The 144,179-nt window shown below is 40.0% G+C and overlaps 1 protein-coding gene across 1 annotated transcript; it reads left to right on the top strand.

Annotated features, from left to right (window-relative positions):
* The first annotated feature begins 74,050 nt into the window (after positions 1–74,050).
* Positions 74,051–122,796, top strand: LOC128045700 (medium-chain specific acyl-CoA dehydrogenase, mitochondrial). Its single transcript, XM_052638153.1, has 12 exons — positions 74,051–74,180; positions 77,384–77,471; positions 83,558–83,655; positions 83,769–83,838; positions 84,964–85,064; positions 85,841–85,921; positions 97,300–97,430; positions 99,543–99,651; positions 104,136–104,276; positions 104,831–104,926; positions 120,021–120,269; positions 121,874–122,796. The coding sequence occupies exons 1-12, from the start codon at positions 74,151–74,153 to the stop codon at positions 121,943–121,945; spliced, it is 1,266 nt and encodes a 421-aa protein (XP_052494113.1). The 5' UTR covers positions 74,051–74,150; the 3' UTR covers positions 121,946–122,796.
* Positions 122,797–144,179: the final 21,383 nt, after the last annotated feature.

Below are 144,179 nucleotides of genomic sequence, written 5' to 3'. Positions count from 1 at the left end.
TCGCCTTCTCCTGCTACTCTCCTCCCAACTCACTGGATCCTGCTGCATGGGCTTCTCTGCTGCACCAGGAATGAATGTGTGAAACGTCTTCCACCTTGGGGCCTTGGCACGTATTCCTTCTTTCTGGGCCTTTCTTTTTGCAGATGTCCAGGTGTCTTTAAAACCTACTTCAGGTCTTTGCTCCAATGTCACAGTCTTCCCTCCCCACTCCCCACACCAAGGGGCATGTGGGATATCTCAGTTCCCTGACCAGGGATCAAACCCACATCCCCTGCATAGGAAGCCTGGAGTCTTAACCACTGGATCCCCACATTCACTCACACACCCTTCCTCTCTTTACTCCTTTACTTCATCATAAAATTGACTACCATAAAACACACTATGTTTTGCTCATTAATATTGATTATTGCGGGTCTTCTCCCACTGGAATATAAATTCCCTGAGGGCAAAGGTTTTTTTCTGTTTATTATTCAGTTATATAGACACATCACTGCGGAGGTACACAGTAAGTATTTGTTAAGTAACTGAATTCAATAAGTTAATAAGTATAAAACATTTTTAAATGTGTCTGACACATACTAAGTGTACTATAAGAATTAGCTATTGCTTATTCAGGGTATTAGTTTATGTAATCACTTCTAGTTTTTTAAGTCTTCTCAATATATACTTTAATGATGGATTATATTAGCTTTAAAATAGTCCATTGTTTTTTAATGTTTTGCTTTTGTTTTGTGTTCAATATGCAATCAGACATTCAAAACTCAAGATCATAAAGCTCCAAAGACATTCTCAACAAGGATGATCCGTTACAAACTAGTTTTTAATAGCTTTTAAATACATATTTTTATAGTCTTTAAACAGTCCCTAAATACATTTTCCCTATGTGCATTTTAAGTGAGAATTGTAAAATTTTCTAGTGATATATAATTTGTATATATTTATTCATTTTCTACAGTTTCTTAAAGGTTGTAAGCTAAATGAGTTTAAACAATCAATAAAGACCATTTTAGTCAAGCTTGTAATTAATTGCTGAGATGGAAAAGAAAAAATCTAGCATACTATGAGGATCCTCTATCATTTTCTTCACCTCTTTTTAAATTCCATACATAATAGGTTCATAAGAATACAAACAGTACTCAGGTGGCTCCCTAAATCCGACATAACTAGGGCTCTCTTAATTAGCACTTCCCTATATCTATGGCACAATGGTAGCAAATGTTTATAGTAATTATTCTGACTCACTATTAAAAAGCTTTGATTATGTTACATGTTTTTAGTGTTACAAGCATTTTATTGTATTAAAATCTTTGCTAAATCATTTTTAATGTATATATGATAATCTTCAATTAACACAAATATTTTCTTTACCAAATGCTTCATTCTTCTACTGAGGCATATTATACCACACCTGTTTTTGTACAGTACTTTAGGTTTCCAAGATAAAAAAAAATCAGCCATGTGGCCAAATTTCAGCATTTAAAATATAAAAATATTAGCATACAAAATCTATCATATGAACTAAAATAGTACATATTATTATAAATATTCTAACTGATAAAAGTAATATTGATTAAAAACTGGAACCTTTGGGCTTAGAATGCTCATTTTAAACCAAAAAACTAAAATACACAGTTTAATTTCTTGAAGGTAGGGGTTTTGGTCAGGAAATGAAATGGACTCTGAATTATGATAATTAATATACCAGGAAAAAGAGTTGCTTGCAATCCGGAAAGTGTTACATTTAGATGACTACTGAAGACAAATCGGAGTAAAGTGAAAGCCTTCAATCATCATCTGGATTTGGCCAGAATACATACATTTAATTTAGAGACTATAGAATAACAATAAATTCTAGGTCACTAAGCAAATGTTTTAAAAGAATCTCCTTCACTCTCTTCCCTACACTAATATATTCCTCTTCATTATGAATTCTAAATAGACACCCTTTTTTCATTGACCCAATGCATTTAAGAGATGTCATTTCTACTAATTATACTTCTTGTCAAGAGTCATGCAGAGGGTTAAGACCTAGGAATACTTTTGAAATCACAAGATAAAAATACTTTCTCAATAGATAGGACTTGGAGAAGGCAGAATATATGAGAACAAATCTGAAATGACCCTATAGACTTTCCTTTAACAAAGAGAGAAGTTTTTGAAAAGCCCAAATTCAATTATCTACACACACACACACACACACACACACACACAAAGTAATCAACCTATCTCAATCTGCCAACGAAGAAGGGGGGGAAACGAGAGGAATTTAGGGAGATGACACAAAAAGCTAGCTTTTAAGATTTCAAGACAAGCTTTTGTATGTTTTAATATTTCACTGTGTAAGGAGGGAGTATAGCATGTATATTTTTGCATATTTATCTTTTCTGGTTGACCTACAATGTAAAAGAATCTGAAAAAGAATATATATCTAAGAATAATATTCAATTATATATATATAACTGCATTACTTTGCTATACACCTGAAACAATGTAAAGCAACTATACTTCAATTAAAAATAGAACATGAACAATACTCTAGCACTGAACATAGCCAGGTAAAGCATATTTCCCAAAATCTTTGCTTTTCTTATATTACCAGTGAATTTTAGAATAAACATTAAAAAATTTTAAATGCAAAAAAAAATTTTTATTGGTTGAAAATTGGAAACAGTCTAGTGAGAACGTTTCTATGCCTGTACTCATATCATATAAGCTCACATTCTATCAGTAAAATAATAAAAGCAGGGAGTCTCTTATTTAGACACTTCACAAAACAAAATCATCTATACCATAAACTAAAAAGATAATAGTTCTAGGGTCAAAAAATGCAACTCTATGTCTCAGCTATAAAACTAATATTAAAAGAAGCAAAAAATAAAATAAAAAGGAAAAATCCTAAGTTAAATTTTAAAGAATACTTATGGACAGTTATAGGCTCTTGAACCTATGCAGTAAGAAGCAAAATTTGCAGCATCCTGAATAGTGAATTGTCACCCTCTAAAACAAAGAGGGTGAGCTTCTCTTATGACTAGCCCTCAAACTTGTGATTTCAGGGTCATATGCAAATATTTGTGTTTTCTTATCTTGTCTCAGCCACACAGTGCATAGTCCTTTGTTCATGAAAAAGAAATAGACTAAGTTCTAGATAAGCAGACTTATTATCAGGAGGGGCTATGGCCCTCTAAAGTTAATTTCTGCTGAAGGGTTTGTAGGACTTAGAGAGAATAATGAGTTAGGACCAGTACACTTGCACAAAGAATTTTGTTTAAAACCAAAACCTACTAGATAGGATTAGTGTCTGCGAAGAGGAAAGAATCTTTCTCAGATACCTACTACCCATGCTGCCCTGCTATGTGTATTGTGCGTGTGTGCCCACGCACTCAGTTGTGTTTGACTCTTTGTGACCCCATGTAGCCCACCAGGGTACTCTGTCCATGGGATTCTCCAGGCAAGAATACTGGGGTGGTCACTCCAGTTCAACCCATTGTTCCTCCTCCAAAGGATCTTCCCACCCTAGGGATCGAACCTGCATCTCTTGCGTCTCCCGCATTGGCAGGAGGATTCTTTACAACTGTGCCACCTGGGAAGTATTGATAATTGTCACAAAGTTGGAAATAGCCTAAGGCATTGAAAGTTTCTTCAACAAATGGCATTATTCAAATCTGCCCATTTAAAACTCAGGAAAACAGCCAACTTCAACATATAACAACTCCAGCGATATTTCTTTCATTACCTAAAGAGAGTCAAGGACCATTAGCATTAAATAGGCAAAGGCTTTTCCAAAAATGGTGAGAGGACCTAGATGGGCAGGATGGGGCGGCAGTGGAAGGAGAACTTAAGGAGGGAATATATGTATACTTATAGCTGATTCATGGTGTTGTATGGTAGAAACTAACAGCGCTGTAAAGCAATTATATGCCAATTTTTAAATTAGCTTTTAAAGATGGTGGGCGAAATCACTTTGCTGTACACCTGAAACTAACACAACATTGTAAACCAACTATACGCAAATATAAGATTTTTTTAATTAAATAAATAAACAGAAATGGCAGGAGATCTAGCATTTATATTATAATATATAATAGAGCTTTTAACAAAACCAAAGCTTTTTAAATTTGCGGTCTGTTAAAATTGTTCCAAGCTGTATCTTGGCTTTAAAGAAATGATGTAGCTAGCTAACTGAACTGGCCTACATTCAAAAGGCTTGGTCTATTGGCATAAAATAATAAAAATGCAGCGAGTTAATACCACTATTAGGACCAATGATTTAAAAGCTGCATTGTCAGCAGTGAAGAACGTAATTTCAGAATTATAATGAAACTCTTCTATAATAAACTTATAAAAATTATATATATGAAACACAGTAGTGTGGGAAAGGTAGACAGTATTCCAAAAATAATCTTTGAGCCCTAGTTATGCACAAAAGCATATTGAGAGCTGACAAATTATTCTCATCCACAACTTACTAAAAGGTCACATACACACAAACACCCCAAAACGGTATAGATTTTTGAAGTTTGAAAGTATCATAAAAATTATCTAATTTAGCCTCTCAGTCAAAAAAAATTTCTGTAGTTTTCTAAATTGTTTAAAATTCAGAAAGCAGAATCTGCTTCTATCTTTTTCTTTTCCCTACAATTTATCTGTTAAAGAAACAGTGGCCTTCATTATTCATTACCACATGAACTGGACTCAGTAACAATCAGGCAAGAGCCTCATTTTTCTCCTATCACTGCATGAAACATTCTGTCAGGTCTCCCCTTCTCTATCCTTGACAGTATCTCTTTCAGATTTCTTTTCACAACAGTTTTGCCATCAGGTATTAAAAAGTTAAGCCTCATCTAAATCAAAGCATTAATCTTACATTTCATTTAGAGCTTCTCCCCTCACGCCACCTCAGGAATGACTCCTGGTGTGTGGGAAGAAGAGAAGCAGTGAGAAGACAAGGAGGAAGGCTCCACTTTGTTCTTTTATGCTTCTTCCTTCCCTCCCCACCCCCATATTTGTCCTTTGCATTTCTGGATCCTAGGAAATGGCAGGGATAAAAATATATATTAGTATTGTTTATAATTCTCATTTGACTATTAAATGCACTCTACATGCAGGCTTCCAAATACTAGATCTCACAAGACATCTCTGTGAAGAGATGGGAGGAGACCTTCAGTAAGGTCCTATCATCTGTATGTTTCCTACAATTGACAGAGAACTCTTCAACCCACCATTATAATCATCACCACTGGCTCTCACGTTTCCTCTAGTAGACAGCCCTCTTGGATAGGGTCCCTGTGGTTCCGAGGAATTACAATGAAAGCACAGCTTGACAAACTGCTGACCCCTCCCTTCCTCACTCTGCAGTCAAAAGCACTTCTACTTAGCTGGGTTTTGTGTGTGTGTGTGTGTGTGTGTGTGTGTGTGTGTGTTTTTGTCAGTTTCCCCCAGAGGAGCAGCAGAGATGGGTTATTATCACACTTTGCTCGAAATTAGGGGGGTCAGCCCATCAGGTTCTCTCAAGAAAATGCTCATATTGGGCTTGGGGAGAGGCATGGAAAAAGACCACTAGATTCTAAAATTTTTGCAAGCAACTGGCCATGGGCTGAGATGCCAATTTGCCATTTCATAGACAACTCTAACTTTTATAAGCAGTATTCGTGAGCTCCCCAAGACTTGATTTGAGGGAAAGGGGAGCACCTCTCTTCCCTCCCTGTAAAAGATAACAAAGAAAAGCCACACTGTTTTCTACTCCTATGAACTTCTTTCAAAAAATCTTAATTGAATCTCTTCTAAATAGACGAAAAGCAGATGACAGCACTGGTGATCTGACCGACCTACAGTAAAACTGTGGAGCTATGTCTAGCACCTCTCTTTGAAGCATGGACGTAATTGTCACCCAATGTCCTAAGCTTTGAGGTCTCAAGTTTTAAGACAAGACATCCTTGATTCCATATACTGTTACAGACGTAACGTGACTTTTGAATTAAGCTATTTTAATGAGAATTTGTCTCTCTGAATTGTCATCCAACTACCCTAAAGGAGAAATCCAAAATAAAGAGCTGAAGCCCCTTACCCTAATGGCTCTGTCTCTTTAGAATGAAAGTGTCATTTTATTGAGCTTTGCCTGTGGTCCAGCCTAGATGGAAAGGGCATAAGCAAAGGTAATTAAAAGGGTTATGACAGCCAGAGTGGCACATTATCCTAAGTGCATTCTTCCTGGTGCAAATAAATCCATCGGCTTCAGTCACCCTACTAGCAAACTAGTCCAGGTATAATATCACACCAGAATATAAATCCTGTATCATAATACTATTGGCCAATGTATTCTCAATTAGGAATGAATTAGGCAACTCTCAGTATATTTATTACTTAATGGAAAAGCTAGAGTCCTCATTTCTATAAGACAGATCATTTGTTGACTCTTCAAGACTTAAGAAAATAAAATGCAACCATAGATACTATGATAGTTTTATTTTTTCACAATTTCTAAATAAATTTAATTATTAGGAAGATAATTAATCCTATGATGTCACATAACTACCTTCATTATTCTACTTCTGTTCATAAATATACAGTTAACTGTAACCAAACAGTTAATATAAGTCATGGGAAAAAGCTAAGACCAGAGTCAGAAAACCTAGATTCACACGCTTGGCCCTAGGTATCGCTGGCTAAGTAATTTTTGGCAAATCACTTAATCTTACTTATCCTTGGTTTCCAAATTTGTAAAATAGCAATGATAATAACATAGCGAAGTTGTCGGTCTTTGTAAAGGGACTATAAATCACTTTGCAAATATTAGCTTTCTCTCACTTTAAAAAAGCATTTTTTTCTGATAGGTCCCATAAATAGGATTCACCTAAATGATTAGGAACACAGTCCTTGAAGTCAGACAGCCTCGGTAATCATTCAGTGTCAATAACTATTTGCCGAGCAAATAAAGAAATATTTGTTCAGCCTCTTTCTATGTGAGAACTCCTAGTCATGTATGTAAAATATACAAATATCTACCCGAAGAGATTCTTGATCACAGTACATATTAGAAACACTGTGGTTTCTGATTCACTAGGTAATTAAGCTTCATTAAATGCTTTTTTGCCTCAATCCTGAGAGTTGCACTTAAGCTTCACAGGTATTTGGAAGCTAACCCAGGACTGAGAACCACTAAGATACCTCTTAGGGATTAAATGAGATCATGTACACAGATAGTGAGAACATGCTTAATTCAAATAGGTATGTAGATTATCCAAAGCTATGGTATTTCCAGTAGTCATGTAAAGATGTGAGAGTTGGGCCATAAAGAAGGCTGAGTGATGAAGAAATGATGTTTTCAAATTGTGGTGCTGGAGAAGACTCTTGAGAATCCCTTGGATGGCAAGGATATCAAACCAGTCAATCCTAAAGGAAATCAATCCTGAATATTCACTGAAAGACTGATGCTGAAGCTGAAGCTCCAATACTTTGGCCACCTGATATGAAGAAGCCCACTCACTGGAAAAGACCCTGATGCTGGGAAAGATTGAGGACAAGAGGAGAAGGGGATAACAGAGGATGAGATGCTTGGATGGCATCACTGACCAGATGACATGAGTTTGAGCAAACTCTGGGAGATAGTTGAGGACAGAGAAGCCTGGTGTGCTACAGTCAATGGAGTCACAAAGAGTCAGACACGATCTAGCCACTGAATAACAAAATGCAGATTATATTCTCCTTTTTAAATATTACATAAATTTATGAAAATTATTTCACAAGGACCATTTAAGAAATACTGTAATCAATTAATTATTAAAGTGGTGGTTCTCAAACTTCAGCATGATTTTAATGAGGGGTTGGAAAAAATTGTAAAAACAAATTGCTGGGCCCTATCCCCAGAATTATAATTACGCTGTATCATCGAAAGAGCAAGAGAATTCCAGAAAAACATCTATTTAAGCTTTATTGACTATGCCAAAGCCTTTGACTCTGTGAATCTCAATAAACTGTGGAAAATCTGAAATAGATGGGAATACCAGACCCCTTGATCTGCCTCTTGAGAAACCGATATGCAGGTCAGGAAGCAACAGTTAGAGCTGGACATGGAAAAACAGACTGGTTCCAAATAGGAAAAGGAGTACGTCAAGGCTGTATGTTGTTACCCTGCTTATTTAACTTATATGCAGAGTACATCATGAGAAACACTGGGCTGGAAGAGGCACAAGCTGGAATCAAGATTGCCATGAGAAATATCAATAACCTCAGATATGCAGATAATACCACCTTTATGGCAGAAGTGAAGAGGAACTAAAAAGCCTCTTGACGAAAGTGAAAGAGGAGAGTGAAAAAGTTGGCTTGAAGCTCAACATTCAGAAAACTAAGATTATGGCATCTGGTCCCATCACTTCATGGGAAATAGATGAGGAAACAGTGGAAACAGTGTCAGACTTCATTTGGGAGGGGCTCCAAAATCACTGCAGATGGTGATTGCAGCCAGGAAATTAAAAGACCCTACTTCTTGGAAGGAAAGTTATGACCAACCTAGATTGCACATTAAAAAGCAGAGACATTACTTTGCCAACAAAGGTCTGTCTAGTCAAGGCTATGGTTTTTCCAGTAGTTATGTATGGATGTGAGAGTTGGACTGTGAAGGAAGCTGAGCGCTGAAGAATTGATGCTTTTGAACTGTGGTGTTGGAGAAGACTCTTGAGAGTCCCTTGGACTGCAAGGAGGTCCAACCAGTCCATACTAAAGGAGATCAGTCCTGGGTGTTCATTGGAAGGGCTGATGCTGAAGCTGAAACTCCAATATCTTGGCCACCTCATGCAAAGAGTTGACTCATTGGAAAAGACTCTGATGCTGGGAGGGATTGGGGGCAGGAGGAGAAGGGCACGACAGAGGATGAGATGGCTGGATGGCATCACCGACTCAATGGACATGAGTTTGGGTAAACTCCAGGAGTTAGTGATGGACAGGGAGACCTGGCGTGCTGTGATTCACGGGGTTGCAAAGAGTTGGACACAACTGAGCAACTGAACTGAACTGAAGGTCTGAAATAGAGACTAAGAATTTGTATTTCTAACAAGTTCTCAGGTAATGCACTGATGCTGCTCCAAGGATAAAACCACTGGATTAGAGAAATACTGTGTATGTTTGATGATCAGTCACTCAGTTGCATCCAACTGTTTATAACGCCAAGGACTGTAGCCTGCCAATTCCTCTGTCCATGCAATTATCCAGGCAAGAATACTGGAGTGGGTCGCCATTTCCTTCTCCAGGGCATCTTCCCGACCCAGGGATTAAACCCACATCTCTTGTGTCTCCTGCACTGGCAAGTGAATACTAATGATATTTTTTAAATGATATATATATATGTATGAGATATATATATATATATATATATAAGAGCAAACAATAGGCAGAAAATACAGTACTAAAATTTTAGAGTTTAGATATCAGTAAGATCAATTTTGTTGGATGACTTTAAATACAGTTTCATATGGTACTTAATGAAGCCTTAACTGATATCGTTCCTCTGAGAGAAGCAGGGATGGGAATGTGTAGTCCCATTATACCTTATATTGACTTGAGATGTATCACTGCACTTAACAGCTTTGTATGGAAACAAACTGGTAAGGCATTACTTCCTCCCTTTAATAGAAAGCAAGCACCGAGAACGTTCAGATGTTCAAGCTGGATTTCGAAAAGGCAGAAAAACCAGAGATCAAATTGCCAACATCTGTTGGATCATCAAAAGAGCAAGAAAGTTCCAGAAAAATATCTACTTCTGCTATATCGACTATGCCAAAGCCGTTGACTGTGTGGATCAGAACAAACTGTGGAAAATTCTTCAAGAGATAGGAATACCAGACCACCTGACCTGCTTCCTGAGAAATATGTATGCAGGTCAAGAAGCAACAGTAAGAACTGGAGCAACAGACTGGCCCCAAATAGGGAAAGGAGTACGTCAAGGCTGTATATTGTCACTCTGCCTATTTAACTTCTATGCAGAGTCCATCATGAGAAATGCTGGACAGGAAAAAGCACAAGCTGGAATCAAGATGCAGGGAGAATTAACTTCAGATATGCAGATGACACCACACTTATGGCAGAAAGTGAAGAAGAACTAAAGAGCTTCTTGATGAAAGTGAAAGAGGAGAGTGAAAAAGTTGGCTTGAAGCTCAACATTCAGAAAACGAAGATCATGGCATCTGGTCCCGTCGCTTAATGGCAAATAGATGGGAAAATAGTGGAAACAGTGACAGACTTTATTTTGCGGGGCTCCAAAATCACTGCAGATGGTGACTGCAGCCATGAAATTAAACGACGCTTGCTCCTTGGAAGAAAAGTTATGACCAACCTAGACAGCTTATTAAAAAGAAGAGACGTTACTTTGCCAACAAACGTCCATTTAGTCAAAGCTATGGCTTTTCTGGTAGTCATGTATGGATGTGAGAGCTGGACTATAAAGAAAGCTGAAGAATTGATGCTTTTGAACTCTGGTGTTGGAGAAGCCTCTTGAAAGTCCCTTGGACTGCAAGGAGATCCAACCAGTCCATCCTAAAGGAAATCAGTTCTGAATATTCATTGGAAGGACTGATGCTGAAACTGAAACTCCAATACATTGGCCACCTGATGCGAAGAACTGACTCATTGGAAAAGACTCTGATGCTGGGAAAGATTGAAAGTGGGAGAAGGGGACGACAGAGAATGAGAAAGCTGGATAGCAGCACTGACTCAACGTACATGTTTTGAGTAAACTCTGGAAGTTGGTGATGGACAGGGAGGCCTGGCATGCTGCAGTCCATGGGGTCAGAAAGAGTTGGACACAACTGAGTGACTGAACTCAATTGAACTGAAGCACCCTGAATGTAAGAGATCAAGTCATACTTATCTACATACCCGCAGAGCCTAGCACAGTGCTGGTAAGCATTCAACCAAGCAATTAATGAATGACTGAAACCTCAGTTTGGACAGAGTAAATTTTGTTATGTGCTTCCCTGGTGGCTCAGTGTTAAAGAATACACCAGACAGTGCAGGAGAGGCAGGTTTGATCCCCAGGGGGGAAGATCCCCTGAAAAAGGAAATGGGCAACCCCCTCCAGTATTCTTGCCTGGGAAATCTCATGGACAGAGGAGCCTCGCGGGCTATAGTCCATGAGGTTGCAAAGAGTTGGGCACGACTTAGCAACAAAACAACAGCAAAAAGACACCTTTGTTATTTTCTCTGACTCTCATGGCAACTCCAGGGACTTTCATGGGAAAGTCTAAAGGTATAGAGACAACCATCTCCCTTTCATCTCTCCATCAGAACTGGTTCTCAAAAGCAGGGAGGAAGTGTGTCCAGAAGACATCTGGCTATGTTAGGAGACATTTTTGTCTGTCACAACTGGAGAGGGTTCTACTGAGCATTTACTGGGGATGCTGCTAAACATCCTAAAATGCCCAGGACAGTCTCCATTACAAAGAAATATCCAGTCCAAAATGTCAAGTGACTATGCTGCGAAACTCAGCATTAGAGGAACCCAAGTGAGCTAATCGAGTATGGGTCCTAAATTCATCCACCAGCCTCCTAAATAAAAGTTTGACCTAAAACCAAAGAAAAAATATCAACTGCCAACAATTTATAAGTATATAACTATTTTACAGATAGCATTCTGCAACCTGGGGCTGCGGGTCACATAGCTAGTTAGTTTAGAAATAAAATAGTCTCACTGAACCAAACATTCTTGAAGACTTTTTAATTCTGGGCCAGCTGATTCATTAATCTAATCTGAATCTGACCAGTAGCTATTCAACCACTAATTGCTCATGATAGGTCACTTTCTGTGCCTCAGCAGGACTGCCTGTGGCAGGAGAACTCTTTCTTTCAGATGTTGTTTTGATAATGATTTAACTCATCTTTATCATTTCCCCTCATTCAGTTACATGGCTCAGCTCTTCTTTGTCAGACTAGGCCTGTTTAAATATTAATTTTAATCTTGGTTAGAAGCACTTTGCAACATAACCTGATGGGAAGATAATGAAACAGCATCCTTAACAGTCAGGAGCAACAAAAATAAACAACCGTGACCTTCACCCTTCTTTTTAAATAAACCCTGAATGTCATTCCAAAGACTGCTCCTAGAACCGTCTGCAACCAGCACATTCTTGTTTTTACTACCTTGGGTACTTCCAGACTTCCCAGTGCACAACCACTCTTTTTTCTGCTGCCTTGTACAGAACACATGTTACCCATCAGGCATACCGCAGAAGAATAACTGGAGTTCAGGCAAGCCAATGGGGGAAACAGAAGGTAAACTTTGTCAACTATAGATATGAATGTGGCAGAGAAAAAGAAGTATGAGAAAACAGAGGCTGATCTGCAGGCAAGCTTGAGGGTGAGGATAATTTATGGGGTAGAGCACGTTTGCTATAATAAAAAGCTAGCTTCGACCATGCTTCTAATTGTCTATAGTTCTCATTTCCAGAAAAGACAAAGGAGGACAAAAGGAAGCAAGGAACGAGGGGACGAAGGAAGGGGAAAGTGAAGAAGGAAAAGAGAAAGGAGACTGAAATAAGCATTTATTCAATACCTACTACACACAGGATGCTATATATTGATACTTCGTCATTTGTTATGTTATTTAACCCTCACAATAGCCCTGTAAGGTACTTACTTTGATCTGTATCATCAGATATTGTCTCCGATTCTCAGATAAGGAAAGTGAAGTTCAGAAAGGTTAAGTAACTTGCCCAGGATCACAGAGCTGGGATTCTGAAACCAAGCAGGACTCTGTGGGGCTCCCAGGTACAGAGGCCTTTCTGTTCCCCATTTCTGGTAGGCAAGACTCCAGCCTCCAAACCTTCCCCTGAGTTCCAGAAGGCAGATTCAAATAACTGCTAATCAAAGGAGAAGCAACCAAAACCTGAGGCAAGATTACAGGGACCAGAGAAACTCGTCAAGATTAGACCAACCACCTGAGTCAGATTAAGGGCTGCAAACCCTGCTCACACCTTAGTCTTGTCAGAGACCCCAACTCTGAATCATTGTTATAAAACCCCTCATCAAATCCTCTGAGTTGGAACACTTAGTTTTTAGAAGCAGGAGCCAGCTGCATTCCCCCTTTCCCTGACAAAGTAATAAAACTATCCTTTTCTACTTCACCCAAAACTGTCTCTGAGATTTGATTCAGCATTGGTATACAGAGAGGCAGAGTTCTCAGTAATAATTGAACACAGATATCTGGTCTCAAAGTCCAGGGAAAAAAGGGGGTAGCCTCTGGAAAGATAATTTTAAAAATGTTAAGAAAATTCATTCTGTGAACATGTGATCAGGCATGATAGGAAACTGAACTGACATATGAGGCTACATGTTCCACAATAAGATACCCAAACCCTATACCTACTCCATAATGTATTCCTTTCTAAAGTTATGTAATAATTATTCCTTTACTTTCTCAAGAGATAATTGTGGAACACTAAGTGTGAGTGAGGCACTGTGCTAATTGCCATCAAAGGTACACCTATGAACAACACATGGTATTTACAGTCTAGTAGGAAAGAAAGCAGCAGGGAAGAAAGGGGCTTCCCAGGTGGCTCAGTGGTAAAGAATTTGCTAGCCAATGCAGGAGACACGGGTTCGATTTCTGGGTCAGGAAGATCCCCTAGAGAAGGGAATGGCTATTCCCTCCAGTATTCTTGCCTGTCCCTCAAACAGAGCAGCCTGGAGGGCTACAGTCCATGGGGTTGCAAAAGAGTCAAACACGAGTTAATGGCTAAAAAACAACAGGGGAGAAAGACAAGTATAATGCAATTAAAGTACAATTTGATAAATGCTATAGCAAGTAAAACCCCAAAGAGGTATAAGAACACGTAAGTATTGACAAGGAGGTCTGTCAGACACAGTTTCAAGTTGAGACTTAAGGCATGAGTAAGAAAAGTCCGTAACATTGTACAGGAGGAAGTGATCAAGGCCATTCCCAAGAAAAAGAAATGCAAAAAGGCAAAATGGTTGTCCGAGGAGGCCTTACAAACAGCTATGAAAAGAACAGCAGCAAAAGGCAAAAGAGAAAAGGAAAGATATACCCATCTGAATGCAGAGTCCCAAAGAATAGCAAGGAGAGAAAAGAAAGCCTTCATCAGTGATCAATGCAAAGAAACAGAGGAAAACAATAAAATGGGACAGACTAGAGATCTCTTCAAGAAAATTAGAGATACGAAGGGAAATTTTCATGCAAAGATGGGCTCAATAAAGGACAGAAATGGTATGGAACTAAAAGAAGCAGAAGATATTAAGAAGAGGTGGCAAGAATACACAGAACTATACCAAAAGATCTTCATGACCCAGATAATCATGATGGTGTGATCACTCACCTAGAGCCAGACATCCAGGAATGCTAAGTCAAGTGGGCCTTAGGAAGCATCATTACAAACAAAGCTAGTGGAGGTGATGGAATTCCAGTTGAGCTACTTCAAATCCTAAAAGATGATGCTGGGAAAGTGCTGCACTCAATATGTTAGCAAATTTGGAAACTCAGCCGTGGCCACAAGACTGGAAGAGGTCAGTTTTCATTCCAATCCCAAAGAAAGGCAATGCCAAAGAATGCTCAAATTACCACACAATTGCACTCATCTCACACACTGGCAAAGAAATGCTTAAAATTCTCCAAGCCAGGCTTCAGCAATATGTGAACCGTGAACTTGCAGATATTCAAGCTGGTTTTAGAAAAGGCAGAGGAACCAGAGATCAAATTGCCAACATCCGCTGGACCATGGAAAAAGCAAGAGAATTCCAGAAAAACATCTATTTCTGCTTTATTGACTATGCCAAAGCCTTTGACTGTGTGGATCACAACAAAGTGTGGAAAATTCTTCAAGAGATGGGAATACCAGACCACCTGACCTGCCTCCTGAGAAATCTGTATACAGGTCAAGAAGCAACAGTTAGAACTGGGCAAGGAACAGCAGACTGGTTCCAAATAGGAAAAGGAGTATGTCAAGGCTGTATATTGTCACCCTGCTTGTTTAACTTCTATGCAGAGTACATCATGAGAAACGCTGAACTGGAAGAAGCACAAGCTGGAATCAAGATTGCCAGGAGAAATATCACTAACCTCAGATATGCAGATGCCACCACACTTATGGCAGAAACTGAAAAAGAACTGAAGAACTTCCTGATGAAAGTGAAAGAGGAGAGTGAAAAAGTTGGCTTAAAACTCAACACTCAGAAAACTAAGATCATGGCATCTGGTCCCATCACTTCATGGCAAATAGATGGGGAAACAGTGACAGACTTTATTTGGTGGGACTCGAAAATCACTGCAGATGGCAACTGCAGCCTTGAAATTAAAAGATGCCTACTCTTTGGAAGAAAAGTTATGACCAACCTAGACAGCTTATTAAAAAGCAGAGACATTACTTTGCCAACAAAGGTCCATCTAGTTAAAGCTATGGTTTTTCCAGTAGTCATGTATGGATATAAGAGTTGGACTATAAAGAAAGCACAGAAGAATTGATGCTTTTGAACTGTGGTGTTGGAGAAGACTCTTGAGAGTCCCTTGGACTGCAAGGAGATCCAACCAGTCCATCCTAAAGGAGATCAGTCCTAAATATTCATTGGAAGGACTGATGCTGAAGCTAAAACTCCAATACTTTGTCTACGTAATGCAAAGATCTGACTCATTAGAAAAGACTCTGATGTTGGGAGAGACTGAAGGCAGGAGGAGAAGGGGACAACATAGGATGAGATGGTTGGATAGCATCACTGACTCAATGGACATGAGTTTGAGTAAACTCCGGGAGTTGGTGATGGACAGGGAGGCCTGTCATGCTGAAGTCCATGGGGTCACAAGGAGTTGGACACCACTAAGCAACTGAACTAAACTGAATTGAAGATAAGTGAAAGCACCTTTCTTCTGTTAACACTGAGTTTGAAGGAATTGCACATGTGTGTGCACACTCTGACTCAAAATAATACTCTAATTCCAGGTCATAATTGGAAGACCTCTGTTGCTCCATCTGCCACGGCATCCATAGACAATACAGCCAATTTCAGAGCATGTGGTGAAAAGCCACATTGGACTAAGAGTCAGATCTGAATTTCAATCCAAGCTTGCCCAAGTTCTGACTGTGTAACTTTGGAAAAGTAATTTTAACCTCCCTGAGCCTAAATCTGCTGCTGCTGTTGCTGCTGCTATTTAGTCGCTAAGTCGTGTTCAACTCTTTGTAATCACATGGACTGTAGCCCACCAGGCTCCTCTGTCCATGGGGATTCTTCAGGCAAGAAACTGGAGTGGGTTGCCATTTCCTTTTCCAGGGAATCTTCCCGACCCAGGGATGGAACCCAAGTCTCCTGTTTGGCAGGTGGATTCTTTACCTCTGAGCCTGGCAAGCCCAAGCCTAAGTTTACTCATCTTCAAAAAGAGTTAAGTTAAACCATTTCTAAAATCTTTCCCACTTTTAGCATAGATAATCTAGGGTTTTAACTCATAGTTTTCACTCTAATGACTTCTGAGTACATACCACAGCTTGCTAATCAGAAGTTGGTTGGAAACTATCAGTATTTTAGACTTTTATATTGATGATTATTTCAAGTTACATTAAAAAAAAAAACTCAACTCATCACATGGATTTTACAATCAATATTAAAAGAAAAATTGACATCATAAATGGAAATAGATCAGCTTTGGAAAAATTGAAATGAAAAGGTAAAGTTCCAAAAGGAACAAAAAAGAACACATTTAAACATAGCAGTAGAGTCTTCTAAGCCAGATACAAAGGTCATTACAGTCTCCAAATGAAATGTTAAACGATAGAAAATTTCCTGACCTTAGCATAATATCCAACTGCCTACAAAAATAATAATAAGACCAACAGAAAAGCTGAATTCCAATCTTAATAATATTTCATTATTATTGTAAAAGTTGTACAAAAGATTTTACATTATTATTGAAAAACCTGTAAAAGTTGACAGGTCAACTTTTTAAAACTGTTCATAAGGCAAATGTAAAATGACATTCAAAATTACAATGAAATCCAAATTCCCTGGTAGTCAAGTAGTTAGAATTTGGCGCTTTCACTGCCCTGGTCCAGGTTCAATCTCTGGACAGGGAACTGAAATCGCACAAGCTGTGCAGCACTGCCGAAAAGTTATAATGTAATGATAGAGTGATGTGTAATTTGACAGTAAGCAACAAAAACTCCATGCTGCCTTGATTTTAGAAATGGGAAAAATTACACCTGCAGATCTTCCCTACCTTGTGAAGATTACTGAGTTAACAATTATAAAGGTGCTATACCTTGGAAGAAAATTAGCAATGCAACAGAAACAGGGAAAGAGGCTATGGTACCGTTTTCTTTTAAATTATTTTAGTAAAAAAGATTATTAAACTCACAATTTTAATAACAATATAAGAATCAACTTGGGTTTTCAGCGTATAATATTTTGCCCCAAATTTCAAAGTGAGACATATAAAGTTAACACAAATATATAAATTCATTTGTCAACTCTTAAAATTAATTTGATATTACATATCTGCAGTTTTAATGAAATAATTTTTAATAAATTCCTTTTTGTTCAACAAGACTGACCCAAATTAGAAAATACTTATAACAAAAGAAGGGAGGGAGGGAGGAAAGGAGGGAGGTATCTGAAAAGATATTTTCTCTTTCCTCCCTCCACTATCTGGAGGGAGATAGTTAGAAGCTCCAATACTTTGGGCCACCTGATGTGAAGAATTGACTCACTGGAAAAGACCGTGAAGCTGGGAAAGACTGAGGGCAGGAGGAGACAGGGATGACAAAAGATGAGATGGTTGGATGGCATCACCAACTCAATGGACATGAGTTTGAGCAAGCTCTGGGATGGACAGGGAAGCAGGGTGTGCTACAGTCCATGGGGTCGCAAAGAGTCGGACGCAACTGAGTGACCGAACTGAACTGAACTGGACTTGTAGCCTGCCAGGCTCCTCTGTCCATAGATTTCTGGAATATATCCAGGATTATACTAGACATTTTAGATTAAAGGAGAAGTATCACACAATCAGGACTCTCAAGGTGTTCATAGTCTAGTAGTAGGTATTTATGAAGAAATCTACAGGAAAGAACAACAACAGGCACATGGCAACCCTTTGGTGCAATCCCATAAAACTCAAGACCAACTCCAGACGGGTGACAACTTACAGAGAGCCAGGTTTGATTCAGGAAAATTAATCCAAGACACAGGAAGATTGGAAGCAGCCCTAGGAAAGAACAGTTTCTAGCAGACTTACTTGGGCATCGGGCACTGTTCTCTCATGCCTGAAACACACACTTCCCTAATAATATTACCAGGAAATAGTAGGCGGGGTAAGCTACAGCGACACTTTGACCCTAGGATGTTAAGCCAGTGACAGATTTCCTGTCAGGCTTTTGGTTCCTTTTGCTTCAGGGCAAAGGTTAAGACTGAAGACCCCCTGGAGAACTGAGAAGGCAGATGGACAAATAAACTCTACACTTTAAATCTTAAATCAATATAGGAGGACAAATAGACCTAAGCGGAAGATGTAATGGGGGAAGCAAAGAGGAAAAGTTTAACTGTTTTGGTAGGGAGTGTCAAAGGGGAAGATGGGGATGAAAGTTTAACATAGTAGTGACATTGTGCTGAAGTTTGAAGGATAAATAGGAATTTTCAGCATTATACACACACATACACATACACATACACCTACAACATCACAAAGGCAGAGAAAGCATAAAAGAATATTTGTGGTCCCCAGTATTAGAACGGTGGGTCATTAAGTTTAGGATGGGTGTGGAAAAGATGAAGCAGGAAAGGTTCTGATGGGTCAGATTCTAGAGAGTCTGATATACCTCGGTGTGGAATTTCGACTTTTGTCCTGGGTAGAGGTGATGGAGGGCTATTACTTTAGGACTGTGAAATGATCAAACATGCATGTTGGTAGTAGCATATCTGCAATACTGTGAAAAATAAGAGATGGTTTAGGCCTTATGCAAAGAGACCTTTTAGTGTACAGGTTCTAATCCTTACTAGAAATGAGGAGTGCTGAATGATATCTGTGACAGTGGAAGTAAAGAAAAGTAGATACTATCAGGATCAATAGTAATGACCAACCTCATTTGCTTGAGCAGAGGCCTGTAAAAGAGTGTCAAGGATGACTCCAGATTCTCTGCTTGTGCAGTCAAGTGGAGAAAGGCGATGATAAATAAAACCTCAACTATAGAAAATTATATATGAACAAACTTAGTGTAACCTGAAAATGAAAAGTTGGATTAGGACAATGAGGTCCTTGTTCTATTATATGCAAAAAAAAAAAAAAAATTGATTGAGGCTACATCTAGGTTTAAATGCACATTATTAACTAGTTAATAACTTTGGGTAGATTATTTAATTTCTATAAAGTTAGTCTTCAGTTCAGTTCAGTTGTCGCTCAGTCGTGTCCGACTCTTTGCGACCATGAATCGCGGCACACCAGGGCTCCCTGTCCATCACCAACTCCCGGAGTTCATTCAGACTCTCTTCCATCGAGTCAGTGATGCCATCCAGCCATCTCATCCTCTGTCATCCCCTTCTCCTCCTGCCCCCAATCCCTCCCAGCATCAGAGTCTTTTCCAATGAGTCAACTCTTCGCATGAGGTGGCCAAAGTACTGGAGTTTCAGCTTTGGCATCATTCCGACCAAAGAACTCCCAGGGCTGATCTCCTTCAGAATGGACTGGTTGGATCTCCTTGCAGTCCAAGGGACTCTCAAGAGTCTTCTCCAACACCACACTTCAAAAGCATCAATTCTTCCGTGCTCAGCCTTCTTCACATCCATACATGACTACTGGAAAAACCATAGCCTTGACTAGATGGACCTTAGTCGGCAAAGTCATGTTTCTGCTTTTGAATATGCTGTCTAGGTTGGTCATAACTTTTCTTCCAAGGAGTAAGCGTCTTATAATTTCATGGCTGCAGTCATCATCTGCAGGGATTTTGGAGCCCAAAAAAATAAAGTCTGACACTGTTTCCACTTTGCCAACATTAATATGTTTATAATTCATCTTGTTTCAAAGAAGATTTAAAGTAGTTTATAGAACTATGTACATTTCAACAAAACAAAGTATATATAGAAAGATGAAGACAGGAAAGAAGAATAAAGATAAGAAAAACAAAATTAATCCACAAATGCATAATTTATGATTCCATAGTCTTATGTAAGAAGTGGGCTCATTCTTAGTTTTGAGCTTCCAAGTTACACTTCCCAGCTTAAAAACCTAAGATCATGGCATCCATTCCCTTCACTTCATGGCAAATAGAAGGGGAATAGGTGGAAGTAGTGACAGACTTCCTCTTCTTGGGCTCCACAGATGGTAACTGTAGCCATGAACTTAGAAAATGACAGCTTCTTGGTAGGAAAGCTGAGACAAACCTAGACTGTGCATTAAAAAGCAAAGACAGCACTTGGCCAACAAAAGTCCATATGGTCAAGGCTAAAGTCTTTCCAGGAGTCATATATGGATATGAGGGCTGGACAGTAAAGAAAGCAGAGCACTGAAGAACTGATGTTTTCAAACTGTGGTGCTGGAGAATACTCTTGCGAGTCCCTTGGAAAGCAAGGAAATCAAACCAGTCAATCTTAGAGGAAATCAACCCTGAAACACCAAGGTATATCAGAAGGACAGATGCTGAAACTGAAGCGCCAATACTTTGGTCACCTGATGCAAACAGCTAACTCATTGGAAAAGACCCTGATGCAGGAAAGATTAAAGGAAGAAAGAGAAGGGGCAACAGATGATGAGATGGTTGCATAGTATTACCGATTCAATGTACATGAACTTGGGCAAATTCCAGGAGATGGTGAGGGACAGGGAAGCCTGGAGTGCTTTAGTCTGTGGAGTCATAAAGAGTTGGTCATGAGTTGGTAACTGAACAATAACAAGCTATCTACCCATATGGGAAACTCAATGAGTTTCATGACTTACTTTGTCTATTGTTAGCTAGTGACTGTTGGGACCTGACCTGAGCCATGACAGGCTCGATGGGCCACACTGGGCCTAGGCCTCAGGTTCTCGTAAGCATGAGTCATAATTCTAGGAAGCCCCACCAAGGTCCCCGATGACACCAAGGTCCCAATGACGCCAAGGTTAAGTCAATAACCACGATGACCCAAGGTTGAGTCAATCACCACATGCCAACTACACTATTGCTGAGACAAAAGACCACCTGTACATAAGCAGCTGTGATTCAGAGCTCGGGGCTCTCGTCAAGACTCCACTGCGCTGGATGAGACTTGAGACCTAGCTCGAGCTAGCAATAAACCCCTTTATGCTTTTGCATTGCTGTGGACGTCTTATTCTCTCAGTTTTGGGGATTCAGACACTGGGCATAACATTTGGGGGCTCGTCCAGGATTCCTTTTAACTTAGGGGAATAACACCCTCCCGGCAGAAGGGGTTCCTTAGCCTGAAAGAGGTCAACCTAGCCGGCATAAGGCCAAGGCCCGGCATTGTGCTGGGAAGGCGGCTGGCTCTGCAAGGGGATTAAACCTAGCAGGCATAAGGCCGAGGCCCAGCATCATGCTGGGAAGGCGGCTGGCTCTGTGGACACCTTGTTGGTGTGATAACCTCAAGGGAAAGGAAGTTTTGGGGGGGGCCAAGAAGACCTAGTGCTATGTTCTCGGCCAATGTATATTTGTTATCTGTTTATCGTGTCTGTGTGAGTGTCGGCATTGTCTCTGCTCTTTCTGTGTTCATTTTGTCTCCTGTGTTTTTCTCTGTAATCATGGGGCAAGCAACTTCTACTCCTTTGTCCCTTATGACTGACCACTTTTTTGATTTTAAGAAGAACAAACTAATGATTTCTTGTTCCACCGAGTGGCCTGCCTTAATATCGGCTGGCCGCAAGAGGGAACCTTCAGCCTGCCAATATTTAAGCAATTAGAGAGAAAGAGCTCGCTCCTGGCCCATCTGGACACCCAGATCAAACTCCCTATATTTTGGTCTGGCAGGATTTGGTAGAAAATCCACCAGCCTGGCTGAGACCTTTTATTCCCCAGCCCTTTACTTCCCCTTCCCCCACTTCATCTATCCCACAGGTACTTGTTATGGAAACATCCAAAGAGGAAGAACACAAAGAGCGCAACGAGTATTCCAGGTATCCTCACTATATCCTAACCTAATTGACCTAGAAACTGATCTCTTCCCACCCTGCTACGCGCATCCACCTTTGCCGCCGTCAGGTACCTCAGATTCCGTCTGGACGAACGTGAAGGGATACCGAACCTTCAGCCCCAACCCAGGAAGGGGGCCCCGCCCAGGGAACTCGAGGAAGAACTAGGGGAGTGCCCAATATGGCGGACGAAGATAACCCGGAAGCTCCTACCTCCACGGTCCGGGCACTTCCTGTTCAAGCAGGGCCAGCCCGCCCGGACGGGGAATGAACGTACCAATACTGGCCCTTTTCCACTAGTGATTTATACAATTGGAAAACTCAAACCCCTTTGTTCTTGGTAAAACCTCAGGGCCTCATTGACCTTTTAGAATCCATTCATTTCACCCATAACCCCACTTGGGATGATTGTCAGCAGCTATTACAAGTGCTTTTCACCAGAGAGGAATGTGAACGGATATTGTCGGAAGCACAGAAAAATGTTCCAGGGGTAGATGGGAGACCTACAATGTTACCCAATCTGATTGATGAGGGATTCCCCCTGACGTGGCCCCAATGGGACTTCGAGCACACTGAAGGTAGGGAGTGTCTCCGAGTGTACCGCCAGACTCTTATGGCTGGTCTCCGAGCAGCCACCAGGAAACCAACGAATTTGGCTAAGGTAAATCTGGATAGATAGGAGCCAAAAGAAAGCCTGGCAGCCTTCCTTGAGAGATTAATGGAAGCTTTTAGGCAGTATACCCCCATGGACCCACAGGCCGATGAGTCACGCGCGGCAGTTATGCTAGCATTTGTGAATCAGGCAGCCCCAGATATCAGGAGGAAACTGCAGAAAACAGAGACGTTAGGGGAACAATCCATACAAGACCTGGTGAGGGCAGCAGAGAGGGTTTTTAACCATAGGGAAACTCCAGAAGAAAGAAAAGAACATGTTAGACGGGAAGAGAGAGAGTTCAGGGCCGAGGAAAACCACAGGAATCAAAAAGAATTAGCCCAGATATTCTTTGCGGGGATGAGACAGGAAGCTAATTCTCAGGGAACTAGTGAAGTCAGGCCGAGAGAAGGAAAGCAAGTTGGACGGAGACTAAGAAAGGACCAATGTGCATATTGTCAGGAGCAAAGACACTGGAGGAGAGAGTGCCCTAAAAGAAAACCGGGGGAAAAACCCACCAGGGAAGAAGCACCTTCCCTGGGGGCCCACATCTTATATGCAGGAGATGATAGCGATTAGAGGGGTCAAGGCTCAACCCCCCTCCCCGAGTCCTGGGTAACTATACATGTGGAGAGAAAACCAGTCAGCTTCATGGTGGACACGGGGGCCCAGTACTCAGTCCTTACTCCTCATCAAGTGAGAGAATTTCTTGGGACTGTTGGGTATTGCAGGCTGTGGATCTTGGGGTGTGCTGAAAAGGCCCAGCCATTGTATGGAGGGAGCAAAGAAAGTAAAAACTGGACTTGGACTGAGCCAGTGAGACAGGCATTTCAAGAACTTCGGCAGGCTCTGCTGAAAGCCCCGGCCCTTGCTCTCCCTAACCCGTCTAAGCCCTTCCGACTGTTTGTGGATAAAAAACAGGGAGTAGGAAAGGGAGTCTTGATGCAGCAATGGGGGCCTTGGAAGCGACCTGTAGCCTACCTCTCTAGAAGACTGGACCCAGTGGCCATGTGGTGGCCACCCTGCCTCCGAACCATCGCAGCCACTGCTCTCCTGGTCCATGATGCCGACAAGTTAACGTATGGACAACAGCTCCTGGTCTACCCTCCCCATGCCATTGAAGGGATTCTCAAGCAGCCACCGGGTAAGTGGATCTCCAATGCCCGCTTAACCCATTACCAGGCCTTGCTGCTGGATACCCCCCGGATACACTTTCAGACGCCCTGCTTCCTGAACACAGCCACTCTCCTGCCTGCCCTGAAGAAAGACGGCCCGCTCCATGATTGTGGTGAGATATTGGCTGATGTGACGGCCATACAGAAAGACCTAAAAGATGTGCCCTTGAAAGACAGTGAACTAGTATGGTTTACAGACGGAAGTAGTTTTGTAAAAGATGGACAAAGAAGGGCAGGAGCAGCCATTGTAGATGACTCTGGAAGGGTCACCTGGGCTAAAGCTCTGCCCCCTGGGACATCCGCCCAGAAAGCAGAATTAATAGCCTTGATACAGGCACTGGAAAGGGCAGAAGGAAAAAAGATCACCATTCATATACCGACAGCCGATATGCATTTGGAACAGTGCATATTCAAGGCCCAATATAAAGAGAGTGGGGGTTTATGACAGCAGAGGGAAAAGAAGTTAAAAACCTACTTGAGATCCACAGACTCCTAGCAGCAGTCCACTGACCCTGAGCCGTGTCCGTAGTACATGTCCCAAGACACCAAAAAGCAGAAGATATCAAGGCTCGGGGCAACCGTGCTGCTGATGTGGTGGCCCAGGAAGCAGCCCTCGGAGACTATAAAACCCCCATATTGACTGTGGGATTGCCACCCCCAGGAATGGGAACCCTGCCCCCGACCCCCAAGTATTCCTCTTCTGATCTAAGTTGGATTCAAGAGAATGCCAACTGTCCGGAGGGCAAGGATGGATGGTATCAAGACCAAAATGACAACTCGTTGCTTCTGGCTAACTTGGGTTGACACCTTTGCACGCACCTACATCAGACCACCCATCTGGGAGAGAAAAAGACTCTAGCACTCTTACAGACAGCGCATCTGCAGTTTCCCTGACAAAAGGCAACTATACAAGACATTGTCCATGCCTGTAAGGCATGCCGGATGATGGGACCAGGAAAAGGACAGCACACGGGTATAAGGTACTGGGGAGAAAGGCCGGGACAACACTGGGAGATAGATTTTACAGAGGTAAGGCCAGGCAAGTATGGGTACCGTTATCTGTTAGTTCTGGTCGATACTTTCTCTGCGTGGATGGAAGCATATCCCACTAAGAGGGAAACAGCAACAATGGTAGCTAAAAAACTGCTAGAAGAGATAGTGCCTAGGTTTGGGCTGCCAGTAACCATTGGCTCTGATAATGGACCTGCTTTTGTGAGTCAAATTGTTCAGGGACTGGCCTTAGCTCTGGGGACCAAATGAAAACTACATTGCGAATACAATCCCCAGAGCTCAGGACAGGTAGAAAGAATGAATCGGACTCTAAAAGAAACTTTGGCAAAACTGGCAATAGAGACTGGTGGAGACTGGGTGACTCTCCTTCCCTTCGCTCTCATCCGAGTGCAGAATACCACATACAAGTTGAGCCTGACCCCCTTTAAAATTGTTTATGGGGGGCCCCCTCCAGTGGGTCCTATCTTCGAGGGAAGAATCCAGCCGCCTCCTTCATTGCGGCAGTTCGAAAAAGCTCTATTGGCCTTAAGCAAGATGCATGCACACATCTGGACTTTACTCAAAGAAATCCATAAAGGCCAAGAGAAGGGAACAATTCCTTCACACAACATTGGTCCGGGGGACTGGGTTTGGTCAAACGGCATCAAGTCAAGACATTAGAGCCCAGATGGAAGGGCCCTTATGTTGTTCTTCTTACTACCCCTACTGCCCTGAAGGTCGACGGCATTGGACCTTGGGTGCACTGTAACCACGTGCGCTGTGCCACTCCGGAAGAACAAAAAAAGGCCCAGAGAAAATAAAAGGTGACACCACATCCCTCCAACCCTTTAAAGATGAAGCTCACCCATCGACAGGACCCAGATGAATCACCCTGGACCCTCAGATAGAGGAAGACTCCTCTACATGATCAAAAGACAGGGGGGAATGTTGGGACCTGACCTGAGCCATGACAGGCTCAACGGGCCACACTGGGCCTAGGCCTCAGGTTCTTGTAAGCATGAGTCATAATTCTAGGAAGCCCCACCAAGGTCCCCGATGACACCAAGGTCCCGATGACACCAAGGTTAAGTCAATCACCACAATGACCCAAGGTTGAGTCAATCACCACACGCCAACTACACTATTGCTGAGACAAAAGACTGCCTGTATATAAGCAGCTGTGATTCAGAGCTCGGGGCTCTCGTCAAGACTCCACTGCGCTGGATGAGACTTGAGGCCTAGCTTGAGCTAGCAATAAACCCCTTTATGCTTTTGCATTGCTGTGGACGTCTTATTCTCTCAGTTTTGGGGACTTGGACACTGGGCATAACAGTGACACTCAGAAAAACTTCTTCAACAGGTACTCATAATGCAGATACTTCATAAAATAGTGATCAGCATGAGACATACAACCTTGAACCTCATATGACTTCATATGTCAAGTTTTTCAATGCCAGTCAGCACTACAATAACTAAACACAAATCAGCAAAAGCATGTCTATGTGGGGTCAGAATAAAAAGCTGGATAAAGAGCTATCTCAGGGTCTGGAATGATTCCAAGAAAAACATTTTAGCATATCTATAGGAATGAAAAGACTACATGCTTATTCCTCCCTACATGAGGAAATTTCTCATAAAGAGACCAAACCTCAAGCTATTCAAGGATACTATCGAGCCAACTTCCCATCCCAGGGGGATTCTTGATGGTTGACTGGACCTCTGGTCTGCCAGCAGCCATTCTCAAGGTTCTTCAACCTTCAGTTCAGTTCAGTTCAGTCTCTCAGTCGTGTCTGACTCTTTGTGACCCCATGATTTGCCAGGCCTCCCTGTCCATCACCAATTCCCGGAGTTCACTCAAACTCGTGTCCATTGAGTCAGCGATGCCATCCAGCCATCTCATCCTCTGTCGTCCCCTTCTCCTCCTGCCCCCAATCCCTCCCCGCATCAGGGTCTTAGTACATACAAATACCCAGTTTTCAGAAATACAAGATCAAAGATGTAGCATAAAACTACACTAAATAGGACCAACTGGAGGAAACCCTAGACTCATGAAAGTTCTCAATATTCAAAAGATATTTCATTCCTTTAAAATTACATAAACAATTAGCTAAAAATATTACCATTCAGTTCAGTTCAGTTCAGTTCAGTCACTCAGTTGTGTCCAACTTTTTGCGACCCCATGAATCGCAGCACGCCAGGCCTCTCTGTCCATCACCAACTCCCGGAGTTCACTCAGACTCATGTCCATCGAGTCAGTGATGCCATCCAGCCATCTCATCCTCTGTCATCCCCTTCTCCTCCTGTCCCCAATCCCTCCCAGCATCAGAGTCCTTTCCAATGAGTCAACTCTCCACATGAGGTGGCCAAAGTACTGGAGTTTCAGCTTTAGCATCATTCCTTCCAAAGAACACCCAGGGCTGATCTTTAGAATGGAATGGTTGGAACTCCTTGCAGTCCAAGGGACTCTCAAGGGTCTTTTCCAACACCACAGTTCAAAAGCATCAATTCTTCAGTGTTCAACTTTCTTCACAGTCCAACTCTCACATCCATACATGACCACTGGAAAAACCATAGCCTTAACTAGACAGACCTTTGTTGGCAAAGTAATATCTCTGCTTTTCAATATGCTATCTAGGTTGGTCATAACTTTCCTTCCAAGGAGTAAGCGTCTTTTAATTTCATGGCTGCAGTCACCATTTGCAGTGATATTACCATTAGAATTCTTCAAAGGTTTGTTTTAGTAAGTTATTTCTAATTAATATACTTTTCTACCATTTAATGCTGCCAAAAACTTAAAAATCGCTTTTTGCCAAATGGTTTAAATAAGTTACATGCCTCTCTTGATCCATATAAACTTATGTATAGTCAATTAATTTGCTTATCCATCATACTTAAGGCATTGATTCAGAATCAGGTAAAGAGAATTTACAGAGGTTAAAGCATAACCAGTCTTGACCTTAGAATTTGGCATGTGAACCACATGTCTTGTTGTCTTTGGGTTGTGTCTATAGATTACTACATAAAGTTTGTGTGTCAGAAGTATGATAATTATTCAATGCAGAATGTCTATTGTATGTATTTTAATGTAAGTCTTTCTTAAGGACTAAGAAAGGCAAGAGAAGGGGTGAATTCCAGCGTTATTCTTTTTTTATTTAAATTTATTTTTAATTGGAGGATAATTACTTTACAATACTGTATTGGTTTCTGCCATATATCAACATGAATCAGCCATAGGTATATGCAACAATATTCTTTATAACTTCAAGTATGTCCTACCCTTACACAACTAAGATATCCCTGGACAGGTTTATTTATGAACAAAGACTTTTTTAAAATAACATAATGCGTCTTTCTTAGTCATAGATATTCTTTTACTACAGTAAAGGTGTTAAGTCAGCAGAATCAAAGTCATTACCATGGAAAAAGAATGTGATAACATTTTTGTGCAGCCTAACAAAGTACGTATGAATAAGCATATGAGAACAGTGGATAAAAAGATAAATGAACTTAATTCAAAGTGAAAAATACTTTTAATACCAGAACTTGTGAAGTATGAATGTTCATTAAATAGCTTTTATAGTTTTTTCTAATTTTATGATTTATGATATTCTTAAACTAATACTAACGAAATGTATATATAGGCTAACTTCAAAATGACTTTTGAACTTCTTGTAGGGCAAGCCTAGAGTGATAATACACTTTTAATAAACTTTTAATGTCAATTTAAAAATCTTACTTTTATCTCTGGATTTGGACACTCAAACACAATCCAATGAACTGCAAACCGTACATAAAAAGAACCTGTCCTTCAAATTTTTTAAATGCATAAATCTTAAATTGCTTCTTAAAAAACTGGATGTAAAATTTCTCATCCTTTCACTCAACAAGCACTTAGGACAGTCCTGACTTAGTTCAGAGTCTTCCTTGTCAGATAATGCACACACTGACAGTAGGACTATTAAGGGTGCAGCTTTCCCCTGAAACCCAAATGGCCAAAAGAGGCCACAGAAAAAATGGCTGAGAGGCCACCTAGCCTTTCTCATTAAAGAGCTAGAGCTTAACAGATCATCCTGTTCTTGATTATTTCTTTAAAAAAACTGTCAGACAGATGCAGAATAGGAATCAGCATATAAAATTGTGGTTCCCCAACTGAATCAAGGATTTTTTTTACCATAATTTTAATGTCCTTCTAATGGTCATGTATGGATGAGAGAGTTGGAATGTGAAGAAAGCTCAGTTCCAAAGAATTGATGCTTTTGAACTGTGGTGTTGGGGAAGACTCTTGAGAGTCCCTTGGACTGCAAGGAGATCCAACCAGTCCATGCTGAAGGAGATCAGCCCTGGGAGTTCTTTGGATGGAATGATGCTAAAGCTGAAACCCCAGTACTTTGGTGACCTCATGCGAAGAGTTGACTCATTGGAAAAGACTCTGATGCTGGGAGGGATTGGGGGCAGGAGGAGAAGGGGATGACAGAGGATGAGATGGCTGGATGGCATCACTGACTCAATGGATGAGAGTCTGAGTGAACTCCGGGAGTTGGTGATGGACAGGGAGGCCTGGCGTGCTGCAGTTCATGGGGTCAAAGAGTCGGACACGACTGAGTGACTGAACTGAACTGAATGTCATGGGCCCAGTGGGAAACAGTGCAAGTTTATAAAAATAGTAAAATACAAGAGGAACCAACAGAGAGCAGGACAAAGAGGTGGGGAGGGAAAGCAAAGACAAAAAGACAAAAGCCTGTCTTTATTTGAATTTAATTTTTAAACAGCTGTGCCTCATCTAAACGTAGAACAATGGGATAGGTTAAACAGACTCTTTCAGAAGGAGCTTGCTAGCTCCTCTCTGAAAGAACGAAAAAATGATGACGCTATCCCAGGATTTCTTGACCTCGGGACTGTTGACAATTTGAACCAGGTAATTCTTTGTTGTGAGGGCTGTCCTGGGCATTACAGAATGTTTCGCATCATCCCTGGTCTCTACCCACCAGAAACCAATAGCATCACCCCAGTAACGACAATCAAAAATGCCTTCAAGACACTCCAAATTTCCTCTGGTCAAGAATGACCAGGCTTGCCCCTACACAAAATATTTTTAAACTTGTCCTTAGTTCCTTCTCAGCTTTCCAGCTGACAGAATGGACTGGTACAGTCAGCAACATGAGGACTGGCACACTTTCCTCTCATGGCGACTTTCTCCTACCATGGAATATTTTATTAAATATTTCATCAGGAAATTCATTTCTGTTTCTCTTCTCACACTGTATTTAATATTTTTAAAGATAATCTGTTTACAGAAATAAAAGACAAAAAAGAAACATCCTTATAACTAAGTAATATAAAACCATTGTACATTAATTCCCTCCTTATCTCCCCAAGAAACTGTCCTAGAAAGCAGCCAAAATTTAAAACAGTGAAAGAAAGGACTTCCCTGGTGGTCCAGCGGTTAAGAATGTGCCTGCCAAGGCCGGGGACCCGGTTCCATCCCTTCTCCGGGAAGATCCCACATGCAGTGGGGCAACTAAACTCACGCATCCTAAAGCGCATGCTCTGCAGCGAGAGGAGCCACCGCAATGGGAAGCCTAAGCACTGCAACTAGGGAGCAGGCCCGCTCGCCGCAGTTAGAGAAAAGCCCAACCGCGACGAGGAAGACCCAGTGCAGCCAAAAATAAACAAATCCACTAAATATATATATATATATATATACACATACAGTTCAATTGTTTAAAAAAACAGTGAAAGAGAAGTAAAAGACCACCTCACAAAGCAAATGGCACAAGCAAGGAATGAAACCTGCCATCATTTCTCCCATCTTAAAAAAGTTTTCTTTTTTCTTGATGATTACTACTCCCAGCCACAGCACCATTTCTTTGCTCCCTTTACCACAAAAGCCCTCAAAAGAGTTGGCTCTGATGTCTCCAATTCTCTTCCCACGCTCTCTCGACCTATTCCAACTGCCCTTGTCAAGGTCTTCAGTAACCCTCACAGCAATAAATGCCACGGTCACTTCTCAACCCTCATGTTACTTCCTCAGCAGCATTTGACACAGTCAATTATTCTTTTCCACTCTGATACACTTTCTCCCTTGGCTCTGTGACCCCTCACACTCTTGACTTTCCTCTTACTCACCAGTTGCTCTTTCTGAATCTCCTTTACCAGTTTCCACTCCATCTCCCTTCCCTCTTAATAATGCAGTAACCTTGGGCTTAGATCATGTCTCTCAGCCTACACTCACTTGCCAGGAAGTTATTCAGCCTAAGGTCTTACCACCTAGGTGCCAATGTCTCCCAAACTCACATCATCAGCCCAGCCTCTCCCACAGACTCCAGATTCATGTCTTTGACCTCCTACTTGTCATCTCCACTTGATTATCAAATGAACACTTCAACTCATATGTGTCCAAAACTGATCTCCTAAAAAAAAAAACAAAAAAAAACTTAACTCCTTTCTCACTAAACTTGCCCCATCCACAGTCTTCCAATACCAGCTGATAACAACTCCATCCTATTAGTAGCCCAGGTCACAAACTATGGAATCATCCATGACTCATATCTCTCTCACACAGCCTGTTAGTTCCGGAAACCATATTAGCTCCACCCTCAAAATATATTCCATGTCTTTCCATTTCTCAGGCCCTCCACTGCTATCGCCCTGATAGTTGCCACCATCATTTCTCAACTGAAACATTGCAAGACTCTTTACTGGTCTCCTAGCTTCTCTCCTGCCCTGAGAAGATATTTTCAACGTGGTAGCCACAGCAATTCTTTTCAAATTGTCAGTCAGAGCCTATTAGTCCTTTCAAAACCTTCGATGATGCCCCATTTCACTGAAGATTAAAGTCAAAGTCTTTAAAATTGCCTACAGGGCCGGATGTGATCTAGTCCTCCCTCACTGTTCTGCCCCCCTTTCCTATTTCTGTTTTCTTTACTAATTTCACTCACTCTCCTTTCTATTTATCAAACATGCCAGTATACTCTCACCGGGGGGTCTTTGCACTGGCTTTTCTCTCTTTCTGAAAGATTCTTCCTCCTCCATAAAAACTACTTTGTCTCCTTCAATATTATGTTTCCAATTAAGTCTACCTAACCATCCTATTCGGAGAAGGCAATGGCACCCCACTCTAGTACTCTTGCCTGGAAAATCCCATCGACAGAGGAGCCTGGTAGGCTGCAGTCCATGGGGTCGCGAAGAGTCAGACACGACTGAGCAACTTCACTTTCACTTTTCACTTTCATGCATTGGAGAAGGAAATGGCAACCCACTCCAGGGTTCTTGCCTGGAGAATCCCAGGGACAGGGGAGCCTGGTGGGCTGCCGTCTATGGGGTCGCACAGAGTCGGACACGACTGAAGCGACTTAGCAGCAGCAGCAGCAGCAGCAGCAACCATCCTATTAAGAGCTCACCCTCCCTCATCAGGCCATCACCAGCCCTCCAAATCCCCCAGATCATGCTCTGTGTTTTTCCTCATAGTACATTTCCATTTTTAATCTCAACGGTTTATTCATGGTCTGTGTTCCCTACCTAAAGGCTCCATTTTGATTCCCAAATACACTTCTAGCACAGAGTAAGTCTTCAGTTAATATTTGTCAAGTGAATGAAGAAATGAGTGAGGGGCTGAAATAAAGCAGACTACTATTCTACACTGAATTAGAAGAATCACAGGCTTCTTCATGTTTACTTTATCCTCTTTCTCACTCTCCTAGTCATACATCAAGGGACTAGTTGGGCTGGGAGGGGGCAGGGACTCCCTGGTAGGGAGAAGTAGATAAATATAGCTGGAGAAGGGTTTATTGGGAGATTTTAGGTTTAAGGGACTTTTTGTCTTTTCGGTTTGGAGGTCTGTTGGAGGACTTGGGGGCATCTGTAGTCCATCACTCTCATTTTTTCATTTGGTGGGGCTTTTATTTGGAAGGTACCTGCCAAACCAAGTGAATTATAGAGGGCAGAAATGAGGACCAATCAAAGAAGTGGAGGAGAAGGAATCAAGCTACTAAAAGGAACTCAAGGGAAACAGGGAAAAGAGGACTTCAGGTTTTCAGCTCAGCTCTCTGAAGTAATAAAGAGAACCAAGATTCAGGGCTAATGCCAAGACTAGTAATGAAGATTGTGAATTCAGTGTTCTTTTTATTCCCAGGAGCCTGGAAGTAGCAGCTAGCTTAGGGGAAATCCTGGAGTAATTATATAAATAAAATTAATCATTTATATATAAAAGATATGTAAATTAAAGATTAATAATGATATATTTATCCTTTACATATAAAAATTATATAAATAAGTAAATCATTGTAGTGGAAGGTTTTAAAACTATGTATGTTTTTTCACACATACACAGTCTCGCCTACTATTTACACACCAATAAGAGGGTCCCTACCTCCCAAGATAAAGGTACAAAAGTAATGAACCACAGATATATTCATTTTCCAATGTTGTGTAACAAACTTTAGTGGCTCAGCACAACAGTACCCATTTATCATCTCTCACTGTTTCTGCAATATTGGAATCCAAAAATAGGCTGGTTGGGTAGGCCTAGGTAAGGATTTCTCATGACGTTCAGTTAGATGTTGGCTAAGGCTATAGACACCGGAAGGCTTAACTGGGCTAGAGGGTCTGTTTCTAAGGTAGGTCGTGCACAAGGTGGGCAAGCTGAAGTTGGCTCTTACCAAGAGGCCTCAGTTCTTTCCCATGTGAGCGTCTCCACCAGAATGCCTGAGTGCCTTCACAACTTGGCAGCTGGTCTTCCCCAAAGTAAGCGATTTAAGAGAGCACCAGATATACAAGAGCGAGACAGAAGCCGCCATGTCTTTATGTACAACATAGCCTTCCACCACACGCTACAGGCCACATACAGCCCCAGTTCAGTGTGGGACAGGAGTATGTAAAGGTGTGAACACCAGGAGGCAAAAAACACTGATGCCATCTTAAAGACTAGCTACCACAGCAGTTAAATGGCTTTCCACGTGAATGGCAAAATGACTTGAATCTACTTCAGAGGGGACCCACATGCATCTTTTCCAACTTATACCACTTCAAAAACTGAGAATATTTGTTCACTTTGTCTGGCCTCCCTATCTCTAGAGAGGCCCTAAAACCTCTGTACAATATCACCTTAGCATTTGTGAGCAGTTAGCCTACTTTCTTAGCAATGTATTTTTAATTTTAAAAGTGGATCACAAACAATAAAGTTGTAATACTTCTGAGGAAAGTGTATCATCCTCTTGATTCAGCATGAAAAAGCAAAATTGATCTCCCTTTCTATGTTAGACTTGAGAGATTTTGAGGAAAGTGAACAGGTATTAAAACACTGAATATAACTCAGCTAAAAAGAATGCATTTGAGTCAGTTCTAATGAGATGGATGAAACTGGAGCCGATTGTACAGAGTGAAGTAAGTCAGAAAGGAAAACACCAATACAGTATAAAAACGTATATATATATGAAATTAAGAAAGGTGGTAATGATGACCCTATATGCAAGACAGCAAAAGAGACAGATATAAAGAACAGACTTTTGGACTCTGTGGAAGAAGGCAAGGGTGGGATGATTTGGGAGAATAGCATTGAAACATGTGTATTATCATATGTGAAATAGATCACCAGTCCAAGTTTGATGCATGAGACAGGGCACTCAAAGCCGATGCACTGGGACACCCCTGAGGGATGATGGGATGGGGAAGGCTGTGGGAGGGGGGTTCAGGATGAGGAACACATGTACACCCATGGCTGATTCATACCAGTGTATGGCAAAAACCCCTACAACATTGTAAAGTAATTAGCCTCCAATTAAAATTAATTAATTAATTTTAAAACACACTGAACATAGTCAAAGGAGAGTGTGTCATACTGCTTGGTTATGCTTTTATCCACAGTACAAAATTTATTCTTAGACCCCAAGAAAGTACCTAATATCTTTGTGTCTCAGTTTCCTTACATGTAAAATGCAGACATGATCACACTCGCATGTACAGAGTGAAATCTGAATTTACATTGGGAACTGAGCTCTAGTTTAAATACATATCAAGATATGCCTATATACATCTCTCTCTCTAGATATAGAGAGACATATCCTGACTTATACATAATACGCAATTACAAATAATACACTTGACCAAATTCCTTATATAGACTATTCATATTTGACAGCATTACTCACCTCTTACTATAGCATTCCTCCACTATCAACACTGAGCCTTTCTCTTAACTCTAACCTACTATGACTCTCAATGCTATGAAAAAAATCTGATGTCATAAACACATTGTGTTACGGTACCAGTAAGGACCAAATCCATTCTTAGTTACATAATCCCTGAGTACTAGCAGCCCTGCCAGCCTCAAAAGGCCATCGGACCACAAAGAAAACAGGGAGAGGGGACTAAACAATGTCCTGAAGCTACAAAAATTCTTCACATAGTTTTCATTATTAATTGCTGGCAAAAAATGCAGACAGGTGAAGGTGGGAGAGGCAGTGGAGGGCTTTAAAATTATGATTTACACGTCTTCTAAATATCATGGCACCTTCTAGGAATAAATGCTTATGGGACAGAAAATCATCCAACAGACCCAATGTCCTGCCCCCTTCCCCACTGCCAACATCTCCACAGCAAGATAGAGACCCAGGAGTTTAATTTCCTTGCTAATTAGATGTCAAGCAGATACCTCCAACAAATAGCAGTTTTTATCACTACTTTTTTTATGCTGTTTTCATCTGTGAGGTTTATAATCCATAAGAGCTACCTAATAATAAGTAAAATCAAAGAGCTTTTTTAAAAGCCTGTGTGCTTTTATTGTTATAAATGCTTCACAAGTAAAAAGCAGTCAAAAGCATAAAGATACCCTGATTTGAACTTCCTTTGTGCTTGAATTAGAGTGTTTCTCTTGGCACACTCTCACATCAGGCTTCTGCTTCTCTTGGCAAAATCATAAACTGGCTGATGTTGTCTCAGAGGCTTTCTCATGTCCCCTTTCCAAGCATCACTCTTCTTTCACGGACCGCTTTCCGTTACCTAGGAGCCTCTTGTCCTGCCTTCCACATTCCACCTACTGCACAATAATGTTCTAGGCTCTTTGTACTCCTCCCTTCTACCATTAAAATATGCTTTTCCTAAGATTTACTTGCTTTGAAAGGATTGTTGGGGGCTGGGGAATGGGGATGATGACTATCCTTTACCAAAATGTTGAATTATTAATAGTCCTCATTCTCTTTAGAATTGTTTCCATAAGCAGAGATTCCTAGAAATGCTATCAACATCTCAGCCCCAAATATGGCAGGTAAGAGGGCTCTCAGCAGGAGGCCTCAGTTCCTTGATTATAACTAGACACTTTAGAAAAGTGAAGTTCATTGGCTTGGGACGTTACTTGGCCTAGGGTGTTGACGTAGGAAAGCTGCTCTCCCTGAAACCATCCTCAAGGATGAGAATGAAGCCTTAAATGTCTAGTGAGCATCCAATAGGCTTCTCACTGCACTTAAACTAAAATCTAACTCTTATTTAGGGTCCAAAAAGTCTGGCCTCTCCCTACCAGTCTCTACCTAACATACTGCACTCCAGCCAAACTGGCAGTTCTTCTGTATTTGAACGTCCCAAGCCACAATCTCATTCCTGCCTTAAGGCTAGCAGTGCCATGTTCCAGCTCTTGGCAGGTAAATTACTCATCATTTGGTTCCCAGCTCAAATGTCACAATCTAAAGTAACCTCACACACACACACACACAAATAAACTAACCCCACAATCACTTTCCAGAATATGTCCTATTTTATTTTCATGATATTAATCATTCTAAAATTTTCTTATTCATATATTTGTTTACCTAGTCTTTCCAAGCCTCCCTCTTAATATACCCTTCATTGGGTATCATGTTTATCAGTGCATCCCTAATTTTGCACAGAACCTAGTACATATCCAGTAGTCAATAAAATTGCTGAATGAATGCATAAATAGATGAATCCAAGCATAACTTAACCTTTAAATGTGAATGAGAATCCTTGTTGTACTAATAATACTGGGGGAGGAGGGTTAGTATCACTATAATCGATATAACTAACCTATGCTTATAAGACTTTTATTGAAATGAACTACAGCATATCTTTTCATTGCTGCTAAGTCGCTTCAGTCGTGTCCGGCGACCCCATAGACGGCAGCCCACCTGGCTCCCCTGTCCCTGGGATTCTCCAGGCAAGAACACTGGAGTGGGTTGCCATTTCCTTCTCCAATGCATGAAAGTGAAAAGTGAAAGTGAAGTTGCTCAGTCATGTCAGACTTGTAGCGACCCCATGGACTGCAGCCTACCAGGCTCCTCTGTCGATGGGATTTTCCAGGCAAGAGTACTGGAGTGGGCTGCCGTTGCCTTCTCCATCTTTTCATTAAAATATTATAAATATTGGATTGACAAATATTCTTTTATAAAAGTCATTTTATAAATGTCTTTTAATGAGTGCCACAAATGAAAGCTAGTATCTTCTGTCAGTATTAAAGGACTATTTCCCTTTGGCCAATTTCTAGCTTTCTAGATGTGTAGTGTCTGTTGCAAGGACTACAGGAGCCAATGAGCAACTTGCCTGTCACATGCTCTAACAAATCATCTAAGCAGAGAAAACAGCTCTGGATAGAGGATAACCAACACAGGCAGGATGCTGCTAAATGTATAGTTTATTATTCACACAGTTTGCCCCAGCCTGCCAAAAAAAACTAAACTGGCAAACAAAAATGCCCTAGCATTTAGCAGTTTGGTTTTCTACCAGGCAGTCCCTGTTTAAGTTAGTTGTAGCTTAGAAGCAGATGTCTGGGAGCAGTTCAGCAAGCCAGCAGTCAGATGCTTTTGTAGAGTGCTCCTCTTAAAAGGCAACATTGAGGCAAATAAGTGGATTCCAACTTCCTGGGCTTGCCTTTGAACTATCACAACTAACTGTGCTTTGCTAAAAGGAAACTCCAAGGGTTTTCTCAAAGGTTTCTTTCCTTTTAAGAAAGAAATGGAAATCTGGTTTAAAGAAAAAGAAACTCGGCATTAGTAGAGAGAGAAAAAAACACACAAATCAGTGAGAGTTAAATAACATAACGTTTAAAGAAAACATGTAGTATGAGAAAATCTTATTTTTAAAGAACTACAATAAACTTTCTTGAGATATTTCCTAGGAAAGCCTAGTTATTAATTCCTAAAAAAAAAACTCAACATTTAAATGACAAAACTCTATTAATTGCTGCTCTTCAATCAGTTCACTATCTAGTTAAATTTAAGAAAATACAATCCTATCTTGGCTTACAAATCAAAAACTTCTTTGTGTTTGGGGTGGGTAGTAATGAGATATGTTTCATCAAACTGTTATACTAGTTCACTTATTAATTTGGCCTCAATTGTATCTTTTTGCATGTCTACCAAGATTAATTTCAAGGTAAGATTGTCTCCAGCTAGCATGTATTGTAAAACTGGAAAAAATTTTTCCACTCTTCATGGCTCACTTACAATCTGCCAGGTTTGGGGTGGGTATGAAATGTATTTCTGCCAATGGATAGCCATTCAGCAGTGCTGAAAACCAATCCTTCTGTTTCATTCATGGTGCGATATGGTTGCATAAAAAGGAGTGAACCAAAAGTGCAGCTAATGCACCCTGTCAATCTGGGTTTATACTAATTCTTGGAGATTGTCATAAGAAAATTGTTTGTAGATGAATATATGAATATATTCTCTCATTCTTTCTTTAGTCGTCTACCACTGTAAACATGTACTAAGTCATTGGGAGAGAAAAAATCAAGTTTAAGGCCTTTTCTATTTTACAGGAGCTGTATTATTTTTAAGGAAATGCATTGCACTAAAATTATATATCTATTATAGTTTAGAGCAGAAAAGAGAAAATCCTGGGTATTTCGTAACAACATCTTCTAAAAGATTAAGAATCATGGTTTGAAACCCTTTCCAATAAGTGATTTGAGTACTCAGCGGCAATTAAAAGGCAAGCTGAAGCACCAAGATAAAGTCGTGTCCCCCTAGTGACCTCTAGAGTAGAGCTAAGCTCCCACAAGCAAGACTTGAGGGAAAAAAAGGAAGCAGCAAGCCAAAGCCTGGCGCGCTGCTGCAAACCAAACCTATATTTTCAAGAGTACATCCCTTCGCATCTCAGTGTGGTCCTGTTTTATTAAACCCCAAGGCGCCATAAATGTCCGCCTCCCGGGCTATTAGGCCCATTGGGTTGAAACCCAACTTCAAACGCCACTGCTTCCTCCTTCCCACCAAGCTCCGGTGCAGTTCCCCGGCACACGCTTCCTCACCGCGCATGGTGCCCAGCTGGTTTCCACCTCTCTGCAGTGCTGCAAGACCACCTCTCCGCCACCGCTAGCTCCCCAGCGCGAGAGTCGAAGCGCTAGTCCGCCGGCCCTCGGCCACCTCTGCTAGTCCGCGCTGCGGTCGCGGGCCGCGAGTGCACCAGCTCCCGGCGCGCAGCGCGGCGCTGGGCGAGTCCTGGATACCCGGCTCCTGCTGGACGCCGCCTACGAGGCTCCCTCCAGAGTTCAGCTCTCGACCACGCCGCGATGCCTGAAGTCACCCCGGCAACAAGCTCATCCTTATCGTCCCTGCCAGAGCTTCTCCCCCTCTGAACTTTCCAACTTTAGAAGCCCTGGTTCCAAAGGAGCAACAGGGGCCCGCCTCAACAACGGGAGTCACTGCCCGCCTCAGCAGGTCGGGAAGACGGGAAAAGCCTGCAGGGACCCGACCCATAGCAAATCCCCTTGACCATGGGGGGAAAAGAGAGCCAGACAGCTCCTATCTCCTCTTGAGGCTGGAGGGTGGGAAAATGGATGCAGAACTTGTCACCCTGGGATGAAGGGATGGAGGGAGAAGGGAGGAGGGAGTAGTAGAGAGACACCTCGAAAAACTCTCTCTCTCTCTGTCTCTCTCTCTCTCTGTCTCTCTCTCTCTGTCTCTCTCTCTCTCTCTCTCTCTGTCTCTCTCTGTCTCTCTCTCTCTCTGTCTCTCTCTGTCTCTCTCTCTCTCTCTGTCTCTCTCTCTCTGTCTCTCTCTCTCTGTCTCTCTCTCTCTCTGTCTCTCTCTCTCTGTCTCTCTCTGTCTCTCTCTCTCTCTGTCTCTCTCTCTGTCTCTCTCTCTCTGTGTCTCTCTCTCTGTGTCTCTCTCTCTCTGTCTCTCTCTCTCTCTCTCTGTCTCTCTCTCTCTGTCTCTCTCTCTCTCACACACACACACACACACGCACACGCACGCACGTACACACAGCCTGATTCCGAAAAGGTTAAGACCCGAGGAGCCGAGTCGCTTCTCTCCCCACTGCCCTGAGGGGGTAAGGCGCAACAGATACCCAGGCTCTTGGAGTGGGAAAGGAGTGGGGTGAGAACAAGAGTCTCCAGGTTTCCCCGGGTTACAAAAAGGGGACAAACTCCTATCGGAGTCTCCTTGGAGGTAAAGGAAGGTACAGCAGTTCTCCCCCCCTTCCCAGAGACGGAAAACTCTTCCCCAGCAGGCAGCCTTCCACTTGGCCAAGCCCGGATGTAAACAGGCTAGCCACAGGGGCGGTCGGCGGATGGGAGGTGGGATGGAGCGAGGTGAGAATGGAGCGTTAACTCACCCTTGATGCTGGGGGGCTTTCTCTTCTTGGCCATCTCCTGTCCCCTCTCCTCCCCCAGACCCCCGGAGCGTTTCCTCCTGCTGTCACCCAGCTCCTGGAGCGGGCACCGTGGAGGGCTTCCAGGCGAGCTCTCGCCGCGGCTCTCAGCTCAGCGAGCTCTTTGTTGCTGTGATGGCATCTGCGAGGCGGCGGCGGCGGCCCGGCTGCGCGCTCGGCTCTGCTCGGCTCGGCTGGGGCGGGCGCCGCCGCCCCTCTGCTCTCCGCCGCGCGGAGCTGGTGAAGCTCGCGCTCGCTCTCCTGCGGCCGCTCAGACTGCGGCGGCGGCTGTGGATGCTGCTGTGCGGCTGCTGCTGGAGGGGGCAGCGCCGGGTCCCCCGAGTGCCCGCCCAGCACTGACCTCCCCCTTTCGCACACCCTCCCTCCCCTACTCCCCCACCCCAGGGTGTCCCGTCTGAGCCGCCGACTCCAATCCAACCAGTGACGGCGCTGTCGTCCAGCCGCCGCTGCTGGGGAAGGCGATGGTGGCGGCGGCAGGGGACTGCTGGAGGAAGTGGGGGTCCCGCGGCCATCTGCGACTCGGGAGGAGAAAGCCAGACGGTCCAACTCTGATAGAGCTCGCATCCTGCCTGCCTCGGCGCCTCGGAAGCTAACAGCCCCACCCCAGGTGGCAGGGCGCGACGTCGGCGGCGGGGTAGGCCCGCGAAAGGCCCCAGTCTCCGTACGCCAAGAACTCCGGCCAACTGCAGGAGTATTGGCCCCTGCACTTGCGACCGGGCCGCTCCGCAAAAAGCTGGTCTCGGGCACCGAGCCCGAATTCCAAGCGGGCGATGAACCCCGGGACGCGCGGATGCCTCTGCCCCTGCGGCACCGAGAAGGGAAGAGAGCCACTGGATAGTGAGTGGTAGAGAGGAGAGAAATTAAGTTCCAGAGGCCGCCCAGGGACAGACGACTGGAAGAATGACCTAGTTCAGGCCCTCAACTTCTTATAGTGAAAACTCAGGACAGGTCCCTTAGGGCTGCGGAAAAAGAGGAAAGAAAGCACGCTCTCAGAAACTGGAGAAATTAGGAGGCGGAGGAGTGATTTCTTGACCTCCAGGGGAAACTGTTCCAGTGGTCGAGTTCTTCCTCGCTGATTGTGAATTTGAAGTTTTCATTACCCGGAAGGAGCTGTCCTCCTCTAGCGTGCTGATCAGAAAGGGAGTCTCACCGGTGTGTCCAGGCAGCAAGGTCATGCAGAAGTCTGACTGATCTGAGAATGTAAAGGTAACCGTTATTGCTGTTCAGTCGCTCAGTCCTGCCCGATTCTTTGAGACCCCTTGGCCTGCAGTACGCCAGGCTTCCCTGTCCTTCACTATCTTCCAGAGTTTGCTCAAACTTAAGTCCATTAAGTCGCTGATGCTATCTATCTCATCCTTTGCCTCCCTCTTTTCATTTTGCCTTCAATCCTGCCCAGCATCAGGGTCTTTTCCAATGAGTTGTCCAAAGTGTTGAAGGTGGCCAAAGTATCGGAGCTTCAGCATCAGCCCTTCCAATGAACATTCGGGGTTGATTTCCTTTAGGATTGGTAGCCTAGCTTTAAAGGAATGATGGAAGGAGTAGAGTAAGGAGGAGATTGCCATATGCATCCAGGAAGATGCCAATTCATTTCTTTCCTGCAGGAACTGGGATTTCCTCAAAACCCACATTCTAATTCACAGAGATCTTATCAGCAGTTCCCTCTTGCCTGTATCCCCAACCTAATCTGATTATCTAAACATCCAGTGATTCAATTCAGTACCACTAGTCAGAAGTTGCCCCGGCATTGATGTGGTGCCCCTGTATGAACACTGGAGTCCAATATACACACTGCTATATTTTAAATGGATAACCAACAAGAACCTACTGTATAGCACATGGAACTCTGCTCATTGGTATGAGGCAGCCTGGATGGAAGAGGGGTTGGGAGAGAATGGATACATGTATATGGATGGCTGGGTTCCTTCACTGTTCACCTGAAAATATCAAAATATTGACAATTGGCTATACCTCAATATAAAATTAAAAGTTTGAAGAAAAAAAAAAAAAGAACACTGGAGTCCAAGTCTCTGGTCTTGAATTCTAACCCTGCAACATCATAGCTTTGAGAATTTGCACAAGTCATTTAATCCTGCTGTGCTGCTTCCTGATTTATAAAATGTCATCTCAAAGATTCCTTCCAGTTCTAATAAATATCCTGAGATTTTTTAGTCACAAAATAGTCAGATTTTTTTGCGCTCTTTCTAAATTTAACTTTATACAATATTTTATATTGAGGTAAGTAGTTTGAAGAAAATATGAAATACCCAATTCTTCTCACAACAAAGGTGTTCAATGGAATTAAAAAACAAAATAGCAAGCTTATTTTAATTAGCAACATAGGCCCATTCTCTATTGTATAGCTACAAATGAGACAAAACTTTCTCTTCCAAAAAGCCATCTTTGATTTAATTCTAAACTACTTCTTTATGTGTTCATACTTTATCACTAAATACTAATTATTGCCTATATTAAGATAATATCTGCCAATGCATTCATTACTTTCACATACTTCATTTCATTTGATGCTAACTACAAACTTGGGAATTCAGAGGGCAGGCCCTGTCTCCCATGTTTTATACATGAGGACATGAGGTTCCTGGAGGTACAATTATTTGTTCACAGCTTCCAGGACTTCTGTGAAGCTCTTCTAACTTAACATCAGCCTCATGGCACCCCACTCCAGTACTCTTGCCTGGAAAATCCCATGGACGGAGGAGCCTGGTGGGCTGCAGTCCATGGGGTTGCTAAGGGTCGGACACGACTGAGTGACTTCACTTTCACTTTTCACTTTCATACATTGGAGAAGGAAACGGCAACCCACTCCAGTGTTCTTGCCTGGAGAATCCCAGGGACGAGGGAGCCTGGTGGGCTGCCATCTATGGGGTCACATAGAGTCAGACACGACTGAAGTGACGTAGCAGTAGCAGTAGCATTCCATGACACCAGCTGCCTATGAAATAGAATAGCTCTGTTTCAGACCAGGAGTTGTTTCCTCCTATTTATTCCTTCCATGATGCCATTACTATTAGCAGAGGGAACTCAAGATTTTAGTTGACAAACTGTCTATTTTGTGTACATAGCTTCCCTGGTGGCTCAGATAGCAAGGAATTTGCCTGCAATGTAGGAGACCTAGGTTCAATTCCTGATTCAGGAAGATCCTCTGGAGAAGGGAATGGCAACAACACTCCAGTATTCTTGCCCCCAAAATTCCATAGATGGGCAGGCTACAGTCCATTGGGTAACAGAGTTGGACACGACTGAAAGACTCACAGTTTCACTTTCATGATTAACTTGTAGAACTTCAAAGTATTTTTGCATGCATTTTCTTAATTGAAGGTCACAACTATTACAGAAGACTATGAAAAGAGGTGTGTTAAGCCCACCAAACAGATGAGTGAACAGACCCAGAGATATTACAGTCACAGCTACTCACGCCCTGGGTAGCTCACAGTGCATGCTATTGTTTAAGGATTGTAAATAGAATATTTGTAGGGATCAAAAAAGCAAGAGAGTTCCAGAAAAACATACTTCTGCTTTATTGACTATTCCAAAGCCTTTGACTGTGTGGAGTGCCAAGGTCCAGCCTCAGCAGAGTCCAGGGATATCCTCAGGATGGACGACATTGGCGAATGAAGATAGACAGATAAAGAGATAAAGAAAGAGACACGGGGTGACCAAGCTTCTTCAAGTGAGGCCCATTTACTTTATTCTTCTCGGGGCTTTTATACCCTGAGTTATACATACAGCAAGGTGAAAAATGCAGAGTCAACTCAACATTCCATCAGTAATAACTTTTATCAATATCAGGTTCCTTTCTGCAAAAGTCTTATTTTCTGTACATCATCTTCTATTCCAGAGGCCTGTTGATATTTCATGACCTCTTTTTGATAAAGGTTGGTCAGCCAGAACACCAGAACAATGATTTTCCCTTAATGTGTTTCTTCTTAAATTCTTAGCCTGCATCACCCTTAAAGTACAGAGTTACATTTTTATGGAGCAAAGATTCAGCGGGTTACAGCAAAGAAAGAACTTATTAACTCAAAGTCTAATGTTGCTAATGCTATGGCTGTTACTTGTTTCTTTTACATCCTGACCTTATGCACTCCTAGGAACACAATGGATAAGGGATGTGAGAACTTGGCAGTAAGCATAGGCTCAACAATGTTGCAAGAGTCTGGATAAACCTGCCAAGTAAGCTAGAATGCTAACAGAGGGTTTGAAACACTCCTTTCATGCCCAGGAGACTTATCAACTAGAGCCCTAAGTTAACTCTTTTGGTCAGGGACAGGCCCTTGCTAATGTCAGAAGAGCTGGTGAAAGACATAAAATAATAAGACAGACAGATTCTGGTTCGGGGGTAGATGCTCGAGCAGGTCCAGGGGGTCCGTCGAGTCCTGAGGCCTTGCTCATCAGGACTCTTCCACATGACCTTGTCATGGGTCAGATGGCCCAGGGATTCCCTCGAGTCCTGCATGACCTTGTCATGGGTGGGATCTCCCATGCTGGTTCCCGGCATCTCCCCCTTTTTTATTTTTTAAGACAGCCAGAATGTAATTTAGTCGCGAGCTTTTGAGTGCTCTCTCGAAGAGTTTTAACAATATAAAGAAGAATAATTATGAGAAGCAGAATTAGAGCGGCCACAGCAGCATAGCTAAGAATAGTAGACAGAATGTTTTTTCTGAAATAAAGTTAGAAAGTGTATGGAAGAAATCACTTGCTATTCCTGCAGCAGTAAAATCTAATTGGGAGTGCTCCATAGTCTTTATCTGACTATGAAGTTTTTCCAAATCCAAACCAATGTTGGAACCGTTCTATAACCCCAAAATGTGATTCCCAATTCCCTCCTAGCCACAATCCATCTCATTTACCTTCAGGGATGCCACACAAATCCACCGGCAGTCAGCATGGTAAGACAATGCCAACTCCACTTTCAAAGCCTACAATTTAGTCCCAATATGCATCATCACCTCCTCCAGGGCATCCACGCCCACTTCTCGCTTTCCATCTACAACTTCTTGTGTTGCCAACACCAAAGAAACATTTCCGGACATAGTATCAACATACTCTGGCAGTATGCACTTGTTGAGCCAATGACATCGCTGCCACAGCAACAGTAACAGTAATAGTAACAGTAGTCATTGAAGTAACAGAAGTAATTGCTGTTATTAAAGCTGAATTTTTTAAGATTAGGGAGGATTACAGTCTTTTATGTAAAGCCATGACATCTGCTTAGTGGGTGTTTTTTTGGGGATCTCTGCTGCTGGTTGTCTTAGAGTCTGCTGGACTCTCCAGGTGGGCAGCAGAGGCAGGGGCAGAGGAGTGCTCTTTTTCTTTTGTGGTCGAGACGATGGGGAAACCAAGTGCTCAGGGGACTGTGACATGGTGAGTCAGTCTGTCTGGGATCCAAACAGGAGAAGTGGGATCCTGTAGAAATACACAAGCATACCCTCTCCCACAAGTTAGCAACACGCCTGGCCCTTTTTACTCTCTGGCAAGGAGGTACTTTTACTTGACCAGGGGCTAATTCTGGTCTGCAAAAAAGGATTGTACTGCCTGTTGATAAGAACTTCCTTTTATGGCTGCAGCTATGGCAATGCCCTTCATCATTGCTGGCCCTATATCTGCACACTGTTTGATATAATCTCCTATCTCTCCTGAGGTTCTTATAGGGTGAAATATGGCCTGGCAGGTAGAGTTTGCATTTTCAAATGTTAGCTGTTTTATTAAGATCTCAGCTGCTCCTTCACTAGGAATGATTTTGTGGACTCCCTCAATGAGTCGTGACACAAAATCTTCATAGGGCTCTTTTGGTTTTTGTTTAATATTTGATAGAGAGGCGGTTGATTTTCTTCCCTGAGGTAATGATCGCCAAGCTTCAAGAGCACAAGCTGTCACCTGTTCTAAGGCTCTCCTGTCTAGATTCATCTGGTCTCTAACTGACGCAAATTCGTTAATCCTTGCCAGCATATCTTGTACAATTTGTCTTGGACCATGTCTGCGGTTAGTATCAGCCTGCTTTTGAGCAAGATCCTCAAACTCAGTTCTCCAAAGTAAATATTGTCCTCCAGACAGACAAGCCTTTGCAACTGTCCTCCAGTCATGGGGCATCATCCACCTTGTTGACAATGCTTGTAACAATGTCAAGGTATATGGAGCTGTAGCCCCATATAAAGAGCAGGCTTGTTTAAGTTCCTTAATCATTTTCATTGGGAGGGGTTCCCACGTGGGGTTCAGGTCTTCACCCTCATATAACATGGGAAAACAAGCCTCAAGGTGGGGATCAAATTCATCCTCGGGGCTTGAAAAGAACCTTCTTTGAGCAACTCCTAATGGAGGCCCTTTATCCCTATGCTGAGGGGGAGACATGGGGGGTGGAGGTGGAAGCGTCTCATGGTTTTCTTTCCTTGTTTTGAAGATTTAACTGTTTGATGTCTGGATCTTATGGATGATCTGATTGGGGATGTTTTTCTTAAGCTCTTAGGAGCATTTTTAGCTAAAATAGACCAATCTTCATCAGAATGGTATTGAGCTGCTGCCTCCTGTAAATCCTCTTCATCTTGGGGCGAAAGCTGTTCCTCCTTTTCAGATACTCTTTTAGATTTATGGGCAGGATCTAAAGCATCTCTAATCATATTTCATAAAGAGAAAGTATCAGTGGGCACCCTTTTTGGACCATGTTGAGTGTAATAAGTTTTTAACTGTTTCCCTACCTTTCCCAAGTTTTTAAGTTAACAGTGCCTTCTCCCGGGAACCAAGGATATTGCTCTTGTACAAATGTAAAAAAGGATTGAACACTAGCTTTCTTAACTTTAATTCCTCTTTTGTTTAACAGTTGCAAAATTACTTTTATGAAGAGTTGTCCTTCTTTAGACTTGCTGTTACCCATGTCAGAAAATTGAGATTTGTATAGATCAGGAATAAAAGTCTGCATTGTCAAGGTTTCTACCCTTGACAAGGGGGGGTCTCTTTCAACCCGTAAAAAAGTCTGCCTTGTCAAGTGTAAGAAACGCCGTGGGAAGAAGGAACCACCCCTATGGACCGTTGAACAGGGCCTTTTATTGGGCGGTCGCTCTCAGGCAGAACTCCCGGGGGCGGGTAAGCAGGGAAGCAGGGGTGGGGGGGGGGTGGTCTGCGAAGCAAAGGGAGTCAGCGGGGTAAAGGGAGTCTGCAGGGGAAAGGAGTCTGCGGAGTCTGCGAGGTGTGATGGGTGGGGAAGGGGTTTTATAGCCCGGGCCGGGGCTCCCATATAAGGAAGAAAACACGGGCTCAGCGGTGATTGGTGTCCAAGGGCTCCGTGTCGGCTCCTGATTGGACGGCGAGGGCTTCGTGTCAGCTCCTGATTGGTCGGCTTGGTTGCCGGCCCATCTCCGGGGTGTTTCTGCAGCGCCCTCTGCCGGGGCATGTCCCGACATGCCCAGGCATTCCTCAACACGCCTGACCTTTCCCTAACCTTTCATCCTGACCTCGCCCTGACCCTTCATCCTGACCTTGCCCTGACCTTTCATCAGGGTTTTTGCCCTTGACAAGGCGAGTTTTTTTTAACCCGTAAGAAAGTCTGCCTTGCCAAGGTTTCTACACTTGACAAGGGGGGTCTCTTTTGACCCATCACTTCCCACCTATCTTTCCCTACCTGTCTTCTGTAGGTGGGTCTGTAGCACCCTGAGTGGGGTCCTAGTCGTCCCGAAAATGGGGCTTACCTTTGGGTCCCTGTTCGGGTGCCACTTGCCAATGTCCAGCCTCAGCAGAGTCCAGGGATATCCTCAGGATGGATGACGTCGGCAGGTGAAGAAAGATAGATAAAGAGATAAAGAAAGAGACACGGGGTGACCAAGCTTCTTCGAGCGAGGCCCATTTACTTTATTCTTCTCGGGGCTTTTATACCCTGAGTTATACATACAGCAAGGTGAAAAATGCAGTCAACTCAACATTCCATCAGTAATAACTTTTATCAATATCAGGTTTCTTCCTGCAAAAGTCTTATTTTCTGTACATTATCTTCTATTCCGGAGGCCTGTTGATATTCCGTGACCTCTTTTTGATAAAGGTTGGTCAGCCAGAACACCAGAACAATGATTTTCCCTTGAAGTGTTTCTTCTTAAATTCTTAGACTGTGTCAACCTTAAAGTACAGAGTTACATTTTTATGGAGCAAAGATTCAGCCAGTTACAGCAAAGAAAGAACTTATTAACTCAAAGTCTAATGTTGCTAATGCTACAGCTATTACTTGTTTCTTTTACATCCTGACCTTATGCACTTCTAGGAACACAATAGATAAGGGATGTGAGAACTTGGCAGTAAGCATAGGCTCAACAATGTTGCAAGAGTCTGGATAAACCTGCCAAGTAAGCTAGAATGCTAACAGAGGGTTTGAAACACTCCTTTCATGCCCAGGAGACTTATCAACTAGAGCCCTAAGTTAACTCTTTTGGTCAGGGACAGGCCCTTGCTAATGTCAGAAGAGCTGGTGAAAGACATAAAATAATAAGACAGACAGATTCTGGTTCGGGGGTAGATGCTCGAGCAGGTCCAGGGGGTCCATCAAGTCCTGAGGCTTTATTCATCAGGACTCTTCCACATGACCTTGTCATGGGTCAGATGGCCCAGGGATTCCCTCGAGTCCTGCATGACCTTGTCATGGGTGGGATCTCCCATGCTGGCTCCCAGCAGTGAACCACAACAAACTCTGGAAAATTTTGAAAGAGATGAGAATACCAGACCACCTGACCTGTCTCTTGAGAAATCTCTATGCAGGTCAAGAAGCAACCGTTAGAACTGGACATGGAACAACAAACTGGTTCCAAATAGGGAAAGGAGTACATCAAGGCTGTATACTGTCACCCTGCTTATTTAATTCATATGCAGAGTATATTATGAGAAATGCTGGGCTGGAGGAAGCACAAGCTGGAATCAAGATTGCCAGGAGAAATATCAATCACCTCAGATATGCAGATGATACCACCCTCATGGCAAAAAGTGAAGAGGAACTAAAAAGCCTCTTGATGAAAGCGAACGAGGAGAGTGAAAAAGTTGGCTTAAAGCTAAACATTCAGGAAATGAAGATCATGGCATCTGATCCCGTCACTTCATGGCAAATAGATGGGGAAACAGTGAAAACAGTGTCAGACTTTATTTTGGGGGGCTCCAAAATCACTGCAGATGGTGACTGCAGCCAGGAAATTAAAAGACGCTTGCTCCTTGGAAGAAAAGTTATGACCAACCTAGACAACATATTAAAAAGCAGAGACATTACTTTGCCAACAAAGGTCTGTCTAGACAAAGCTATGGTTTTTCCAGTAGTCAGGTATGGATTGAGAGTTGAGCTATAAAGAAAGCTGAGTGCTGAAGAATTGATGCTTTTGAACTGTGGTGTTGGAGAAGACTCTTGAGGGTCCCTTGGACTGCAAGGAGATCCAACCAGTCCATCCTAAAGGAAATCAACCTTGAATATTCATTGGAAGGACTGATGCTGAAGCTGAATCTCCAATACATTGGCCACCTGATATGAAGAACTAACTCATTTGAAAGACCCTGAGCTGGGAAAGATTGAAGGCAGGAGAAGAAGGGGACAACAAAGGATGAGATGGTTGGATGGCATCATCTACTCAATGGACATGAGTTTGAGTAAACTCAGGGAGTTGGTGATGGACAGGGAAGGCTGGTTGCTGCAGCCCATAGAGTCACAAAGAATCAGACATGACTGAGTGACTGAACTGAACTGAGGGATGAGTAAAGCAAAGTACATGACACAAACAGTATACATATGTAAAAAAGTGTTAGTCACCAGAGGCCAGATTCTTTGAAGACCCCATGGACTATAGCCCACTAGTCCTCTGTCCATGTAATTCTCCAGGCAGGAATACTAAAATGTGTTACCATTTCCCTCTCCAGGGGATCTTCCTGACCCAGGGGTCAAACCCAAGTCTGCTGCACTTCAGGCAGGTTCTTTGCCATCTAAGCCACCAGGGAAGCCCCATACATATGTAGGCTACACTTAAGTGAGAGGTAACGACTTCAGAAAGTTGAGAGCACGTGTACCACTACACAGCTGCAAGTTGGCTTGTGGGGATGGAAACCTTGGATATGAGGATTCTTATTTTTCAAGAGGATTCAGGAATCTGGATTCCCAGATAAAATATTCTTTTCATGTTGGTTAACATGAAACAAAGCAAAACAAGGCAGGCTAAATAGAACACAACTGTCAGTAATATACAGCTTATGGGCTGTGTATATATGTATCCATTTTCACATCCCATCAAGTTTTGTTTTGTTTTTTTGTTTTTTTTTTTTTGGCTGTGCTGGGTCTTCATTGCTGTGTGTGCTTTTCTCTATTTGTGACCAGTGTGGGCTACTCTCTAGTTGCTAAAATACATGGGCTTCTCTTGTTGCCAAGGATGGGCTCTAGCGCATGTGGGCTTCAGCAGTTGCAGCTCCCAGGCTCTAGGGCACAGGCTCAATAGTTGTGGTGCATGGGCTTAGATGCTCTGTGGCATGTGGGATCTTCCCCAGCCTGGGATCCAGCCTGGGTCTCCTGCACTGGTAAGTGGATTCTTTACTACTGAGCCACTAGGGAAGCCCTCAATTGAGTTTTATCACCAAAGAGTAAGTACTGAAGCAAATCCTTGGAACTAATCTAATTCTGTTGGTGTCTCTATACCCTTAGATTTAGAGGTTATCAAGTCTTTAGGTCCATTTAATCATGATTTCTAAAGATAGATTGCAGAGATTGGTGTTTTTAAATTTCTGGCTGTTCTTAGAGCCATCAATGAGAATGGCCACAGTAAATCAAAAATGTTAAGTCATATGTAATTCTGCTGGGCATGAGGAAATCTCTACATTTTATTTGATGATGATAATGAAGTACTGATGGTGACAAGGACAAAACTGACCTAATATCTATTTCCCTTTATAGGAAGGTTCTGAATGGACCTCTTCAAAGAGTAGTCACGGTGCTACAGTGGTAACTTTAGCTATATGTAGTGTAATAATTCTATTTAGATTATTCCAGCCCTGTCAAGACTACCTATCGAGTAAAAGACAATCAGAATGGTGGAAAGGAATACATGTTCAACGTGTGGAAGTATCAAGTGAGCCCAACAGGGAAAATGAACATGTCATACAAATTATACTTAAGACCAAAGTTAAAATATCATTCATACGACAAAAAGCATGATTGTCATTAATTGTATGTTACTGCCACTGCAGTAAAAAGGTTGAAAATATAACCCTCAGAAGATTATTTTTGGCTGAAATATTTTATACTGAATATCTATCCATAAATTGGACTTCCCAGGTGGCTCAGTAGTAAAGCATTTGCCTGTTAATACAGGAGATGCAGGTTGATCTCTGTGTAGTGCACTAAAAAGAATTCCCTGGAGAAGGGAATGGCTACCCACTTCACTATTCTTGCCTGGATAATCCCAGGGACAGAGGAACTTGAGGGCTAAGTCCATAGGGTCGCACAGAGTCAGACACAACTGAAGCAACTTAGCACGCAGTTTAGGGAAAGTGAAAAGGAGGAACAAAGCCCCACTGATTTTAATTATTTTAATACCAAAGACTATCAAAAGAATCCAAACTTGCCCCACTAGTATTTTTAAATGTTACATACAAAAAAAAAGCATAATACTCACTTCAGCTGAGGTTTTAAGGGAAACTGCAATTATGTGACTACAGGTAAAAAAGGTAAAAAGAGAAAAGATGGCAGGAAGAGAGAGAAATAGTCCAACTAGTGCACTTAAAAGAATTCCCATAGCACTTATATACCCAAAATCATCCTATGAAGGAGTGGAGAAACGGAGGCTGGCTTCCTACCCCATTTCACACAACGTTATGGATACGTGAGACCTTAAGTTATACATCTTCCCTTTCTCTCTGATCATTATAATAGATACACAGATATTCATTACAATAACATTTCACCTGAATTTAGTTGGAGGGTCCTGGAATGAGAGTTTATAGAATCTTACCTCATTCTAGTTCTTCCATTGATGACCCTGACCTTAAGAAATGTGATTTCACTTAAGCATGTCTGAATTGCACAGAAAGACATGAAATTCAGAGACAGCATTTAGGGACTTAAAGGTCAACTCTAGGTTTCTGAGGTGGAACCCTCTCAAGAAGATTCCTTAACACTTTACTACTTTCAGAGCAAAACTCTTCTGCAGAGATACCTGCCTAGCCGTGATACAGCCATCACTACTAGCAATTGAATCTATGAGAAGGAAAATTTAATTTTCCTAAGTTCAATTTCCCAGTTGTCACCTAACTCTAGGACTATGTCCTTCTAAAATGGAGTTAATTAACATGGAACCTTATTGTACCCACAATGATGTGTATGCTTAAGAGAGTTCAACTCCACAGAAACCCACAGGAAACAAGAGAAGGCATTTGGAAAGGCCAAGAAATCCTCAAACTAGGTCTCTGCTCAAATTATTCAGAAGTTCCTCTGGGGGAAATAGCGCAGACCTGGCCTGAGTAAAGCAGTGTATAGGTGGAAGGGTAGTCAGACATTATATAGAGATAGTTAGCTATGTATGATCTATAGTTAAACTCACAAGGTTTTATGGAATATATATATAAACAACTAAAATTGTTTTCCTGAATACTCCAGCTGACCTGCTCAAGGACAGAATATTCAATCTGACCTCTGCTAGCTTCCAAGTAATCACTTTACCCTAAAAATGTTCTCGTGTCTGCAATAACCCCCTCCATTATAATTCTGTTTATAATTGTGTTCCTTTACTCAGTCTACCAATCAACCAACTGACCTGTCCATATAAGAGTGAGCAATTTGCATGCAAAAAAAATAGCGCACAAAATAAAGAAACATTTTAGAGATATTTTTGATAATGGACCAAATTGTAATTTTCATTCTTTTCTCTTTCTATTTATTCACTCTGACATGTGTATATGTATTGAGTAATACTATATGCCAGTCATGTTCTAGGTGATTGGGCATACAATGGAGAAATAAAACGTGATCTGTGCATGCATGGTATTTACACTTTTATAGAGGAGATAGAATTAACCTTAAATTCCTCATGAAAACAGCACATCCAAAGACTCCAGGAGGAAATTTAGGATTAGAACAGTGGTTTCCAAATTCCAAATTGATAGGCATCCCATCAATTAAAAAGAAAATTGCTAGCCCAACTCCAACCATATTTATTTGGTTGTATTTACATTGAGTGTACTATTGTACTAATACATGTATACATAATAAGAGTGAAGTGAAGTGAAGTGAAGTCACTCAGTCGTGTCCAGCTCTTTGCAACCCCGTGGACTGTAGCCCACCAGGCTCCTCTGTCCATGGGATTCTCCAGGCAAGAATCCTGGAGTGGGTTGCCATGCCCACCTCCAGGGGATCTTCCTGACCCAGGGATCGAACCCAGGTCTCCTGCATTGCAGCCTGATTCTTTACCATCTGAGCCACCAGGGAAGCCTAAGAATACTGGTGTCAGTAGCCCATCCCTTCTCCAGGGGATCTTCCTACACAGGAATCGAACCAGGGTCTCCTGCATTGCAGGCAAATTCTTTATCAGCTGAGCTATCAGGGTAGCCCCGAGCTTTACTACATGGGGATGATTTTAAGAAGAGGAAGACATGACTTAATTTACCTTTAATAATAAAACTCTGATTCCTTGACTCCTGTATGGGTAATTGGAATAAGTCTAATAAGTTAATTATATGGCTGTTGGGTTGGACGAGAGTTAAAGTTTCACACTAACACTCAGATGTGTTCTGGAGCCCCTTATTGAGCCTAAAAGCAGTGTTGCTCTATACTGATGAACACAACTGGCAGTCAGATCTTGGTTTCTAAATACCACTGTCCACAAGACACAGAGAGGGATCTTTGGAGAAATGACTCCAGGTCTGTAGCAGACGAAGTAGTAGGTGAACTAAGAACATCTTGATGTGCCAGAAAGCAAGGAAGTCCTCAAAGACCAATGAGCTCAGGACAGAAGGACAAATGAGCCAGCTTGAAGTAGTTGTCTACTGGTCAAAATTATGAAGATTTGAGTTTAGAAAGATATATATACAAAATAATGATAATGGATTATAATACATTGAATAAAATAAAATTTATGAATCCAGGGGCATGTGAAGTTTCTTCAGTCATGTCCAACTCTTTGCAACCCTATAGACTGTAGCCCACCTGGCTCTTCTGTCCATGGGATTCTCTAAGTAAGAATCCTGGAGTCGATTGCCATGCCCTCCTCCAGGGATCTTCCTGACCCAGGGATCCAACACATCTCTAACATCTCCTGCAATGGCAGGTGGGTTCTTTACCACTAGCGTCACCTGGGAAGCCCTATGAATCATAGTGGTATCCAAATGAGAGAATTTTAGGTTTTTTTTTTTTTTTTAAGAAGAATTGAGCTAGTAAGTGTAGAAGATAAAATTAGAAAATCATCATTTGGCAAACTTCCCATATAACATCTAAGGATCATCAATGGATGCTAAAGCCTTTGGATAAAAGGTTGTTGAGAACATGATATTCTTATATATTATCCTGTTATAGTAGTTGTTGACTGAAAAGGGAAGATTATATCTTTAATGGAGAGTTGGTGTGGTCACCACCTTAATCAATAATCAAACTTAGCATCATCAATAGCTGAACTAGGTGTCATGTGCCTCCTGATGGGAATCAATAATAAATACACATCACCTATGTAGTTTACTTTTAAAAAATGTTTAACCTAAATCTAATCATGATGAAACGAGTCAGATAAAATCAAAATGTGCAATTCTATAAAACACTGTCCTGGATTTTTATTTTTTTAAATATAAAAGTCAGCATCATGAAAAAAACAGAGGGACTAAAGAGGAATAAATATCTAATGCAACTGGATCCTGGATCAGGGTGGAGAAAGTAGACCACATATAACGGACATTTTGGACAATTAAAAATTAAATATGGACTGTACGTTAGATATTATTCAATTAATGTGATTTTTTTACGTATGTTAGTAGTATTGGTTTATAGGAGAATGTCCTTATCCTTAGGAGATGCATACTGTTATGGTTATATAGGAGATTGGCCTATATAGTATTGTTATATAGTGATAGCTTATGGTGGATGATGTCAAATTTGTGCTCTCTGAAGGGACCAGGGACCAGGCTTGATAACTCAAGAGTTTTTGTGTATCAGAGTTTTATTAAAGTGAAAAAGGGACAGAGGAAGCTTCTGGCATAGACATCAGAAGGGGGACGGAGAGTACCCCCCTCACTAGTCTTAGCAAGGGAGTTACATACTTTTTAAATTGGTTATTACAGTAAATCAAAAGAATGTCTCGATCGTTAAAGGTCTTACCAGACTCACTCCCATAATATACATATTAAGGTGATAGGATTAGTCAGAAGTTTCGCAAGAAGGAGAAACACATCCTCGAGCAGGAAACATTATTGTAATATAGTCATTGGTACAGAGTTTAATGAAAAACTTGAGCAACTCATTCTTGAGCAAGCCTTTTGTTGTGCAAGCATCAGCTCTGGACTTAAAACGTTTGTCCTTTCCTCCTCCTTGAGAACTCCAGACCTCTACCTCCTCCTCAAGAGCCCCAGACCCCTTTGTCCTCTTCTGGGGCCCTGGACTTCTTATCAACCTGCCTAGGAATTGACTCTCTCAATAGGAGTATTGTTATATAGGAGAATGTCATTAGTAGTTTTATAAAGGAGAATGTCCTTATTCTTAGGCGATGCATACTGAAGTATTAAGTTGAGAAAACAAAAATGACTATTTATTAGCAATTTCATCAGGTTAAACTTAATATTTAGAAGCAAATGCCATGATGTCTGCAACTTGCTTTCAAATGCTTCAGCAGAAACATTAATACATGATAGATAAGTAGGTAGGTAGGCAGACAGATCAACTGAGTAAGACAAAACACTGAAAACTGATGAGTGGCGGTGAAGAAATAAGAATAGCCATTGTAAAAAGTCTTTCAACCTTTGTTGGCTTGAGATTTTTCAAAATACAAAATAGAAAAATGAGGGAAGTGAAACATTCAGCTTTGCCCAGTTAATGGTAAAACAGTTTAAGATAAACCTAGTCTCTTGGGAGATTAATGCTTAGTTTTTCAAGGTTCTTTTCCTCTTACTCTTTCTCTTCCCCTCTCATCTGTTGAAATCTGAACACAGAAGTTCATTTTATATCTTAACAATAGCACAGTTGAGCTGTCTTCTGGTCTACACATTGTGCTTCTTCCCTGGCATCCAAATAATGTGTGGGTGATGCATAGCTTGCCTCACTGAGCTCTGGGCATTGATTCATATATGTTTACTGTGATAACTGCTAAAATGGGTGGGTTTTGTCAGATCTCCTGGAATAGGCAATGCAGGACGATGGCTCTCAAGAAGCTCAGCCATCTCCTCCTGCTGATCAGGCTACTTTCATTGACTTTCACTGATGCTGCAAATCCTCCAAGACTTGGCAAAATCCTCCATCTGGATCTCATTTTGGAGTTACCTACTCACAGCTACCACTATTAAGTTCTTTGAACAGAGACCTCTACTGAGACCTCCTCTGCTGTGACTTCCTGGCAAGTATATTAATGTTTATTTCTAAACTACCCTTTATTTAGGACTTCCCTGGTGGCTCAGATGGTAAAGTGTCTGCCTACAATGCGGGAGACCTGGGTTCAATCCCTGGGTTGGGAAGGTCTCCTGGAGAAGCAAATGGCAACTCACTCCAGTATTCTGGCCTGGAAAATCCTATGGATTGAGGAGCCTGGTGGGCTACAGTCCATGGGGTCGCAAAGAGTCAGACACGACTGAGTTGACTTCACTTTCATGTCTCACTTTCACCCTTTATGTATCTTCAGAGTTTCCCAGGAACCTCTCTCTCTCTCCTGCCATATGCACCAGCTACTATTCTGCCTAAAACACCATGACACAAATTTTATGCTTCTGTGGCCATCCTCTGTTGATACAGGGTTTTTCTCAAAGGCTTTCAAACTTGGAGAAGCTTTTCAAGTTTCTCCAAATTTTCAACCCACACAATTGTACTATGAGCAAAGGAAACAGTCTCATCTCTCATGCACTCGTCTCTCACACACACCCCTTAACTCTTTCCCCAGCACTTCCTACTTTTCATACAATGGGACTTTTGTTGGATCATAGCCTCCATTCTTTCTCCATGATGATTCCTTTTTAAAAATAGAGTATTAGTTTTATTTTCGAATAACTAAAAATTTCCCTTGGTTAATAGAACACTTTCGAAATCTAGATGGCTTCTTTTCCTTTCAAAAGGCCTGAGTTTCAAGACAAATGTCTGACAAGGGACTCAAGAAAGTTCACCAGGAGATTTCAAACTTAGCAAAGGTCATTTTCTCCAGGCGGATTATGGCTTCCTGGAAGCAATGATTGCCACCGACTCAGTGTGCAAGGAGCCACAGGGAAATGGTTTATGAGGAATTAAATACTCACTGGTTCCCTAAGCCAGAAACATTATCCTCATTAAAGTTGTCTAAGCATATTAAATCAGGAAATCTGAGGACTAGTCACAACTTGTCTACTGATATTCTTTGTGACTTAGGACTAATTCCATGATAAGAAAAATAATAGTAGCAGCAACTACTGAGTTCCTCTTATGATGCTAGTGATGCTTTAACTTTATACTCCTGTTCCAGCCTCCCAGTTATTATACTTATTCCTTGTCAATACCCTCTAGTCTTTGGCCCCAAGCATTTTATGTGAGAAAATACAAATTCTTACATACAGATGGCCAAAAAAAGCATATGAAAAGATGCTCAGCATCAAGATGCTCTAATTAATATGCTTTGATGAGCATCAAAGATGCTGTAATTAATAGAGCAATGCAAATCAAAACTACAATGAGACATCACCTAACACCAGTCAGAATGGCCATCATCCAAACATCTACAAATAATAAATGCTGGGGAGGATGTGGTGAAATGGAAGCTTCCTACACTGTTGATGGGAACATAAATTGGTACAACCATTATGGAGAATAGTGTGGAGGTTCCTAAAAAACTAAAAATAGAGTTATCATATGATCCTGCAATACCACTCCTGCATACACCTAGAGAAAACCATAATCCAAAAAGATACATGCATCCCAATGTTCACTGCAGCACTGTTTACACCAACCAAGATATGGAAGCAATCTAAATGTCCATCAACAGAGAAATGGATAAAGAAGATGTGGTGCAAGTATACAATGAAATATTACTCAGCCACTAAAAAGAACAAAATAAAGTCATTTGCAGCAACATGGATGGAGCTAGAGATTGAGTAAAGTAGTCAGAAAGAGAAAAAGAAATATCATATGATATTGCTTACATGTGGAATCTTTAAAAATGGAATAAATTGTATTTATTTACAGAATAGAAATAGTCACATATGTAGAAAACAGCTTATGATTACTGGTGGGAATGGAGAGGAGGGATAAATTAGTATTGAGTGGATAACGAATAAGGACCTGCTGTACAGCACAGGGAACTCTTTCCAGTGCTCTATAATAACCTAAATGGGAAAAGAATTTTTAAAAGAGTGGATATATGTATATGTATAACTGATTCACTTTGCTGTGCAGTAGAAAGTAACACAGCATTTTAAACCAACTTTAACATTTTTCTTTAAAAACTTTTAGAGAAACTTGACTTTTTAAAAATTTATTTAATTGGAGGCTAATTACTTTACAATATTATAGTGGTTTTCCCCATACATTGACATGAATCAGCCATGGGTGTACATGTGTTCCCCATCCTGAACCCCTCACCCACCTCCCTCCTCATCCCATCTCTCTGGGTCATCCCAGTGCACCAGCCCTGAGCACCCTGTCTCATGCAAGAAACTTTTCTTTAAAAAAACAAATTTAAAAAGAAAGAAAACATAATCTCTTATAATTTAAACTGCTATTGTGCTTTTTGATATTTGCAGTCAACTTTTTTTTCTCTCTTCCTTTTTTTTTTTTAGTTCTACAAGTTTATTGCTACCAACCCATCTCTCTCCACCTTCATGCATGCGCGTGCTCAGTCATAGAGCCCCATGGACTGCAGATCGCCAGGCTCCTCTGTCCATGGACTTTCCCAGGCAAGAATACTGGAGTGAGTTGCCATTTCCTTCTCCAGGTGCAGTCACTTTTTAAACTGATACAAGTGGATGTAAGTGCAGGTGAGTTTGCAGATATTGGTGGCAGGATGTTGAGAAACTTTCTAACAGTGTCTACAGGAGATAAGATAAAGCTTAGTTTGAGGGAGTAAATTGTGGGGAAGAACATCTGAGAAAAATAGAACAATTTGACCTACCTATTGTGGAGACTAAAAGAAAGAGATAACAAGAGATGCTGAAAGAATTCTGAGCATTGTTATGGCAAGACAGTGTTGAACACAATGTTATGTATAGGAGAATCAAGCTGGGAATTACTTTATTTTACTCAGTCAATGCATAAGACCAGAAAAGGCGGGCAATTAAATTGATCTTTAGTGTATGCTTTGTAGGAAGGATTTGTGAAGATAAGAAGTTGAAGAGAAAATAATGTATTCTGGATTCCAGCCAGAATAAGGATGGATAGGATGAAGGGAGGAAACCGATCAGCTCATTCTACTACTAAAAATCCTTGTGATGGGCTTCCACTTCTTATAGAAGAACATCCAAATCCTCAACATGCCAACATGGGAATGATCTGACCCATGACTGTTTTTAGCCTCCTCTGGTGTCACTCTTCCTTTTGTGCTCTTCACTGAAGCCATGCACAAGTGGGCCAGAAGAAAGGAAGCGAAGTATATAGTTTTTGATAAATTTTTTTCCATTCCTTTCCCATGTACATCCCCTCAGGCTGGCTTTATAGTCAAATCTTTTTGGCTTCTGCAAGGTCATTTTCCAGTAGCCTGGCCCCTTTTCTCTGTTATTAGCAACACCCAGTGTTAATTTTTTCATCTTTTCTTCTCCTTGAAGCTTAATCGGTCTCTCTGCCTCCATTCTCTTATCTCCTTAATTCATCTTCACATTCACAAATGCCTTGGTTATGTTACTGTTACACAAAGCAAAGCATATTATTCTTCTATTCTGAAAGCTTATTTAACAAAGTACAAGCTCTCCATGTCACGTAAAGTTGTCTACTCTCTGGCCTCAGTTTACCTTTCCAGCTCCCTCTCTCTCTACTCTGCCCTCAGCACTTAATGTTCTAATCAAACTGCGCTTTTCACAATTCCTTAAATAGGTCATATATGTTCATATTTGTTGTTCACATTGTTTATTCTGTACTGAATACTCTACTTTCCATCTTCACCTTAAGGGATAGAGTCTTATTTATCCCTTAAGGACTAGCCTATATGGTATTCACTCCAATCTCCTGCTGACAAGTAATTGCTCCTTTTTGTGCATTACATAGCATGACTTTTGTGCTTTATCATTAATATTTATTTTATTGTTTATTTTAATATTTATTAAATATTTTAATATTTAATTTCATATCTTGGTAAACTGTGTGGATGTCTATATCCCTACTAAACTAGATGGTCCATTAGGGTGGAGACTTTGTTCTTAACCACTGTAATGAGAGTTTAGCTCATTGTTTGTTGATGAACAACTCCTTGGCTAGAGTGGTAAAATGAAAAGTGAAAGTGTTAGTCACTCAGCTGTGTCCAACTTTTTTCAACCCTAGGGACTGTAGCCCACCAGGCTTCTCTGTCCATGGAATTCTCCAGGCAAAAGTACTGGAGTGGGTAGCTATTCCCTTCTGCAGAGCAGTAAAAGATAGGCCTGAGGCATGGGGCACCTTGGGATTAGGTTAGGGAGTCCCTGAAGTCTCTTGTAGGCAGCATATATTTGGGTCTTGAGTTTTTTTAGCATCCAGCTGCTCTGTGCTTTTTGATTATTGAGTTCAATCCATTTACTTTTAGGGTAATTATTGATATTTACCTGCCTCCTGAGAAATCTGTATGCAGGTCAAGAAACAACAGTAAGAACTAGACATGGAAAAATGGACTGGTTCCAAATTGGAAAAGGAGTACATCAGGGCTGTATAGTGTCACCTTGCTTGTTTAACTTATATTCAGAGTACATCATGTGAAATGCAGGGCTGGATGAAGCACAGCTGGAATCAAAATTGCAGGAAGAAATATCAATAACCTCAGATATGCAGATGACACCACCCTTTTGGCAGAAGGCAAAGAGGAACTAAAGATCCTCTTGATGAAACTGAAAGAGGAGAGTGGAAAAGCTGGCTTCAAACTCAACATTCAGAAAACTAAGATCATGGCTTCTGGTCCCATCACTTCATGGCAAATAGATGGGGAAATAATGGAAACAGTGGCAGACTTTATTTGGGGGGGCTCAAAAATCACTGCAGAGGTAAAAAAAAAAATCACTGCAGAAATTAAAAGACCCTTGCACCTTGGAAGAAAAGTTATGACAAACCTAGACAGAATATTAAAAAGCAGAGACATGACTTTACTGACAAAGGTCCATATAGTCAAAGCTGTGGTTTTTCCAGTAGTCATGTATGGATGTGAGAATTGGACCATAAAGAAAACTGAGTGCCAAAGAATTGATGTTTTTGAACTGTGGTGTTGGGGAAGACTCTTGAGAGTCCTTTGGACAGCAAGGAGATCCAATCAGTCAATCCTAAAGGAAATCAGAGCTGAATATTCACTGGAAGGATTGATGCTGAAGCTTGAAGCTATAATACTTTGGCCACCTGATGCGAAGAACTGACTCATTGGAAAAGACCCTGATGCTGGGAAAGATCGAAGGTAGGAGGAGAAGGGGACAACAGAGGATGACATGGTTGGATGGCATCACTGACTTGATGGACATGAGTTTGAACATGTTGTTGATGGTCAGGGAAGCCTGGTGTGGTGCAGTCCATGGGGGTTGCAAAGAGTCGGACACGACTGAGTGACTGAACTGAAGTAAACTGATTGATGTTTAAGGACTCTATAATGATGTCTTACCAATTGCTTTCTGACTAGTTGGTATTTCCATTATTTTTTTTTTTCTCCTTCCAACCTTTGTGAATTGGTGATTTTCCATGGTGGTATGTCTAATTTTTCTCTCTTCATGTTGTATAAATCTATTATAGGTTCATGTGATTACACGTGCATGCTTGTCTCTTCAGTTTATCCCACTCTTTGCAACACTACGGACTGTAGTCTGCCAGGCTCTTCTGTACATGGGATTCTCCAGGCAAGGATACTGGACTGGGTTGCCATACCCTCCTCCAGGGAACTTTCTCCACCCAGGGATCTAACATGAGTCTCCTGCATTGCAGGCAGATTCTTTACCACTGAGCCGCTGGGGAAGCCCATGGTTACTATGAGACTTACCCAAAACATAGATAAAATAATCTATTTTATCCTGATAGGAACTTAACTTCAATTGCATATAAAAACTTCACTTTTTTCTTCCTTCCTTTTATGACTTTGATGTCACAATTTATCTCTTTTTATACTGTGTATTTGTTAAGTTACAGTGGCTATAGTTATTTTAAAACTTGTGTTTAACCTTTGTACTATAGTCAAATGGTTAACATACCCTCATCTTACAGAATTAGTCTTGAGTTTTTTAAAAAATGTTTACTTATTTATTTTTGGCTGTGCTAGATCTTCGTTGCTATGCAGGCTTTTCTCTAGTTGCGGAGAGCAGGGGCTACTCTCTAGTTGCACTGCATGAGCTTCTCATTGCAGTGGCTTCTCTTGTTGTGGAGCATGCACTATAGGGCACACGGGCTTCAGTAGTTGCAGTTCCCAGGCTCTGAAGCACAGGCTCAATAGTTGTGGCCCATGGGCTTAGCTGCTTTGCAGCATGCGGGATCAAACCCATGTCTCCTGCATTGGCAGACGGCTTCTTTACTACTAAGCCACGAAGAAGCCCAGAATTAGCCTTCTAAATCTGACTATATATTTATCTTTACCAGTATGCTATGCATTTTCATATGTTTTCATGTCTAATTAGAATCTTTTCATTTCTGCTTGAAGAATTCCTTTCAGCATTTCTTGCAAGGTAGGATAAACTCTCTCAGAAAGTTTTTGTCTGGAAAAGTCCTTTTTCTCGTTCATATCTGAAGGATATTCTTGCTGGATAAAGTATTCCTGACTGGCATGTTTTTCTTTTAAAACTTTGACTGTATCAGTCCACTTTCTCCTGGTCTATAGGGTTTCTGCTGAGAAATTTACTGATAGACTAATGGAGGTTCTTTTGGAGTTTACAACCTTTTTTCCTTTGCTGGTTTTAAGATTATACTTGTCTTTGATTTTTGACAGTTTCATTATAATGTACCTTGGAGAAGGCCTTTTTGCACTGAGATAATGGAGTAATCTATTTGCTTTGTGAACTTGTATGTCTAAGTCTCTCCCCAGGCTTGGGAAATTCTCAACAACTTTTTTTTTTTTCTTGAAATAGCCTTTCTGCCCCTTTCTCCCCTCTTCTCCATCTGGAACTTCAATTATTCTAATATTTGTCCATGATGTCCCATAGATTATGTAGGCTTTCTTCTCTCTTTCTCATTCGTTTTACTTTGTTCTCCTTTGGCTGGATTATTTCAAAGTTTCCATCCTTTAAGATCCTTGATTCATTCTATCTTTAGTCTGTTCTGCTGTGGACACCCTCTATTGCATTTTTCATTACCTTCATTGGCTTCTTCAGCTCTGGACTTTGTTTGGTTCTTTTCAATTATTTCCATTTTCACTAAAAGTCTCATTTTGTTCAGGTATTGTTTTTCAGATTTCATTGAATCGTACTTTTTGGCCACTCATTGAGTTTCCTCAAACAGCCACCTCGAATTCTTTATCAGATAAATGGCAAAATTCCATTTCTTTGAATTTGCATGCTGGAGAATTATTGTGATCTTTTGATAATAACGAGTTTCCTTGATTGTTCATGTTCCTGGGTGGGGGGTTGCATTTCTGTTCTTGCCTTTGAGGTGGCAGATACCTCCTCAAAACTCTACTTACTGACTTCTGGTGGCAGGTTTTTTTGTTGGTCCAGCTTATGTGAGCTGCTTTTTCCAGCCGTGTATGGACATACCTGCTTCACTCTTCTTGCTCCCTCTTGTGGCAGAATTCTTAAATTTTATGTCTTTTCTAGTTCTTACAACTCACTAGTTGGCTGTTGACAACCTTCCTTTTGTTTTCCAGAAGGTGACACTAAAACTCAAGTTTGTGGGTTCTCTCTTGCCCACAGACCCTGGCCAGTTTTCTGAAGGGACTCCCTGTTCAGGTGAGCTTGCTTTCTCTACTGCACTGAGGAACAGGCACCAAGAGTCAGCTGCCGAGTGTGAGGAAGTGCTGGTTTAGCTCTCAGGGCCTTGAGGGTGCCCATGGGCCAGGTTGGGTTAGCCTTAGATGAGGTTTTTCTAGCGTCTCACAAGTAAGCTTCCTGCTGGAGTCCTGATAGTAGTCAGCAGAAATCTCACTCCCTTAATTAGTCCTTTGATATTCCTTTCTGCCTCCTTCTTGATCTTCTCCCTCCCTCAAGTCATGGGGGTCCAACCTCAATGCTCTGGGTGCCACAGAACAGTAACCAGCTTTTCCAGCAGTGTTCCACATAGCTGAGGTAGCCAGGCACTCACCCACCATTCTCCTATGTCCTGCATGGGATAGGTCACCACTGGCTAGTTCAGCTTCACAGCTGTGCTGCTTTGGAGGCCAGGCAAAGCTCTTCTTCTCTGTGATACATCAAAACTTATATTCTTTTCTGTTCAAATAAAGAGCTGTAATCTCTCTTTGGGAAGGCTGGACTTTTATTAAGTCTATCTTGGTGTTCCTCCACCAGAATCATGACGGACTATGGCTACTTCATAAGCTCCTGTTCCACTGCTGGCACCAAGATATGTCTGCCTATTACCCAATGCGCAGACTCCTCCTCAGCCCCCTGAAGTATTGTGTTGAATCCCACAGACGTACTTTTGTTCATAGATAGACGCCTAATTAAATTGTTTAAAAGGAAGGGGACAAAAGTGGGTTGTCTTACGATGCTGACATCATTCTCTTGCTTCTGTCTACTATGAATTGGAAGGGAAATTATAGTCCATCTAATTCAACTTCTCCAGTTGAAACATAAGGAAACTGAAACATAATAACTTGAAACAGTTTGGTGTATATGCAAGTGAAAGTGAAGTTGCTCAGTTCAGTTCAGTTCAGTCACTGAGTCGTGTCCGACTCTTCACGACCCCATGAATCGCGGCACGCCAGGCCTCCCTGTCCATCACTAACTCCCGGAGTTCACTCAGACTCATGTCCATCGAGTCAGTGATGCCATCCAGCCATCTCATCCTCTGTCGTCCCCTTCTCCTCCTGCCCCCAATCCCTCCCAGAATCAGAGTCTTTTCCAAAGAGTCAACTCTTCACATGAGGTGGCCAAAGTACTGGAGTCTCAGCTTTAGCATCAGTCCTTCCAAAGAACACCCAGGACTGATCTCCTTCAGAATGGACTGGTTGGATTTCCTTGCAGTCCAAGGGACTCTCAACAGTCTTCTCCAACACCACAGTTCAAAAGCATCAATTCTTCAGTGCTCAGCTTTCTTCACAGTCCCACTCTCACATTCATACGTGACTACTGGAAAAACCATAGCCTTGACTAGATGGACCTTTGTTGGCAAAGTAATGTCTCTGCTTTTGAATATGCTATCTAGGTTGGTCATAACTTTTCTTTCAAGGAGTAAGCATCTTTTAATTTCATGGCTGCAGTCACCATCTGCAATGATTTTGGAGCCCCCCAAAAATAAAGTCTGACATTGTTTCCACTATTTCCCCATCTATTTGCCATGAAGTGATGGGACTGGATGCCATGATCTTAGTTTTCTGAATATCAAGCTTTAAACCAACTTTTTCTCTCTCCTCTTTCACTTTCATCAAGAGGCTTTTTAGTTCCTCTTCACTTTCTGCCATAAGGGTGGTGTCATCTGCATATCTGAGGTGATTGATATTTCTCCTGGCAGTCTTGATTCCAGCTTATGCTTCTTCCAGCCCAGTGTTTCTCATGATGTACTCTGCATATAAGTTAAATAAGGAGGGTGACAATATACACCCTTGATGTACTATTTGGAACCAGACTGTTGTTCCATATCCAGTTCTAACTTCTGGTCTAACTTCCTGACCTGCATATAGGTTTCTCAAGAGGCAGGTCAGGTGGTCTGGTATTCCCATCTCTTTCAGAATTTTCCACAGTTTATTGTGATCCACACAGTCAAAGGCTTTGGCATAGTCAATAAAGCAGAAATAGATGTTTTTCTGGAACTCTCTTGCTTTTTCCATGATCCAGCGGATGTTGGCAATTTGATCTCTGGTTCCTCTGCCTTTTCTAAAACCAGCTTGAACATCAGGGAGTTCACAGTTCATGTATTGCTGAAGCCTGGCGTGCAGAATTTTGAGCATTACTTTACTAGCGTGTGAGATGAGTGCAATTGTGCAGTAGTTTGAGCATTCTTTGGCATTGCCTTTCTTTGGGATTGGAATGAAAACTCAGCCATGTCCAGTTCTTTTCCACTCGGTGGACTGTAACCCATTAGGCTCCTCTGTCCATGGGATTCTACAGGCAAGAACACTGGAGTGGGTTGCCATTTCCTTCTCCAGGAAATCTTCCTGACCTAGGGATCAAACTCAGGTCTCCCGCATTGCAGGCAAATTCTTTACTGAGTCACCAGGAAATCCCAGGTAAGCAGTTTAAAAAAAAAAAAAATAGCCTACGAGAGATTCCTTCCATTGCTACCTAATCCAAAGTTTCCCAAGTTTAATACAAAATTTTTACACATTTGAGTGTGTGAGACAAAATTGATAGCATTCTGGAACCTATGAGGAGCAATACCCTGATGACCAAAGTCAAAACTCTAAAATATGAAGGAATTCCTTTGCAGTCCAGTGACTGGGACTCTGAGCTTTCACTGCCAATGGTGTGGATTCAATCCCTGGTTGGGGATCTGAGGCCCCACAGGCTGTGAGACAAAAAAAAAAAAAAAAAAAGAGGTTCCCCTTCAATTCAGGCCCTTATTGCTTTATATCTGATTTTATAAAAACCTTCCTTCCTAGCTTGTTTCCTTGCTTTCATAGTTTCCTCTCTATAAATTCATCTCATAGATCTCTAAGATCACGTGCCACCTCCCTAACCTAAAATGAATGTCTCATTTCATCAGTCACTTAATTTAAAACTCCTGACCATCCTTCATTGGCTTCCAGAATAGAATAATGATTAAAGGATAAGAGACAGGTCTAGATTCAAATCATGGCTCTTCCCTGTCATTTTCTTTGATATTGCAAGCTGTGTTTCAAGTAACTCACTTAAACACTATGATCTTTGATTTATATAACTGATGAATGGGGATGAGAATTTAAGATTTAGATTCTAGAGTTCAGTTAAATTTAAAAATCTCCCTTCCACATAGCTTAATTACTTGAATAGTTAATGGAAAAGAGCAACTTCTTAAAGCAGCAAAAACATATCAACAGCCACCAAACAAGGGGAAAGGTCATGTCATAACCTTCAAAAATTGGGGACTATCAAAGAAAAATACACAAGTTTCCAAAAATGTACAGAACAAAGCTCAGAGCAGTATGGCAGGCCTTTTAACATCAACCTCCAAACTATGTAGGGAAGATAAATGAACAAGATCCTGAAAACTTTAAGCCACCCTCCCAACCTGCCCTGAAACCTGGGAAAGAGAGATTCAGATGAGATATGAAGACAAAGAACTTTGCAAAGGTGCCAAAGTTTTATCCTAACTACCTTTTTGTCCTGCCAGAAAAGGGAACCTTTTGACTCTCTTTCAGCTGGGGAAAAATGGAGAGGATAGCAGAACAATCATAAACAGCCAGAGTTGATTATTTCCAACAATAAATGGGGATTTAGCAGAATGGAAGAAAAAAAAAAGGGAATAATTAGGACAAGAGTCTCTGAGGGAGGCAAAGTAGAGAAGAGGCATTCTTAAAGCCTGAAGGGAAGTAACCTACACATGTGTTATTGATACAAGACAAAACTCTCCTGTTCAACTCATGTTTTCCTCGGAGGAAGACAGAGTGGGGGTTGGGAGGAAGAGAAATTGCTGATTGGAAGAAATGGGTGCTTGTGGAAAACAAAAATTGATAGCATTGAAGTAGACTCCAGTAAAAAAAAAGAAAACTAAACTAAACAAAGCAAAATTTTAGATTACCTTTACTAAAGGAAACAAAGAAGTCAGGCTCCAAGATGACCAGAAGGAATAATCCAAAGCCCATTGATATTCTTAGTGTGATAGAAATAAACCCCAGTGGCGGGACAGAGTTTAGCATAGGAAATATTTCACGAAATCCCAGGAGGGCAGAGTGCAGGTATCCCAACAAAGGCTGTACACAGCCACCGCTGAGCTCTTCCCTCCTCTCTGAACCTAAGGTAATAGCTGCTGCTGCTGCTAAGTCGCTTCAGTCGTGTCCGACTCTGTGTGACCCCATAGACGGCAGCCCACCAGGGTCCCCCATCCCTGGGATTCTCCAGGCAAGAACACTGGAGTGGGTTGCCATTTCCTTCTCCAAAGCATGAACGTGCAAAGTGAAAGTGAAGTCGCTCAGTCGTGTCCAACCCTCAGCGACCCCATGGACTGCAGCCTTCCAGGCTCCTCCGTCCATGGGATTTGCCAGGCAAGAGTACTGGAGTGGGTTGCCATTGCCTTCTCCGAAGGTAATAGCTAAACAAGTGGAATTCATCTGCACTATAGCAAAGCAAATAGAAGCTGTTCATACGCCATATAAAAAAGATGAAAAGAAAGGGCACAATAACTTTGCAAACCTATATTGGCACAAATAAATAAATATGGGAAAGGAGAACACAGATGAAGAAAGCACTCTGGAAGTTAGCAGAGCCCCAAAAAGAAAATATTCTTCCTCATACAGACATTAATAAGAACATAAAATTAATTTTTAAAAGGGGTAAAGCAGTATTAAAGATTAAAAGGGAGAATGCAAATCTTAGAAAAACTGAGAACCATGTAATACTGTATTAGCACTGAAAAAGCTAGAAATCACAGAGATAGCTCTATTGAGTGTAATTTCAAACTCCAAACCCATTCTAATTTAAATTTCTTCTAGCCACTAAGCCACAGAGAAAAATCCACCACCAAGCAGGAGATGCAGGGTCAATCCCTGGGTCAGGAAGATTCCTTGAAGAAGGAAATGGCAACCCACTCCAGTATTCTTCCCTGGGAAATCTCATGGACAGAGGAGCCTGGCAGGCTACAGTCTATGGAGTTGCAAGAGTCAGACACTTAGCGACTAAACAACAACATCCTCTAACCCATGTGGAATAGCAGGTCAAAATTAGCTTGTCTTCTTTTCTGGCTCCATCTCATCAATTTTCTAGTCGCTGTTTCTAATATCTGGTGGGTGGGAGGGTAAGTAATGGGTGTGTGTGTGTGTGTGTGTGTGTGTGTTACTTGCTCAGTGGTGTCCAACACTGGGACCCCGTGGACTGTAGCCCGCCAGGCTCCTCTGTCCATGGAGTTCTCCAGGCAAGAATACTGGAGTCGGTAGCCGTTTCTTTCTCCAGGGGATCTTCCCGACCCAAAGATCAAACCAGGGTCTCCTTCATTGGAAACAGATTCTTTCCTGTCTGAGTTACTAGGGAAACCCCGCTGGGGTCATGGGGCACAGTTTTTGTGGAGGAACGGTTGTAATCTACCGACAGGACCCTCTAGGTGGCAGTAGTCAATTGCTTACTATGGGGTACTTTTGTCAGTTCTTTATAAATTCCATGGTTGCCTGGTCTGCCCTTCTTTCTCTCTGGCTCCTGGATTTCTGGAACCTATTCTCCGTTCCTGCTCCTCAGGTAGCACACATGGTTAGTATCATTTCCACAGAGTCCTTACCAAACCTCAAAAACATACACCTTTATCCCGCTATGGGAGGAAGGACAGTCCAGTCTCAACGTAACCACCTGTGTGTTCAGCTACCAGGTGGGGCCATTCCAGCCACAGCATCTCACCTTTAGAATAATCATTGATAAGACCCTTACATTCCTAGAGATGTGCATAAAACTCACCAAGTAGACTCCTAAAAAAAAAAAAAATTCTGTGACTTGAAAAGCGGAGGCATCTACCATATTCTGTACATTTTAGTAACAGTATTAGCAGTAGCAATCATACAGGGCAGTTTGTCAGGTCTAAGTTTGAGAATAGGTAAAAAGACAGCTTGGCTTCCGTTCAAGTTTTCCTTGTTTTTGTTATTCAAGATTTCTTTTACTTCTGTTTACTCCCAAAGCAGTAAATACATTGCTGTTGATAAAAACAAAATAAAAAAGAGGTCAGAGAATGCAGCTCCCCATGCTTTAAATGCATTCCACAGAAGTTCATTCAAAGTTCATTGCAACTGCAGCCTGCCTGTCTTTTCCAGGTTGGAAAAGAATGTGGACCTCATAACAGCCAGATCAAACACCAGAAACAACTTAGAACACCAATGTGCAGGGTACTAAGTCGCTTCAGTCATGTCTGACTCCGTCTGACCCCACGGACTAGCTTGCCAGGCTCCTCGGTCCATGGGTTCTCCAGGCAAGAATACTGGAGTGGGTTGCCATGCCCTCCTCTAAGGGATCGTCCTGACGCAGGGAATAAACCAGCATCTCTTATGTCTCCTATTTTGGCAGGTGGGTTCTCTACCACTAGCGCTACCTCAGAATCCCAACAGAAGGCAATAATTCTGTTATGCAGAGAACCACATTCTCCAAGGCTCGGAAATTCTTGTCATACTGGCACCTAGCAAATGCCTCTTCTCTGAGCAAGTTCTGAGTGCCTAGAAGTTTCTATTTGTGTCTGTTGATAGCATATTGAAAAGCAGAGACATTACTTTGCCAACAAAGGTCCATCTAGTCAAGGCTATGGTTTTTCCAGTAGTCATGTATGGATGTGAGAGTTCAACTGTGAAGAAAGCTGAGCACTGAAGAATTGATGCTTTTGAACTGTGGTGTTGGAGAAGGCTCTTGAGAGTCCCTTGGACTGCAAGGAGATCCAACCAGTCCATTCTGAAGGAGATCAGTCCTGGGTGTTCTTTGGAAGGACTGATGCTAAAGCTGAAACTCCAGTACTTTGGCCACCTCATGCAAAGAGTTGACTCATTGGAAAAGACTCTGATGCTGGGAGGGATTGGGGGCAGGAGGAGAAGGGGACGACAGAGGATGAGATGGCTGGATGGCATTGCTGACTCAATGGACTTGAGTCTGAGTGAACTCCGGGAGCTTGTGATGGACAGGGAGGCCTGGTGTGCTGTGATTCATGGGGTGGCAGAGTTGGACAAGACTGAACGACTGAACTGAACTGAACTGAAGTTATAAAGAAAAACAAGAGAGAGGGGATGGAAGAGAGGAAGGTACTGCAGATAAGAGGAAAGAAAATGAAAACACTGAGAAAAGCAAGAGCTGCTATTGGTAGTTTTCTGCACACTAAGGAATAAAGGAAGGGATAGAGAGACATTTAGATGTGGTTTCAGAATGGAAGATCGATAGAAGAGAAGGGGATTTAACAGATCATAACCATGGATTATAAAGAATGTCTACAATTTCCTTGGAGAGATATAAGTTAAAGAGTACAATTCCTCTTATTTAATACTTTCATTTTTATACTATGCGTACATAACTCTGTAGAGACTGGGCTATGTGAGGCCTAACCCTTTATTAATATTATAAAAGAGGTTTGTACAAGGCTGGTATATTTAAAATGGATAACAAACACAGACCTATTACATAGCACTTAGACCTTTGCTCAATGTTATATGGCAGCCTGCATGGGAGTGGGGTTTGGTGTAGAATGGATACATGTATATGTATGGCTGAATCCCTTTGCTATTTACTTGAAACTATCACAACATTGTTAATCGGTTATACCCCAATACAAAGTTAAAAGTTAAAAAAAAAAAAGGTTTGTACAAAGAGCATACAGGAGAAATTATTTTATTTGATAGATAGCTCTGGGAATTTCACCAAAGGTAACATTTGAGCTGCCTTTCCTTAGGACAGATAAAAATCAGATGGAGATCCAAGAGGCAGGGTATTATGTACAGAGGGATTAGTTCATGCAAAAACATGCTAGAGAAGTAGGAGAACTAGGAGGTGGAGCAATCAGATGGGCTAGAAATTAAAACTTCTTTCCTGTTAGACAATGAGGTTTCAACTCTATCCTACAAATAACAAGACAGGGAAGATGATGAAATTAGCAACCTTCAGATTGTGATTTTAGAAAGATAAACAAAGCCTTTATGATGCCTAGATAATTCTCTTTGTACCTAGTTTGTTGAGAGATTTTATTTTAAAAAACGTATTTATTTATTTAGGCTGTATTGGGTCTTCAAAATTTAGGGGTGAGTGATGAGGGCCTAAATTAGGATGAAAGTTGAAAGTGTTGAAAATGTTAATCCTTCAGCCATGTCCTACTTCTGGAGACCCCAATGACTGTAGCCCTGTCAGGCTCCTCTATCCACAGAATTCTCCAGGCAAGAATACCAGAGTGGGGAGCCATTCCCTTCTCCAGAGGATCTTTCCAATCCAGGGATCCAACCCTAGGGCTCTTCCACTGCAGGCAGACTCTTTACCATCTAAGCCATCAGGGAAGCCCCCTCTATTAGGATGGGGCCAACAAAAATGAAAAGTACTAGGAACCCTGGGAAGCATTCATACCCTCGACTCGCACTGGGCTTTTATTAGCTTTCACAAATACACAGCTTTACAAATTGCCGGGCATTGTAACACCATGGTTATCTCAGTGAAAGTGAAGTCGCTCAGTCTTATCTGACTCTTTGCGACCCCATAGACTGAGTCAGACACGACTCAAGTGACTTAGCAGAAGCAGCAGCTGCAGACTGTAGCCTAAGGCTCCTCTGTCCATGGGATTTTCCAGGCAATAATACTGGAATGGATTGCCATTTCCTTCTCCAGGGGATCTTCCCAACCCAGGGATCGAACCCAGGGCTACCGCATTTGTAGACAGACGCTTAACGTCTGAGCCACCAGGGAAGTCATAGTAATAAACAGCCTTGGGAAGATTCAGAAATGTTGTGATCTCTCAAGTGATTACATTCCTCTTTGATTTAAATCACAAACACCCTTCTGCTTTGGGTCCAGTGTTTCAGAGAAAAGTACCCTTTGACCCCTCGAAGCAGAAACGATCTGAGTCTGATAGGTGTCTCCGGACAAAAGTCAAGATCGAAAACCAGCAGACGCCTTTCTGCCAAACTCCTCGCCAAGCCCTCTCACCTAGATTCTCAGCCTGCTACGTGACCCTTGAATCTCGGGGCTGGGCGCCTGCAGTCCGCCCAGTCCCCGCCTCCGCCACCGTTCGCCCTCCGGGTGGTCTCCGCACGGCTGTCAGCCCCAGTCTTCACCCAACAGGGCTTGTCGACTGAATTCAAAGGACCGAGGGGAAGATATGCTTTTTCAGGGAAACTCATTGCGTCCCCTCAGGCACCTAGAGCACATTAGACCTCCCTCCAAGATGGCGGCGGCCGCAGAGAGGGGCCGTTGCTGACTGAGCATGCGTTCAACTAAGCCGCGCAGGCTGCCGCCCCCTCCGTCTTTCGTTTTCCTTTCTATCCCTTCCAACTGAAAAAGTTGTGGGCGGGGACATAATATAGGCAGGGGCAGATGAGTGCCTAGCCTGGCGCGTTGACGGAGTTGTCACAACCGGGTTAGAGGCTGCATAACCGGACCGGCAGTCACCATGATCCCGCTGTTTAGGCGAAGCTGCGGGGTGAGAGGAAGAGCAGGGCTCGGCGCGGGTGGGAAGTGGAGGTTGTGGTGTTTGGGAGGAGGCCGGGCGGGGTGGGGAGTTGCTGTAAGGAAGGAGCCCAATCACTAGGCGCCTTGGCACCCGCTTACCCCGCTCCTGGTAGGAACCAGGATTCCGGACCCTCGCCTGGCTTTCGCGCCCACCCATTCCTCGCACTGTGGGACGGAACGCTGTCTGGGTTTTCAGTTTCCTGCATCTCCTTGGCAATTGCCCCGTATATAGATTGCGTCCCCTTTTCAGAGTATCTCTTTTCTTTCTCTGGCCCGAGAACCTTCCAAAGATTTCCCGGAGGAGTCTTGTCATATCCTGAAGTAAACCCGTCTTTTAATTGGCCAGGGCCTAAAAATTACAACCGTGTCTTTGCTGAACTAGTTTATTTTCTCTTGGAGGACACTCTCTCTTGGCTCTCAGTCCCTACACTAAGAAGGAAATCTTCTGTGATGTATATACTACAAAGTGCAGAATTCAGATAGTCTTTCCCTTGGGTGCCTGCCAAGTAACGAGGAAAAGGAAAATGGAGCAGGTGCTCCTTAGGATACTTAATATATTTTAATACCCATTTGGTTTTACAGTATGGAGGGAAGGTGCTTCCAGGTTGTGTACGTAAATGAAGGAGAAAAGAAAATCCCAGAGCAGAATTTTCTGTGAAGCTCGTCTGTTTATTCTAGTGTCTCACAGATTTTAAATTGTCTCAGCTACTAGATACAGTTGGCTATCTTAAATATTATTGCCATTTATATGTTATTTATAATTGAGAAAGTTATGTCTTGTACCAAAATAGTGTCGGGTTTAGAGTAATTCTAATGGATTATTGCCCAGTATTTGTCATTGCTATACAAGTTAATGGGTGCTGAAGGCAGAAATTGAGGGATTTTAAAAATGATTTAAAATGCTGATACCAGGAAAAAAGACCTGGATTTCTCAATCTCGGGGCGGGGGCGGGGGCGGGGGCGGGGGCGGGGGCGGGGGGCGGAGGGTTGTTGCGGGGACGAAATAGATACAGAAAAACCTGATCCAGAAAATTTACGCCACTTTGACACTCCCATATAACTCAGACTTTTAATTCCTAAGAAATATGCAAAAGTTTTCAGTTATAGCTGTGTTATTGAAAAGTTAATGCTTGATTAAAGTTGCTACCCTTGGAGGTTTTGAATTCCGTCTTTCTGGCGGAGAACCCAGAGTTAATAACATTTATAGACGGTTTTGCTTCCAAGACATTAATCTACTTTGATCATCTCGACAGTTAACCAGTGAGGTTAACCTCATTTTCCAGGTTTGGAAAGAAGTTAATAAACAAGTTTGTGGACATTGTTCCCTGGCTGTAACTACCTTTATACTTTTGTTTTATGTAACAGATTTTCCTGTAGGGTCATATGTAAACTCTGTAAATTATTTTAAATACACTGATAATTCCCTATTTAAACTATATTGTGAGGTCTGATTTTGTACCATGCTGTCTAAACACATATTTAGAAGAGGTTTTTAGTTTGATTTTCGTGCAATTTTTTTTCTTTATAGAATCTAGTAGCAAGTTAGGATACTTGAATTGAAAGAGCAGTATAGCAAGGTGATTGATGGCACGAATTCTTCATCATAAATGTTAAGGTAATAATCCTGGTTCCTAATAGAGTGACCTTGGCCAATTTTACATGACCTTTCTGAGCCCCAGTTTCTTCATATACAAAATAGGAATAAAAGTAATTCCTTAGTCTTAGGATTGACTCAGATTCAGGTGCATTAATACATGGAATGTGACTGAACAAGAATAGGTTTGGTGGAGAATGAGTACCTGAGAAACCATGTTTTAACTCCGAAATAAAATTAATGAAAATTACAAAGAAAATGTGAATTTCTATATTCTGTAATTTAAAAATTGTAGTATAAAATATATTATTGAAAGGGTTATTTAAATTAATACATTTGATAGTCTGTGTTGTCACTTTACATGCAGGTAATTCTATTTACAAGTTGAAGTTGTTATCTACAAAGTGGACAGTTTCTTTTCACAGATTTTGAAAAACATAAGCAAGTTCAGTCCTTCATCTTTTAGTAGATTGTTGAATTTCTCTTTTCTTTCAGTGTCTAGCTTAGTAAAATTTAGTTTTGTCAAATTCCTTGAACTGTAAATTGTGTAATTTTGGCTCTCCTTAAACATTTACTCAAGAGTTCAAGTATGGTTTCCAGTTTGATAACTTGAATAAATGCAACTGGTTACTTTTTGTGTATACTGAACTGTTATGAGTATAAAAATAGATTGCAAAGGAACAATATCTGATTATATCCTTTCTTTCTATGAGTATAAAAATAGGTTGCAAATAATATGATTATATTTTTATATATCTTTTTGAAGAAATATGAGTAGATTTCAGAAATTAAGACAAATAGTTGAGTAATGGTTTAAAATAGGGTTAGGACACTTTTTTGTAAAGAGAGTAAATATTTTTGGCTTTGTGGACCATGTGGTTTCCCAGCTCTGCTGTGATAGCAGCAATAGACAATGTGGTCTGACTGTGTTCCAACAGAATTTTATTTACAAAACTGGGGGGTACCATAGTGTGCTGACCCTTGGCTCAGAACATTCTAAGAATACTTACAGACAACAGCAGAAAATATATAACAGGCTTTCAGGCTAATTGGTTTTGTTCAAGTGAGATGTCTTAGAAAATGGAGTTCTTCAAGGGGAAGATTCCCAGAGACATTCTTGGAAGTCTACCAGGGACAGGGAACCAAAGTTGATAAATGAGGCAACTCTTGAATGTAGAGTGATACTATTCATTTTTGCCCCCCATTGCAATTCCCCAGTTACAAGGTGTTCTGGTGCTGGAAGGTGAGATTTCTGGAACAGTGGTTCTAAGTCTACTACTATCCCTGACTCTTACTTGTCTTGGAAATATTCCATTTTAGTAGTACAAAGCTACTGATTAGTTTTATTTACATTGCATTTTTTACAAAAAAAAATTTCCTTTATGATAGGTGTTAAAACATCTGATAATTGACTTAATACAAAAATCAAATTATGGTTGAAGGCATTTAAGTAATGACTTAAACAGTGTTCCTGAATATGGTCAAACAAGTTGCTCTGTTTACTTGTAAATACTTATCAGTATTCTACTTGACTGATGTTTAAATTCCCAAATTTGTTGTAATAAAATTATCCTTTACAGGTACTGAGAAGTCTTTCTCGTTTTGACTGGAGATCACAACATACAAAAACTGCCGTACAACGTGAGCCAGGATCAGGATTTAGTTTTGGTATATATTTTGTTTTGTGTTTTGACTTTAAACTTGTATTTGTTATATATATATATGAAACTTTTTTAAAAAGACTTTCTATTTCATTATTTATTTATTATTGGCTGCCACATGGCATATGGGATCTTAGTTCCCTGACCAAGGATTACAGCTGTATTCCCTGCACTGGAAGCTGGAGTCTTAACTATTGGATCAACAGAGAAGTCCATATATGCGACTTTTTATATGTAATTATCTGGAATATGTTTGTAAACAAACTTACTTATGTCTGTCATCATCTGTAGATTGTTCACGGTTAGTCACACCCATCCTTTCTGATCTTGTTTTCTTCTTCAGCTGTAGTACCCTATACATACATCTGTCTTAGCAGCGTGTATATATATTCCTGCCATTTTTAAGTATATCAGTCACTCAGTCGTGTCCGACTCTTTGCGACCTCATGAATCGCAGCACGCCAGGACTCCCGCTCCATCACCAACTCCTGGAATTCACTCAAACTCATGTCCATCGAGTCGGTGATGCCATCCAGCCATCTCTTCCTCTGCCATCCCCTTCTCCTCCTGCCCCCAATCCCTCCCAGGATCAGGGTCTTTTCCAGTGAGTCAACTCTTCACATGAGGTGGTCAAAGTATCAGAGTTTTAGCTTCAGCATCAGTCCTTCCAATGAACACCCAGAACTGATCTCCTTCAGAATGGACTGGTTGGATCTCCTTACAGTGCAAGGGACTCTCAACAGTCTTCTCCAACACCACAGTTCAAAAGCATCAATTCTTCAGCACTCAGCTTTCTTCACAGTCCAAATCTCACATCTACACATGATCACTGGAAAAACCATAGCCATGACTAGACAGACCTTTGTTGGCAAAGTAATATCTCTGCTTTTCAATATGCTATCTAGGTTGGTTATAACCTTCCTTCCAAGGAGTAAGTGTCTTTTAATTTCATGGCTGCAATCACCATCTGCAGTGAATTTGGAGCCCCCCAAAATTAAATCTGACACTGTTTCCACTGTTTCCCCATCTATCTGCCATGAAGTGATGGGGCCAGATGCCATGATCTTAGTTTTCTGAATGTTGAGCTTTAAGCCAACATTTTCATTCTCTTTCACTTTCATCAAGAGGCTTTTTAGTTCCTCTTTACTTTCTGCCATAAGGGTGGTGTCATCTGCATATCTGAGGTTATTGATATTTCTCCCAGCAATCTTGATTCCAGCTTGTGCTTCTTCCAGCCTAGCGTTTGCCCAGCGTTTCTCATAATGTACTCTGCATATAAGTTAAATAAGCAGAGTGACAATATACAGCTTTGACGTACTCCTTTTCCTATTTGAAACCAGTCTGTTGTTCGATGTCCAGTTCTAACTGTTGCTTCCTGATCTGTATATAGGTTTCTCAAGAGGCAGGTATGGGGTCTGGTATTCCCATCTCTTTCAGAATTTTCCAGTTTATTGTGATCCACACAGTCAAAGGCTTTGGCATAGTCAATAAAGCAGAAATAGATGCTTTTCTGAAACTCTCTGGCTTTTTCCGTGATCCAGCGGATGTTGGCAATTTGATCTCTGGTTCCTCTGTCTTTTCTAAAACCAGTGTGAACATCTGGAAGTTCACGGTTCACGTACTGCTGAAGCCTGACTTGCAGAATTTTGAGCATTACTTTACTAGCGTGTGAGATGAGTGCAATTGTGCAGTAGTTTGAGCATTCTTTGGCATTACCTTTCTTTGGGGTTTGAATGAAAACTGACCTTTTCCAGTCCTGTGGCCACTGCTGAGTTTTCCCAATTTGCTGGCATACTGAGTGCAGCACTTTCACAGCATCATCTTTCAGGATTTGAAATAGCTCAACTGAAATTCCATCATCTCCACTAGCTTTGTTCATAGTGATATTTTCCAAGGCTCACTTGACTTCACATTCCAGGATGTCTGGCTCTAGGTGAGTGATCATACCATGGTGATTATCTTGGTCGTGACGCTCTTTTTGTACAGTTCTTCGGTGTATTCTTGCCATCTTTTCTTAATATCTTCATAAATAACAAATCGACTGTTTCATGTGAATAGTCTTCAACTTAGAAAAGAATGCAACAAATACTTCTTAAACCCTATTAGATACACATTGCTAGGTTTCTACTAATAAGCCAGAGTCTAGTTTGGCCATTATATGGAACAGCAGTTTGGTGCTAAATGTGGTTCTTAGTCTTGGGATTGGGGAGCCATGTGGTGTTGGGGGAAAACAGAATAACATTTGCCTTCCCCTTTTCTTTAGAAAGTGAAGACCAGGCAAAGAATTTGAAATAATAACACCTTTCTTCAGCATCCTTTGCCCCCTAGAGTGCTTCTTACTTCAGAAATATTACCGTTTCTCTAGTTTAAAAACCCATTTTCTCAATTCACCTGGTTTCAGAAAAAAGTTAAAAGGCAGCTGAGATAATGAAGTCATACCCTGAAAGAAATAACAAACTCAAAACTCCCTAGGGTTAACATTTTCAGTTTTTATTTTTTAAGATTGTCAGCATCCATATAAAGTTTCTTCAACAGATTTAAGTGAAAATTTCACATCAGTGTGAGGATAGCAGTTTGGGACACTGTATCTTCTTATTTTCTTATTGAGATATTAACATAGGTTTGGTATCATTGCTATTTAGTTTCAGTTTCTCACATACAGATTCATACCCAATAGTAAGAGACTAGTAGTAGAAATCTGTGGCGATTTGGTGAGTGACAGAGGATGAGATAGATATAAGTGTTTCAGAGGGAGATTGTGGACATCAAGTAAAGAAATAGTGATAACACCTGTGACCAGTTGCACCTATCTGTAAGACAAGGTTTATTTGAAGATTAAATTATATGACATAGGTGAAATCCTAGCATATAGTGATGGGATCAAAGTACGTTCTCAAACAATACATAATAGATCCTAGCCTTCCCTACCCCTTTGCCACTCACAATCTTGATATGTTGTTGTTGTTGTGCAGTCGCTAAGTTGTGTCTGACTGTTTTTGACCCTAGGGACTGCAGGACGCCAGGCTTCCCTGTCCTTCACTGTCTCCGAGAGTTTGCTCGAATTCCTGTTCATTGAGTTGGTAATGCTATCTAACCATTTCATCCTCTGCTGTACTCTTCTTTTGCCTTCAATCTCTCCCAGCATCCAGGTCTTTCCCAATGAGTCAGCTCTTTGCATCAAGTGGCCAAAGTACTGAATCTTCAGCATCAGTCCGTCCATGAGCATTCAGGGCTGATTTCCTTTAGGATTGACTGGCTTGATCTCCTTGCTCTCCAAGGGACTCTTCAAGAATTTTCTCCAGCACGATTCAAAAGCACCAATTCTCCAGCACTCAGCCTTCTGTATGGTCCAACTCTCACATCCATACATGACTACTGGAAAAACCATAGCTTTGACTAGATGGACCTTTGTTGGGCAAAGTAGTGTCTTTGCTTTTTAATATGCTGCCTAGGTTTGTCATAGCTTTCCTTCCAAGGAGCAGAAAGAAAGAAAGTGAAGTCACTCAGTCGTGTCTTTGCGACCCCATAGACTGTAGCCTGCCAGTCTCCTCCACCCTTGGGATTTTCCAGGCAAGAGTACTGGAGTGGGTTGCCATTTCCTTCTCCAGAGGATCGTCCTGACCCAGGGATCATACCTGGGTCTCCCACATTGTAGGCAGATGCTTTACCATCTGAGCCACCAGGGAAGCCTTGCTCCAAGGAGCAAGCATCTTTTAATTTCATGGCTATAGTCACCGTCAGCAGTGGAATCCAAGAGGAAAAAAAAAATCTCTTACTGCTTCTACTTTTCCCCCTTCTATTTGCCACTAAGTGATGGGGCTGGATGCCATGATCTTCATTTTTTGAGTGCTGAATTTTAAACTAGCTTTTTCACTGTCCTCTTTCACCCTCATCAAGAGACTGTTTAGTTCCTCTTCACTTTGTACCATTAGAGTGGTATCATTTGCATATCTGTGGTTGTTGATATTTCTCCTGGTGATCTTGATTACAATTTAGGATTCATCCAGCCAGTATTTCAGTCCAGTATTCCACATGATGTACCCTGCATATAAGTGAAATAAACACTGTGACAATATATAGCCTTGATATACTCCTTTCTCAATTTGGAACCAGCTCATTCTTCCATGTAAGGTTTTAACTATTGCTTCTTGACCTGCATACAGGTTTCTCAGGAGACAGGTAAGGTAGTCTGGTATTCCTATCTCTTTAAGAATTTTCCACAGTGTGTTGTGATCTACACAGTCAAAGATGTTTGTGTAGTCAATGAAGCAGAAGTAGATATTTTTTGGAATTCCCTTGCTTTCTCTATGATCCAACAAATGTTGGCACTTTGATCTCTGGTTCCTCTGCTTTTTCTAAATCCAGCTTGAATATCTGGAAGTTCTCAGTTCATGTACTGCTGAAGCCTAGCTTGAAGGATTTTGAGCATAACCTTACTAGGATGCAGAATGAATGCAATTGTATGGTAGTTTGAACATTGCCCTTCTTTGGGACTGGAATGAAAGCTGACCTTTTCCAGTCCTGTGGCTACTGCTGAATTTTCCAAATTTTGTTGACATATTGAGTGCAGCACTTTAACAGCATCAGTTTTTAGAATTTGAAATAGCTCAGCTGGAATTCCATCACCTCAACTAGCTTTGTTGGTGGTAATGCTTCCTAAGGCCTGCTTGACTTCACACTCCAGGATATCTGACTCTAGGTGAGTGACCACCCCATTGTGGTTATATGGGTCATTAAGACCTTTTTGGTATAGTTCTTCTGTGTATTCTTACCACCTCTTCTGCTTCTGTTAGGTCTTTACCATTTTTGTCCTTTATCATGCTCATCCTTGCATGAAATGTTCCCTTGATATATCCAGTTTTCTTGAAGAGATCTCTAGTCTTTCCTATTTTATTGTTTTTCTCTACTTTTCATTGTTCATTTAAGAAGGCTTTCTTTTCTCTTCTTGATATTCTCTGGAACTCTGGATTTTATCTGTAAAATGAGAGATTTGATTTTAGGCTATTGAATACCAAATTTCTAATGTCTTTTATATTTTATTTCACACATCCCCATACAAATTATTGCTATAATCCTAAACATTCTTATTTTTCATTCTTACCTTTCTGTCTTTTCTTTCATTCTTTTTGCCCAAAACATCATATATCACTCTTAAATTTTACCTATCCTTTAATGTTGGATGCAACTATAATAAAACTGCATGTTAGTGTGGAATTGAAAAAAACCAGTAGTAATTGGCTACTGTGCTTGGTCCACCCACCCTATTTCTTTCATTAATTTAAGAAGCCTTCCCACCACTTTTGTCAGTTGCTTTGGACTCCTTTGTAAACTTAAGTTATCTGGGTTTAAAGGAGGAGTAAAATTGAAGTTATGGTATTATGATATTTTGTACAAGTTTAATTGGTGTATGGTCACTTGTCATGTCTTACTTCCCTAATAGATTGATTCTTGAGGTCAGGATATGTCTTACATATTAGTTTCATTTCAGTATTAGTAAACATATGATGATTCTGCTTCAGAGTTAAGAATAAGAAAAATTGTTTTTACTTTAATACTGGGAAGAGAAAAACTTGTTTGTATCTGTTACTCATTTGTAAAAGCGAGAAATCTTACCTACCTTTTTGGTATTAATATTGACATAGATTTAATTATATGGTACAGTGAAATCTTGAGTAGTCTGAAAGCACATTGCACTGTAACTTTCTGGCTATCAAAGGTGAATGTCTCCGTTATAACTGTCTACATACTGACTCAGAGAAGGCAATGGCACCCCACTCCAGTACTCTTGCCTGGAAAATCCCATGGATGGAGGAGCCTGGTAGGCTACAGTCCATGGGTCGCTAAGGGTCGGACAGGACTGAGCGACTTCACTTTCACTTTGTACTTTCATGCATTGGAGAAGGAAATGGCAACCCACTCCAGTGTTCTTGCTTGGAGAATCCCAGGGACAGGGGAGCCTGGTGGGCTGCCGTCTATGGGGTTGCACAGAGTCGGACACGACTGAAGTGACTTAGCAGCAGCAGCAGCACATACTGACTTCATATTCTCAACTCATTGTCCTATTTAAATGTTTTAAATATAACTTTCCCTTAGAATTCACTGAACAACAGAAAGAATTTCAAGCTACTGCTCGTAAATTTGCCAGGGAGGAAATAATTCCAGTTGCTGCAGAATATGATAAAACCGGCGAGGTAGGTATATGCACTTTTAGGAGTGAAAGTCTTTGACAAATTTTACAAGATTTTAAATATAAGTAGATTTTAAATATAACTTTTTTTCTCTATTATTATTATATTTCTTTCAGTACCCTGTCCCATTAATTAAAAGAGCCTGGGAGCTTGGTTTAATGAATACACACATTCCAGAAAGTTGTGGTAAGCTTTCTTTTCATTTTTAATCCTAGCATGCATATGAACAAGAAAACTCTAAAACTCTATTCAGTCATTCTTTCAAATATTTGTCACCATTAAATGGTTTTGTACCTATGTGCCCCTGTATAGTGGAGAAGGCAATGGTGACCCACTCCAGTACTCTTGCCTGGAAAATCCCTTGGACAGAGGAGCCAGATAGGCTGCAGTCCATGGGGTTGCGAAGATTCGGACACGACTGAGCAACTTCACTTTCACTTTTCACTTTCATGCATTGGAGAAGGAAATGGCAACCCACTCCAGTGTTCTTGCCTGGAGAATCCCAGGGACGGTGGAGCCTGGTGGGCTGCCTTCTACGGGGTCGCACAGAGTTGGACATGACTGAAGCGACTTAGCAGCAGCAGCCCCTGTATAGACTTCAATGTTTGCCAGCTTTTAGAAGCCTTGTACTCAACAATCAGAGGCATTCTTCCTTCTTTATAACTGGTTCCAAAGTGGGGTTTCCCTGGTAGCTCAGATGGTAAAGAATCTGCCTGCAATGCTGGAGACTCAAGTTCAATCCCTGGGTCAGGAACATCCCTGGAGAAGGAAATGCAACCCACTCAAATATTCTTGCCTGGAGAATGCCATGGACAGAGGAACCTGGCAGGCTACACCCCATGGGGTTGTAAGAATCCCAGTCGACCTAGTGATTAAATCACAATGTTAACTTAATCCTTGTTAATTCTCTGTCTAGGTTGGTTGAGTTGTTGCTTTTAAATTCTACTTTCAATTTTACATTTAATTGAGACTTCCTTTCACTCCTTTCCTCAAAGGGTCAAACTTTTAGCAAAGTTGAATCAAATTTTTACAAAATCAAGGTGAAGCAGGAAGACAGGTCCACATTACAAATAGTAAGAGAGCTTTTTGAAATTTTAAAACTAATTTTAGCTTTATATAACAAAGTATATTTTGTTACTGTACTGGCCCAAAATCTTTTAATTTCTTGTGTTATAGATATATTTGTAAATTTGCTTTTAAGATTAAGTTAACCTAATTGTTATATTGCAAGCTATTTAAATAATTTGCCTTTATTTCTGTTGAGATATGCTATGTATTACAATGGGCTCTTAAAACATTTTGATATTGTAGGAGGTCTTGGACTTGGAACTTTTGATAGCTGTTTAATTAGTGAAGAATTGGCTTATGGATGTACAGGGGTTCAGACTGCTATTGAAGCAAATTCTCTAGGGGTAAGTTATTTAGAAAATTAATTGGGTAACCGAGCTGTGGTTAATGAAAAAATCCTGCTAGGTTAGATTAATAGGCAGAATACAGTTTTCTTCTTAAAAAAAAACAACAAAACACAAGGTTCTGCAGTGAAGCCTGGATTTTTACTCCATGAGTTGATTGTTCTGACCCTGTTGTGGTTAGTACTTGGAGTCCTGCCTGTCCTTGTGGGGAAACTGTACACTTGGCTGTGGCTTCAGTGGCAATTCTTAGATAAGGTCATTCAGGAGAAGGATTGGGATGACTTGCTGCCACTGCTGGCAATGCTGAAGTTTAGTGAATAAGTCTTAGGAGACCTGATCATATGTACCATATCATTTATTATAAATTTAATTATTTATCTGTGCATTTTACTACAGTAGATGTTTACATGTTACATTATGAACAAGTCCTATATAACTTAGTTGTGTGTGCATACTTGGATTAAGAGATTTATGTCCTTGTGGTGTTAGCTCTCTGACTTAGAGGCAGAATAAAGGCCATTTCTTTGGGCTTACACTTGGGGAAAAATAGTTGTCTTGTTTTGAATTATAGTGTTATATTTGAATTTACTAGGAATTCCCTGGAAGTCCAGTGGTTTCAACTCTGAGTTTTCACTGCTCCGAGGGCCTGAGTTCAGTCCCTAGTTGGGAAACTGAAACCCCACAAGCTGTGCAGCGAGGCCAGTAATAAAGAAAGAATTGACATACCAAATTTTAAAATATCTTGATTTTTAATGTCACTTCCCTTTGGTTGACAGCAAATGCCTGTTATTATTGCTGGAAATGATCAACAACAAAAGAAATATTTGGGGAGAATGACTGAGGAGCCATTAATGTGTGTGAGTATATGCAGCAGCTACTTTATTTCACATTTAAGAAAGGAATAAAAATAGAAGAAGAAAGGAATAAGCGTGCTCTTTTTCCTTTTCAGTCTGTATATATACATTGGGCTATATAACATGTTAAGACAAAAGCAACATATTTAAGTACAGTAGTGTTTCTGGGATGCCAAAAAGTTTCATAAAATTATTCTCTTGCCTGTTTCCAGAAAAAAGAAACCTACTTATGATGTTTCTAGGATGCCAGAAAATTATCATAAGAATCCTCTAACTTATTTCCAGGCAAGAAATATCTACTTAATGGAGCACTCTGGAGTTCTCGAACGGAGTAGTTGTGTGTCAAGAAGTTCAGATCAAATATATAATTCTAGATGTTTGAACTAATAGTGTATTGAACTAATAAGAAATTAATATGACTGACAAGATAACTGTTGAATCAGAGTGACTTCAGGAGGAGAGTTATAGATTTTATTTAATTTTCTGAGATTTACTCAACTAATTTTTAAATTGGATTTTTTAAAAAAAGATATTTTCATACGTTTTACACACATGCATACTGAGTTTTTATTTTCAAAGTGACTTTACATAAGGATTTTTTCTTTCTTTTGGGTATTAGTGAAACAGATTTCAGTCTAGGGTGTGATTGTGATACTGAAACATAGTAAATGGTTATTAGTTTTGAGCTACTTGTGAGAATCAGTCTGAAAGAATAGAAAGTAACATTTGAAAACATTTTAAGTTTATTTCAGGGCCTAAATTTCAGGCAAACTAATAAAAGACATTTATATGTATTTCCTACTTAATTGTCAATTTGTTTCAACAAATGAAAGTTTCTTAGAAGGCTAAATTTCAATATTATCTAAGAATTGTGTGAAACATCAGGTTCTTTTCTTGTAATGTATAAAATGTTAGAAACAAGCTAAAAAATTGTAGCATAGAGAGATGGTTAGAAGAACTTAATGTACGGATAAGAATATTTGTAATTATCTTATTAGTTATAAATAGGTATTTCTAAAATAGTAAAATCTTATAAAAGTAGTTTAAATATTTTAAACATTCCTTTGACAGTTTTGTTTGTTATTCATATCTTTAATATATGTAAAAATATATTCATTCTAGTCCCTAAAGTATTCTGATCTCTGAATTAATAATGATTTGCTGTACATTTTCCCTCTTCTAGCTCATAATACATACTCACATATGTATATACTGCAATTGATATACTCAAATATGAAGCCAGTGGTGAAAATGAAAATAATCAATAGGTATATTAATTCAAAGTATTGCTTAATTTATACTGTTTCAGTTAATGCCCAATAATATTTATAAAATTATAGTACTATTGTGTTTTTTAAAACTTTCTAGAAATTAATATTTAAAAATTTTTTCTGATTATAAAAATGATATAGAAGATTTAGAAAGATATGAAGAAGAACAAAAATGTCTGTAATCCCTCAGATATGAATTTAACTGGTATAACTGTCTTACTGTATTACTGTATATTCTACTTGATTTTTTAATACATACAGATGTATTTTTCACGGTTATGGTAATATGTGCAGTTTTATATCCTTTTTAATATAATAAGCATTTTTCTGCTCTACTTTTTAAATACTGTGATTTTTTTACTACATAATATGCTATCTAATTGATGTACTATAAATTATTTCACTAGTCCATATTATTGAATATTTAAATTCCTTAGATTGTTGCTTTTAAAAATAATGTCATGGTAAAAATTTATACAGAAAAAGATAAGTCTTTGGGCTTAACTTTACAGGGTTAGTACATATTTGTAAGATTTAATCTCTTGCCAGATCGTGTGATCAGTTATCCTATTTTTGAGGATATGAGAACAGAAATAAATAAGGGTAACACTGTAATTATTTTTTTTATTGCAGTATAATTGCTTTACAGTGTTTTGTTAGTTTCTGCTGTATAATGAAGTGTATCAGCTATATGTACTCAACACATATATCCCCTCCTCTTAGACCTCCTCCTACTCCCTCCATCCCACCCCTCTAGGTTATCACAGAGCAAGGAGCTGTATAATTATTTTTCAATACCACTTAGTACAGAAAAATTTTCCAAAAATCAAAACTAATTGCATTATTGTATATATATATATTAAAATAATAAGAAACCTATTTCTTTTTTAAAAATTGGGTTAAATTTTTTAAACAGCATATACCTAAAATATATACAGTATTAGATGACTAGAAACAAGTATTAGACTGTTGGAACAAGCTTGTCATAGGCAAGACCTTCAGTAAACTTATTTGTCCAAACATGGTCTAAGAACTTTGAAGTGTCTGAAAAACCTAACAGTGGTAAAGAAAACTCTTGTCATAAAACCATGCATTTCCAGTGGAACTGGGAAGTATTAATAGCTGAAATGTAACTGAAACAATGCTGAAGTTGAGGTCCCAAGACCTATCTTCAAGCAATGTAGTAGCAGTAGGATCTTATATAGTTACTTAGCTTCAAAATCTCTTCTGAAAATAGGGCATATAACAACTTAGAAGCATACAGTAAGATAAAGTACTTATGTTTTTATAAGAATATCTTCACATAGTGTCCCTTTTGCAATATAATAGAGAAATTTCTTTCATAGCTAATACCAGGGGAAACTTTGTTTCTCTTTAACTGCCATTCATTCATCCATCCATTCACTTAATATCTGAATTCCTTGCTATATGCCAGTTTACACTTACAGGTAGAATTTTTTGTTTTGGTAAGTAGGAAGCATTGAGCTAGTTTTATAGTCCTCTGTTAGTAATTATCTGAACCTCAAAGCATGTGTTATAGTATATTATTCTTCTAGTTTACTTTTACTTCACTGTGATAAAAAAAAAAACAAAACATGTATTATATAAACTACCTCCAATCCCTTTAGAGTGTAAGACCAAACAAGTTAGTAATTTAATAGAGAACAATGCAAAATTGCCTACTAAAATCTACAAAAATAAGGTGGTAGCATCATCACTAATAAGTTTATAATGTTATTCTCATTCTTCTAAATTTGTGAATACTGTGTACCAGGAGGACTTAGAATAAAACAGTGAATAAAACTAGGCTCCTGCTACAAAAGACTGGTAGATCCTCAGATCCTTACCCAAATTGTATTATTATATTTGTATTATTGTATCATAGGATTTATACAATTATGCAAAATAAATTCATCATAAATAAATAGTTATGAATAAAAGAATATTATTGTAATATATTCTCTTACTATTTTAAGAATATTAATATCCTTAAGAATACTAAATTAATATCTTTTAAGACAATCTTTTAATATTATTATTTTAAGAATGTTATTTAAATATATTTATATAAAAATAAATACTAATTTTCTTGAAATACAGTATGGTAATGAAGATATTTTCTTGGCAAAACTCTATTAGTCTTTGCTCGGCTTCATTCTGCATTTCAAGTCCAAATCTGCCTGTTATTTCAGGTGTTTCTTGACTTCTTACTTTTGCATTCCAGTCCCCTATAATGAAAAGGACATCGTTTTTGGGTGTTAGTTCTAAAAGGTCTTGTAGGTCTTCATAGGACTGTTCAACTTCAGCTTCTTCAGCGTTACTGGTTGGGGCATAGACTTGGATTGCTATGATATTGAATGGTTTGCCTTGGAAACGAACAGAGATCATTCTGTCGTTTTTGAGATTGCATCCAAGTGCTGCATTTTGGACTCTTTTTGTTGATCATGATGTCTACTTCATTTATTCTGAGGGATTCCTCCCTGCAGTAGTAGATATAATGGTCATCTGAGTTAAATTCACCCAATCCAGTCCATTTTAGTTCACTGATTCCTAGAATGTCAATGTTCACTCTTGCCATCTCTTGTTTGACCACTTCCAATTTGCCTTGATTCATGGACTTGACATTCCAGGTTCCTATGCAATATTGCTCTTTACAGCATCGGACCTTGCTTCTATCACCAGTCACATCCACAACTGGGTATTGTTTTTGCTTTGGCTCCAAACACCCTCTTCCAAAAACACAAGAGAAGACTCTACACATGGACATCACCAGATGGTCAACACCGAAATCAGATTGATTATATTCTTTGCAGCCAAAGATGGAGAAGCTCTATATAGTCAACAAAAACAAGACCAGGAGCTGACTGTGGCTCAGATTTTGAACTCCTTATTACCAAATGCAAACTTAAATTGAAGAAAGTAGGGAAAAGCGCTAGACCTAAATCAAATCCCTTATGATTATACAGTGGAAGTGAGAAATAGATTTAAGGGCCTAAATCTGATAGATAGAGTGCCTAATGAACTATGGAATGAGGTTCGTGACATTGTACAGGAGACAGGGATCAAGACCATCCCCATGGAAAAGAAAAGCAGAAAAGCAAAATGGCTGTCTGGGGAGGCCTTACAAATAGCTGTGAAAAGAAGAGAGGTGAAAAGCAAAGGAGAAAAGGAAAGATATAAGCATGTGCATGCAGAGTCCCAAAGAATAGAAGAAGAGATAAGAAAGCTTTCTTCAGCGATCAGTGCAAATAAATAGAGGAAAACAACAGAATGGGAAAGACTAGAGATCTCTTCAAGAAAATTAGAGATACCAAGGGAACATTTCATGCAAAGATGGGCTTGATAAAGGACAGAAATGGTCTGGACCTAACAGAAGCAGAAGATATTAAGTGGTGGCAAGAATACACAGAAGAACTGTACAAAAAAGATCTTCGCAACCCAGATAATCACGATGGTGTGATCACTCATCTAGAGCCAGACATCCTGGAATGTGAAGTCAAGTGGGCCTTAAAGCATCACTACGAACAAAGCTAGGGGAGGTGATGGAATTCCAGTTGAGCTATTTCAAATCCTGAAAGATGATGCTGTGAAAATGGTGCACTCAATATGCCAGCAAATTGGGAAAACTCAGCAGTGGCCACAGGACTGGAAAAGGTCAACTTTCATTCCAATCCCAAAGAAAGGCAATGCTCAAACTACCTCACAATTGCACTCATCTCACATGCTAGTAAAGTAATGCTCAAAACTCTCCAAGCCAGGCTTCAGCAATACATGAACCGTGAACTTCCAGATGTTCATGCTGGTTTTCGAAAAGGCAGAGGAACCAAAGATCAAATTGCCAACATCCGCTGGATCATGGAAAAAGCAAGAGAGTTCCAGAAAAACATCTATGTCTGCTTTATTGACTATGCCAAAGCCTTTGACTGTGTGGATCACAATAAACTGTGGAAAATTCTGAAAGAGGTGGGAATACCAGACCACCTGACCTGCCTCTTGAGAAATCTGTATGCAGGTCAGGAAGCAACAGTTAGAACTGGACATCGAACAACAGACTGGTTTCAAATAGCAAAAGGAGTACATCAAGGCTGTATATTGTCACCCTGCTTATTTAACTTCTATGTAGAGTACATCATGAGAAACGCTGGACTGGAAGAAACACAAGCTGGAATCAAGATTGCCAGGAGAAATATCAGTCACCTCAGATAAGCAGATGACACCACCCTTATGGCAGAAAGTGAAGAGGAACTAAAAAGCCTCTTGATGAAAGTGGAAGTGGAGAGTGAAAAAGTTGGCTTAAAGCTCAACATTCAGAAAACGAAGATCATGGCATCTGGTCCCATTACTTCATGGGAAATAGATGGGGAAACAGTGTCAGACTTTATGTTTTTGGGCTCCAAAATCACTGCAGATGGTGACTGCAGCCATGAAATTAAAAGACTCTTACTCCTTGGAAGGAAAGTTATGACCAACCTAGACAGCATACTCAAAAGCAGAAACATTACTTTGCCGACTAAGGTCTGTCTAGTCAAGGCTATGGTTTTTCCTGTGGTCAGATATGGATGTGAGAGTTGGACTGTGAAGAAGGCTGAGTGCCGAAGAACTGATGCTTTTGAACTGTGGTATTGGAGAAGACTTTTGAGAGTCCCTTGGACTTCAAGGAGATCTAATCAATCCATTTTGAAGGAGATCAGCCCTGGGATTTCCTTGGAAGGAATGATGCTAAAGCTGAAACTCCAGTACTTTGGCCACCTCCTGTGAAGAGCTGACTCATTGGAAAAGACTCTGATGCTGGGAGGGATTGGGGGCAGGAGCAGAAGGGGACGACAGAGGATGAGATGGCTGGATGGCATCACTGACTCGATGGACATGAGCCTGAGTGAACTCCAGGAGTTGGTGATGGACAGGGAGGCCTGGAGTGCTGCGATTCATGCGGTCACAAAGAGTCAGACACGACTGAGCAACTGAACTGAATGAAGACTAGTTGCAATGGAAGCAAAAGTGGCTTCTGCCGAAAAAAACATAAAATTACTCTGTGGCAATCAAATAAGACAAAAACCATCCATTTTGTATAGAAACACAAACCCATACACTTCATAAGCTCTAAAAACTATGCGTTATAAACCAGAGAAATGTCTAATAGCACATTTTAAGGAAAAATTTTCCAAAGTTATCAATATTTAAAATTTTGGTATTTTAAAGCATTATTTTTTCTGAACAGTTCATTTGTGTAATACTTTTTTATTGTTGTTATGATGCTGAAAACATCTTTGAATCTCCAGGTAGGAGAGTAATCTAGTTAACTTTATGTGTCGTCTGAATTTGCTCTATCACATATCTGTGAAAAGACCATCTATCTCATGTTTTCCTATCTGGGAGTCACAGGTTCCTGAAGCAGCTGCATTTGGGAGTATCTCTGACCATTAGAACGCTTTTCTAGATTATGTGCTCCTGAGGAAAAGGATTGTGTCATTTCTTTTTATCATTTCACCACCTGATACCATAATAGGTGTTCAGTAAGTTTGAATAATTTCATAGTAGTTTTCTCCTATCAAGTCAAATTCTTTCCCTTGCCTATATAACCCTTCAGCTATTTCATTATGGCTATCATATGAATCTTATCTTTTCTAAGCTAATTAGAACCAGTTTTCCTGATCTTTTTTTCACAATTAAGTCCCATCACCTTTTTAAAATTGACCCAAAATATCATAGAGTTAAATATAGTACTCTAACATGGTATGATAAGTACAGAGTAGAATGGTTTCATCACTCTCATTTTAGATACCATGGTCAGTCACGTCTGACTTTTTGTGACCCCATAGATTATAGCCTCGGAGAAGGCAATGGCATCCCACTCCAGTACTCTTACCTGGACAATCCCATGGACTGAGGAGCTTGGTAGGCTGCAGTCCATGGGGTCACTAAGAGTCGGACACGACTGAGCGACTTCACTTTCACTTTTCACTCTCATGCGTTGGAGAAGGAAATGGCAACCCACTCCAGTGTTCTTGCCTGGAGAATCCCAGGGACGGGGGAGCCTGGTGGGCTGCCATCTATGGGGTCACACAGAGTCAGACACAACTGAAGCGACTTAGCAGCAGCAGAAGCAGCAGATTGTAGCCTCCAGGCTCCTTTGTCCATGGGATTTTCCAAGCAAGAATACTGGAGTGAGTTGCCATTCCCTACTCCAGGGGATCTTCCCAACCCAGGGATTGAACCCACATCATTAGCATCCCTTGCATCGGCCAGTGAATTCTTTACCACTAGTGCCACTTTTAGATAATCTAGACGAGTAGTTCTGAAGAGTGGACAGAAAATAATTTTGTTTGGGATGCATTTTGCTTAAGGTGTTTATTACCAAGAAAAATGTCTAATAGATAAATCCATGTAAGAGGGTAAAGGTCAGGGGAGAGGTAAAGCCCGGAACTGGAGACTTAATAGGCTATTCAGTGAGTATACCAAACCTTAACACCAGTGGGGAGACTGATTTGGCAATTTAAGTCAAGAGTGTTTTATATAAATCAACAGTGCTAATGCTATGATCTGTATGATTTATGTTTAAATCTGACCTTTTCCTTCCTACATGGACTTATCTCTTAGACATTATTTTTGGCTAGACTTATATAATTGATTAAAAAAAAAATCCATTGATGCCTTTGAATTGTGGTGCTAGAGAAGACTCTTAGGAGTCCTTTGGACTACAGGGAGATCAAACCAGTCAGTCCTAAAGGAAATCAGCCTTGAATATTCATTGGAAAGTCTGATGCTTAAGCTGGAGATCCAATACTTTGGCTTCCTGATTCCAAAAGCTGACTAATTGGAAAAGACCCAGATCCTGGGAAAGATTGAAGCAAAAGGAGAAGAGAGTGATGGAGGATGAGATGGTTAGATAAAGCATCACCTACTTAACGGACATCCAGTCCCATCACTTCATGGGAAATAGATGGGGAAACAGTGGAAACAGTGCCAGACTTTATTTTTTTGAGCTCCAAAATCACTGCAGATGGTGATTGCAGCCATGAAATTAAAAAACGCTTACTCCTTGAAAGAAAAGTTATGACCAACGTAGATAGCATATTCAAAAGCAGAGACATTACTTTGCCGACTAAGGTCCGTCTAGTCAAGGCTATGGTTTTTCCTGTGGTCACGTATGGATGTGAGAGTTAGACTGTGAAGAAGGCTGAGCACCAAAGAATTGATGCTTTTGAACTGTGGTGTTGGAGAAGACTCTTGAGAGTCCCTTGTCTGCAAGGAGATCCAACCAGTCCATTCTGAAGGAGATCAGCCCTGGGATTTCTTTGGAAGGAATTATGCTGAAGCTGAAACTCCAGTAGTTTGGCCACCTCATGCGAAGAGTTGACTCATTGGAAAAGACTCTGATGCTGGGAGGGATTGGGGGCAGGAGGAGAAGGGGACGACAGAGGGTGAGATGGCTGGATGGCATCAACGACTCGATGGATGTGACTCTGAGTGAACTCTGGGAGTTGGTGATGGACAGGGAGGCCTGGTGTGCTGCGATTCATGGGGTCGCAAAGAGTCGGACACGACTGAGCGACTGAACTGAACTGAACTTAATGGACATGAATTTGAGCAAACTCTGGGAGATATTGAAGGACAGGGAAGCCTGGTGTGCGCAATCCATGAGGTTGCAAAGAGTCGTACATGACTTACTGCCTGAACGACACCTGAACTGCTAGTACTTTGCCCTGCACAACGCTATTTCATTCTTCTGTGCCTAGATCTGCTTGCCTCATTTATTTTTCCTTCAAGACTTATCTCCTCCAATGAGTATTCATTGTATCTTCTCCAAACGTATTCTTATTACCCTCCTTATCACTCACCTCCCACCCTTCTATAGGTCTAAGTAGTCATTTCTGATGTCCTTATAGTCCCTTAGTACTTTGAATTAAAATGAACTGTTAAGATTTCTCTCTTTGGACTAAGTACCTTAAGGGTGAGGAACTTCACCCAGTAAACGTGAATGAACTTCAGCAACCTATTGTTTGCCCTTCCACCTTCCCTTTATCCTCTTGGGAAATCTGTATGCCTTCCACCATCCCTGCCTCTTGAGAAATCTGTATGCACATCAGGAAGCAACAGTTAGAACGACGTGGAACAACAGACTGGTTCCAAATAGGAAAAGGAGTACGTCAAGGCTATATCTTGTCACCCTGCTTGTTTAACTTATATGCAGAGTACATCATGAGAAACACTGGGCTGGATGAAGCACAAGCTGGAATCAAGACTGCCAGGAGAAATATCAATAACCTCAGATATGCAGATTACACCACTCTTATGGCAGAAAGTGAAGAAGAACTAAAGAACCTCTTGATGAAAGTGAAAGAGGAGAGTGAAAAAGTTGACTTAAAGCTCAACATTTAGAAAACTAAGATCATGGCATCTAGTCCCGTCACTTCATGGCAAATAGATGGGGAAACAGTGGAAACAGTGTCAGAGTTTATTTTTGGGGGCTCCAAAATCACTGCAGATGGTGACTGCAGCCATGAAATTAAAATGTGCTTGCTCCTTGGAAGAAAAATTATGACCAACCTAGATAGCATATTAAAAAGCAAAAACATTCCTTTGGCAACAAAGGTCTGTCTAGTCAAGGCTATGGTTTTTCCACTAGTCCATACATCCATGTATGAATGTGAGAGTTGGAGTATAAAGAAAGCTGAGTGCCGAAGAATTGATGCTTTTGAACTGTGGTGTTGGAGAAGACTCTTGAGAGTCCCTTGGACTGCAAGGAGATCCAACCAGTCCATCCTAGAGGAGATCAGTCCTGAATATTCATTGGAAGGACTGATGCTGAAGCTGAAACTCCAATACTTTGGCCATCTGATACGAAGAGCTGACTTATTTGAAAAGACCCTGATGCTGGGAAAGATTGAAGGTAGGAGGAGAAGGGGATGACAGAGGATGAGATGGTTGGATGGCATCACTGACTCAATGGACATGGGTTTGAGTAGACTCCAGGAGTTGGTGATGGATGGTGAGGCCTGGTGTGCTGCAGTCCATGGAGTGGCAAAGAGTGGGACACAACTGTGTGACTGAACTTAACTGAACTTAACCCTTTATCCGTTACTGTTTACATCTTGTCACACCTCTGTTGAAGAGCCTTAAGAGGCTCCTGTTCTTTCTACCAGATAAAAATTTAACTTAGTATAATAAAAGTGTTTTTTGTCATCTGTTCCCTTCCTTTCTTCCCAGATTAATTTTCTACCATTCCTTTACATGCTATAGAATCTGTATACATGTTATAGAATCTGATTATCTTTTAAGTATTCCTTTTCATTTTTTGAGACTTAATTTAAGCATCACCTCTGGAAGCTTTCTGGACACCCTAAAACTAAACCTAGTTTTTTAAGCCCTGTATGTATGACTATAATACGTAGATATGTCATTACAGTATAGTATTCTATAGTATTCATCTCTGCTGTTACATCTAGCTTCCCTAGTGGCTCAGAGGGTAAAGTGTTTGCCTGAAATGCAGGTAGACCTGGGTTTGATCCCTGGGTCAGGAAGATCCTCTGGAGAAGGAAATGGCAATCCACTCCAGTACCTTTGCCTGGAAAATCCCATGGATGGAGGAGCCGGTAGGCTACAGTCCATGGGGTCACAAAAAGTCGGACGTGACTGAGCAACTTCACTTCACTGTTACATTGTACAAATTTTGAAGACAAGATATTTTCATCTCCTCTTTTATAATCTGGTAAATAGTAGATACTACTCAGTACATGTTTGAATGAATGAGTTCATGTGAAATTGAATTTAACTTGGTTGAAGATACCTAACATTTTAATTTTTGACATAGATTATTGGTATTCTTCATAGGGAAGGACAGGGAAACCTATTGTGCTGCAGTTCATGGGGTCGCAAAGAGTTGGACATGACTTAGCAACTGAACAACAATAATTGGTATCCTACATCTTGTTTTAAATTACATAGTAAATGTTTTGACATTTAAAGAGTTTGATTCTGTAAGAACATTTTATTTTTACATATTTTAAAATATTTAAAATTATTGACAGAAAATAAGATACCTTTCTGGTTCTAAATGTTCATAATTTAATAATTAACATTTATTTATTTCCTTTTTTCCATATCTTCAAGGCCTATTGTGTAACAGAACCTGTAGCAGGCTCTGATGTAGCTGGTATAAAAACCAAAGCAGAAAAGAAAGGAGATGAGTATATTATTAATGGTCAGAAGATGTGGATAACCAATGGAGGAAAAGCTAATTGGTATGTTGTTTAAAACATCTCTGTACATTGTTTCTTCATTACTGCATATTCAGAATCTCCCCCTCTCTCCTTTCCTTTGTTATTAAACCACCACAATTAAGATAAGTTTTATTCACAGAACTGGATAGTCCATAAAAGATTATAAATAATTGAGTAATTTTCAAAAGTTCTAAGTCCTGAGCTATTTCTTCAAATTGTCTCAGAAGTTTAATTTGTAAAATAAAATAAAACAAAAACACCTGCTCTAGTTGAATCTAATTAGGAAAGCTAGAGCTCCATCTGCTTGGCTCACTACACCTACTCTCCATTCTCTGCACCAGCACCTCCTTGGAGCCATTCCCCGAAGACTCTGAGGGAGAAAGGAACGTCACTGGTGTAGCACATTTCTCTAATCCTGAGCAATAAGCATTATCTTTTAGAGTGGACAGAATTTTACTTAAAAAAATCTAAAAGCCCAAATATGTAAGTTCAAAAATAGTGACATGAAGTTCAACAGAATGTCATAAAATCACTTGTATAAATATAAAATGTTGAAGGGAAACATATTTGATAGCACTATTTGTGGGAAAAAAAAAAATATGAAAAAAGGGTCAATAGGAATCAACCGTCCGATGTATCTGCCTTTAAGAAGTGAATGTAGTTTCTTGCTGAAGTATAGCGTGAAACAAACAGGAAAAAATGGCAGCAGTACTAGGAAACACTTTTTAAGACAGGCATTGACAAAAGGGAAAAATTCAAAAGCAAGTAAATGTTCTTAATTAGGGTGAAGGCAGAAAATGTGTCCTGTAAAGAATAAAGGAATTAGATTTGTATTGGAAGAATTAAAAAGTTTTTGAAATAATGTCTCATACAAAGAAGACTAGGTTCATACATTTGCTTCAGAAAGCCAGTTTAGAATAAATGGGTGAGAGTGAGACAAATGTAGAGTATAGCTCAGCATAAGGACAAGCATTTCGATAGTGGTTCTGTCTAATATGTAAGTTGTCATGGGAAAAATGTATTTACTCATCATTACAAGTATATACATAGAAACTTACAGAGGAAGTTCTCTCTGCTTATTGGAATAATGAACTAAAATGGACTATCTTTCCTTGTCTGCAAAAATTCTGATTCAATATATATGTGTGTGCTCTTTCAGCATTATTTTTTGGCAAGAAAAGCATTATTCCTGAGAGTGAGTTTACTGTCTATTTTAAATATGTCCATCACTTTATGAGTGTTCAGTATTATGGAGTGCTAGATATTGTTGGAGAAGGCGATGGCATCCCAGTCCAGTACTCTTGCCTGGAAAATCCCATGGACGGAAAAGCCTGGTAGGCTATAGTCCATGGGGTCGCTACGAGTCAGACACGACTGAGTGACCTCACTTTCACTTTTCATTTTCATGCATTGGAGAAGGAAATGGCAACCCACTCCAGGGTTCTTGCCTGGAGAATCCCAGGGACGGGGGAGCCTGGTGGGCTGCCGTCTATGGGGTCGCACAGAGTCGGACACGACTGAAGCGACTTAGCAGCAGCAGATATTGTTATTTTTGAGTTATCATAATATCACCAAGTAATAAAAAAGTGAAGAAATGCTTACAATGTAACAAGTGAGAGAAATCCAATAATGGGACTAGAACCTTTCACAACTGTAAGAATTCATTAAGTACAGCTCATCATATAATAAGACAAATTAGGTAAAATGTGAAACTGGAAAAGGAGTTTTTACTATTTTTTTAAACTATTAAGTAAAACTGTAGAATGAGTAATAGTTTATTAGTTTTAAGCACAAAAAATAAATTTGTTGTTTAAGGAATTTTAAAAAAATTCTCCTATTCCAGGCTATTTAGAACATGGGTTACATGGATATTTGGATGTTTTGGCTTTTCTCCTCATGTTGCATTTTAAAATCTTTCTGGTAAAGAAGTAGATGTGGATTGAAATACTAGCTCTGCCACATAATAAGATTATGACCTGGGCAAGCTTTTAAATCTTTCTGATGCTTCATTTCTTCTATAAAATGGGAGTAATAATAATTGCGATTGTTGGGAGGGTTAACTGAGATGGGAGTCATCATATATTGTATTTTGTTATCTGCTGATACCATTATCTTTATCATCATGTTTATTAGGTATTTTTTATTGGCTCGTTCTGATCCGGATCCTAAGGCTCCTGCTAGTAAAGCCTTTACTGGCTTTATTGTGGAAGCAGACACCCCAGGAATACAGATTGGAAGAAAGGTAAGTGTGTACTTATAGTGATCAAGGCCTCCAATATTGTTTTAACTATAAATTTAAAAATTACTAATTTCAGTTTCCTTTATTGAAAACATTTTGTTTGTATTAAGTTGCAATAAAAATAAAGCTGCATTTGATGTTATCAGGTAAAATAATCCTTCCTGAAGATTTTTAAGTTGAGAATAGTCGTTTCAAGTCATTTGAAAGAGTGGCCAAATTGTATACAATTTGTATACATATACAATTCTTTATGTTTACAGTTTGTCTATATCCTCATTGCTCCTGCTTCTCATGCTGCTTATTAAGAAGGGTCATGGTATCTACAACTTCCTCTCAAATAATTCAATAAATAATGCTAATAGCTAATAGTTATACACACACACAAAACACAGAAATCAAGCAAATGTGCCATAATTGGTGAATCTAGGCAAAGATATATAGGTATTCATTTTACTCCTTGCAGTTCTTCTGTTGGTTTGAAAATTTTTAAAACAAAACATTGAGGGGAAATAACTATCTTGGCAATTTCTTTTTTCATATATATATATATATATATCATTGAAGTATAGTTGATTTATAATGTTGGGTTAATTTCTGCTGTACAGAAGGGTGATTCAGTTATATATATATATATATTTTTCATATTCTTTCCATTATGGTTTATCACAGGATATTGAATACAGTTCCCTGTGCTATAGAGTAGGACCTTGTTGTTTATCCATTCTGGATATATTAGTTTACATCTGCTAATCCCAAACTCTCAATCCTTCCCTCCCTCACCACCCACCTTGGTAACCATAAGTCTGTTCTATGTGTCTGGGAGTCTGTTTCTGTCTTGTAGATATGTTCATTTGTCTTGTATTTTAGATTGCACCTATGTGCTTAGTCACGTCCAACTCTTGTGACCCCCATGGACTATAGCCTGCCAGGCTTCTTTGTCCGTAGGATTTTCCAGGCAAGAATACTGGAGTGAGTTGTTATTTTCTACTCCAAGATTCCACATGTAGGGTGATATCATATTGTATTTGCCTTTCTTTTTCTAACTTACTTCACTTAGTAGGATAATCTCTAGGCCATCTAAGTTACTGCAAACGGCATTATTTCATTCTTTTTATGGCTGAGGAACATTCAGTTGTATATATATACCACATCTTCTTTATCCTTTCCTCTGTTGATGGACATTTAGGTTGGGTTCATGTCTCAGCTATTGTATATAGTGCCACTAGAAACATAGGGGTACATGTGTCTGTTCAAATTAAAGTTTTGTCTGGGTATATGCCCAGGAGTGGAATTGTTGGATCATATGGTAACCCTATTTTTGTGTTTTTGAAGAACCTCCATACTGTTTTCTGGGCTTCCCTGGTGGCTTAGATGATAAAGAATCTGCCTGCAATGCAGGAGACCCAAGTTCAGTATCTGGGTCTGGAAGATCCCCTGGAGAAGGGAATGGCTACCCACTCCAGTATTCTTGCCTGGAGAATTCCATGGACAGAGGAGCCTGGTGGGCTATGGGTTGCAAAGAGTTGGACACAACTGAATGACTACCATTTTTGCTTTCATACTGCTTTCCATAGTGGTAGCACCAATTTATATTCCCACCAACAGTGTAAAAGGGTTCCTTTTCTCCACACCCTCTCCAGCATTATTTGTAGACTTTTATTTATTTATTTTTAATTGAAGGATAATTACTTTACCAAATTTTGTTGTTTTCTGTCAAACCTCAACATGAATCAACCATAGGTATACATGTATCCCCTCCCTTTTGAACCTCCTGCCCATCTCCCTCCCCATCCCCCCACCCCTCTAGGGTTGATACAGAGCCCCTGTTTGAGTTTCCTGAGATATACAGCAAGCTCCCCTTGGCTATCTATTTTTCATATGGTAGTGTAAGTTTCCATGTTACTCTCTGCATACATCTCACCCTCTCCTTCCCTCTCCTCATGTCCATAAGTCTGTTCTCTATGTCTGTTTCTCCACTGCTGCCCTGCAAATGAATTCTTCAGTACCATTTTTCTAGATTCTGTATATATGCATTAGAATACAGTATTTATGTTTCTCTTTCTAACTTACTTCACTCTGTATGATAGGCTGTAGGTTCATCCACCTCATTAGAACTGACTCAAATGCGTTTCTTTTTATGGCTGAATAATGTTCCATTGTGTATATGTACCACAACTTCTTTATTCATTCATCTGTTGACGGACATCTAGGTTGCTTCCATGTTCTAGCTATTGTGAATAGTGCTGCAATGAACAATGGAATATATGTGTCTTTTTCAGTTCTGGTTTTCTCAGAGTGTATGCCTAGAAGTGGGATTGCTGGGTCGTATAGTGGTTTTATTCCTAGTTTTTTAAGGAATCTCCATACCGTTTTCCATTGTAGCTGTGTCAATTTATTTGTAGACTTTTTAATGATGGCCATTCTGGCCAGTGTGAGGTACCCATTGTAGTTTACATTGCCATTTCTGTCATAATTAGTGATGAAAAATATCTTTTCATGTCCCTGGCAATCTCTTATCAAGTTAAACATGCACTTACCACATACCCAGCACTCCTAGATATTTATCCAAGAGAAATAAAAACAAGGACCTATGTTTATAGCAGCTTTCTTTATAATTACTGAAAACTTGGGAGTGGCAGGGCAGTGGGGGATGCCCATCAGCTGGTGAGCAGATAAAGGATATATGGTACATCCTTTAGAAGAATGCTACTCTGAAATACTGATCAGCAGCAACATGGATGAATCTTAAAAGCACTTTGCTAAGTGAAAAGTCAGACACAGTAGGATCACCTTATTCCATTTATATGACATTCTGGAAAAGGAAAAACTTATGGATGAAATCAGATTGGTGATTTCTTGGGATTGGGAGTAGAGTAAGGGAATTGACTAAGAGAGTACAAAGGAACTTTTAGGCGTGCTGAAATATCTTCATTGTGGTGATAGTTAGTACATATACATCTGTCAAAACTATTAGAAATGTATACGTTAAAAGAGTTAATTTTTCTATATGTAAATTCTATCTCAGAACACCTAATTCTCAGAGGTAGAGATAAATATTAATAGAAGTTCAGCTTTTACTCAGTACATTGCTAGTTCTATTTGTTAAGCTAAAATTAAATGTTCCAAAGCAAATTATGTTAAATGCTTTTACTGACATTTGTGGTAAAAAGATAGTCTTCAAACATACAATGAAATTTGTCTTTGTGGGTAATATGTACATGTAAACTTTAGACTACTGTTGGTTTTGTTGATGAAAAAGGATGAACAACTTGAGAGCTGTGAGTTAAGTTTTATTTGGGGCAAAACGAGGACTGCAGCCTGTGAGACAGGACCTCAGATAGTTCTGAGAGACAGCTCCAAAGCGGCAGTCAGGGAACGTCAATATATAAGATCTTGGTGAAGGGGGAGTTCAGTGCAATCAAGTGCTTACTTTACAGAGGTTTTCTGCTAGTCCCTAGGAGCTAATGTCACCGTGAAGGGATTTAGTGATTTTTCCAGCCATTCCCTTCTCCATGAGATCTTGACTCAGGGATTAAACCCAGGTCTCCTGTATTGTAGGCAGATTCTTTAATGTCTGAGCCACCAGAGGGAAATGGGAAGGAGGAGTGTCTTAATAGGACTGTTAAGTTTCCCAGGAGACTCTGTGGGATCATGAAATCAGTTCCTGAAAATATCCAACTATCAAAAGAACTGGTAGGTCTTTACCAGGGTTTCCCTGGTAGCTCAGCTGGTAAAGAATCCACCTGCAGTTCAGGAGACCCGGGTTCAATTCCTGGGTCAGGAAGATACCCTGGCGAAGGGATAGGCTACCCAATCCTGTATTCTTGCCAGGAGAGTCCCCATGGGCAGAGGAGCCTGGCGGGCTATAGTCTAGTCCATGCGGTCATAAAGAGTCGGACATGACTGAGTAACTTAGCACACAGCACACATCTAAAGACCTGTTCTGCCAGATTCCCTGGAGCACAGAGTGCCTCATTCCACCCTGAACTCCCTGGGGAGGTAAAGTCAGCAGCTACAGCCCCACAGGGTTCAATCTCTGCAGAGGCAAATGGCGGCTGCCCTTATTGTTCAGTCACTGGCAGATGCTCTCAACAAGTGCCATTTGTCATTGACAGGTAAGTGACAATTTGTAGTCAACAGTTTCAGAGTTTGTGAAACATTCTTTTAGATGAGAGTTTCACAAACTTTTTTTTTCAAAGATATAGCATACACAAGTATTTTAGATTTTGAGGGCCAATTGGTCTCTGTCACAAATACTCAGTTCTACCATTGGAGCAAGAAAGTAGCCACAGAGAATATGTAAATGAATAGGTGTGACTGTAGTTCTGTAAAGCTATATTTAGAAAATAGGCGTTACAAACCATAGTTTGTCCACCTCCATATAAATAGGCAATTGCAGAAAATCTCAAAGTCTTTAACAGTGCTTAAAGCAAGAATTTATGCTAGCTCAAAATATGTTTCATACTACATATTGTTTTCCTTATTAGGAATTAAATATGGGCCAGCGATGTTCAGATACAAGAGGCATTGTCTTTGAAGATGTGAGAGTGCCTAAGGAAAATGTTTTAATTGGTGAGGGAGCTGGTTTCAAAATTGCAATGGGAGCATTTGATAAAACCAGACCACCAGTAAGTAAAATGGCTTAATAACCTTTATGGGAGTTTTCATTTATTATATTGAATAGTTTTGCTTTAACATTGTTTGCTTGGTCTGTATTTCTTTTTAAATATCTGCTTTTATTAAAGATGGAGGGTTTTTTTTTTTCCTAAGAATTCTTCAACATTCTTGCTGTTATAGAAATTATTTTAGTAAGAGCAAAATTACTATAGTTGTTAGATTTACAAAGAAGCATTTCACATTTAATTTAATCATTCCTGCTGATGTGTACTCATTCCTCTTGCCTCACTCAATAGGAATATTTCCCCTGAGAAGCTTTCCCTGTTAAACAGAAAGAATGATTTATCTGTAGGCTATGATCCTGTGCCTTGCAAATGCCTTCCATTAACCTTTAATTCGTATAAAATATAAATTAAAATGCTTGTCATTTCCCCCACACTTTATTGCCTTAAGGTATAGGTCAGCTTCTCCTTGTGCAAACTTTAACTTAGATTTTAGGCAAGTAGCCATCATATGTGTGTTTTAAAGACAACGTGAACTTCTGCTTTGTAAAATGTAATGCTAGGTTGCAGCTGCTGCTGTGGGACTAGCACAGAGAGCTTTGGATGAAGCTACCAAGTATGCCCTGGACAGAAAAACTTTTGGAAAGCTGCTTATAGAGGTAATTATAATACTATACTTGTTTTGTTCAAATGTGAAACCATTCGTTTTCACTTAATATTTGAAAACTATCTTTTAAATAAAAAATAGTTTATTTCTGCTTTGGTAACAAGAAGATAATGTGAAGTGAAAGTGTCAGGGTGGGTTTTAAGAATAGATTTGCATATGTGTGTGTGTGTGTGTATATAAAAATTTATTTGGCTGCACTAGGTCTTAGTTGCAGCATGTAGGATCTAATTATCTGACCAGGGATTGAACTCCAGCCCCTTGCACTGGGAACGTGGAGTCTTAGCCACTGGACCACCAGGGAAGTCCCAAGAGTAGATCTTCTTTAGACTCTGCTACTATTAATATCTGTTGTCTGCTTTGGGATTTATGTTAATTAAGAAGAAAAAAGAACACCTAATATTTAAGTGCCTGTATTATCTAATTCCACCAGTATACTCTTTTTTATTTGTACTACAATTTCCATTGGTGAAGTCATTCAGTCATGTCTGACTCTTTGCGACCCCATGGACTGTATCCTACCAGGCTCCTCTGTCCATGGAATTTTCCAGGCAAGAGTACCGGAGTGGGTTGCCAATTCCTTCTCCAGGGGATCTTCCCGACCCAGGGATTGAACCCGGGTCTCCCGCACTGCAGGCAGATGCTTTTACCCTCTGAGCCACCGTATTTTATACAGTTTCCATTAAAGACCAGGAAGCTGCAGCTTAGAATAAATAATTTGTCCAAGAACATACAATTTAGAAATCATAGATCCAGGGTTCTACTTCATGCTCTTAATCCGTGTTACTTCTCATGTCTTCTTGTTTATCAAATAATCAACCAATTTTAGTACTATTTGTTATTGTTGTTTGTTTTTTGGCCACGCAGCATGTATTGTGGGATCTTAATTCCCCAACCAGGGATTGAACCTGGGCCCTTGGAGCAATGAAAACTCAGAGTCCTAACCACTGGATTGTCAGGCAGTTCTCAAGAACTTTTTAATCTTACCTTTTCAAACATTTATGCTTCCCCATTGTCTGTATTCTCTTCTATAACTCCTGTAACTATTGATTGCACAGTGGACAGTCCCTATTTCTATCCCTATGTGTTAGTGGTTCTCAAACTATCTGGTAGAAGATATGTTTTAATTTCCAGTCAGCTGTGTACCATTATTTTTATAAAATAAGAATGTCACAACACTATCAAATTGTTACAAATGCTTACTCTCACTTTGTGTATCATGAACCAGTCCAGTAACAATTTGTGGTCTATAGATGAAACTTGGATTAGTATACTTCTGTATCTCAACCTCAGTTATGTAATTTATTTTTGCTATAATCTGGATAACTTTCTCAGATTTGCTTTTCAGTTTTTTTTAACCCTACATCTAATCTCCTCTTCAATCCATTTAATGACTTCTTTCATTTATAGAATTTATGTTTGGTTCTTTTTCATTTCTACCCTTTCTTTTATGGTGGCCTGGTTTTTCAACATAGCTTTTCTTTCTCCTTTTTTATCTCTTTAATTATATAAAACTTCAGTTATAGTCACTTTCTGATTTTTTTTCTGTTATTTCAAGTTCTTAGGGTGGCTAATATTTTGGCCTAGTTCATCTGATCTCTCTTATGACCGTTTTTTCCTGTCTTGATTTTTGCTTATAAGCTTATCTGCAGCAGCATTCATTAGTTTCCTTCAATGCATTGTGGAAGTATTCAAGAGACCAGTTTTCATACTTTTTTATACTTTTTATCAGGTAGCCCAGAGGTTTCAGCATTCTTAGAGCTGTTTTTTTCACATGAATTTCTCCACTTGTGAAATCCTATACCACAGCTGTATACATTGACTACATGCTTAAAAGAGATTCCTTTTTAAAATCTCCCAGACAGAATCTTGGGCAAGAAATAAGCTTCTTTGTGGCCTTCTTGCCTTGATGAGCTGAGACTTTTAGTTCTTCCTTAGGAAAGAGAAGTTCTTATAGGCAGAGAATCTCAATTTCAGCCCCTCATCTTTTTCATTCTCACATGTCTCCTGTTCTGTGTTCATTAAAACTCCAACTCCTATCACATTAGACTCAAATCTCAGTCTGATTTTTTTTTCCTTTCCCATGTCATTGCTTCTCAATCAGGATTAAATTTTTGGAGGCCCTTGGAGATTAGTTTCTTTCCTTTGAGTTGTTTTATTTTGCTTTTATTTTTTAAATAACTTTATTTTTGGCTGTGTTAGGTCTTTGTTGCTATACTTGCGAGCTTTTCTCTAGTTGCAGTGAGCAGGGTCTACTCTCTTAGTTGTGGTAAGCAGGCTTCTCATTGGAGTGACTTCTCTTGTTGCCTGACACAGGTTCTGGAGTGCAGAGGTCTCAACAGTTGGCACATGGGCTCAGTAGTTGCAGCTCCTGGGCTCGAGAGCACAGGCCCAATATTTGTGGCACACTTGCTTAGTTGTTCCATGGCATGTGGAATCTACCTGGACCAGGGATTAAACCTGTGTCTCCTGCATTAGCAGGCAGATTCTTTACCACTGAGCCATGAGGGAAGCCCCCTTGTTTTGTTTTTAAGTCAAACATTTCTTTGTGTTTATGGACAAAAAGAGAGTTTATATTAGCTCATTTATGTCACCAGAGCTATATGTATACAGATTAGTGAAATGTATGTTTATTATTAAGTATTAGTTTAGTTTAATCATAAACAGATAACATCATTTTCAGGTCCTTCTCACCAACTATCTGATATTCTTCTGGCTATTTTCAACTCAAAATAGAATATTTTATGTTCCTTTTCTTACAGACTCTAAAGATTCTTTTTTGTATTCTTACTATCTGCACAATGATATTTTTGCCTCTATGGGCTCTTACTGTTAAGTATAGAAAGTGTGTTTTTGCTTACTACTTTTCTAAGCTAAACAAAGGAGATATTAAGCTACTGATTTATACATAGCTTTGGTCTGTTACTTCAAAAAATAAGATTTTTTTTTTTAGTTTTGTTTTAAGGGACATTATTGAGTGTAGTATTTTAATCATAGCTCTCCTGTTCACTCCCATGTTTCTCATTGTTGTTATTACTACTTCTCTCTTCAAGAGAACACTGTGTCACTATCCTCTAGTGCTTAACTTGCTGTGGGTAAAGAAAACTGACAAAAGCAGAGGATGGTACTTTTTCTTATCAAAAAGTAAAACTAGGAACACTGATAACAAATTACAGGATGATAAAATCTCTTAATAGTAGGCCTTAACTGCCTACTCCTTTGTCTCGTCAAAATCCTCCATACAGGTTAAAGTTGGAGTAGTTTGGGATGATATGAAAGAATACCTTATGAGTAACTGTCATTTGAATTGATTATTATCGCTAGGAGGCAATACCTCTTTCCCCATGATTTCCATGTCTTGGTGGGAAAATGAATGAAGAGAAACACTATTTGGGACTTGAGACTGAAATAAGTTATACTTAGAAAGAAAACTTATATCTCTTTTTTTAACCACTTTATGCTCAAAATTCTTTCAATATCTTCTCATCACACTCAGATCAAAATCCAGAGTACTTGCAGTGGTCTTCTGTCCTCCACAGTGACTTTTGTTGTTGTTTTTATGTTTATTCCTCCAGGCAGATATCCACTTCCTCATTCATTTCACTAAAGAATGTACCCTTGATTCAGTTCAGTTCAGTTCAGTCACTCGATCGTGTCTGACTCTTTGCAACCCCATGAATCGCAGCACGCTAGGCCTCCCTGTCCATCACCAACTCCCTCAGTTCACTAAGACTCACGTCCATCGAGTCAGTGATGCCATCCAGACATCTCATCCTCTGTCGTCCCCTTCTCTGCCTGGCCCCGATCCCTCCCAGCATCAGAGTCGTTTCCAATAAGTCAACTCTTCGCATGAGGTGGACAAAGTCTGGAGTTTCAGCTTTAGCATCATTCCTTCCAAAGAACACCCAGGGCTGATCTCCTCTAGAATGGACTTGTTGGATCTCCTTGCAGTCCAAGGGACTCTCAAGAGTCTTCTCCAACACCACAGTTCAAAAGCATCAATTCTTCGGTGCTCAGCTTTCCTCACAGTCCAACTCTCACATCCATACGTGACCACTGGAAAAACCATAGCCTTGATTAATGTACGTTTGTTGACAAAGTAATGTCTCTGCTTTTTTTTCTTTCTTTCTTTCTTTCTTTTTTTTTTTTTTTACTTTATTTTACTTTACAGTAATGTATTGGTTTTGCCATACATTGACATGAATCCACCACGGATGTATACAAGCTCCCAATCCTGAATCCCCCTCCCACCTCCCACCCCATATCATCTCTCTGGATCATCCCCATGCACCAGCCCCAAGCATCCTGTATCCTGTATCGAACATAGACTGGCACTTCGTTTCTTACAAGATAGTATACATGTTTCAATGCCATTCTTCCAAATCATCCCACCCTCTCCCTCTCCCTCTCCCTCAGAGTCCAAAAGTCCGTTCTATACATCTGTGTCTCTTTTGCTGTCTCGCATCCAGGGTCATCATTACCATCTTTCTAAATTCCGTATATATGTGTCAGTATACTGTATTGGTGTTTCTCTTTCTTGCTTAATTCACTCTGTATAATTGGCTCCAGTTTCATCCATCTCATTAGAACTGATTCAGATGTATTCTTCTTAATGGCTGAGTAATACTCCATTGTGTATATGTACCACAGCTTTCTTATCCATTCATCTGCTGATGGACATCTAGGTTGTTTCCATGTCCTGGCTATTATAAACAGTGCTGCAATGAACATTGGGGTACATGTGTCTCTTTCAATTCTGGTTTCCTCAGTGTGTATGCCCAGCAGTGGGATTGCTGGGTCATAAGGCAGCTCTATTTGCAGTTTTTTAAGGGATCTCCACACTGTTTTCCATAGTGGCTGTACTAGTTTGCATTCCCACCAACAGTGTAAGAGGGTTGCCTTTTCTCCACATCCTCTCCAGCATTTATTGCTTGTAGACTTTTGGATTGCAGCCATTCTGACTCGTGTGAAATGGTACCTCATTGTGGTCTTGATTTGCATTTCTCTAATAATGAGTGATGTTGAGCATCTTTTCATGTGTTTGTTAGCCATCCGTATGTCTTCTTTGGAGAAATGCCTATTTAGTTCTTTGGCCCATTTTTTGATTGGGTCGTTTATTTTTCTGGAGTTGAGCTGCATAAGTTGCTTGTACATTTTTGAGATTAGTTGTTTGTCAGTTGCTTCATTTCTATTGTTTTCTCCCATTGAGAAGGCTGTCTTTTCACCTTACTTATAGTTTCCTTTGTTGTGCAGAAGCTTTTAATTTTAATTAGATGCCATTTGTTTATTTTTGCTTTTATTTCCAGTATTCTGGGAGGTGGATCATAGAGGATCCTGCTGTGATGTATGTCGGAGAGTGTTTTGCCCATGTTCTCCTCTAGTAATTTTATAGTTTCTGGTCTTACATTTAGATCTTTAATCCATTTTGAGTTTATTTTTGTGTGTGGTGTTAGAAAGTGATCTAGTTTCATTCTTTTACAAGTGGTTGACCAGTTTTCCCAGCACCACTTGTTAAAGAGATTCCCTTTACTCCATTGTATATACTTGCCTCCTTTGTAGAAGATAAGGTGTCCATAGGTGTGTGGATTTATCTCTGGGCTTTCTATTTTGTTCCATTGATCTATATTTCTGTCTTTGTGCCAGTACTATACTGTACCATACTGTCTTAATGACTGTGGCTTTGTAGTAGAGCCTGAAGTCAGGCAAGTTGATTCCTCCAGTTCCATTCTTCTTTCTCAAGATTTCTTTGGCTATTCGAGGTTTTATGTATTTCCATACAAATCTTGAGATTATTTGTTCTAGTTCTGTGAAAAATATCGCTGGTAGCTTGGTAGGGATTGCATGAATCTGTAGATTGCTTTGGGTAGTATACTCATTTTCACTATATTGATTCTTCCAATCCATGAACATGGTATATTTCTCCATCTATTAGTGTCCTCTTTGATTTCTTTCATCAGTGTTTTATAGTTTTCAATATATAGGTCTTTAGTTTCTTTCGGTAGATATATTCCTAAGTATTTTATTCTTTTCGTTGCAATGGTGAATGGAATTGTTTCCTTAATTTCTTTTTCTACTTTCTCATTATTAGTGTATAGGAATGCAAGGGATTTCTGAGTGTTGATTTTATATCCTGCAACTTTACTTTATTCATTGATTAGCTCTAGTAATTTTCTGGTGGAGTCTTTAGGGTTTTCTATGTAGAGGATGATGTCATCTGCAAACAGTGAGAGTTTTACTTCTTCTTTTCGAATTTGGATTCCGTTTATTTCTTTTTTTGCTCTGATTGCTGTGGCCAAAACTTCCAGAACTATGTTGAATAGTAGCGGTGAAAGTGGGCACCCTTGTCTTGTTCCTGACTTTAGGGGAAATGCTTTCAATTTTTCACCATTGAGGATAATGTTTGCTGTGGGTTTGTCATATATAGCTTTTATTATGTTGAGGTATGTTCCATCTATTCCTGCTTTCTGGAGAGTTTTTTATCATAAATGGATGTTGAATTTTTTCAAAGGCCTTCTCTGCATCTATTGAGATAATCATATGGCTTTTATTTTTCAATTTGTTAATGTGGTGAATTACATTGATTGATTTGCGGATATTGAAGAATCCTTGCATCCCTGGGATAAAGCCCACTTGGTCATGGTGTATGATCTTTTTAATGTGTTGTTGGATTCTGATTGCTAGAATTTTGTTGAGGATTTTTGCATCTATGTTCATCAGTGATATTGGCCTGTAGTTTTCTTTTTTTGTAGTATCTTTGTCAGGTTTTGGTATTAGGGTGATGGTGGCCTCATAGAATGAGTTTGGAAGTTTACCTTCCTCTGCAATTTTCTGGAAGAGTTTGAGTAGGATAGGTGTTAGCTCTTCTCGAAATGTTTGGTAGAATTCAGCTGTGAAGCCGTCTGGACCTGGGCTTTTGTTTGCTGGAAGATTTCTGATTACAGTTTCAATTTCCGTGCTTGTGATGGGTCTGTTAAGATTTTCTATTTCTTCCTGGTTCAGTTTTGGAAAATTGAACTTTTCTAAGAATTTGTCCATTTCTTCCACGTTGTCCATTTTGTTGGCATATAACTGCTGATAGTAGTCCCTTATGATCCTTTGTATTTCTGTGTTATCTGTTGTAACCTCTCCATTTTCATTTCTAATTTGATTGATTTGATTTTTCTCTCTTTGTTTCTTGATGTGTCTAGCTAATGGTTTGTCAATTTTATTTATCCTTTCAAAGAACCAGCTTTTTGCTTTGTTGATTTTTGCTATGGTCTCTTTTGTTTCTTTTGCATTTATTTCTGCCCTAATTTTTAAGATTTCTTTCCTTCTACGAACTCTGGGGTTCTCCATTTCTTCCTTTTCTAGTTGCTTTAGGTGTAGAGCTAGGTTATTTATTTGCCTTTTTTCTTGTTTCTTGAGGTATGCCTGTATTGCTATGAACTTTCCTCTTAGCACTGCTTTTATAGTGTCCCACAGGTTTTGGGTTGTTGTGTTTTCATTTTCATTCGTTTCTATGCATAATTTGATTTCTTTTTTAATTTCTTCTGTGTTTTGTTGGTTATTCAGAAGCGTGTTGTTCAGCCTCCATATGTTTGGATTTTTAATCGTTTTTCTCCTGTAATTGAGATCTAATCCTAGTGCATTATGGTCAGAAAAGATGCTTGGAATGATTTCGATTTTTTTGAATTTATCAAGGTTAGATTTATGGCCCAGGATGTGATCTATCCTGGAAAAGGTTCTGTGAGCACTTGAGAAAAAGGTGAAATTCATTGTTTTGGGGTGAAATGTCCTATAGATATCAATTAGGTCTAACTGGTCTAATGTATCATTTAAAGTTTGCGTTTCTTTGTTAATTTTCTGTTTAGTTGATCTGTCCATAGGTGTGAGTGGGGTATTAAAGTCTCCCACTGTTATTGTGTTATTGTTAATTTCCCCTTTCATGCTGTTAGCATTTGTCTTACATATTGTGGTGCTCCTATGTTGGGTGCATATATATTTATAATTGTTATATCTTCTTGGATTGATCCCTTGATCATTATGTACTGGCCTTCTTTGTCTCTCTTCACAGCCTTTGTTTTCAAGTCTATTTTATCGGAGATGAGTATTGCTACTCCTGCTTTCTTTTGGTCTCTATTTGCGTGGAATATCTTTTTCCAGCCCTTCACTTTCAGTCTGTATGTGTCCCTTGTTTTGAGGTGGGTCTCTTGTAGGCAGCATATATAGGGATCTTGTTTTTGTATCCATTCAGCCAGTCTTTGCCTTTTGGTTGGGGCATTCAACCCATTTATGTTTAAGGTAATTATTGATAAGTGTGATCCATTTACTTTATTGTTTTGGGTTCGGGTTTATACACCCTTTTTGTGTTTCCCGTCTAGAGAATATCTTAGTATTTGTTGGAGAGCTGGTTTGGTGGTGCTGAATTCTTTCAGCTTTTGCTTGTCTGTTAAGCTTTTGATTTCTCCTTCATATTTGAATGAGATCCTTGCTAGGTACAGTAATCTGGGCTGTAGGTTATTTTCTTTCATCACTTTAAGTGTGTCTTGCCATTCCCTCCTGGCCTGAAGAGTTTCTGTTGAAAGATCTGCAGTTATCCTTATGGGAATCCCCTTGTGTGTTATTTGTTGTTTTTCCCTTGCTGCTTTTAATATTTGTTTTTTGTGTTTGATCTTTGTTAATTTGATTAATATATGTCTTGGGGTGTTTCACCTTGGATTTATCCTGTTTGGAACTCTCTTGGTTTCTTGGACTTGGGTGATTATTTCCTTCCCCATTTTAGGGAAGTTTTCAACTATTATCTCCTCAAGAATTTTCTCATGGTCTTTCTTTTTGTCTTCTTCTGGGACTCCTATGATTCGAATGTTGGAGCAATTCATATTGTCCTGGAGGTCTCTGAGGTTGTCCTCATTTCTTCTAATTCGTTTTTCTTGTTTCCTCTCTGATTCATTTATTTCTGCCATTCTATCTTCTATTTCACTAATCCTATCTTCTGCCTCCGTTATTCTACTATTTGTTGCCTCCAGAGTGTTTCTGATCTCATTTATTGCATTATTCATTATATATTGACTCTTTTTTTATTTCTTCTAGGTCCTTGTTAAACCTTTCTTGCATCTTCTCAATCCTTGTCTCCAGGCTATTTATCTGTGATTCCATTTTGATTTCAAGATTTTGGATCATTTTCACTATCAATATTCGGAATTCTTTCTCAGGTAGATTCCCTATCTCCTCCTCTTTGGTTTGGTTTGGTAGGCATTTCTCCTGTTCCTTTACTAGCTGGGTATTCCTCTATCTCTTCATCTTGGTTATATTGCTGCGTTTGTGGTGGCCTTTCTATATTCTGGGAATTTGTGGAGTTCTCTTTATTATGGAGTTTCCTCGCTGTGGGTGGCATTGTATCAGTGGCTTGTCAAGGTTTCTTGGTTAGGGAGACTTGTGTTGGAGTTGGTGGGTGGAGCTGGATTTCTTCTCTCTGGAGTACTATGAATTGTCCAGTAATGGGTTGTGAGACGTCAATGGTTTTGGAGTAGTTTTAGCTGCCTGTATATTCAAGCTCAGGGATGTGTTCCTGTGTTGCTGGAGAATTTGCGTGGTATGTCTTGCTCTGGAACTTGTTAGCCCTTGGGTGGTGCTTGGTTTCAGTGTAGGTATGGAGGTGTTTGATGAGCTCCTATTGATTAATGTTCCCTGGATTCAGGATTTCTCTGATGTTCTTAGGATTTGGACTTAAGCCTCCTGCTTCTGGTTTTCAGTTTTATTTTTACCCTAGCCTCAGGACTTCTCCATCTATACAGCACTGATGATAAAGCATCTAGGTTAAAGATGAAAGGTTTCTCCACATTGAGGGTCACCCATAGAGGTTCACTGAGTTACAAGGAGAAGAGAAGAGGGAGGGGGTAGTTAGAGGTGACTGGAATGAGATGAGGTGGGATCAAAAGAGGAGAGAGCAAGCTAGCCAGTAATCACATCCTTATGTACACTCCACAGTCTGGACCACTCAGAGGTGTTCATGGAGTTATACAGGGAAGAGGAGAGGGAGGAGGTAGACAGAGGTGGCCAGGAGGATAAAAGAGGGCAATGAAAGGGAGAGAGAGAGATCCGGCCAGTAACCAGTTCCCTGAGTGTTCTCCACCGACTGGAACACACAGAGATTCACAGGGTTGGGTAGAGAAGAGATGGGGGAGGGAGGAGACAGAGGACACCTGGTGGAGAAAAAGGAGAGTCCAAAGGAGGGGAGAGTGGTCAAGCCAGTAATCTCGCTCTCAGGTAAAATTGGGTACTGAAGATTGGGTTTTTGCATGTACAAAATTGACAACAAATACCAAAAAGCAAAGATTGAAAATCTGGAGTAGAGATTGAAGTTTCAAAAATACAATATTAAAGAAAAGAAGAAGAAGAGGAAAAAAAAAAGAAAAAACAAACAAACAAGAAAAAAGGAAAAACCCAAAGCTACAAGAATTATTAAAAATATTAGAGCAATAGAGTACTTAAAATTTTAAGAAAGTTTAAAAAAAAAAGGAAAAACAAAAAAGAAGAAAAAACAATCATGCAACCCCATCAACTCAAAAAAAAAAAAAAAAAGATTGTAAAAGTAGTAAAGGTGTATCTGGCCCTTTCTCTGGTGTTATGGGTTGTGTGGAGTCACTTCCAAGGCAGTTCCCTCTGTTTAACTTCCTCTGTTTGCTGGTCTCTTCAGATTCTGATTTCCATCTTGACACAGGGAGGGCAGTGGTGGACACACTAGGTTCACTATTCAGTCACGCTGTGAGGAGGAAGGGATGCTGCAAACAAATATTACTGGCATGTGCTTGCAGTGTCTCATCCACTCTGGGCTTGCCCCTGCTCGTGGTGCATACCACTCAGGCTCTACGTAGCTCCGCCAGGGAACCATCTGAGGCCGGCCCTAGGCTTCATGTACCTCCCCGGTCTAAGCCGCTCAGGCTTGGCGCTCAGCAAGCCCTCAGAGGCGCAGATTTGGTTGGGCCTGCGTTTTGTGCCCTTCCCAGGTCCGAGTAGCTCAGCAGTTTGGCGAGCGCAATCGCTGTGACTATGGCCTTTTCCTGTTGCTCAGTTTTCTGGGTGTACCACTGGCATTCCTTCTCAGGCGGATGATGACTGTCCAGAACCCCCAGAAGTCTTAGTTAACAAAGAAGCCTGCTTGCATTTTGGCAGGTAATGTCTCTCTTGGGTTGCTATTGCCCCCTTCCAGCCCTTAAGGCTCTGGCTGCCTGTCACCGGAGGGGGATGGTCTGCAGCCGGCTATTTCCGATCTGTCCTTTGTTCTGTGCATGGTCCTGGCGGTGTCTTATGTTTGAGCGTTTCGTGTGGTAGCTATCCCACAGTCTGGTTTGCTAGCCCAAGTTAGTTCGCTCTGTCCACGCGTGGGGTGTTCCGGCCCGATTCTCAAAAAAGCACTGTAGCCGGCGCCTCCCGCGGCCTGATTCTTAAAAAGCACTGCCGGCTGCGATCCCGCTCCTCCCTGCCCAGCCCCCACTTGCTAGTGGCAGATGCAGGCGTCTGCGCTGCTTTTCCGCTGGGGGAGTTACTGTTGGGCTCGTAATCTCTTGGTTTTAATTATTTATTTATTTTTCCTTCCTGTTATGTTGCCCTCTGTGCTTCCAAAGCTCGCCACAGACTCAGCTGCGAGAATGTTTCCTGGTGTTTGGAAACCTCTCCTTTGAGTCTCTTCCCGGGACGGGATTCCCTTCCCGGGATGGAGCTCCCTCCCTACCTCCTTAGTCTCTTTTCTCGTCTTATTATGTTTTTTCCTACCTGTTTTTGAAGCCAATGATCTGCTTTGCTGGGTGCCTGATGTCCTCTGCCAGCATTCAGAAGTTGTTTTGTGGAATTTACTCAGCATTGAAATGTTCTTTTGATGAATTTTTGAGGGAGAAAGTGGTCTCCCCCTCCTATTCCTCCACCATCTTAGGACCGCCCCCCTGTCTCTGCTTTTGAATATGCTATCTAGGTTGGTCATAACTTTTCTTCCAAAGAGTAAGCGTCTTTTAATTTCACGGCTGCAGTCACCATCTGCAGTGATTTTGGAGCCCAAAGAAGTAACGTCTGTTTCCACTGTTTCCCCATCTATTTCCCATGAAATGTTGGGACCAGGTGCCATGATCTTCGTTTTCTGAATGTTGAGCTTTAAGCCAACTTTTTCACTCTCCTCTTTCACTTTCATCAAGAGGCTTTTTAGTTCCTCTTCGTTTTTTGACATAATGGTGGTGTCATCTGCATATCTGAGGTTATTGATATTTCTCCCAGCAATCTTGATTCCAGCTTGTGCTTCTTCCAGCCCAGCGTTTCTCATGATGTACTCTGCATATAAGTTAAATAAGCAGGGTGACAATATACAGCCTTGATGTATTCCTTTTCCTATTTGGAACCAGTCTGTTGTTCCATGTCCAGTTCTAACTGTTGCTTCCTGACCTGCATACAGGTTTCTCAAGAGGCAGGTCAGGTGGTCTGGTTGATTACCTTGTGTAAAGTAACACCTGAAACATTTGATATAATGATGACTGTGACTGATGTATGTGTGCTTAGTCGTATCTGGCTCTTTTCGATGCCATGGATGGTAGCCTGCCAGGCTCTTCTGTCCATGGGATTTTCCAGGCAAGAATACTGGAGTGGGTTGCCATTTCCTACTCCAGGGCATCTTCCCAACCCAGAGATCGAACCTGTATCTCTTGTGTCTGCCGCATTGGCAGGCTGATTCTTTACCACTTAGTGCCACCTGGGAAGATCTCCCTTTTTTTCTTCATAGCTCTTAGCACTGCCCAACATTATATCATGGATGCGTTTGTCTGCTATCTTTCTTACTGCCTCACTAGAATGTAAGCTCTGCACAAGTAGAAAATTTCTGTTTTGGAAACCTTTATATTTCTAGCACTTATGATATGTTTTGCACTGTGAACTTCTCAACAAATAGTACTGCATGCATTAATTCATTCAATCCTTGAGGAAGGCCTGAATTGCCATAAACTTCCATCTTAGAACTGCCTTTGTTGTGTCCCATAGATTTTGGGACATTATGTTTCTGTTTTCATTTGTCTCCAGGTATTTTTTTTAATTTCCTCTTTGATTTCATAAGAGATCCATTGTTTTTCTTTTTTAAATAGCATGTTGTTTACATTCCACATTTTTCATGTGTTTTGCAGGATTGTTTCTGTTTTTGATTTATAGTTTCTACCGCTGTGGTCAGAAAAGACATTTGACATGATTTCAACCTTATTACCCTTATTGAGACTTTTTTTTGTGGTCTGACATGTTATCTATCATGTAGAATGTTTCATTAACTCTTTAAATAGAATGTGTCCTCTGCTCTTTTGGGGTCATGAATATATTTTTCCAAAGTTGTAAGCATACTTCATATTTGAAACTTTCACATATCAAGGTATGGTGGACATAGTTCCATCCTATAACATATCTTGGCCATATAACTCACAGGTAACTTAGTGTCTCCTATTGAAAATATTTACATAAGTCTCCTATTTGATTAGGCTTCTCTGGTGGCTCAGATGGTAAAGAAACTGCCTGCAGTGCAAGAGACCTATGTTTGATTCCTTGGTTGGTGACATTCTCTGGAGAAGGACATGGCGTCCCACTCGAGTAATCTTGCCTGGAGAATGCCATGGACCGACGAGCCTGGTGGGCTACAGTGCATGCGGTCACAAAGAGTCAGACACAACTGAGTGACTAACACTTTCCCTGTTTGATTATGAACCTCTAGAGGATAAAAAACATATTTAATTTCTCCTTATCATTTTCCCATCAGCACCTGATAACAGTGCCACATTATTTTTCACTGTCTATGGCAATTTTCTTTTAAAAATCCCAGGAGCTCTCAGAAGTATCCATATAATTTTTGTGGTATTTTTTTTTTTATCAAAAATGTATAATCTCACTCCAATCCTGAGAAAACATCATGCAAACCCAATCTATGGGACATTCTACAAAATATAACCAATTAGTATTCTTCACAAGTGCACAATGGTCATGAAAGAGAAGGAAACACTGAGGAATCTTAACAGCTTTGGAAAGACTAGGAAGAAATAACAATGAAATTCAGTTGGAATCCTGGATGCAATCTTACAACAGAGAAAGGACATTGGTGGAAAACTTGGCCAAATTTCAATAAAGTATATAGTTTCAGTTCACTTTAGTTCAGTCGCTCAGTCGTGTCTGACTCTTTGGGACCCCATGAATCGCAGCACGCCAGGCCTCCCTGTCCACCACCAACTCCCAGAGTTCACTCAGACTTGTGTCCATCGAGTCCGTGATGCCATCCAGCCATGTTATCCATCCCCTGTCGTCCCCTTCTTCTCCTGCCCCCAAACCCTCCCAGCATCAAAGTCTTTTCCAATGAGTCAACTCTTCACATCAGGTGGCCAAGGTATTGGAGTTTCAGCTTTAGCATCATTCCTTCCAAAGAAATCCCAGGGCTGATCTCCTTTAGAATGGACTGGTTGGATCTCCTTGCTGTCCAAGGGACTCTCAAGAGTCTTCACCAGCACCACAGTTCAAAAGCATCAATTCTTCGGCGCTCAGCTTTCTTCACATTCCAACTCTCACATCCATACATGACTACTGGAAAAACCATAGCCTTAAGTAGGCAGACCTTAGTTGGCAAAGTAATGTCTCTGCTTTTGAACATGCAATCTAGGTTGGTCATAACTTTTCTTCCAAGGAGTAAGCGTCTTTTAATTTCATGGCTGCAGTCACCATCTGCAGTGATTTTGGAGCCCCAAAAAATAAAGTCTGACACTGTTTCCACTGTTTGTCCGTCTATTTCCGATGAAGTGATGGGACCAGATGACATGATCTTCATTTTCTGAATGTTGAGCTTTAAGCCAAATTTTTCACTCTCCTCTTTCACTTTCACCAAAAGGCTTTTTAGTTCCTCTTCACTTTCTGCCATAAGGGTATATAGTTTAGCTGATAATATTTTACCAATGTTAATTATACTACGGTTTTGTAATATGTTACCACTGGAGGAAGCAGAGTGTAACTTTTTAAGTCTAAAATTAGTTTTTAAAGTTAAAAAAAGTTTCAGGGGAAATAATTTTAAATTATTCAATAAATACCTTAAACTTTTTTCTGTTTAATTCTAGCACCAAGGAATATCATTTTTGCTGGCTGAAATGGCAATGAAAGTTGAACTAGCTAGATTGAGTTACCAGAGAGCAGCTTGGGAAGTTGATTCTGGTCACCGAAATACCTATTATGCCTCTATTGCAAAGGCCTATGCTGGAGATATCGCAAATCAGTTAGCTTCTGATGCTGTTCAGATTTTTGGAGGCAATGGATTTAATGCCGAATATCCTGTAGAAAAATTAATGAGGGATGCCAAGATCTATCAGGTAATGTTAAAAATGATTATGGCTGATTTTTAAGAAACATAATATTCATTAATCAGATCTCTGATTATTTAAAGATTTTATGTCACAGGTAATAATAAATCATCATAATAAGTGTGGCTGTGAGCCTAAATTTTTAGAACTAATTAACACAAAGAAGAATGTTACTTTGAAGTAAATGCCTTGAGTGAGCAAGATTACTTAACAAAGCAAATTACTTTTGCAAAGTAATTACAAAGTAATTGCTTAACAAAGCAAATAGTGTAGACATGTAGATTTATCTGAATAACCCTTCTTTGATTCTTAACATCCTAGCTAATTGTAACCCACTCTTTGCTCTCCTAAAAGTTTACATATCATGTAAACTAATTAAATTATTTTATTTTGAATCTTACCTGACAACTCTTGAGGTCATATTTGGGAGGTAAAAAAACATGAAGAGAATGTGATATGACTCTGTCTTCTAAATTAAATTGATGGTTAAGAAAACTTAGAGATAGTAGTGAAGAGATAGTAGTGATTTAGTAAATAAGACATAAATGCTCATGCCACATGTATCTTAAGTATTTATAAGCCATGCTTCTCAATATCCCCTCCATTACTTCCCTCAAGCCCCAGGAAATTATTTGACAAATCTAGTCATTTAAAATCCAGAGGTAGAATCATAGAATGTTAAAGAAAGAAATTTAGACAACAGCCCCTCAATTCAGAGAAGGTGATGGCACCCCACTCCAGTACTCTTGCCTGGAAAATCCCATGGACAAAGGAGCCTGGTAGGCTGTGGTCAGTCCACAGGGTCGCAAAGAGTTGGACACGACTGAGCAACTTCCCTTTCACTTTTCACTTTCATGCATTGGAGAAGGAAATGGCAACCCACTCCAGTGTTCTTGCCTGGAGAATCCCAGGGATGAGGGAGCCTGGTGGGCTGCCGTCTGTGGGGTCACACAGAGTCGGACATGACTGAAGTGACTTAGCAGCAGCAGCAGCCCCTCAATTTAGATTTGAAAAAACTGAGGACCATAATTTGTGCCTTATCTAAAGTTCCAAGTTTATTTAATAATGCTTTACCTTCCCTGGAGCCTATAATTATTACCTTTTTACTTTTCTCTGGCATCTGAACAAATAGTTAGAAGTTTAAACTGGAAGTGAGGGCTGTCTTCTAGGAATACTTAACTGACCAAAACAGATCCTTCCAGGATCTTTTTTCATTAGCAACTCAGCTCCTTAGGAACAAAAAGTAAAAATCAGGTTTGAGAGTAAGAATAGAAAATGACGGAAGGTGACTACTAGCTAAAACAGCTCAAAAAAGTTGGTTTAATATTTCAGCAACATTAAACATTAGATTTCCCAAATACTTTTTGAAAGTCAATATCCTTTTAAGACTGTCCTCCAAAATTTTGGTAGACTTCTTATAACAATTTTAACTAATCTTTAGAGAATTATGTATTTTCATGGTTTTCAGAAAATCAGGTTTCAGAATCACTGTAGATTATAGACCATATGTGTGGTTTGATTCAGTTTAGTATTGGAATGGAGTTTAGAGTACTGTCTAAAATTCTGAGGACTTACATATGAACTATATTTAACCTACTTTCTTTTTCTTCCAGATTTATGAAGGTACAGCACAAATTCAAAGGCTTATTATAGCCCGTGAACACATTGGCAGGTATAAAAAGTAACCAGATCACCATGTTAATAATTCTTGAGTAATTAAAATAAGATCTACTATTTAAACTCCAGGAAAGAGGAAGGGCTTTAAGGTTTCTTTTCCAGTGAAAATTTTAACATAGATTCTCTTGTGCTAAACCTGTATAACTGATTCTAATAGTATTCGGTTGGCCAAAAAGTTTGTTTGGATTTTTCTGTAATGTTATGAAAAAACCTGAATGAACTTTTGGGCCAACCCAAGTTTTCTACTTTTGTTTAACTTTATGACTTGCCTTCTCTATAATGCATTTGATTTTATTAGAGTTATGTGTTTTCCTTTAGTTCCATTGTACCTGAATTACATTAACCTAGAAAAATACATTTAGTTTGTTGTTTGAACCTCTGAAAATTAGAGCAACAGAAATTTCTTGGAATTTCAGTGGTTTTCCAAAGACGGAAAAGAAGGTTTATAAAGTATTCAGAATGTTCCAAATTTACATTGAGAAAATATTCTAGGATTTAAATAACTTGTCAGTGACTTTGTAGACTTAATGGTCTTATATTAGAGGAATTAATTTTACTGCAATTTGGAAAGCATTTGGCTTCTCTTTTGTATAGTAATAGTCAAAAATTTGATGTTCATATTCTCCCTTTAAACAGTGACCAGAAGTTATATAGAAGTTTTTAATTTTGAACCCACATAATTCTGAGCCCACATTTCACTTGCCTTATTTTTAAAAAATCAATACAGTTTCCCTTAAATTATTTTTATATGACTCTGTTGCTCTATGGTTAACCTTTGGTGTGTTGTGTACAATCTGATTTCATGCACATACATTCTAAAAATAAACTTAAATTTGTTCTGTGTTATGTATCTGTTCAATTTGTGTATGTTTGTATTCTTTTCAAAAGTCTTATTATTTCATGTAATAGTGTATACTTGACTTATTTACTATGATGGGAAAAAAATTCATGTTTTGATTTTGAACTGCATAAAGTTAGCTGTCCATATTTTCATTAGATTGCATTATTAGATACCACAGAAAATATCAAGATGGAATAATGAAAGGACCAAATGTGAATTTACTATTTGTTTGTAATTCTAAATGTTGAATACCGCTAAAATATGTTATACCAGATGATATTTCTTATGTCACTTATTTTCCAGTTCTGATACCACCTGGGCATCCACAGTTCAATCTTATTCTGACAATAATGTAGAATAGATATCATCAGACTCCACAGGTTTAAGAACTGTGGCCCACTCTGCCTGAAGTGGTATCTCACTTTCAACACCACTTATAAATCCTGGATCCCCAGGCTACCCATACTTCTGTCCACTTTGATTACAAATTTGGGTATTCCATGTCCCTGCCCTCAGGTTTGATAATTTGCAAGAATGACTCACAGAACTCAGATAAAACACACTTACTGGTTTATTACAAAGGAGGAAATGCAAAGAGCAAGGTATAAGGAGAGACACCAGGGTTTCATAACTTCTCCCAATGCACCACCCCTCCAGTACTTCAGTGTGTTCCTTGGAAGCATAGTTCAGTGTGTAATCTGGAAACTCCTGAATCTCATCATTCAAGTTTTTATGGAGAATCTTCAGCCTTCCTCTCCTCCCCAGATGTCAGGTGGGGCTGAAATTCCCACCTGCATTAGTCAGCTAAGGTCGCTGTAACAAAATGCCACAGACTGAGTGGCTTAAACAACAGAAAATTTTTTTCTCACAGTTCTGGAGGCTGGAAGTCTAAGACCAAGGTACCATCTCGGTTGGTTTCTGGTGAGGACTTCATCCTGGTTTGTGTAATACTATGCCACCTTCTCATTGTGTTCTCACCGGCCTCATGTCTGTGCACAACTGTAGGGAGACAGCAGGCATTGGTGTCTCTTCTTCTTAAAGAACACCAGCTTTATTAGATTAGAACCATACCTTTATGACCTCATTTAACTTTCATTACTTCTCTGAAGTCCAAAGCTTCAAATATGCTCACATGAGAACGGTTAAGGGCTTCAGCATATGTTGGATGGCAGGGGGGAAGTGTGCTGTGGGCAGCATTCTAGACCACAACAGTACCCTCTAATTACTTGGTCTTTTTGGTGATCAGCCCCATCCTGAGCCTCTTTAGGGGTCCCACACTGTCACTTCATTAGCATAACCCTACTTTGATCTTTTGAAAGAAGCTCATTAGGAATAATATAACGTACTTCTATTGCTCAGGAAATTCCAAGGAATTGATGAACTTAGAGCAGGCATGACCAAATATTGGGGAAAAAAACAGAAAGGGAAGCAGGACCTTATGGTCCTTACCCACCACCACCCCCACTTCCCCATGTCCTTCACCTGCCTGTTGTCTGTGGGAAACTTTAGCTGAAGAAAAAGTTTATTAATCAGAGAAGTGAGAAAATGCAGAAGCAAAGAAAAGCAGTCAAACAGGACAAAACAGTAACTGTTTAATCAGTGAGCAAAGTCAAGAACCTTTAGTTCCTCCTCCAAAGCTATAGAAAGTATTCTGAGCCATATCCTGTGAGCTGTATTATAGAGTCTGAAAGCCCCACCAGGTGAAAGAAGTTAACTACAAAATGACCAGACTGTAGCCATGACATAAGCTGCCACAATTCTGAGAATTTGTCTCAAGGAAATAGAAATAAACTGACCCTGGAACTGAAGATTAACTGTATTTAAAGCAATCAAGATGACACTGGTCAGACCACCACCTGACCAATTTCAAGATGACTGTCAGAGCTAACTGCTGTTTCTGCATGTGGCCCTCTCTGTCTAGAAAATCTTTCTCCCTGATTGTCAGGTTGTGGTGAGTCGGGCTTTATATGTGTCTCCCTCCTCCTTGCCCCCAACCCCAGCCGTTTCCAGCATCCAAAATAAAGCAAACGTTCCACAAAACTTGCTTCTTTTTTTCTTGTTGTTTTTAGGTGATTAAAAAAAACACAACTTTTTAATTTTGTATTGGGGTATAGTTGATTAACAATGTTGTGATAGTTTCAGGTGAACAGTGAAGGGACTCAGCCATATATATACATGTATCCATTCTCCCCCAAACTCCTCTCCCATCCAGGCTGCCACATAACATAGAGCAGAGTTCCATGTGCTATTCCATAGGTCTTTATTTGTTATCCACTTTAAATATAGCATTGTGTGCATGTCCATCCCTAACTCCCTAACTGTCCCTTCCTCCTGGCACCTGTAAGTTCATTCTTGAAGTCTGAGTCTGTTTTACAAGTAAGTTCATCTGTATCATTTCTTTTAGATTCTGCATAGAAGGATGTCATACACTATATTTTTCGTTCTCTGTATGACTTACTTCCCTTAGTATGACATTCTCTAGGTCCATCTATGTTGCTACAAATGGCATTATTTCATTCTTTTTAATGGCTGAGTAAAATTCTATTGTATATGTACATATCACATCTTATCCATTCCTCTGTTGATGGACATTTAGGTTGCTTCCACGTGTTGGCTATTGTAAACAGTGCTGCAGTGAACATTGGGGTGCGTGTGTCTTTTCGGATCATGTTTTCTCTGGATATATGCCCCAGAATGGGAATACAGTGTCATATGGTTAGCTGTATTTTTAGTTTTACAAAGAACCTCCATACTGTTCTCCATAGTGGCTGTACCAATTTACATTCCCAACAGTATAGGAGGGGTCTCTTCTCTCCACACCCTCTCCAGCATTTATTGTTTTCTACCCAACTTTCTTCTTTATTGGCTTTTGAGTGGCAACAGGCACACCACAATTTTGGTTACAAACTCACCCAGGGACTGAGGACAAAGACCAAATACATTTCCTCTTCAGTTCAGTTCAGTTCAGTTCAGTTCAGTTGCTCAGTCGTGTCTGACTCTGCGACTCCATGAACCTCAGCATGCCAGGCCTCCCTGTCCATCACCAACTCCCGGAGTTCACTCAGACTCACGTCCATCGATTCAGTGATGCCATCCAGCCATCTCATCCTCTGTCGTCCCCTTTTCCTCCTGCCCCCAATCCCTCCCAGCATCAGAGTCTTTTCCAGTGAGTCAGCTCTTCTCATGAGGTGGCCAAAGTACTGGAGTTTCAGCTTTAGCATCATTCCTTCCAAAGAACACCCAGGGCTGATCTCCTTCAGAATGGACTGGTTGGATCTCCTTGCAGTCCAAGGGACTCTCAAGAGTCTTCTCCAACACCACAGTTCAAAAGCATCAATTCTTCGGCGCTCAGCTGTCTTCACAGTCCAACTCTCACATCCATTCATGACCGATGGAAAAACCATAGCCTTGACTAGACAGACATTTATTGGGAAAGTAATATCTCTGCTTTTCAATATGCTATCTAGGTTGGTCATAACTTTCCTTCCAAGGAGTTAGCCTCTTTTAATTTCATGGCTGTAGTCACCATCTGCAGTGATTTTTGAGCCCCCCAAAATAAAGTCTGACAGTGTTTCCACTGTTTCCCCATCTATTTCCCATGAAGTGATGGAACCAGATGCCATGATCTTCGTTTTCTGAATGCTGAGCTTTAAGCCAACTTTTTCACTCCTCTTTCACTTTCATCAAGAGGCTTTTTAGTTCCTTTGGTTTCTCCAGTGGTCATGTATGGATGTGAGAGTTCGGCTATAAAGAAAGCTGAGTGCCAAAGAATTGATACTTTTGAACTATGGTGTTGGAGAAGACTCTTGAGAGTCCCTTGGACTGCAAGGAGATCCAACCAGTCCATCCTAAATCAGATCAGTCCTGGGTGTTCATTGGAAGGACTGATGTTGAAACTCCAATACTTTGGCCACCTGATGCAAAGAGCTGGCTCATTAGAAAAGACCCTGATACTGGGAAAGATTGAGGGCAGGAGGAGAAGGGGATGACAGAGGATGACATGGTTGGATGGCATCATCCACTCAATGGACATGGGTTTGGGTGGACTCCGGGAGTTGGTGATGGACAGGGAGACCTGGTGTGCTGCGGTTCATGGGGTGGCAAAGAGTCGGACACTGCTGAGCAACTGAACTTAACTGAACATTGAAATTACAAGTTACATGTAGTATGTATGTTCCAAATGTAAATTTGCATTTACCTAAGTTAAAAAATTCACCTACATAAAGCTTCTAGACATTTAATTGTATTCTAAAGCCACATAATGAAAATATTAAAGTACCTTTGATGATGTGTTGAGCGATTATATAATTATCAATTAAGAGATTTTAGTCACAAGTAACCAGAATGAACTTGTTACGTAAGTGAAATACGGACAAATGTAAGTATATTGAAGGGCCTCATGGATCTGAAGGCTGGAATGGAGTCAGTAGAAAGAGAAGAAGGCAAGGTAGGAAACATTTCTTTGCAATTTGAAATACTGTGGATTGTTTTACTCTTAGAGATTACCTGATGACTGATATTTTAAGAAAGAGATCACAGGTCTGATTATAGACGTGTGATCAGATTTGCTTTCATCCCATATTAAAAAGTTACAATACAGTTTTTAAAAATCAAGTGTTTTATATAATTTCATTGCTAATATTATGCTTATGTCATTTGCCACAGAAAGTTCTCACCGTTAAAGAGAGTAGTGTGCTTTCTTATATGTAACATTTGAAACCTAATTCCTTCAAAAGTGTGGACAAGAAATTTTTGTTTTACTAAAATGTGTGTGACTATAGTGTTTGTTTTTTAATGAAGTTTAGAGAAAAATGGAAAAAGGCTTAGGCTTAAAATTTAATAGTATATAGAAATGATTCATGGATAGGTTTCCACTTCTTAATGTAGCAAATTTAATTTTGAGAAAATATGAAAATGTTAATGTGGAAATATTTTTTTTTGTTTTGAGGAAAAGCTTCTTGGAAACAAATATCTTAAAATTTTTATGTAGGAAGTTTTAGATCAAAGATATGAAAAGTGTAGGTAGAGATGTTTAAGTTGAGAGCCCTATTAAAATCTAAGTTAAATGAACTATGTGCTTTTGATGAAATGTTAATGAATAATGTCTTGGATTGGTTCATCTTTTAATGTAGAGATTGACTTCTTGAAATAAAATATTTAAAGAAAAAAAGTTTTTTACCTCATTTTGTACTCAGTCTTTCTCCTGTTTCCTTTGCAGCGTGTTTCTATACTTGTTTTTATTAACTTGCTAAAATTCTTTTCTAAGTGTCATTCTGAATAGTATAACCTATCACTTTATTTGTGAAACATGAGGAACATCTAAATATTCCTTTGAGGAACTTAAAGATTTCTGTATTGGGCTGTATTATAAAAAGGATTTTCATATCATGTATATAGACAATGAAGAGTTGTGGGGTTTTTTTCTTTTTAATTTTGTGAAATAAAGTGTGATCTTTTGTGGGTTACAAACCAACTAATCTTTTGATGGGGAGAGGGAAAATAGATTACAGAATTTTAAAATGCGTAATAAGTTTGAAGTTTGCTTTTTTATGTATCAGACTTGTTTGCTTGGAAGATCAAAAGCAAATGTTCCAGGTTTTACTACTTGGTAATTAATATATAAAGGAGAAATTGGAAAGTAATGACAGTGTACGATTATTGCTTTTTTGTCTGTTTGGTATGTGAATGTGTGAATGTTGTTTCGCTTGTTCCAAACTCTTCCTTAAACTTTAACTTGTTAACTCAGATACTAAAAACATAAATCAAAAAATTTCTTTCCTCTCAACTTTTATGCTAAACTCTTTTAGGATTTCATGACTGACATCTCAATGTTACTAAAATCTTCTAGTATTTAATAACTAGTAAATGGGTGTTAATTCTACTAGAATATGTTTGCTTGAATTAATGATATCTGTTTAGTAGATTGAAGACCATATTTTCCTTGGACTTAAGCCGTTAAGATGTTTTTAGTTATATGATCAACAAGAACAAAAACCTTAGATAGCTTGTTCTAGAATTTAGAGAATTTATTTTCCAATATATCAAGAAAAATGACAGAACTGATGCAAGAAATCTGGAAACTTATATTTTATTAATATTTGTTTTGTGATTTCCTTCTGTAAAGTGCCAGAGTTGGAGAAGGCAATGGCACCCCACTCCAGTACTCCTGCCTGGAAAATCCTATGGACGGAGGAGCCTGGTGTGCTGCAGTCCATGGGGTCGCTAGGAGTTGGACATGACTGAGCGACTTCACTTTCACTTTTCACTTTTCACTTTCATGCATTGGAGAAGGAAATGGCAACCCACTCCAATGTTCTTGCCTGGAGAATCCCAGGGACGGCAGAGCCTGGTGGGCTGCATAGTCCAGTCTATGGGGTCACATAGAGTCGGACACAACTGAAGTGACTTAGCAGCAGCAGCAGCAAAGTGCCAGAGTAAATATTTTCAGTTTTGCAGGCATATGATCTCTGTTGCAGCTTCCCAAGCTCGCTGTTATGGTGTGAAAGGAGCCATAGACAATGTGTAAACAAATGAACGTGGCTGTGTTCCAAGGATGGTAATACTGGCAGAAATCTGTATCTTTCCCTCAGATTTAAATTGGTAAATGTTTGTGTATAGATGATATATTTCTCATATATAATTTTACCAATACTTTCTACACCAGTAGAATCTAGGAAAAAGAAAGCATTTTAATGAAAAAAAAAAAAAAAACCCCAACAACATTAAGGGGAAAAAAAACAAAACCCTGCTAGTATTTCACTGTTTACCACTGGGATAAGTATAGCAATGAATTTAGAGGAAAGATACTAACCCATGTTTTCTCATCCATAGAGCTCAGGCTGTGGGGTCTCTTATTTCTTTTCTGATAACCATTAGCGTTTATTTCTGTCCCCATAGGGCTAGAAGCAAAGCGAATTGAAGCAGTTTCCCTAAATGTTAATTATTTGCCTCTGCTCCTTATACTAAATCCAAAATCAGTGTCTCTTCTTCCACGTACTTTCAACCTAGTTAGGTCCTAAAGCAGCTTAGTTCTCTTCCCATTCAAACCCAGCTTTGAGAAATTGAGCCTTTAGAACTACATATAAATTGAGGTTAAGTCCTGGCTTCATATACTACTTCATTTATTCTGTAACTTTGGACAAGTTATTTAATCTTTATGGTCCTCAATAAAGAGAGGTTAATGCATGTGTCCCAGGGTGGCCCTAGTGATTAAATAAAATAGTGTATATAAAGTGCTTAGCTCAGTAACTGGCAGAGTTATTCAAAAATTAATTCATTCAGAAGGTCTTTGTTTAACACCTATTATGTAATTTAGTGAGCACTGTTCTAGGCGCTTGATATATGATCATTGAAAATAAGCCTGGATTTTATTCTGTGAATTTAGAGAACAGAATAACAGACAATAAAAATTCAGGTGTTTGAGGAAAAGAGGGGTCAGAGAGCTTTAGTAGCCTGAAAGTAAAGATTCTCAAGATTTCTGCTTCATAACTCTTGCCTTACTAAAATGTGTTTACAACCAAAACAGTTGGAATGAAAAGAGAAACAGCCAGCCAGCAACCAGATACTCTGTCATCATTTGTACAAACTACAAGACCATAAACTAGAGAATACAAGATCTACAGCTATGTTATGTTTGTTTGTCCTAAAGTCTGGGCTTCTTCAGGCTTAAGCCCCTGAAATATCAGAATCAGGCAGCATTTTTGTTGTTCAGTTGCTAAGTCGTGTCCGACTCTTTGCAACACCATGGACTCCAGCACGTCAGGTTTCACTGCCCTTCACTATCTCCTGGAGATTGCTCAAATTTATGTACATGAGATGATAACGGTCCACTTCTCCTCTTACCCTCAATCTTTCCCAGCACTAGGGTCTTTTCTACTGAGTCAACTCTTTGCATCAGGTGGCCAAAGTATTGGAGCTTCAGCTTCACCATCAGTCCTTCCAGTGAATATTCAGGGTTGATTTCCTTTAGGATGGACTGGTGTGATCTTGCAGTCCAAGGGACTCTCCAAGAGTCTTGTCTAGCACCACAGCTTGAAAGCATCAATTCTCAGTGCTCAGCCTTCTTTTACAGTCCAACTCTCACATCCATATATGACTACTGGAAAAACCATAGCTTTGACTATATGGACCTTTGTTGGCAAAGTGAAGTGTCTGCTTTTTAATATGATGTCTAGGTTGGTCACAGCTTTTCTTCCAAGGAGTAAACGTCTTTTAATTTCATGACTGCAGTCACCATCTGCAGTGATTTATTTTGGCAAGTAGAAGCTAGCTTCAAACTGAATGATTTATCTCTTGTTAGTAGTCTTGATCACACCTTTTGTAATGCAGTGAGTGAATGAATAAATGGAACACATTGGCAAGTGAAGAAATCTAAAGATAACAGAAAATAATTTGTCAAAGAAGCTAACATAAAATAAGTAGATTTTAATATTTAAGGAAAGATATTTAGAAAACAATAACTTAAGTATCCCAATTTTCTAGCAGATTTACTTTTAATAAGCAAAACAAATCACTTGTGACTTCTAAGAAGAAATTAATTCTTTACTTAGCTTCATGATGCACTAGCCCATAAGAAAAGTTAAGTACAAGAGGCCACATAAATTGTGTGCTAAACTTCCACTTAGTGTATTGATATATCCAATAAAGATATTGATATTCACACTCATTATACCCTCAACTTCACATGAAGACATTAAATTGTAAACAAACAAACAAAAAAAAGGAACAATAAAGAAACTTAATAAACCATCAGGAAAAATAAACGGTGAAGCAACAATGCCTCCATTTAACATTCACCTATTATCTTAATGAATAATCTATTTTTCCTGTAAGTCACTACATTAAAAACTAGTCCTTCTGATTTTTCCCATATAGCAGCCAAAGGAGAAATGAATAATGTATTGGATATCTAAGAATATGAGGAATCATTATCACTGATACTAATTAATGCCTTGAAAGTGAAAGTGAAGTCGCTCAGTCATGTCAGACTCTTTGTGACCCCATGGAAACCAGGCTCCTCTGTCCATGGGATTTTCTAGGCAAGAGAACTGGGATGGGGTGCATTTTCCTTCTCCAGGAAACTTCCCCACCCAGGGATCGAACCCAGGTCTCCCACATTGTAGACAGATGCTTTACCATCTGAGCCACCAGGGAAGTCCCAATTAATGCCTTAAGTAAACACAGTGTTAACATGTAATCACTGATATTAATGTGTTTGTTCATTTTCTTTAATGAAGGCATTTGGGGTATCTTTATGAATTACACAATTCCTTCTAGTCTTCGTCTACAAAGTAGGCATTTTTTTCCATCAATAGGACTGGTCTCTTTAAAGAAGTAATGTTTCAGTTCAGTTCAGTTCAGTTGTTCAGTCGTGTTGGACTCTTTACGACCCCATGAATCACAGCATGCCAGGCCTCCCGGTCCATCACCAACTCCTGGAGTTCACCCAAACTCATGTCCATGGAGTCAGTGATGCCATCCAGCCATCTCATCCTCTGTCGTCTCCTTCTCCTCCTGCCCCCAATCCCTCCCAGCATCAGAGTCTTTTCCAAAGAGTCAACTCTTCGCATGAGGTAGCCAAAGTATTGGAGTTTCAGCTTTAGCATCAGTCCTTCCAAAGAACACTCAGGACTGACCTCCTTTAGGATGGACTGGTTGGATCTCCTTGCACTCCAAGGGACTCTCAAGAGTCTTCTCCAACACCACAGTTCAAAAGCGTCAATTCTTCGGCACTCAGCTTTCTTCACAGACCAACTTTCACATCCGTACATGACCACTGGAAAAACCATAACCTTGACTAGATGGACCTTTGTTGGCAAAGTAATGTCTCTGCTTTTTAATGTGCTATCTAGGTTGGTCATAACTTTCCTTCCAAGGAGTAAGCATCTTTTAATTTTTACTACCTATTGAAAAGAGCATTTTTCTTCAAATTGCTTCATGTCATATTGCAGGTCAACATCTGAAGGGAAATAATTAAGACTAGTTACTCAAATCCTACTTCATTCACACAGTCTTTATCCATCTAATCTTGCCACTGTTGCTCACTGAAAAGAGAATTATTTGTAAGAGATGTTTTAAAATGTTAGGGTTTTGGTCTTTCTCAAAACTAAGCCATTCCCACATATTAGACACAATATTTTCTCCCTCTCAGTCCCCATTATCTTCTACCTGCCTTTCCACACTCCTGAGCAAGTCCACTCCATTACTGTAGTGTGTGTTCACAACAAGTAGAAGCAAAGGTCAGAGAGACAGGATGGAATAGATATCAACACGCCAGGCTCCTCTGTCCTTCACCATCTCCCAGACTTTGCTCAAATTCACACCCATTGAGTTGATGATGCCATCCAGCCATCTCATCCTCTGTCATTCCCTCCCTTCTCAATCTTTCCCAGCATCAGGGTCTTTTCCAGTGAGTCAACTCTTCGCATCAAGTGGCCAAAGTACTGGAGCTTCAGCTTCAGCATTAGTCCTTCCAATGAATATTCAGGACTGATTTCCTTTAGGATTGACTGGTTTGAACTTCTAGCTGTCCAAGGACTCATAAGAGTCTTCTCCAGAGCCACAGCTTGAAAGCATCAATTTTTCAGCACACAGCCTTCTTTATGGCCCAACTCTCATATCCACACGTGACTACTGGAAAAATCATAGTTTTGACTATACAGACCTTTGTCAGCAAAGTAATGTCTCTGCTTTTTATTATGCTGTCTAGGTTTGTCATAGCTTTTCTTCCAAGGAGCAAGCATCTTTTAATTTTATGGCTGCAGTCACCGTCCACAGTGATTTTGGAGCCCAACAAAATAGAATCCATCCCTCTTCTACCTTTTCCTCTTCTATTTGCCATGAAGTGATGGGACCTGATGCTTTACTATCCTCCAAATCATACACAGCCATCCTTAGAATATGTGTACAGTTTAGGATGTGTCAGGGAGTTTAATAAATGCATATGCATGTGCAAACACACACGCATACAGTATTATTTCAGTTTTTGGTAGCATCATAGGGTCTGCAGAAAATAGGTTATACAGAAATATCAGTTGCTTATTCTTTAAAAAGTGATTTGTCTTAGAAATTGAAACAGCTCGGATATGTTTTTTATGATTATAACAAATAGTAGAACGTAGAACGTGAGTGGTTTTTTTTTTTTTTTTCCCCATATCTTCCATTTTATTCTATCCTTTATTTGGTGCTACCCTGAGAAACACTGAAATTTATTTCAGTACTTCACAGTGTTTAAAAGAATTTGAAATAGCCTATAGCCGACTAAACACATGGGTATGTTACCATTTTAATGAAAACAGGAATACAGCAGGCCCTACAGTTCATCTCTTCATGAAGGAGGTTTTGGCCTTCTTTGCCTCCTCCCTGAGGTACTACATTTCATAACACAGTGAGGAGGTTGGTGTGCCAAGCCAAAATTTTCCCCTTGAAATCCCCATCATGTGTAACCTTTCAAAGGTCATTCTCTAGAATGTCTAGGCTTTTAAATTACAATAACAGGAAAATGAAAGAATCTAGCCTGTCAAAACCTTAGTAACAAAACAAATATTTTCTCAGAATGTACAGGGACGCTTTATTCCCAGGCATTATTGAGTGTCCACTATTTTCCCAGGGTCTGTCACAATATTTGGCACAAAGGCACTCAATAAATAATAGTTGAATGAATGAATACATGAAGATTGTAAAAAAAATGCAAAGGAAACTCTCTTACCAAAAAGAACTTACAGGCTAATAAGGGAGACAAACAGAGATATAGCTATAAGGCCATGCGATAAACTGAAGAAAGCATATAAACAAGCTATTACATGCACATAGCTAAGGCTAAGGAAGGCTTGGTCATAAAGACAATAACAGAGGTATTGTTAGAATAGGATTAGAATTAAGAAAGGATCATGTTCTCTAATCTGGGCTTTGCTGGTAGCTCAGTTGGTAAAGAATCCGCCTGCAAGGAAGGAGACCCCAGTTCAATTCCTGGGCTGGGGAGATCTGCTGGAGAAGGCATAGGCTCCCCACTCCAGTATCATGGCTTTCCCGGTGGCTCAGCTGGTAAAGAATCTGCATGCAATGCAGGAGACCTAGGTTTGATCCCTGGGTTGGGCAGATCCCCTGGAGAAGGTAATGGCTACCCACCCTGGTATTCTTGTCTGGAGAATCCCATGGACTGTATAGTCCATGAGGTCACGAAGAGTGGAACATGATTGAGCAATTTTCACTCACTCCCTAATCTGGGAAAGTAATGGGGAAAAGGTTCACTTTAACTACTGTTTTTATCTACGCAGCTCCTCTTCCTCCTTCTTTTGGTAACAAACCCCACCTCCATCCTGCCTGACCACAATGTCAGCATATTAAACAGACTGACTCAGTCATACCATTCATCCATTTGGCACAATGAACTGGACAATGGATGGGTGAATGACCAAAGTTGGGAAGACCAGAATCCTTCCCTAGGACTTCTCTACTTGGATCTGGCAAAAAACAAAAACAAAAAAGTGTTAATCACTCAAGTCAAGTCCGGGTCTTTGCAACCCATGGACTGTAGTCCACCAGGGTCCTCTGTTCATGGAATTCTCCAGGCAAGAATACTGGAGCAAGTAGCCATTCCCTTCTCCAAGGGATCTTCCCAAACCAGGGATCAAACCCAGGTCTCCTGCATTGCAGGTGGATTCCTTACCATCTGAGCCACTAGGGAAGCCCAGATCTGGCAGAGTAGTACTCTTTACTTTATGGCTGCAATGTTCTTCATATAAGCTCTAAAGTGCCAAAAAGCATGACCCTATCATATGACTGAGCATCTAAAGATGACATTTATTTTTTACTATTGCTATATTTGATTAATGACTACCAAAAGCATAACTAATATGTTTAAAAATATAAAACCAAAATTCTAGACAACCAAATAAGAGAGAAACATGAGAGAAAGTATGTTAATGGATATTTAAAGCAGATAAGGTTTTTGCTACTCTGGGCAGTTTGGATATGAATACAATATAAACTTTTAAATTGTTAGGAAAAAAACATGATTATGTATAAATGTATTGCTGGCTCCTTGGCTTAGACATGTGGAAGAGGGAAAGTCTACACTGACTAAGCATGTGCAATGTACATGATTGATGATATCTGACCAGCTGCAAACATGAGCCAAAAAGTAGGTTTTAAGAAATATTTTTTAGATGAATAGATGGCATATTTTTGGGTTACTCAGTCCAGCATATTGTCCGTCTCAGTGTGGACTTTCCCTTTTCCGTTTGTCTAGACCAAGGAGCCAACAACAAATTCTCATAATAAAATCATTAAAATATCAGCACTATTTCCCTAAAATTTGATGTTGTTTCAGTTAATTCAATCATAATTTCTCCTTTTAAGTTTGAACCTTGGTGCATTTTTAAGATATACATAAGAAAATATAGCATTCAGTCTATTCTTTTAACTTGATTTTCCTTAAAATAATAGCAATTTTCAGGTTTGATGCTAACATTTGCATGCCAATGCAGTTATTTTTACTTTAGTCTTCAAAAATATTTTAATACTTTATTTTAGTTTCATAACACAACAAAAGCTGTGTATTCAGTCTATGTTTTTCCATACAAAGCAATTAAAGTCAGACATGCTGTGATAGAAAGTACATATTATCAAAACCACACTTTTTAACTCAGCAGGAATATAAATTCTCCATAAAATGAATTTAATCTAGTTACAAATATAGATTATTTTCAAGATGAGTGATATCTGTCACTGAGAGAACCCATTCATAGTTCTACAAATATACTTCCTCTCCAAATGACAAAGTTGTATGCAGTACACTGAAAGTCAGATTTTTACTATTAGTAAATATAATCAAAACAGGTTTGCCTAGTGCTTTGCATATATGTCAGTATATTTTATACACTCAAATGAGAAACAGTAGCTTCCAGCTACAGCTAGGTAGCTTTTTGCTGTTTCACCTCTTTTTCTGCTTATATAATGACTGGAATATTTTAAATACTTTTTCAGTTCATGTGAACACACAGTTTTTTGTCCAATGTGTAGATGTAGCCAATGTAAATATGCTTAGAAAGTCATTATTTTTTTAATGGAACCGAATAGCAAGCTATTTACCAAAGTATCGCCCCTTTTTTCTGAGCACATAGCTATACTACACATTCCGCTTAGATGCGGCCATATGGCTTAGTTATGACTAATGGAATATGAGCAGAAGTGACAGACATCACTATTGGACCCACATATAAAACACTCCCATCCACTATCAAGATGTCAGTGCTCATGTGATCGTGGAAGGCATCTGTTAAAGGTGACAAAATGGATGTCAAGATGTCCCACCCCCAACACACAAATACACCATTGTGGTCCCACGTTGCTAGTATGTAAGAAATAAACTTCTAATGTGCTGCTGCTGCTGCTGCTGCTGCTGTTGCTGTTAAGTCATTTCAGTCGTGTCTGACTCTGCAACCCCATAGACGACAGCCCACCAGGCTCTGCCGTCCCTGGGATTCCTTAGTCTAATGTGCTAAACAATGACAGTTCTAAAGTTTATTTGGCACAGCAATTAGTCTGTTGCAATCAATACCAAAAAAAAAGTATTCCTTAAAATGAGGTACTGCTGTTAAAAAAAAAAAAAAACTAACTAAAATAGATGTGATTGGCTTTCTGGTCAGGCAGTGGATAATACAGAATTAATGTCAGAGGCTAGAAAGCTGGAGGATCCTGGTATACAGTGGCAATACATCTGGTGAAACTATTACCTGCAAAAACTCAGAAAACTGGTCATGTGCCTGCTGAACCTTCAGCACTGCCCTGCCAGAGACTACACCTGCCAGTGTGAAGTGAAAGCGTTAGTCCTTCAGTCATGTCCAACTCTTTGCGAGCCTATGGACTGTAGCCTGCCAGCCTCCTCTGTCCATGGAACTCTCCAGGTAAGAATATCAGAGTGGGTAGCCATTCCTTTCTCAAGGCAATCTTCCCAACCCAGGGTCTCCCACATTGCAGGCAGATTCTGAGCAGTCTCAGCCACCAGGGAAACCCAACACTTCCTACTCTTCCTGCAGTTAAAAGTAGGGTCATATGGTAGCTGGCTATCCTCAGAACCAGAACAGACATGATCTTTGTCATCACATTCTCCTTCTTCGTGTCCTTTCTACCAGTTCAATCTTGGAAACCGTATGTTTAAGATGAAGAAGCCACCAAATGGATGGCAACTAGGTGCCTCAGAGTTACCGTTTGGAAAACAGTCAACACCAATTATAAATATGAAGGTTTTTTTCTTCTTTTTACTTTACATGGAAGAGAAACAGAACATTAAACATTTTTAGACTTTCTGTTAGAGCAGAAGATACCTTAACTGACAAAACACTCTGAAGCTCATTTGTAAAAATGAAGCAAATCATTTCAGCTCATCAACACAATTCTCGGTAAAATCAGAGAAAATTACCTTCATGAAAGAACCTTGAAAATGTCAAATGGATAAACATTTAATTTTAAAGTCAGTATGCTGTGTACAAGATTAAAATCCCTGGTAAGGGGCTCTGAGAAACCTAGTCTTGAACACCAGTTCTACCATTTACTGGTTGTATAACCTTGAACATATAGATTTATCATCTTGCAGCCTCCTTGTTCTAGTATATAAAATAGAAAAAACTGACTCTTCTTTGTACAGTTATTATGACAACATTATAGCACATAAAACATGCCTTAGGCAAAGTCAGACATTAAGTGAAGTGCCAAATTGATTCTCCTTATTCTATAATAATTTCAGGCTATTAAGGAAACCTTAGAAAACTAGCAGTTTGTATTGCTATACAAAAAAACTTAATTTTAGTGAAAGTCTTCAATCAGTGACTCTAATGAAAACTAAAAAACACAAGTACAAATTAATAGGATGACAGAGAAACAAAGAGCCAGTCTTCCTACCACATCTTAGTGAAAGTCTCGAGAAATTATTTCCTTCTTATCTCTCTATTCCTTTGCCCCTCCTCAATCTCATCCCTCTTTACCAAGCACTGAAAGCCTATAAAGCAGTAACAAAATAGATAATGGATCAGATATTTCTTTGTTAGCTGAGATTTTTCTTACTATATTCCCTCAACTTACAAAAAAACCAAAGATAGCAGATCTTGCTCCCTTTTCAAGCTAATCTCACTTTATTAAGGTGAGTATTCTGGTAAGCATAACTGATGATAATAGCAATACTTTCATGTTTGCTAAGCATTCAGTAAAGTTCAAAGCACTTTCACACCCATTTTCTCATATAATTGAAGTAACATGATCAAGCAATACCTACAAGAAGGAAAAGCTTCCAGTCCTGAATTTCATGGGCCAAGGAGAGATTATGGTGGTATTGATAGTCATCAGTAAGCTGCCACATCACCCCAAAAGACAGCTGAAATAGTTTACACTCCAGGTTCTTATACAGAGGATTCTTGTTGAATAATTGTGCTCCTCTGATGAATTGTTATCTGGGTTAAAAAGCTTCAGGCATAGAGAAATGACAGATGCCAATGAATAATGCCAAAGCCAAATGCTTAATAAAACAGCATTATACAGCAAAATAATTAACTTCCGTTGTTCTCTTTAAAAAAACAAAAAACTTTTTTCCCTAGGCACACATGTTCTAAAACTGGATATAATAAGCTCAAGTCACACATACAAAGCTGATCATTCAGATACAATGAGAATGAAATTACTAAATTTCTTTGTGATAAAACAATGCATAAGATAGATTCAAGTACTAAAAGCAAGTGTGAAAATCAGCACATGGTACCCAGTGAAGTGCCAACAATAGTTTTTATTAACAAAAGCAACAGAAAAAAGGCAGCAATTTTGATGCACCAAATAAAAGAACAAATTCCATGTCACAGGACACCACATAAACACACACACCCTCCTTCCCACCCATAGCTCAGTAAGACTAAACAACACTGATCAAAGGACAAAATAGTATTTTTGCCTCTATATCTGCAAGTATGCTTTTAACCAGCAGCATTTTGCTGTATCATTGTCTCATGGGAAGTCTGAACTCCCATGAAATTAGTCAATTACAGTGTCACAAACCCTGTGGATTCTCAGTTAATATTCATGCATGACGATAAGGATAAATGTTAAGATTCCTACTTTTTAAAACAAAAATTTAACTTGTTTTGGCCTGTATACTGACATTGAAAGAATTATTATTTCAAAAGTGGTTCAAATGGCACTTTAGCATATTCTTTAACCAAGTACAAGTACTGTGATAGAACAAGCCTGGTACTGGGATCTCAGGAAGGGAGCTCCAATCTTGGCTTGGTTGGTCCTCAAATCACTCAACCTCTCCTGAGCCCTAATTTCCTTATCTGCTTCCTGCTCTTCTTGACTATCTCACATGGTTATTCTGAGAATTAAATGAGACTAAAGAACTATGCTAAAGTTGTAACAGTAATGTGTTAGGTATCATTGCCACTATGTTTGATTCTCAACAACACTCACAGCCACAGGAAGAGTTACAAAAATACATGGACATCTCAACATCTCTCAAGTGATGTCAATTAATCCTTCTTCTTAATAATGTTAATACATATTAATAATTTATATCTGTCAAAATCTCATACTTAAATCACATTCTTTTCAAAAATGCATTAACCTCTAAAGTAATAAATGTGCTGCTGAAACTTCATTTGTAAAAACAAGTTCTCACATGTGAACACAATTATTGACTTGCCATAATATTTACGTTGAAGTGAAAGAGAAAGACTATCTACATGAATGGTCATAGAACTACTCCAACAATATCATTCTGCCAGACTAAGCCACCACAAGCAGCACCCTACGTCACCAAAGTAAGAGCTGAAAGGATCTCATGTGTTCTCATGGGTAGGCTGGAGATGTGAAAAAAGGAGATTAAAAGCACATGAAAAGAGACTCAACAGCACTAATTATTAGAGAAAATGCAAATCAAAACTATTACAATGAGGTATCACCTCACACCAGTCAAAATGGCCAACATCAAAAGGAGAGTATGGAGAAAAGGGAACCTTGCTACACTGTTAATGAGAACTTAAACTGGTAGAGCCACGATGGAGAACAGTATGGAGGGGTTCCTTAAAAAACTAAAATAGAGCAACCATATTATCCAGCAATCCCACTCCTGGGCATATTTCTGGAGAAAATCATAATTAAAAAAATACATGCACCTCAATATTCACTGTAGCACTATTTACAATAGCCAGGACATAGAAGCAAATGTCCATCAAAAGGAAAAGAAGATGCAGTACACACATGCAATGGAATATCACTCAGTCACAAAAAATGAAATGCCATTTGCAGCAACATGGATGGATCTAGAAATTATCATATTAAGTGAAGTCAGAGAGAGAAAGAAATATCATATGATATGGCTTATAGGCAGAATTTTTTAAAAAAATGATACGAATGAGCTCATTGACTAAACAGAAACAGACTCATAAAGCTAGAAAATGAACTTATGGTTACCAGGAGAGAAGGGATAGTTAGGAAGTTTGGAATTAACACATACACACCGCTACATTTAAAATGGATAACCAACAAAGACCTATAGCACAGGGAACTCTGCTCAATATTACATAACCTAAATGGGAAAAGAATTTGAAAAAGGATATATACATGTATACATATAACTGAATCACTTTGCTGTATACCTGAAACTAACAACAATGTTAATCAACTATACTCCAACATAAAATAAAAAGTTAAAAGTATCAAAGTGATGAAAATTAGTTGGGATAAAATACTTATGTCGCAAGAACTAGAAAAATCAATATGTTCAGAAATTTACAGCTTTGATCAGAAAGGTTTTAAATTGGAAATGAAAATAGTGCAGTGAAAATGTTCAGTTAAAACTATAAAAATAGAATGGTTACTTTGGAGGACATAAATGATATTGGAAGAAGCCTTGCAATAGATGAGAGGCTCAATAATTTACATCAGAAACCCATTTGCAAAGGAAAGGCAGATATAAGAGTTATGATCTGAGATGTCTATACTCCAAAACACAATGGGTAATAAATTTGAGATACTAACACAAGGAAATAAATACAATTTTATTTATCATATCAGTAAATATTTCTTGAATGCTTATTATGTACTAAGCCCTGAGTTACAGAGATGAAATACAGTGCCTGAGAACTTCAGTGGCTGAGACCTACAGTCTAGTGAGTTAGGCAGTTTAATGGACTAATAATTATAGTAGTTTAAATACTGATAGAGATATATATGGATTTCTGTGACATAAAAGATGAGGGACATCTAACTGAGGAGGTTAGGGAAAATTTGCTAGAGTAGGTGGCTCTAGAACAGAGTCCAAAAGAGCAGAAAGAGCAGGGATGTTCTAAGCAAAGAAGTCCAGTTGGCCTTTTGTAGCCACAGGTTCTACACACAGACTGAACCAATTAGAGATGAAGATATTCCCCCAAAATTCCAGAAAGTCCTCAAAAGCAAAATTTGAATTTGCCATACTCCAGAAACTATTTACATAGCATTTGCATTTTATTCTGTATTAAAAGTAATCTTGAGATGTTCTAAAGTATCCACAGATTTTACATAGGTTATATGCATATACTACGCCATTTTTTAAAGAGACTGGAGCATGTGCAGATTTTGGTATCTGCAGGGGTTCTTCCAAATCCCCAATGAATACCTAGAGGTGACTGTAATGTATTTCCTCAACTTGATAGGATAACACTACAGCTAGATATCAGAGATTAAAATGTTATTATTTCACTGAAAAGAATCCCAGGCTGGAGAAAGAGCAATGTGATTGGTACAAAAGCTGGAGGAGAATAAAAGGAGAAAAAAAGAAAGCTGAGACCACTCAGGGCATTTAAACAGGCCCTTTGCCCAACTGAAGGGTGTAAATGCTGCATTTCTGAAGCAGCCATTTTAAAAGCAAAAACAAAACAATTAAGATTTACTGAGCATCTACCATGTAGCTACTAGACACTGTGCAAAACTCATTCACATATACTTTCTCAAGATATTTAATTATGGGGGACTTCAAATATCTGGGCTTCCCTGGTAGCTCAGTTGGCAAAAAATCTACCTGCAATGCCAGAGACCATGAATCGACTCCTGGGTCAGGAAGATCCCCTGGAGAAGGGATAGGCTACCCACTCCAGTATTCTTGGGCTTCCCTGGTGGCTCAGACAGTAAAGAATTTGCCTGCAATGCAGGAGACCTGGGTTTGATCCTGGGTTGGGAATATCCCCCTGGAGAAGGGAATGGCTACCCACTACATTATTCTTGCCTGGAGAATTTCATGAAAAGAGGAGCCTGGTAGGCTACAGTCCATGGGGTCATGAAGAGTCGAACAAGACTGAGTAACTTTCATTTCAAATAGCTAGGTATCTCAAAGAATTCTATTTGATAAAATCAGTGCATCTTATAAATTCTTGGTGTGCATGATTAGAGCTCCAGTTTGAGAAGTTAGAAGAATAAAGGCACATGCTCTCTGAACCCAATTCTGACCAACAACAAAAACGAGAAAGTATTTAATGAAACGAAAGTGATAGAAACAATGGGGAAAATCAAAAATGGCATCTCAGATCTTGTTATACTCAAGAACAGAAATACTAAATATAGCCAGATTTGTGTTCTAAATATAGTCAGACTTGTTATTGGGCAGTACTTTCTAAACTTTTCAAGTATGGGGACTTCTTTTTTAACATATAATGTGTTTTACAGACATTTACATGGTAGCTGAAAGTGAAAGAAAGTGAAAGTCGTTCAGTCGTGTTTGACTCGTTGCAACCCCATGGACTATACAGCCCTTGGAATTCTCCAGGCCAGAATACTGGACTGGATAGCCTTTCACTTCTCCAGGGGATCTTCCCAACCCAGGGATCAAATCCAGGTCTCCCTCACTGCAGGCAGATTCTTTACCAGCTGAGTCACATGAGAAGCCTTTGTGGCTACCCTTACATGGTAGCTATATCAGTTAATTGAAAACACACATAAAGCTTGTGGGGGGGGGGGGGGGGCATGACTGCACAAACACTGCAGTGATAAAAGCAAATGTGTTTTGAGAACTTGCATGAACACATTCCACCAGAAATAAAGTATAATAATTAGGATGCAAAATAACATAAAGTACACGAGTGTCTCTCATTTGAACAAATATTACCTAAAAAATCCATTTTAATATATTCTCAATACAGTCTCACCAGCAATATTTTTACAAGGTATTAACAGAGAGATGCAACCAATATGCACATTTATGAAACTAACTCCTGCAAAGTGATATAAACGGTTGAATGCCTGCTTTCGCCAGTGAGAACTGAACAATTTCTCACTACGGGGAGGTGCGTAACATCTTTGAGGCTAACCTGGGGTCATTTGGTAAATTATCTCTTCCAAGCATTAAATAGCTACAAACTTCAAAGAGTTAATGAACCCCTTAGAAAGCG

This window comes from Budorcas taxicolor, chromosome 3 (assembly GCF_023091745.1).
Source record: "Budorcas taxicolor isolate Tak-1 chromosome 3, Takin1.1, whole genome shotgun sequence".
Taxonomy (NCBI): Eukaryota; Metazoa; Chordata; class Mammalia; order Artiodactyla; family Bovidae; genus Budorcas; species Budorcas taxicolor.
This window is presented reverse-complemented; position numbering and strand designations above follow the sequence as displayed.

What these genes read in the sequence shown, in the direction of transcription:
- LOC128045700 (XM_052638153.1), top strand. Translation starts at nt 74,151, where the DNA reads ATGATCCCGCTGTTTAGGCGAAGCTGCGGG. An exon ending in TGTTTAGGCGAAGCTGCGGG is followed by an intron (nt 74,181 to 77,383) that starts GTGAGAGGAAGA and finishes TATCCTTTACAG; the next exon opens with GTACTGAGAAGTCTTTCTCG. An exon ending in TTGAAGCAAATTCTCTAGGG is followed by an intron (nt 85,065 to 85,840) that starts GTAAGTTATTTA and finishes TTTGGTTGACAG; the next exon opens with CAAATGCCTGTTATTATTGC.